General features: G+C 33.8%; 1 protein-coding gene across 1 annotated transcript; it reads right to left on the bottom strand.

The window, feature by feature from the left end:
• Nucleotides 1-21,233: 21,233 nt before the first annotated feature.
• LOC132552243 (intermembrane lipid transfer protein VPS13C-like) lies at nt 21,234-127,695 on the bottom strand. Its single transcript, XM_060216399.1, has 82 exons — nt 127,657-127,695; nt 119,685-119,705; nt 119,219-119,261; nt 99,315-99,506; nt 99,036-99,103; nt 95,157-95,414; nt 93,882-93,939; nt 93,644-93,765; nt 93,182-93,363; nt 92,579-92,723; nt 91,857-92,001; nt 91,470-91,564; nt 91,073-91,209; nt 90,647-90,738; nt 90,045-90,154; nt 89,777-89,920; nt 89,193-89,260; nt 88,507-88,676; nt 88,002-88,116; nt 87,371-87,518; nt 86,651-86,828; nt 86,016-86,082; nt 77,811-78,076; nt 76,557-76,630; nt 75,853-75,995; nt 75,310-75,464; nt 74,835-74,942; nt 74,349-74,452; nt 73,820-73,864; nt 73,362-73,496; nt 72,949-73,023; nt 72,482-72,705; nt 71,969-72,116; nt 71,374-71,458; nt 70,662-70,852; nt 70,175-70,323; nt 68,917-69,020; nt 67,828-68,096; nt 66,985-67,101; nt 66,259-66,420; nt 65,378-65,471; nt 64,529-64,707; nt 63,484-63,612; nt 62,818-63,034; nt 60,293-60,505; nt 57,873-58,033; nt 57,317-57,385; nt 57,017-57,058; nt 56,102-56,217; nt 55,412-55,547; nt 54,951-55,028; nt 51,019-51,099; nt 50,271-50,464; nt 49,539-49,665; nt 48,691-48,813; nt 48,178-48,267; nt 47,026-47,250; nt 46,477-46,563; nt 44,234-44,344; nt 43,662-43,814; nt 42,824-42,949; nt 40,474-40,607; nt 39,849-39,987; nt 39,585-39,735; nt 37,628-37,794; nt 36,709-36,762; nt 33,006-33,245; nt 32,483-32,617; nt 31,736-31,887; nt 30,963-31,068; nt 29,530-29,615; nt 28,701-28,743; nt 28,258-28,394; nt 27,792-27,987; nt 27,204-27,279; nt 26,756-26,841; nt 25,485-25,608; nt 23,837-23,960; nt 23,222-23,288; nt 22,499-22,647; nt 21,685-21,814; nt 21,234-21,356 (listed from the first exon to the last, which is right to left on the bottom strand). Exons 1-82 carry the CDS (start codon nt 127,693-127,695, stop codon nt 21,234-21,236), a joined length of 10,521 nt encoding a protein of 3,506 aa, XP_060072382.1.
• Between the last annotated feature and the right edge of the window lie 4,227 nt (nt 127,696-131,922).

Genomic DNA, 131,922 nt, shown 5'->3' with positions numbered 1-131,922 from the left:
GATTGATTGATTGATTGATTGATTGATTGATTGATTAATTGATTGATTAATTGATTGATTGATTGATTGATTAATTGATTGATTGATTGATTGATTGATTGATTGATTGATCGATTGATTGTGATCGAACGATATTATTGAAGTTACTTTTGAGTAAGTTGTTAACGTTTTTGAAATACGTGCATACCGTTCAGATTACGGAGTTTTACTGAAAAATACTACACTACTGCCAAGTGAACACAGTAATGTCTGTTTATTTATTTATTATAGGAGAAACTCTTATTTAAACAAGGGAACCAAGTATATACTCTCATGTAAAATTCCAATGGAATTTCAAGCCTCCTTCCATTTTGGAATTCATTTCAATATATACTTTAAACAGTAAAATAGGATACCGTTAAATATAAAAAAAAACCACATAATTTCCCTAAGAATATTAATTTCAAATGAACAAATGATAAAACCTTGAACAGATTTGTTCAGATTCATCAGAAATCTATCAAAAACAAGATGTGTTTATGAAACAATATGTCCACGGTTGCAATAAGATTCTGAAGTGGAATATAGAATCTACATTGTATGGCATGTGCCAACTGCATGTACACTTTCATTAAACACTTATGTCTTCATTGTCGTAATGATCTGACAATTCTCGTTCCATAGTTTTGGCCAATGTGAAGATTGTACCAACATACGAACGTTTGAGAAATATATCTCTTATGCTTTTTCAAGTAAGAGCGATAACAAAAAGTTTACGGACAGACGGTGGATGGGCTACTTTAAACAATAATTAAATATAAGCAACGAAAGATTTACATGAATACATTTAAAAAATGCACAAGTAAATTTTGACCAGGTGTTCCGGAAGGCTTATCTTCTCCGAGTTCATTGAGAGCACGCATTTGTGAATCTATCTCAAATCAAGTAAGTAACGTAACGTTCTTCAATAAGTTCCACATCTAATTTCAAACTACTCAAAGAAATCGACGACAAAACTTTCCTTATAGTCTTTATCAAAATCAATTTGCATCTCTCAGTTTATTGATTAGCCAAAGCAAAGGCATGAGATTGCTATGATATTACAGCGTATGTCGAGTTGATAGTATACCATACGTACATTGGGTGATAAAAATGACCTTCGAAGTCATTACGGTCATGTTTGGTTTCAGACATATAGTTATGAATTTCTATATAATTATTTTGCAAAATGACTTACTTGTGATAAGGTCTATGCTATTGTAGAATGCGAAATATCGGTTTAGTTTTCCCTGACAGGGTATGATAGAGGCTTGTGACCACATTCTATTTCCCTATGTATGTATGTCGCCTTAGCGACAGCTCAAAGTCTTGAACATTTTTGCATTCAGCTAAGGACTCGTGAGGTGTAGTTCGAAGTTCGATCCCCACCAGGGACAGATTGTTTCTCTGATTGTCCTGTGCAGATCGACTTTAGGCAATAATTTACCCCGATTGCTGTGAATAGCACGAAATGGGCCTCCCGCAAGTTGTTCGTCGAGGTAGGCTTCAAGGAGATCCCCCCCTCAAAAAATAATAATAAGTTAAAAAAATCCAATACAAATACAATATATTTCCCTGTCAAGTTATGTTTTACACATGTATATGATATTGAAAAGAGTACAATATTCTATTTATCATTGAAATCGTATGTGTTAGAAAATAACCGAAATCTCAGTGAACGCTGAAATAAATGGGGCAGCGAGTCAGATCCGTTTCCGTTTTCATGATACGAAGCATAGAAAACGGAGTGTAATAAGAGATCTGATTTTTATAATATACATTTAATTTAAATCTATTACAACGTGATATTTTTAATACTACAATGACGTCATGATTCTTTGGTGTCGTAATATTTTCCCCACATCGTCCTGTCATGTTAACGATACTGGCGGCACGGATTTTGTGCACTTCAGAGGTAGATGAGCACAGATTGGACAAGTAGAGCGACAACACAACAAACGCGAAAGTGAAAATTGCATGCTCAAACTCGATGTTGAAATGACGGAATTAGGGTAAGTACATAGACTTATATTAATGTTGTCCCTATCATACATGATAGATTTTGAAAATGGAAGTTTCATGTTCAGTTGGCACAACGTTGTTATAGTATGTGTTACCTGTATCGTTAGGCGTGATCTAGGGCAGCTGGTGTGGTGTACAATGTAATTTGTGTGTGGACCATAAGCACGTGCACGCGAGTATGTAGGATTTTTTTTTTTTTTTTGCAGAAATATCAACACTGTATTTGTTGTGTCTTAAATAACAATTCAAAGGCTTTAAAAAACGTGATCGGTGTGTATTGTACAAAGCCTGCTCGGTAGCCGTTTGACACTGGTATTATGTTTAAGACACAAGGCAGTCAAATCATGACCTCCCAGAGTTACTTCCCTTCGTTCAAGTCTTGTAACTTAGTACGAGTTATCTCCATCGTACGTTTTTTCCTATTTCAAACCACTAGCGAAATCTCGGAGACGAATGTAACGATGTCATTATTTAATGACAAATATTATCATTGTTTATATAATTATATTAAGTTACATGTACTAATGTATTCTTTAGTCGAAGGGAGTGAACTCTTACATAACTGGGTATGTGTTTTTATTTTGCACCCATGAAACCTGGTTGTCTAGGTTTATAGGTCAGATCTATTTTTATATGTCAAACTGACCGTGGGTCAGTGTGTTCTCGCCAACCTCACTCTTGTATAAGACACTGAATAGGACAGACGTGCTTGAGTGGTTTTCCTAGAAGATTTCAATTTCTCATATCCAGTTGCTTGATATTTGTTCTTAATTTACGAGAGTCACTCCTATGCCCTCTTCGTTTGTGTTTTGTCTTTTAACTACAAGCGATATATTGACGAGTGTATGTCATTGTGTGCTATTTTTAAACATAGTAATAACGACTGGGTTATCCAGAATAACATATAAGTAGGGATTTGATAGTCAGGCGTAAAGATTGTAACTTGAGCCAAGTGCGTAAATGCTTGTAGATCTAATAATGGATGATTCCATTGTTGTAACGAACTAAAGTATGTGTGTTGCGTCGTATATTTTTCTATGTATTGTTATTTGCTAATTTAGGGTAATTTCTTACTCGTCAATAATAAATGCTGAAATGGGTTAAGCAGTTGGAGTTGTCGTATAACGAAGGAGACCCCTAGTAACACACGGTTACTCAAAAACCCCTCGAAATTTATCATATTTGCAGTATATGGCGGCCCAGATGGAAGGGCCGTTCTAAAAATACTATATTATCAAGTGTTATACTCATATTTCTAGAGACGATTATTGTATTAGGTGTCACCGTTGTGTTATGTTTTCATTATTCGAGACCATAATATTAAATGCTTTATTGCTGTAAAAAGATATTGAAACGTCACTTCCGTTCTTGTATACATGCATATTATCCATAGAGTGAAGATCATTTAATGTGTCTGGCAGAGTCTGGAAAGAATCTGTGTGTGAATATTTCAAACCGCTTTTCTATGATAGGAAGATTACATTATGTTAGAAGCAACAAATGTATGATTGTCACTGACAATGGTATGTCATTGATAGTGGTATGATTGTCATTGACAGTGGTAGGATTGTCATTGACAGTGTTATGTCATTGACAGTGGTATGATTGTCACTGGCAATGGTATGTCATTGACAGTGGTAGGATTGTCACTGACAATGGTATGTCATTGACAGTGGTATGATTGTCATCGATAGTGGTATGATTATCATTGAGAGTGGAATGATTGTCATTGACAGTGGTATGATTGTCATTGACAGTGGTAGGATTGTCATTGACAGTGGTAGGATTGTCATTGACAGTGGTAGGATTGTCATTGACAGTGGTATGATTGTCATTGACAGTGGTAGGATTGTCATTGACAGTGGTATGATTGTCATTGACAGTGGAAGGATTGTCATTGACAGTGGTAGGATTGTCATTGACAGTGGTAGGATTGTCATTGACAGTGGTATAATTGTCATTGACAGTTGTATGATTGTCATTGACAGTGGTATGATTGTCATTGACAGTGGTATGATTGTCATTGAGAGTGGTATGATTGTCATTGACAGTGGTATGATTGTCATTGACAAATGTATGATAATCGTTGACAATGGTATAAATCCACTTAGCTACGGTGGCCCAGACGAGAAACAATAAAATAAAGCTATAGAATTCGGATGTGAATGTTCCGTTGGATAAAAGAGATGTTCTGGAAATATGAAAATTTCCCCTTCAGTTCGTGACAAAAAAACATTAACGTAATCTTCAGTCAAACTTAAATTCTTGGAAGCTATGGTAATATATAAGGAAAGACGATTTACCCAGATACCCTTACAAAAGAACAAAGATAATAACACTGGATGTTCCAGAAGGGTAAGCGTCTTTTGCTTCATCTATGACAACCACCGTGTAAACCTTGGGCAATCCACGTAATGATTGAACATTTTGCGTGTCTTTGATCATTCATGATGGGTATATCCGAATGTCATCTCATTCAAAGTCATCCTCAATCAATACGGTAAAAAGTGTTATCTTTAATGGATATGTCAGAACTCGTGCATTAAATCAACAGAAAAACACACTCAGTGCAAGTATATGTAGGTTCGGTTGAAGGTTGTTACTTACACGTTGTGTTACTAGCGCTATTTTTCAAACACTACTGTTGCCAAGCCGACCAAATTCTAGATCGATTTTGGGAACCTCCAAAGCACAATTGAAAATGAATTGGATTACTAATTAAAAATGTATTCCACTTGGAATACTGACATTGAAACTCGTCAAGAAAGACGTCAAACTGTGTCATACTCTGAACCTAAAATTTCGTTAATTCCTTTATAGACAGAAAAAAGTGAAATATAAGTATGATGGATAATGAATTATTTGAAATTCATGGAAATTCATATTCTGATGTGAATATCTGTTTTATATATATATATATATATATATATATATATATATATATATATATATGTAATAATCTGATACATAATATCTGTGATTTTTTTCTAATAAAGATCTAAGATAAATCTACATTCATGTGAACTCTAAAACACACAACACGACAATCAAATTAATCTTAAAAAAATAAACAAAAATCACGAATAAACAAACCATTTACAAAATAAAGTACATACAATTGATTAGCACAAATAAGATATATTTAGAACTGTTAACAGTCACTTTAAATTACAATAACAAACATCATACATACACACACACATATATATATATAGATTATAGTTACCTATATATGGAGCATGGATAGGAAATTCTTATCAAGTCCCTGAGCCTAAAATCACCTATAACGACCACCTTCTGATAACGACCACCTTCTGATAACGACCACCTTCTGATAACGACCACCTTCTGATAACGACCACCTGGCAATGAATATCCTAAGTATATTACAATTAACCTGCTAACATATATAACCTGCCTGTGGCAACCACGTAATAATAAGTATCATTTGTCTAAAACAACTAACTGCATATATTGATATGAATAGTCTATATTTCTACATGCACCAAAACAAACTATATGAAGCATGCCAGAAATTACTATCGATAAAAGCTTAACGAAGTCACGTGTCATTTATTGCTCTCCACAAATACACATGATTGAAAATTAGTTTATATATATATAGATATTGTCTCTATAAACATTGCCGCGGGTGGGAAATCTATCATAACTGAGAACTATCGAGATGTATTGTCAAAAATGAGATCTACAAATACGAAAGGGTAGAATACCTACATGTTAACAATATATTACGTAAAATTCGCAATCAATGAAACGACAGCACAATATCAATTAACGGTTCATGTACAAAGTACAAGGAGAAAAAGACAATCTCAAAAGCAAGGTTCACAACACGGAAGTCACCATACTGTCACTCTTTCAACTTTATACTTCCAGCGTCGCGATTTCAGACTTCAGCTAATGATGACGAGTATAAAGGACCTGGGAATTCTCCGGTTATAATTTCCGTCCTCTGTGTTCTTTTGTCTGTTATATGTTATATTCCTGTAAATGTTACCTCACTGTGGGTATTTGTAGACCTTGACTTCCCTGCCCTTTGTCCCCAACCATAAACTCCCATCCACAAGCAGAGCTAGAGAGTAAAGTGGGGCCTGAAAATTGGTAATCAAAACCTTTAGTAGGTTGCACATAGGATCTAAGAGTTGAACTGCTCTTGAGAATAATTCACTGATCAGTAAATGGTCATGTGTGGTGAGCACAGCATCAGTAATAAAGAATTTTCCCATCGAGTCAGGTAACTGGTCTTCAGCATGAACCGTAACACCATGGAATATGTATTTTCCTCTCAGATTCAGTTTGTTATGTAACAGTACTAGGTGACTTGCTGGTGATCTTTGGCTAGTAATGTTAACAACGGCTACTGTGCCGGTGTTGCTACAGTTTACATTATACGAAATGACAAACAAATGCTTGCCGTTTCCGTCCTTTTGAACTGTAGTTCGTTTATCCCGTTTGCTGCTGCACCTGACCAATGCAGATGACCGGGATGACCGGAATGTAAATGCGACTAGTATGTCCCCTTCTGGCATTTTGCAAATACACCGAGGGTGCTTTTTGCTTAAATGTGTGATCACTTTCCAATCTTATGACTTGGATACATCTCGTGATGAAACAAGCCGCTACCAATTCATTTTCCTTGCGTAAGTATGACAAATCAAATACGGACGTGCTACAGGATACAATGTGGTTTAGACAACTGTTGGTATCAGCAAGAAAGATTTCTTTTTCTACTGCAGGACAGGATCCAACAGTTGCCTTCTGGTGTTGGGCGCATCACTTTCGTAAGAGTGGGAAGTTGAAATGAACTATATTGGGTAACTTAGTAAAATATTAAGCATTTTATATATTGGGTAACTGTAGACCTGTTGGATATTGAACAAGTCAAAGGAAACATTACGAAGTGTTATGCAAAGTTGTAGCTGTAGAAATTAATTTTGTCACCTAAATATTACAGGGGTCAGATCGAAAGTTGCTGAAGCACTCGTCCATTGGACGAGTACATAGCAAACTTTACTTGTCCAAAATGAAAAAGTTCTCGTCCATTAAAAGTGATTAGTTACTAGTAAATAATGTGCCTACTGATTGGTGTTTACAAGAGCTTTTTAGCATCTTAAGACACGAAGTATTTTTAAAAGCACCAGACCCACAGATAAATAAACTATATATTCCAAATATTTTGAATTACAGTTGCCAGTTATCTTTGAAATAATTACAAGAAAACAAGAGTATTTTCAAAATCATGCATTTATTTACCAGTTGTATAAAGGAAATGATATGCATGCAGGCTGGTCTAGGTGGATTACAAAGTTCAGATATATCTCTTCCTGAAGATTCAAGAACTTCTAATTAAGCATGATATTCACATAATCATTATTTGCAACACTCCTTACTTTGATGTTAATGATGGGGTAAATAATAATATGTCCACAGTACTAGATCATATAGATAGTAACTAATGCTACACATATCAAGATTTATTTAGTAACATTAATTGTGATCAGATGGAGATTGTGTGAGGTCGACAGAACATTCTGATACAGGAGCTGAACCAACACTAGCACTTGATGAATTGGGCACTGCATCTACTACCCTCTTACTTCCACTACCTGAAACAATCAGTCTGTCCCTTTTTTTGGTGGTTGACATCCAACGTATAATGGAAGATTTAGGACTGAAATCCTGTAGAGAAATACCCGCAGCATGGATTCTCATCAAGCAACCTAGCATACTTTGACTAAGAGATGTTCTGTAGCAAGATTTAATTCTATTCATGGCCGAGAAACTTCTCTCGCATTCAGCAGTGGAAGGTGACATTGTGAGCATGATTTGCACAAGAAGAAAAATATTCTGCAGTCCCTCATAATTACCAGACAAAAACTGTGAATAAATATCCAAAGGGTGCTTATTCTGTTGCTTAACTAACCTGAATTTCAGTTCATTCCATTCTTGCATGACATTTTCAGTGTCACTCCCCTCAGAAAAATGACATTTAAACACTTCAAGAAGACCCCGAATTTCACATTTGCCATATTGGAACAACTGCCCTTTGTCCCTGGGAAGATCTCTGTGATCAAATATGGCAAAATGAGAAAAAGGGGGCTCTTGAAGTGTCTTGAACCTGCTACTTACATAATCAATCACTTTGTCTAGATAGCTCATCATCATTTTGTCTATGTTATCATCTGCATTAGAGCCTAGACGTGCCTGAGACAGATCATTTTCTGTGATTCACTCTTGCCACACAAAACATTTCCACTGTCTGTACAGTATGAGGATTTGAACTTGGACAATGAAGCACCAGGAATATGTTTCAACTCCTCTAAACTCAGTAAACACACCTCAAGTTTTGCTACAACATCTGTAATAATCATTCTGTTATCTTGAAGCTGTTTACTAAGATCAGAAAGCTTGGCCAACACATCCTGCATGAAATACATTTTCACAAATCTCACAGACAAAATTTCTTTCAACATGCCTTTCACCTTAGCTGCCTCTTCACCCTTACCATTGCTAGCATTTTCCATATGAGAGACTATGATTGGCAGACTTTTAATCACAGCAGCTATTGTTCGTAATCTGGAAGCTACCCATCTAGTTTTTTGTAAACCTGTCTGCTAAATTGGCATTTCATCAAGAATAGAAGCAATTTCCTTCATTTCCCTCCTCCTCTTGGGTGAATAGTAATAAAACTTGTAAATTTGATGTATGGTATCCTGAAACTTGGACATATATTTGATTGACTTAACTGCATCTGTAACACCCAACTCAAGATTATAAGCAACACAATGAATAGCCACTATTGGATGTGCAACCTTTTCCTCCAGTTTCTTAGCAACACCTCCTCTCTTGCCTAACATAACTGCCGCACCATCAAAATTACACCCAGTCAACTTCTTTTCTAACTCATTAGATTCGATTCCTACATTGTTCAAGCCCTCCACTATACCTTCCAGAACTCCTTCTGAATTAGCATGTTTTAATTGAACGACATCTGCAATTATTTATATAATTATTTCTACAGTGTTACTTTGTATTTATGTATAGCTACAGACAGTGATTTCAGGTCAGGGTATCATTCAAATTTCATTACTTCATTTGGGTATCTCCCCAGGTGTTTTATTTTCAATTTACGTTTTTATTACCTAAAACATTTGTATACATTAGAAACGGTCTGTCTTATCCAGAAGCTCCCGCGGTATGGATGAACAACTGTCATGCCTCCTTCTTACCAGAGACGTATATAACACATCTCTGTCCTTACTAAACACCTGCAAAGCTCCCGCCAGCTCAGGTGTTTCTCTATTGCATCACAGGAAGTTCCCACCGAATGTGTGCAACTTACAGCCACCCACGGCTCATAACATCCTTCGGACAGAGTCGATGATGCTCCTTGGCGCCAAAGGACATTATAACCCCATGACGCTCCCGCAGATTGGGTTACTCTGTCTCTAAGACTGGATTATTTAATTGTTAGGATGATTTGCTGAACCATTCCCCAAACCCAAGTTTTTAATGTAATGATTATTCTATATTTTCAGTTGTTCTTTCTCTTTAGTACTAGTACTAGTACTAGTAGTAGGGTAGTAATTTGTGCTATTATATTTTGCTTGTAGATACTTATTAAATTCTTCAGTTGAATTCAAAACAACAAGTTGTGATGTGTATAAATACTGTACTAACAAAGATTAGTGACGGATGCGCTTAACTCATTGTATGCTGTAGAGTAATGCTATAGATATTTGGATTTGGGAAGTTTGTAAATATTTGGTAAGTTTGTAAATATTTGGTAAGTTAGTAAATATTTGGGAAGTTCGTAAATATTTGGTAAGTTAGTAAATATTTGGGAAGTTTGTAAATATTTGGTAAGTTTGTAAATATTTGGTAAGTTAGTAAGTATTTGGTATGCTGTTTTTACCAAACATATACATAAGCGAACAATAAGTTTTCTGTAAATCGTGATTAGACTATAAGAAAAAGTGTCCCTCTTTTATTAAAAGAAATTTATGCATGATGAGGCAGAAAATATTACAAACTCAACATTTGTCAACTGCACTATGTGGTGATTTATGAATAAACATCTTTGACGCAGGTATGAAGTAAAGCGAACATGCATTAGTTTTAATTTCTATAATTTTCCAATACATTGTATGTCATTCAAGTTTCCAATGAAATATTCTATAATTCGTCATTCCCACGTTTTTCTAATTATTTTCGAACCTCTGCAGAGAATAGAAATGTACCATAAACAAGAGGCCCATGGGCCTTAACGGTCATCTGACAAAAAGCAAGCCAAACCTAGAAAGTGGGTTGAGGTCATTCATTTGAACAAACTTGGTAGCCTCTCCTCCAAGCATCTTACAGGCCCAATATCAGCACTCATGGACTTTTGCTTGTTGAGAAGAAGTCGTTTGTATATTTTAACATATTTGACCCCTGTGACCTTGAAAGTGGGTTGAGGTCATTCATTTGAATAAACTTGGTAGCCTTTCCTCCCAGCATGCTACAGACCCAATATCGGCAATCATAGACTTTTGCTTATTGAGATGAAGTCCTTTGTATATTTTAACATATTTGACCCCTGTGACCTTGAAAGTGGGCCAAGGTCATTCATTTGAACAAACTTTGTAGGGCTCCATGCCAGCATGCTATGGGCCAAGTATTAGCCCCCTAGGCCTTCTAGTATTTGAGAAGAAGTTATTTAAAGATTTTGACATATTTGACCCCTGCGACCTTGAAAGTTGTTCAAGGTCATTCATTTAAATAACTTGGTAACCTTTCCTCCCAGCATGCTACAGACCCAATATCGGCACTCATAGACTTTTGCTTATTGAGATGAAGTCCTTTGTATATTTTAACATATTTGACCCCTGTGACCTTTAAAGTGGGCCAAGGTCATTCATTTGAACAAACTTGGTAGTCCTTCATCCCAGCATGTCACAGGCCCAATATCTACACACTGAGCCTTTTGGTTAATGAGAAGAAGTTGTTTAAAGATTTTGACATATTTGACCCCTGTGACCTTGAAAGTTGTTCAAGGTCATTCATTTAAACAAACTTGATAGCCCTTCATCCCAGCATGCCACAGGCACAATATCAGCAATCTGAGCCTTTTGGTTATTGAGAAGAAGTTGTTTAAAGATTTTAACATATTTGACCCCTGTGACCTTTAAAGTGGGTCAAGGTCATTCATTTGAACAAACTTGGTAGTCCTTCATCCCAGCATGTCACAGGCCCAATATCTACACTCTGAGCCTTTTGGTTAATGAGAAGAAGTTGTTTAAAGATTTTAACATATTTGACCCCTGTGACCTTGAAAGTGGGTTGAGGTTATTCATTTGAATAAACTTGGTAGCCTTTCCTCCCAGCATGCTACAGACCCAATATCGGCACTCATAGACTTTTGCTTATTGAGATGAAGTCCTTTGTATATTTTAACATATTTGACCCCTGTGACCTTGAAAGTGGGCCAAGGTCATTCATTTGAACAAACTTTGTAGGGCTCCATGCCAGCATGCTATGGGCCAAGTATTAGCCCCCTAGGCCTTCTAGTATTTGAGAAGAAGTAATTTAAAGATTTTGACATATTTGACCCCTGCGACCTTGAAAGTTGTTCAAGGTCATTCATTTAAATAAACTTGGTAGCCTTTCCTCCCAGCATGCTACAGACCCAATATCGGCACTCATAGACTTTTGCTTATTGAGATGAAGTCCTTTGTATATTTTAACATATTTGACCCCTGTGACCTTGAAAGTGGGCCAAGGTCATTCATTTGAACAAACTTTGTAGGGCTCCATGCCAGCATGCTATGGGCCAAGTATTAGCCCCCTAGGCCTTCTAGTATTTGAGAAGAAGTTATTTAAAGATTTTGACATATTTGACCCCTGCGACCTTGAAAGTTGTTCAAGGTCATTCATTTAAATAGACTTGGTAGCCTTTCCTCCCAGCATGCTACAGACCCAATATCGGCACTCATAGACTTTTGCTTATTGAGATGAAGTCCTTTGTATATTTTAACATATTTGACCCCTGTGACCTTGAAAGTGGGCCAAGGTCATTCATTTGAACAAACTTTGTAGGGCTCCATGCCAGCATGCTATGGGCCAAGTATTAGCCCCCTAGGCCTTCTAGTATTTGAGAAGAAGTTATTTAAAGATTTTGACATATTTGACCCCTGTGACCTTGAAAGTTGTTCAAGGTCATTCATTTAAACAAACTTGATAGCCCTTCATCCCAGCATGCCACAGGCACAATATCAGCAATCTGAGCCTTTTGGTTATTGAGAAGAAGTTGTTTAAAGATTTTAACATATTTGACCCCTGTGACCTTTAAAGTGGTTCAAGGTCATTCATTTGAACAAACTTGGTAGTCCTTCATCCCAGCATGTCACAGGCCCAATATCTACACTCTGAGCCTTTTGGTTAATGAGAAGAAGTTGTTTAAAGATTTTAACATATTTGACCCCTGTGACCTTTAAAGTGGGTCAAGGTCATTCATTTGAACAAACTTGGTAGAGCTCCATGCCAGTATCCTCTGTGCCAAGTATTAGCCCCCTAGACCTTCTAGTATTTGAGAAGAAGTCGTTTGAATGAAAAGTTTACGGACGGCGCACGGCGCACGGCGGACGGCGCACGGCGCACGGCGGACGACGACGGACGAAGCATGATGACTATAGGTCATCGGACCCTTCGGGTCCAGATGACCTAAAAATTTATAACAACTGAAAGACAACTCTTAACTTTAAATATTGTGTTAGCACTTTATTAAGTTTGAAATAGTCCACTTGACATACAGGTATAACAATAATCACAATGTGACCAACAAAAGATAAAATTACAGAAATTTTAGGACATTTCGTTGAAAAGTCCCAGTTTCTATCTAAAGTAACAGAAACCTGCCAGTCACAGAAATCATATACATAGATCTCATATATATATATATATAGATCACAGGAATCGGGTATACATGTACAATTTGTATATATATATATGTGTGTGTAAGAGAAACTAAGATCATCCCCTTTGTGTGACATTAATATCACGGACTTCGATATATCTAGTCTAGCTCCATTTTATTTCATAGTATATGCACTACTTTGAAGTATATATATTTTCTGGTTCCCCTTGTCGTACACCAAGTCCTGCTTTCTGAAAAAGCATTCTGCTGGTGTGTTCTCAACCATTATGCATTTCATTTGATCATATTAAAGAGAGTATGCAATGAATTGCATGCAAAGCAGATTTGTTTTTTCTAAACCAAAATCTTTTTGAAAATTTGTCATCTAGGTTTAAAAACAATTTGCTAGTCACTGTCTTATAATAACAGGATAAACAATTTCAGGAGTCTAAAAAATCTGTTTAGAACGAAATGAAAATAAAAATAAAGGGTTGCTAGAAAATGAAACTCTTAGCAAGAAAAAACTTCCTCTTCTTCAGCTTGATGTCCTAAACTTCACATAAGGAAAATGTAAGGTTATAAGGTTAGATGTAGTAAGTGTTGTTCAGTTTAAGCTACAAACATCATATCACTGAAGAAGTAGAACCTTTTTTTTGAAAATAACTAACATGAATGTGGTTTTATCTTAACCATTTAAAAAGGTGTTTTTTTTTTTTATATAATTGGTGATTTGGTTCCACATTTACTTTCATTTTCAAATACAATTAATGTACACAGTCCCACTTTCACTTGCAATCTGATGTACCTGATTTCGATATATAAGAAATAAGTAAATGATGAAAATATATTTATCAAATAAAAGAATCTAAATGTGGAATTTGACGAGGGCCAGATACAATCTAAAATTACACAATCGAAACATAATAAATTCATTTGTATAAATCATTTGTGGTGGTTTATGCAGCAAATGATCTAAGTAAATATATATGTGTGTATTTATAGTAATAAGGTTATAAAGTATGGAGGTTAAATGAACACAGCATCAACCTCTTTGTATAACATTAACTGTCATCATTTAAACATTAAATAAATACAGATGTTAAAGAAAATCTCTTATTTCTTTTCTCATTGCAGATAAAACTGTTAACATCTAATTCTATGTAGGCATCAAAAATAAGATTTTTTTTCAGAAGTTTACCATAAAAGCAAACCACAGTAAAACGATTCGTGCCATAAAGGTTTTACTACAATATGGTCCCACCGAGAAGAACCTACTTACAGCTATCACAACATACGTTTTATAATATAAATCACAGTTTCACAATACATAATGGTTTGCATGTCCTATATTGGTTATCTCAATAATTAGTAAAACTCCAGCATTGACAAATCACACACATCGTTTTCACATGATCATGAACAAGGGAAAATATTCACATATGAATTTTTTTGTGATTTTACATTTCGCTAACATTTCATTAATCTTATTTTTTTCATATGTAAGGAAACTGATCGATGCAATGATTTAAATAGCGAGATAATGCATGCACGTGCCATGTTAAATCAATAAAAATGATCACACAGCAAAAATTTTCTCTTTAACTTTCAGAACATATGTATGTAATCAAACATTCATACACCAAACCAAATACCTTATATAATCAAATAAATCCCCTCATGCTAACTAACTGTTTATAAACGTATTATCCTGTATATATTTTTTCAAATCATTCAGAATGCCTCTGTTTGATAATCATGTAAGGTATTTATTTGGTATATTACGGTACAATATGACAATGTTATTAACATCTCTGACATTGACACAGTCATCGGTATTACCGTAACTGATCTACTATACATTTTTTTGACACTTAACATTTCATAGCATTACCAGAACTATTCTAAACTTTCACATGACAGCACAATCCACACTAATTACCATAAGCTATAGCATCCTCTCCAGAAACGATCTGCTTTCAAGATACATATACTTTACTTTTACTATCATCATAATACATAACAAACATTTCAGAATTGTTTTCTCTATTCTACACAGCAATCAAATAAATGAAAATATCATGAAGGTTCACAAGATCACAAAAAACTTTTCCTACTATAAAATTATTTATTGACAACACGAAGAAAATGATTATTCTTGGTTTTTTTCTTTTAATTAAAATTAAAAGGTTTTCTCAAGAAATATGCATAAAGAATAAGCAGACAAGAATAAAAATGACATTTGAAATGAAAGCATATGTGATATTGAACATAAATTGTACTGTAAAAGGTTCCACGGATATTACTCACAAGAATAATATCAAATACAGGGCATGTATTCCCCATCAAATTACATGTAAGAGAAATGAAAATATATGCATAATTTGTAAAGAAACCTTAAAATTTGATGTATTGCACATAATTGAGGTGATTTTAACAAAATTCTATGATATGATAACAAAATGATTGTGATATCAATAACTTTTGGTCCCTATTTAAAATAAAATACAGATCTAGACTAAATTCCAAACACATGTCATATCATCAATTCCTTATGCATTTCTTTAGTTAGTGTCACCATTTTCACAACAAAATAAACAGATTGTAGTGATAAAACAAAGAGCTTTGGTAACAACATTTGACATCAGAGAGAACATCTTATCAGCACTGTTGGGTGGTCAAACTTCAGACAGACCTGTTTGTAGAGAAGCTGGACAATACAGAATCTCTATAGAACAGGCCAATCATTCTACTGTACACATATCTGTGTCAGCTATTGGAACACAACTTTGAAAATCGGGTGTGACGATATACTCGGTACCCATAACAATAACATAATGCAAATTGATTATAGTCCGCAATGTTTGGCAAAAATTAAAAAAAATAAAAATAAACAACTAAATTTAATACTCCATTCTTTGGAAGATTAAAAAAATAAAAACAAAATTAAAATTCAATTTAATATTTCAACATGAAAAAAAAGCAACTATTTCATCCATATTTTGTATTTTTGAGTGATTGATTGATGAACGTTGTACTGACTTATTTCACGATAAAAACTAGTGAGAATTTAGCATTTAGGAGTATTCTCTAGATGGCATGTGTAGTCTGATGGCTATTATCAGCCAATCAGAAATACTTTTTAAAACACTTGTTTAATCTAGTAGGCACAGCTTAAAAATGGCACATTTTCTGAAAATTAGCTAAGTGAGCTTATTGTAACATTTGTAGAATGGATCAACAGTTGGATAAACTAGCTAATTTAGCTCAACCAATAGGCCACATGTGAGATGGTTATACGTAAATCAAAATAAAAACACAACACACTGATGATGCCTGCAGATATAGACTGCCTCAGGTCTGAACGTGACAAAAACACAACACACCGATAAAGCCTGCAGATATAGACTGCCTGAGGTCTGAACGTGACAAAAAAAACAATGATCACATCTACTAATGCAGAAAGTAGATCACATATTGGATTAAGACTTTTGGCATTTATAGCATATATATTACCCTTGTCTCTTGCATGAATAAAAAAAATGTTAACATACACTAGCACAACAGAATACACAAGATTCTAATGAGTATATTCTTAGTTTGAAATGGAACCCTGTTTTCTTGGAAAAGATGATTCCAAAGCTCATCTAAATGACAGTGAAAATATGCAGCTGACAAAAAAAAAAAAACTCTGTCATGATACAGATACTTAAAACAAACGTGTTTGTAACTGACTTATTTTCTCAATGTTTACATATCAGAACAGCTAGTTTGATAATTATTTTTCAATAAGTAAGTGGGCATTATTACTGTCTTTCAATTTTGGATACAGACAAGGTTTGAATTTCATAAATAACTATGCTGACTATGAATATCTATCACTTTATTCAAGCATGTCATAGAATAGATATCTTGCATAAATTGATTTTATACATAAAATTCATAAGTTGAATAAAAATCAAAACAAACAATATATCTTACAAATGTTCAGCTTTTTCTATCCAGAGTCATTATATAACATGATTGCCAGCAAACTATTGCCAAAGAGTTTGGAAAGATGTCACATACTCCACTTGATAGTCCTTCAGCTTGTGCAGTTGTGATTGACACAATTGAAAACTGTCAAATTTACAAAAATATCCTGCAAAGACCCAGACCTCGAGAGTAAAATTATGAAAAGCAAACTTCTGTAAATATTGATTTTTATTATTCTGATTCTAACTTCACCCCTGATCTAAAAATAGCCCACAGAATTACCCTTTCAATAATTGATTGAAATTAAATATTTTTCACTTAGTGTCACATCTTGTATCTTTGGTGATATTATCATGGTCTCATGACCCTTCCAGCTTCTCATATTCGTTAATTTGTGTTTTTATCACTGAGAGGTTTGATGGTCTTGTATTTACCTAAAACCACTTAGCATTTCGTTCCTTAATTTCTGATAAACAGTAAAGAAAAATATACAGGGACACCACTTTAATCCGATCATCCTCTCTCAGCATAATGATGGATCTTGTGATTTCCTTCAAGCTTTTGGCACAAAATGTCTCATTCACCTCCACCAAAAATGAAGCAAAAATAGATAAAAAGGAAAAAATATAGGAAAATTATAAAAATAATAATAACGATAGTTTTAAAAATGAGGTTTAGATATATTGACGGTGTTAACAGAATGAATAATATATATATTACATGAGCAATACAAGATATGAAAATGTAACAATTTATAAAAACAGAACTGTTAAAAAGAAAAATATATATGAAAATAAATATTAAAAAATTAAAATATCAGAAATTATCACAAAAAAAAACAGATGAAATAGCACATAAATGAATATCCGTATACATGTACCCTCTCATTAGAAAATGTGAATATCAAATTAATTAACATATTACGATACTAAGTACTGGAAATATATCTACTAGAATATCAGAATTAGAAAACATAACTGGGTCAAAATATCTAAACTATTTGAGTCTGCCATTTTTTTCATTACATGGTTTTATCCTTACTGGCGCTTTATCACTTCAAAACTCTCAAAACTGGCATAGTCTGAAGAGCACATTACCAGAACAGTGATGTTTGTTGGTGAGACAATGCCTAAAGATAGGAAAGGTCACAGAGACAAAAAACTGAAACCAACAAATGAGCTGTTTGCACAACAAATTAAAATGCAATACTGCTGAGTTACCTCCCCTGATAGTGAAATTTCATGTACAAATTACACAAATTAAAACACAATACTACTGAGTTACCTCCCCTGATAGTGAAATTTCATATACAAATTACACAAATGAATTAACTTCTACTTCACATAAAAAACAATACAACGTTGTGATCACTTTAAAAGTAATCATTTAAATATTTATCCTGATATTTAATTCACAAAGAATGCAGGATTCAGTATCTCCACATTATATATACCTACATAAGGTATATATACTCACAACGTAAAGGAAACCCTTATTCTACACTGGAAATGTCCATTTATAATAAAACAAAGGAACCTTTTCCTCCCAATAAAACCCATCAAGTAAGATTCGCTCAAATTTACAGAATATTTTCAAATGACTGATTTACAAGATACATTCATCCAGTTTGGAGAAACTGCCCTCAAACAAAAGGTTGTGACAATTTTATCATTTCACTGGCCTTGTAATGTTTTCTGCTGAAATAATTTAAAAACTAACAAAATCTGAAATATTAATAACTTTGATAAAACAAGGAGTAACAAAATAAAAAAGGAGCGGTATAAACATTGGTTTCCTTAAATCTAAAACTATCAAACACTTATCTAGTGATTCTTTGGTGACACTATAACAATATGGTTTTCAAATTTCACTCGTTTCAATGAATCTTGAACTATGGTATGTCTGGAAATATTACTGGCAACTGACTTGAATAATATCTATTTTTACTAAACCTGACTAATTACTGTCCCCTGATCATACATACACCAAACTTTATAGACACCTGACTTATCTGACATCTAACTAATCTGACACATCTGACACTTGACTAATCTGACACCTGACTTCATAATGACACCTGACTTCATAATGACACCTGACTTTACAGACACCTGACTTTACAGACACCTGACTTCATATTGACACCTGACTTTACAGCCTGACTTTACAGACACCTGACTTTACAGACACCTGACTTTACAGACACCTGACTTTACAGACACATGACTTTACAGACACATGACTTTACAGACACCTGACTTTACAGACACCTGACTTTACAGACACCTGACTTTACAGACACATGACTTTACAGACACCTGACTTTACAGACATCTGACTTTACAGACACATGGCTTTACAGACACCTGACTTTATAGACAGATGACTTTACAGACACCTGACTTTACAGACACATGGCTTTACAGACACCTGACTTTACAGACACCTGACTTTACAGACACATGACTTTACAGACACCTGACTTCATATTGACACCTGACTTTACAGACACCTGACTTTACACAGACACCTGACTTTACAGACACATGGCTTTACAGACACCTGACTTTACAGACAGATGACTTTACAGACACCTGACTTTACAGACACCTGACTTTACAGACACATGACTTTACAGACACCTGACTTCATATTGACACCTGACTTTACAGACACCTGACTTTACACAGACACCTGACTTTACAGACACATGGCTTTACAGACACCTGACTTTATAGACAGTTGACTTTACAGACACATGGCTTTACAAACACATGACTTTACAGCAGTCACCTGACTTTACAGACACCTGACTTTATAGACACCTAACTTCATAATGACACCTGACTTTACAGACAGATGACTTTACAGACACCTGACTTTACAGACACATGACTTTACAGACACATGACTTTACAGACAGATGACTTTACAGACAGATGACTTTACAGACACCTGACTTTACAGACACCTGACTTTACAGACACCTGACTTTACAGACACCTAACTTCATAATGACACCTGACTTTACAGACACCTGACTTTACAGACACCTGACTTCATAATGACACCTGACTTTACAGATACCTGACTTTACAGACACCTGACTTTACAGATACCTAACTTCATAATGACACCTGACTTTACAGACACCTGACTTTACAGACACCTGACTTTACAGACACCTAACTTCATAATGACACCTGACTTTACAGACACCTGACTTTACAGACACATGACTTTACAGACACCTGACTTTACAGACACCTGACTTCATAATGACACCTGACTTTACAGACACCTGACTTTACAGACACCTGACTTCATAATGACACCTGACTTTACAGACACCTGACTTCATAATGACACCTGACTTTACAGACACCTGACTTAACTGATATTTTACTATTTATTGTTATGTAATTTTACTGAACACATGACTTTAGAGGTATCTGATATTTGTATTGACACCTGACTACACTGATATCTGACTTTACAGACACCTGACTACACTGATATCTGACTTTACAGACACCTGACTACACTGATATCTGACTTTACAGACACCTGACTACACTGATATCTGACTTTATATTGATGTGTGTTTCTATATAATTTGATGGTTAATATAATGAAAACCACCAGAGGATGAATTAAAAGAGGCATAAAATTGTAAGAAATGTAAAAAAAAAAAAAAAGAAAAAAAAAGAAAATCCAAAATCAAATAAATGGCAATATTACTAGATCTAAACTAATACATGAATAATGAATATTCATGAACCTCATTAACATATTGTGATTTTGTCTACTCATTTGAAGATAGTCTACTTGATTCAAACTTCTATGTTTGTTTTCTTACAATATGGAAATCCTACAATTGCTTATTTAAATTCCTACAATAATTCTAGAGGATTTCATGTAGTATGTTAAGTACAAGATAATATCAATTCTGTATCATTGTTAAACAAACAAAAATAACTAATAACATATATTTGCATGATTAATTAGATGACTTAATTAATTGATGAAATATTCATGGCATACATGTATAAGTATCAATTCAATCTGTACAGGTTTAAGTCCTATCAAGAAATGAATATACATGTGTTTCTTGAATTATTCCTGTTTCAAGCTTTGAATTAAAGATGAGTTATATTTTCCCCTTTGCAAGCATTTCACCGATATAGAACTTTGTGACGTCAATATCAAACGAGTCATCATGTTATTTGAAAGAGAAAGTCTTTTGTCCAGTTTCAGATCTGCATGATAGAAAATCATTAGCCTCCAACGACAGACCACTTTCATGTCAGACTTTGTAAATTTGATTACTGAGGACTGTTTCTAATTTTTTCTGGATCCATTTCAGAATGTCAATTTCTAGACTGGTGATCTCAACATTGTTGTCACTGAAAAGGGAGCCTGTGTTATCCTGAAATAGAAAAATGTTAAGCAAAATGTTTTACAATGCCATACGAAATTTCAGAAAACAGCACACTTTTACCACTAACCCCCCCCCTTTTTTCTATTCATTTTCCAGTTAAATTGAAAACAATTGAAACACCATTTGAATTCAATTTACATATTTCAGAATTGTTGAGAATAATTTAATCAATTCTGTAGTATCATATCATTAACTGACCATTGTACCACATTGTACTTTTCTGTCTTTTAATAACTGACCAATCAGAATGACTGTATCATCTTACCTTAAGTGTATCACTAACTTGTGACCAATCAGAATGACTGTACCATCTTACCTTTAAGTGAATCACCAACTTCTTTTCATCTTCTATCAGAGCTGGAACTCCCAGAATGCTCTTCAACTCCACTTCCCATTCCACATCATAACCACCAGAGAAGCGACACTTCTCTAGATATAAGATATGTCTACAAAATAACAGAGGAATACCTATATATAAAAAACAGTGAAGTAACTGGTAAAAATCAATTCTTGTTGAATAAAGCCCTGACAGGATTCGAACCTGGGTCTCTGATATGATCACCAAAGGCTCTTAAAACAACTGAGCTAAAGATTCTACCTGTTGAGTGGCATACATATGTTTTTCTTCTGATTTTCTTAATCGATGATGATGATGATGATGGAGGTTTTTCGTCTCCGCGACTCTGCCCGTTGCCGGGCGGAGTCCAATCGGCATATGCCGATTCTCTGGCAACGTTTTTTCTTAATCTCAGCCCAAGACTCTATATAGCACAGCACAAGGGATTTTGTACCAAAGGTCTCTAGTACGGTATGTCACGTTGACTCAACGACTGAACCAAACAAGCGTGCTGAGTGACAGAAACAATTTCCGACCCTAAAGCGTTAAATCACAATTAACTGCTCTCTTTAAAACCCAAATTAAAATCAGGTGCATTTTTACAAAGAATTTGGTTCAATATATTATAAGCCTTCCATTGTTCAAAATTTCTAACCATTTGAAGGAATATTATGAATTTAAAATTTGATTCGACAAACATTTCAGCCCTGCTATATTCCCTAAGTATTTTCACATGGTGTCCCCCAAGAATTTTCCCTTGGGATCACACCCAGCATTGTTGATGTATACATACCTGTTTGTAATGAAAACTAAATCTGCTTTATCCTCATGACTTAGGGGAGCGAAGTTTCTGAACACGTCTGTCTTGGAGTACTTGCCTCCCTTTATCCCCTTAAGTATGTGGCTCCCTCTAGCCCGGTATTCAGAGTAAGGTTTTAGACCCTGCATCAGAAAAGTATTCCGTTTTATGACAAAAAGAAAATTTGAAAATACATTGGTCACTAAAATCGGACTTTGTAACTCTGGTCAACATTTCTTGTTGTTTCAGTGTGGAGTCTAAACAAAGTTACAATGAGAGGAGAGTATACATTTCTACCCTTCTCCACATTAAATGGCGCTGATAAAAAACTCCAATCCTGTAATACACAAAGCATAATTTTAAACCCAATTTTATAAACTTTTTGAAAGTTTGACTACTTAGAGAAAAAAATATAAAGGTAAACACTTTATCTACAATAGTGAAACAAGCTCTTGGCTTATATTACTCACTCTTGTTGGCAAAGATGGAAGCGCACAAGGGGGTCTTCATGTGGGAGAAAACCAGGGGAAAAAACCATGATTAAGTAGGTGACCTCATACCTTATCATGTCTGCTGCGAGAATCGAATCCTGGATCTCTAGGTGGAAGGCGAGTGCGTTAACGCTGTGCCATCAAATTTTTTAGAAATCCTTTTCAAACTTTTTAAATCTAAAATCTGACTTTGCTCCTGCATCATGTTTTTCATTATAGATCTTACCCTATGGTTGTCTATACATCTGGGGAGTCTCATTCTCATTACAACACCACCCTCCAGCTCTGCTGCCCTAAAACATACAGAAAATATCAAAATCACTCTTAACATGAAAATACCTCTTCTAACAAAAGCCTTCATGAAAGTATTCATGAGGGCCATTCCTAATAACTTTGCAATAATGATAAAATCCTCATTATGATACAGGTTACAGTTAATCTTGTGGGCCAATATTGAAACAAGTTAGGGAGAATGATATACATCTGGAACCAAAAAGTTTGAAATAATTTTTCAATATTTCTTCTGAGGCCCAGTTAGAGGCACTGTAGCGAGAGTGGTGTGTAGTGTGTATTGTTAATGTGGGTAAACACTGTACTTCACCATACCCAGAGAAAACTCAATGGCATACAACCCAAATAATCTGAAAATCAAACAGTGGTTGCGATGGTAAAAAGTGAGTGCTGTATCAGCTACCAAACCTGACCTCAAAGCATAAATTGTCAATACTTGAGAAGAATAGAAAATTTGGGGGATACATCTTGGATGGTATCCTTACATATGACAAACACTATGGATGTTAACATGGAGATATGACAAGAAAAAAAAGCCTGTTATGTTTACCTTCGCACACCATCGAAAGCTAGGCTGACCATGTCCAGTACACCTCCGATAGGCTGTGTAATTAGGCCAAGTATTCCACGCCCTATTCCTTTGAAGAAACCTTCCACACCATCCTCTGATGCACCTGGCGAGAAGGATAAGGAGAAATATACACAATAATTATCACAGGCCACAAGGTTTTTAAGTTGTTTTAAAAATTCATATCTTGTAATACATGCAATGACATTTAATATCATAAGACATAATAAACTGAAAAGTTGGTGGATTGTTAATTACCTTCTTATAATCATAACATTAAAGTATAAAAAAATAACAGAGTTGTCTCCCATAATTTAAAATTGATTAATCTGTCAACACAAAATTTATAATTGTATGTATGTTATGTAAGGTTTGTAAATGTTTCATGTATGTATGTATGTTGTATGTATGTATGTATGTATGTATGTATGTATGTATGTATGTATGTTTGTATGTATGTATGTATGTATGTATGTATGTATGTATGTATGTATGTATATTTGTTTGTTGTGTCTTATTAATGTCTGTATTATGTATGTATGTCTGACAACTTTAGCTGGCTGTCTGTCATCCTGTATGTATGTATTATGTATGTATGTATGTATGTGTGTGTGTGTGTGTATGTATGTAATGTATGTATGTATGTATGTATGTATGTATGTATGTATGTATGTATGTATGTATGTATGTATGTATGTTTGTTTATGGTGTATTATGTTTATGTCTTACAACTTTAGCTGGCTGTCTAATCCTATTGATTGTTTAAATATTCTGAATGTGATTCAGACAAAGTTTTGAGTTGGAGGATGATCAAACCTAGCATTCATTGTTTACTTGTTCATTTCCATCTGTCAAAAGATGAGTTACTCTTTAAACAGTGTTTTATCTCTTGCTCAAATAGATGAAAAAGTTTCTCAAAAGGAAGGAGCCAACATCAGGTATAGATAAGTGGGTAACAAGTGGGGTACTTTGTTGTGAGTATGGAAACCTAATATTGCAATTAATTTCCTCTTCATACATAATCAGTGATGTATTTTTTCGTGGAAGTTATGAAATATTTCTTTAAAAATATCATTGTTATTGTGAAAATAGCACACAATAATCCCTCGAAAATAAGGGCTTTGACAATGGATTATCAAGGTTAGAGGTAAAAGGTTTAGGTCATTTTGAGGCATGCGACTAAACTGTTTGTCTTCAGAATTTTGAGAAAACTGAATAAAGCATTCTGTAAAAGACTGTACAGTAATTAGGCTTGCACAACTTGTTACTAGATTGTGACAAGATAAATCGAAATGACTTTCAGAGCCAGACATCAAATGTGAATTTTGGCCACATAACATGGCACATCCAAGGTCGATGAATTTTTATTGTTAGGGGCTGTTCTGCTTCACAATGCTGTTGTCAGACTTTCAAATCATTTAATATCAAACTCACAACAGGAGATGTATTGTAAAAATTAACCAGATATGTTCATTTTAATAGAAATAGCTACATGCAGGGTCTCGATGAATTTTAGGAAATTTCAGAAATATGAATGGAAGGGTTGAAAAGAGCTTCAAAGTTGTAAGGAATACACTACAAGAGTTAAAGGGAGATAACTTGTAATCACTTTAAAACTGACAAACACTACCTTGATAGGGATCCAGCACGATTCCAGTCAGGCCATATTTGATCCCTGTTAGGAAGCCTTTTCCTGCCATAGCCATGCTATGAGGTAAATCTGCTGGCTGCTGTTGCATTCGCCGTCTGCGTTTCTACACGATACAAATTGAAATAAAAGTCATGGTGAAGAAATCAGCCTTTCTATGTGGGGAAACAATTAAAAAACTAAGAGTATCACTCGGTGGTACAAACTACATGCTCATCCAAGAAATATTCAGGATATGTTGTATAAAAAAGAATACAAAATTGGAAATAATTATAAGCCAAATGTCATGGGGGGGGGGGGGGGGGTGTTTGTTGTAATGAATTCACAAGAATACTGCAATCTCATATAATTTGCCAACCTACCAAGTGTCAAAGAAATTGGCTGAAAACAAAGAATCCTCTGCAAACCAGAGCAATGCTAATTCATGACTGACAAAAACCTCGCTCTTAATATGTTCATGAACACCTAGTCTGTCTATTTTGGTAAGATTTGAGTATAATACATAATTGTCTCATAGCAACAGTATGATGCATGTCAATGGTTTGTGAGATGTTGACATTGTTCATAGCATATAATTGCCACTAGAGGTCACTAGTAAATCATCAGAATATTTCCACAACACAGAAAGCTAGATCCAAGACTGAAACTGTTCCCTCGTGGCCTAAACCTAAAGAAGATTTCCACACAAATTTATAATACTAAAACGTCAAAAGGCAACAACTCCTTGACTAAAAGTTCAATCACGTGGTTGTGCTTAAGCCTAAAAAGTTTTCAAGAAATTCGTTGAAAATGAAAGAGATTTCTGGAAAAGATTAACATAATGAAATCAACAAAGGGCAAAAACTCTTCCAAATACGATCAAATCCAAATGCCGTTCATGAAAACATTACATCATGTCATTATAATTCAGCCTTCTAAGTTTGAAAGAAATTGGTTAAAAGATTAGACAGGAAATCTCACCACAAGATTAACATCATGAAAATAACAAGGGGCAATCACTCTAAGAAATACTAATATTCTGGAAAACACAACTTCAAGGCTTGGTGATTAGGTATACTAAGTTTGAAAAATGTGTGAAAAATCTTCAGACAAATAAAAGTTTATGACTGGGGAAGACTGAATTATTTGCTTTTTTTTTTTTTTTTTTTTTGGTTTTTAAATCTTTCTTTTTTATTTGCCCTGAAAAATAGAAACTGCCAGGGTATAGGTTTTAATTGTTGTACTGCTTGTAGGTAGTTAACTGTATTAATTACCTTTTGGAACTCCTTGTCAAATGAAAGGTAGGCCAGGGCACCTCCAAATGTGCCTGTTATCCTTGCTACAGAATTAGCCCCGCCACCTGTGAAGTAAGGTATAAAATCATTTATAGACATATCTGGTAAAATCTCATGACACAAAAGCATATTTCTATAATTTAAAATAACTTTTGTCAATTAAGGAAATTTATGATTTATGAAAAAATTGAAACTGAAATCTCCAGAGGAATGCTGGATTCAAATTGTTGGCATTGAAAATACGGATCTCAGACGTTGTTATAAAATCAATAATCCAAAATCTGGACACAATCAACTGTCTGGTTAAAACAGAAGCAATAAGAGAGGGAGAGAAACTGTTCAGTCTTTGAGATCTACTGATAAGAAGTTATCAATGCATCAGCTTTAGGGTTGTACTGGACATACAGAGCTTACTACATGTACTGACCAACAATATGTCCCATGGCACTGTGGAAACCCCTGATCATGTTCTCAGAGAATTCATCATCTCCTTGAATTGTGTCCTGTAATGGGAACAATAAATTAAAAAAATTTGCATGTATTATTGTTAAATATTCTTAACTTAACAAAGATTGGATTATCTCGCCTTCATCTAATTATCTGTGCATATTAAGTTGTCTCCCCTTATCAAGTAACCATCATCTCTGTTTGCTGAGTAAAAAGGGTTATTTTGAGGCGGTTTTTATTGTAGTAGCAGCTGTTTGCTACTACACTGAACAACATAAGGGAGGACCATCCGGATCAACTTGGGGAAAAAAGTCTTCCCCAAGTACACAATGACAGCAAAACAGTCCATTCAGTTTCTCAGTGTTATAAGAAACAAAAACCACCATTGGTAGGGAGCATTAAAAAATATACCTCAGATCTTCCTGTGATGTTGCGTAGGGCACCATTTTAGTGAAAGAGCAGAACTGACAGATATAAATATACAAACTGGTGGAGTAATTACTGCTATCCCACATTTATATAACTGGAGTATAATAAGTTTGAATAGCTGTTGTTTAATCTGACTCACCAGCAGAGGTTCGTAGAAAAGGTCACCCAGACCCTGCGATATGTCTTGCATCAGACCATAGGGGTTACCCAGTACATCCAGTCCCAGCACCACCACATATACCTGTAGGATCAGCTGCTGACGGTAATGAGCTACCATCTGATTGGTTAACTGTTTCCATGACAATGAGGCACCTCGTTTCTCAAAATAACCAAACCTAGTTTTAAAAATATTCATATATATTGAAAATTAAATCTTTGACAAAATAATTCTAAATGTAAAAAGAAAAAGGTTCCATAGGCCTGTATTTCTCAGTTTTGTTTTCCTGAAATAGACAAAATGTTGAAACTTTTAAATTAGTAAATTTTAGAAAGCATATTACTTTTCACTAATTACTGGTTTATCTAACCCAATAATACAAGAATAACATTTACAAAGCTTGTTCAAAATACAGATGTTATGACAAATTGGTTTCATTTCAACTTACTTCAGTTCTACATCCTTTACTTCAATGAAAGTAGCTCCAACAGAATTACGGAGGAACTCTTTAACATCTGAAGTTATATTTGGTTGGACGTCCCTTGTGAGGTGAGGTGTCCCACGAAAGGAGAAGCTTACATGTAGCTGAAATTTAGAATAAAAAAAAATCATTATTAAATGGTTTGAGATGAGCAATTTTGTTGAGCAAATTTTTTAATGATTTAGGAAAAGGCTGAGTTTTCATTTCATGTTCTAACTACATGCATATCAGTTACAAATCCATAAAATCAGCCCATGCTCAGTAATAAGCCCACCCTTATGTATTGCTGTTCATCAACTTAACCAACAATCATTGCTTTATTTAACGTGCAATAAGCCCTCCAAATGACATTCTCCCCACCTTTTTGAGTCAGATGAGTAATGTGTTGTAGTTATATCAATAAATTTTACCTTGAGTGGAGAAATTTTACACATCTCAAAGAATATCCGTTTTGTACTTCTATCCTGTTAAAAAAAGGACAAGAAATTTACAGTAAAGTAACATAAGCCTGGTTTCAATAACATTTTTATATGTCAACAACTGACTACTGCTTTGTCACTTTAAAAGATTCAAACTATGATGAATGTCACCATGATTTGTTAGTTATTGTAATGTATCTGATATATATCATGTCACTCTTATTCAAATGTACCTGTTATGTTGAGAAGTGTCTGATTTTTTTTTTTATTATATTTTTGATATTTCTGTAACTGTGATGTGCCTGCTTGAATGATGTTCCTGTTAATGTCATACCTTTTATTGTAATGCTTCTGTTATTGTAATGTTTCTACTAATGTAATGTCTCTGTTATTGTGATGTATCTGTAATAATGGTTTTCCTGTTAATGTCATACCTTTTATTGTAATGATTCTGTTATTATAATGTTTCTACTACTGTATGTTTTAATGTTCATTTTTCTGTTATAATGATGTTCCTGATAATATGTCATACCTTTTACTGTAATGCTTCTGTTTCATAAATGTGATATATCTGTTGTTGTAAAAAAGTGTAAATATGATAAAGTACCTCTCAATGTAGCATACTTTTTAGTTATACTAAACATGATATTTAGATACATAAATTAGCATAATCAAGTTGTAACTAGGTATGAGTTGACAGCTTTAAAAATCAGTTTCTTGGGTCCATATCTTTAACAACGGGATGATGATTCCCTAACGAATGTGAATGAATTGTTATAAGTTAATATGCATTGATGTTAATATGATCATGTGTAAACATGGTGTGGAGGATAAACTGACCTTGACCTCAGCAAGGTCATTTAGGTGCTTCTGTGCTAAAATTAGATCGGACTGCAATCTTGCACACTGCAATGAATGAAGAAATCACATGACCACAGAGCAAAAGTTAGGGAGAAATATCAAACAAAAGAAATACAAGAACAGGATTTTCCTAAATGTCACAAGTAACATGTGTCTTACAATGAGAATCAGGAAATTAACACTAAATCTTTTATAAGTGCTAAGACATCAATATACAAAACAACTCTTTCTGTTTAGGACATCTAGATCAGCTCTTTTCATAAACATATTCAAGAAATAATTACATCATTAAGATAATCAATCATTCTGATAAGTCAACGTGTATAAAGAGACTTCTTCCTCATGAATAGGTCACATCTTCGCAACCTCGGGAGAATATCAGAGGTTTTTTGTTAGATTTGTATCCAGGACAGGTTTTTGTTGGATTTCATTCCAGGAGAGGGTTTTGTTGGATTTCTATCCAGGACAGGTTTTTGTTGGATTTCTATCCAGGAGAGGTTTTTGTTGGATTTCTATCCAGGAGAGGTTTTTGTTGGATTTCATTCAAGGAGAGGGTTTTGTTGGATTTCTATCCAGGAGAGGGTTTTGTTGGATTTCTATCCAGGAGAGGGTTTTGTTGGATTTCTATCCAGGAGAGGTTTTTGTTGGATTTCTATCCAGGAGAGGTTTTGTTGGATTTCTATCCAGGAGAGGGTTTTGTTGGATTTCTATCCAGGAGAGGTTTTTGTTAGATTTCTATCCAGGAGAGGTTTTGTTGGATTTCTATCCAGGAGAGGGTTTTGTTGGATTTCTATCCAGGAGAGGTTTTTGTTAGAATTCTATCCAGGAGAGGTTTTTGTTGGATTTCTATCCAGGAGAGGTTTTTGTTTCTCACAAAGCTAATTACACACCTAGCTGAAAGTGCTTTTCATAATTGTGACCAATTAATGACTTAGGATAATATATGGCAGACCTCCAGCATCAGGTTCATTGAAAAAGCCAACAGCTACAACTGTTACTTTTCCTATGAACATCAACAACTTTAATTCCCTTATCACATATGTACTATTACATACAGTGAACATCTAAATCTAAATCCCAATTCAATTTTTTTTGCATTTTGACCTTTTATCAATTAGGTGAAAAATAAAAATGGCAGTGTTTTTAGCTTTTCAATGAAAACTGAAATATACATCATTGTATTCTTTGTGTGAATACAACACTTTATTTTTAAGGAAGAGCGAAAATAACCCTGGGAGAATGTTGCTCCATAAATGGTTTAAAATGTTGATTTGCAGGATAGTAATTATCACACCAAAGCTGTCACTGAAAAACAAAAGTAAAATTTTCCCTTTAATCAAGGTACTTATACAGATAAATTTCATCAAGATTAAATCACATTGAAAAACTGACCTCTGATTCTGGTTTAGGCACAAGGTCAGCAAATGTGTCCTGAATGGATTCAATAAATCCCCAGTCAAGTTGGACACTGAATTCCTGGATGATTACCTGTAGTTGTCTGTGTAATGGAAATACAAACCATTAGACAAACTAAGCTCATTAAAATAGAGAAATGATAAAATATTGTACCTGTATCGGTAACAGCAAAGAGAAGTTTATAAAGGCAAAATTCAGACTTGAAATGCTAACTTATAGAAAATTGACCTGAATTTAAAGATTTTTCAAAAATTCACCATTTTTGTTTCAAAAGGACTGCATACTGGAAAACTTGCATGTTTCACCATTACAAAGAGGGCATAATTAAAAAGTGGGTGAAATGAATACTTCTATATATTTGAGGGTGAATTTAACATTGGGGCAAAAATAAAAAGTTTGAGTTTGAGGTAAAATAATCTAGGGCAAAAATTTTCCTTGGCCTTATGCACTTATTTCCAGGCAAAGATGAGCTGGAAGTTTTGTATACGAGATCTACAGCAAAGGATGCTTTTTGATACAAACTGTACAAAATGGAAGGCACAATCACAGATTTTCTTTAATTCTGAATTATAAAATTATGAGTCTTTTAAGCATTACAAACAGTTTACACTTACTGTTGCATCATCAAAAAAAAAAAAATTTCAGATTTTAAAATCTAAAAAAAATTTTTTTTTTTTTTTTTTTTAAATTTGAATTCTTTAAAAAGTAAACAGAAAATCAATGCATTGATCCAGAAACAAACATCTAACCTGAATGTGTCAACATTGTTCTCTGGGACACAGCGCCGGATCATACCGAATTCAATAAAAGGTTTTGGGCCCTTTTTCTTGATCATATTTAGGGGTATAGGGGCTGGATGTAGCACCGTCTGATAGTAGGCATCATGGAGTTGATTGTCGACCTATAATAGAATCATACACCAAACCATAGTTAATTAATGTCACAGCATACAAGGTCATAGTTTTTATGTAATTTATTGTCACTGAAACAAAAAGGGGAAACATATGGCATTATTTTCACAAAGTCTAGCACATTTGTCAAAGAATTTCTCTAAGTTCCTTAGTCACCTCCTTGGCTTCAAATTTTAGTCCCTTAGCATCACTGACGAGTCCTAGAAGGACGAAACAGCTGTATGATGCAGTTTAATTCATTGTTTGGCTCTACTGTATCTCACTCTGAATTACGAAAAGGTGCTATTCACTTATGTGTCTTTTGTACAATGTTGAAGCTCTTGTCTATTTTTGTCCTAGTCAATATGTTTCTCATCTGTGTTATATTCCATGCATATTTGTTATTTAATGCACGTAATAGGTATATCTGGATGTGAGCGGAAATTACAAATACAAAAATGAAATATACAAAATGACAGATCAGGGTAACACTATATCCCCCTGATCAAGATATGGTCGGAGCAAACAGATGCACCTCGCAACAGTGTCTTATGTATTTTCAATTTACCTGTATTTTACACATGTCTATATAATGTTAAATTTTACCTGTATATGGTGAACTTTGGCATGTATAAATGTCTGGTGTTCAGATCTTCGATACTGAAATAACATTCCGGGTGGACAAACACGACACAGATCTCCAATGTATGGTTTGGTCATCCGCATATTGGCAAAATCCACCTGTCAGTATAAAAATAAAGTACAAATTTGAACTGGTGTCATGAACCCTGGCCACCTTTCATACTGACCTCTAGATTTTAACCCAGAACAATGACCTTACTCTATCTTCACCTTCTATGCTGACATCTTTATCACCATCTTTATCCTGACCTATGAACTTTCACCTTCTTGACTCCCGAATTACTTACTTTTCACTGCTCTATCACTAGATGTTCAATCAAAATATACCTATACACTGAGTACTTGAAACTTGACCTCTGACCTACTTTTACTCTCAATTTGACCTTTGATTTACCTATAACTTGACCTCTGACCTACCTCTTTATTGACCTCTGATCTACCATAAACTTGACTTCTGACATAGCTCCTACTCTGAACTCTGACCTACCTCTATACGGTCCTCCAGACTGGCCTGGGACAGACCATGGATCCATTTGTCCTCTAACCAGGTCACTAAGGTAACATCCTCTAGGACCTTCAACTTGTTCTTGACCTCAATCTGCCACATGGCTGGCATGCTTGACACACTGACCAGAGCAACCTCCTCATAAGCCTCACTCACCACGGACAAAGATAAGCCGTCCAGTGACAGCATTGTTAACAGCGACGCCTGTTCTCCCTCATTCATCTGTGTGTAAAAACAAAAATATAACATCAGTAATTATCACAAGGAATATCATTATACATGCACTACAATCTGTGTATTTAACAAGATTTCTTCATCTCATGAACCTTTCTTCACATTTTCATTGGTAGCCCAATTCACTTGTACTTTGCCTTCAAAGCATTTGTAAAAATATTAGAAAATGAAATTAAATTCATGGTGTAGTTGAGTAGGTAGGAAAAAATAAACATTCCCAAAAAACAAACACTGTTAGTGTTCACTCTGAAAAGGATTTTTTCAAGTTCATTATCATAAGATATTTCAGTTTGATCAGACTGATTCATGTACCTGGTAATCGGACAGTATTTCCCTACAGATAAATCAAATGGTTTCCCCCCCCCCAGTATTTCCCTACAGATAAATCAAATGGTTCCCCCTCCCAACATCAAACAAGGAGAATTAACTCCATTACACTGACATCCAAAAAGGGAATTAACTCTGTTAGAGTGAGTAACAAACAAATTTCCCAAAATTTCATTCGGTGACATTTACCCGTCACCAGAAGTGCAAAGTGCCAATGAAGAAAAAAGAAAAAAAAAAGGAAAATTCTAACTGAAAGTAGCGTTACTTTACCCATTCATCCTCTTGACAAGTTAACAAATGGTAGATAAAGGGAAATAACTCTAAACAAAATAGAGAGTACACAATATGATTCTACTTTGAAACAGACTTCTCCACAAATTGCATTGATACTGTTGAAAGATTTTGAAATATGTCCCCAAACCATGGTATTATTATATAACATGTATGTGAACATGAACGAAAGCCCACGAAATCACTGAATGATGATAAAGCTAAATTCTACAGATAATATCTCCATCCTCTGATAGTGCCAGCACTGGGCACTGGTGAATTGATTAGCTGTAAGCCAAGTGACAATATTAAAAAAATGATCTGGCTAATCTAGCTGTAATTTTAGAATTTAAAAGATGTCAATAAAACAATAATATGAATACCAGTGATGAAGATTTATTTTTCATAAGAAATTATGGCACATTACATTTAATATCAAAATTGTGAAATTTCAATAGAAAACTAAAGTGGAAAATAAAACATGATTCCACAAGATTTTCAAAATCAAATAGTTTTAAAGGATAAATAAACAAAAAGAGAAATTGTAAACAAAGTTAAATTCTATTTTGATTGATTTAGTTTAAATATGTTACAATTACTTTACTTTCTGAAGCACTAAACTAACAATTACTGAATTAAATTTATCAAAATCAAAACCATACATTTTGTTATTTTGCAAACCCAATGATTAATGATCTACCTACATATATATGTATAGAACGCCGATTAATCAGATCTACTTGTTGAATATATCTATGAGGAATACAATCTGCATGACATATATACTGTATAGCTGACCTCAGATCTACCCGTAAAACAGCGCAAACATTTCATGCCAGGTGTTTAATATTAAAATATCTTCAGGCCAAATGAATCTCTTGTATGCTCTGTCCATGCTTGAACTATATTACAAATACTATCATTCAAATTAATGTGTTTGAATGCATGAATATGCCTCCACATTGCAAAGCTAACTTTCTATTTGACAGACATGTTTTACTAGAAGACTATCTGACCTTGAACTGACTTTGACCTTGACCTTCATGCAGCAGCTACAGTGTTTTGACTTGACCGTGAACATGCCCATACACGTAGCTTGTATATGTATGTACATAGGTAATGTAAATAGTATTTTTTTAACAAAATGTTTTTGCAAATGTCTATCTATGGACAGAAGGATGGACACCCTGATTCCAGTATATAACAGATTATCTGAATTTTACCCTGAGTTTGGTTTATTATTCAATTCAGTGCATGCAAAATTTATGTTCAATGCAAATTTGATATCAGAATGTTATTGTTACATTCATCAGTCAAGAAAATCCACATGGTACATGATCTATAGTGTATAGTAAGCTGGTGACTGATCTATAAAAAAAATACATGGAAAGTCTGACATGAAAATGTTTTGTACTTTTAACAGGATTTCAGTTTTAAAATGAGATTTTTTGGGGTTTAATATTCTTGAATACTTCATTTAATTTTCATGACATGTTGAATGGCAGAGAAAAGATGTAATGGTTTAGAATCAGAATTATAATGAAATATTTATTTTTTTATGTTTCTGAAAAGTAATTTCAAAATAAACATTACGAGTAGATTTAAGTCAAAGAAATATATTTATATTTACAAATAAGCCATTTAAAACCAAAAAGATTTTGATTTCTGATTCTTTTCTGAGTCACTATACCTCTGTTGCATTCTGATTAAAATGAAATATGACTGAAAAAACATGAGCAAATCTTTACTAAAGTTTTAACAAAATTTTCCTGTCAAATTATAAAATGAATCCTTCACTGAGTTGACAGCCCTCAGGTACTTACAGTAAGTTTAGCTGTCTCTACATTACTGATTCAGAAGTTTCAGGAGAAATTCCACTGGTTAGTTTAACATTGTTCTGTTAAATAAGTCCATCCCAATACTTTACAAGCTTTGGTTTGTTGTTAGATATTGGTGGTACTTTGAAATACAAATTACAATTTGGATACAAATTACACAAATAATTTAGATTATTGTTATAATTAAATAAAAGTCATTTGATAAACAGACTTCAGTGTATGATCTAATTAAGAGTTAGAGGAGAAAATATATGACAAATATAATTGATATGTAAATTTGTCATAATTATGAAATACATTTCTGCATACACAGAAGAAGAAACTAGAATGGTTTAAGCAGTGAGTGAGAGTTGTTAGCTGTACATTCCAACTTCCTGCAGGCTTTCTCCTGAAGCCAAATCACATAACAGGAAAATTGTAAAACAAGGGAGATAACCTCTCAATCAACTACAGACTCAGTACACATCTCATGGTTAAAAAAATGATATTGAAAATATTCCATCTACTTAACAAAAGATATTAAATAATAATTGTTTTTAACCTTCAAAAGCTCCATGTTGTTTTCCTATTTGTTCCTGGACTTTCTGTATGAAGCATGTGTTCATGAAAGCACTATGATTATCCCACAATACTTTTTACGAAAAAGATTTTGAAAAATGATTATTTTCCCCTAAAATTATCAAACCTGGATACCATGTAAGTTAGATAAGACAGATGCTAGATCAAACTTACATCCAAATATAATTTTAAGATGATGGAAATTAAGCTGTGTCTGTAGTTGGAAAGAGAGTCAATGACATTGAAATGTGTTTCCTGTGTAGACCTGACTACAAAAGCAAGACACTACAGAAAAAAATCATGTGTTTTGTTTCATTTAATTTCTTCACAATTTTATTGTACTGCCAATTTTTATCAGTTTTTGTAAACAAGTACGGTAACAGGAAACCCATTTTATTTCTGGCCTACTTTATTGCCCCAGGGATAGTGACCATGAGGGTGGGGAGGAGTGGTTTTACCTTTGGCGCTGGACCACCAACATGCTTTGGTGAACACAGATCATTTACATGTGCCTGTTTGAACAGTAATTGAGTCCAAAAAATAAAATAGAAACACAAGGTCTGTAAATGTTGAATAAATTAAATGTATCAACCGTATTTATTCTAAATGACACTCCTTCATGAATTATTATTCAATAATTTCAAGCTGACCCAGACAGACTTTGCTTTAATGAAAAATTCAAAATGCACAGGGAAAAATTGAGATCTTGAAAAGTTTTGCTATCGTCAAAATTTGTTGGTCTTACTTTTTTTTTTTGTGGTAAAATATATTTTGAATAAGATATTTTATTTCCAACAGTTATGGATTTGCTACAGTCACAGAAATTTTTCAAAATAAATACGGTATATACTAGGAAAAAGCATCAAACAAAAGATAAATCAAGGGAAAAAATTTAAATGAAATCCTTCATAATGAGTTCCACATCAGGTTATAATCATAGAATATTCAGCAAGGTAAATTTGGAGGCAGAAAGGGAATATTAGGAACGACTTGCAAAATTATTTCAATTAATCCAGGCGCTTGGTCAAAAAAAAGGTGGGAATCAAATACAGTTGGGGTAAAAATTGCAAAACCAAAAGGTCAAGACACACCCATTGGAGTCAACAGTCCCCCAAACTAAAGGGAGACAATATACCTGAAAGGGAGATAATTTCTAAAATATAGGAAGTTACAATGATTAAAGGGAGATAACTTTAAATGCAGAAAAAAAGGGGGGGAAGGGCTGAGAAATGAGATTAAAAAACGGACAATTATCATCTTAAGGAGTAAAATATCTGAAGTAAAACACAACAATTATATGACAAAAAAATACCTCAAAAACAGAAGGAGATAGCCATAAATTGCAAAATACAAACAGAAGCTAGTAATGAACATTACCATTCGGGCCGCATCAGCCACTCTGGAGTCCCGTGTAAAAAGAATGACTCGTTGCTGCCCATCCAAGAATGAAATCCAAAAAATTTTCATCTTGTAAGAGTTTGTTTTCAGTAGGGTTGTTGTGTCTATATCACTATCGTACATACAATCCACAGCATCACTGTCATCTGTAAGGAATCACACCTGGGTATAAGATCACTTTAAATTCTGATTTTGACTAAAACTGTGTGCTGTAGACTAAATTCACCATTCTAACCAACCCTCTCCTAAAAGTAAAAGTGATGATTAGAAATATATTGATTTCAAGAGATGAAATCATGTAGGATGTTAAAATGATGTTCCACTCTAAGGTATATTATCGTCACTAAAGACATACAGTGTTGTTCATCATTTAAAAGACATTTTTGTGGGGGTTCCTTTTTTTTCAAAATTTGACAAATTTCCATTAAAATCATTGGACCAAAAATGAGAGAAAGAAGTTATGCAGGTACAGTACACAACTGCAAGAATGCGGTAAACAAATGTTTAAACTTATTTCTTCAAAATTCTGATGTCAGTTATAAGGAGTTCTGAAGTCAATTGTAAGGAGTTCTGATGTAAGGAGTTCTGATGTCAATTGTAAGGGGTTCTGATGTCAATTGTAAGGAGTTCTGATGTCAATTGTAAGGAGTTTTGATGTCAATTGTAAGGAGTTCTGATGTGAATTGTAAGGGGTTTTGATGTCAATTGCAAGGAGTTTTGATGTCAATTGTAAGGAGTTCTGATGTCAATTGTAAGGAGTTCTGATGTCAATTGTAAGGAGTTCTGATGAAAGGGGTTCTGATGTCAATTGCAAGGAGTTCTGATGTCAATTGTAAGGAGTTCTGATGTAAGGAGTTCTGATGTCAATTGTAAGGAGTTCTGATGTCAATTGTAAGGAGTTCTGATGTCAATTGTAAGTATTTCTGATGTCTATTGTAAGGAGTTCTGATGTCAATTGTAAGGAGTTTTGATGTCAATTATAAGGAGTTCTGATGTCAATTGTAAGGAGTTCTGATGTCAATTGTAAGATGTTTTGATGTCAATTGTAAGGAGTTCTGATGTCAATTGTAAGGAGTTCTGATGTCAATTGTAAGGAGTTCTGATGTCAATTGTAAGGAGTTCTGATGTCAATTGCAAGGAGTTCTGATGTCAATTGTAAGGAGTTCTGATGTCAATTGTAAGGAGTTCTGATGTCAATTGTAAGGGGTTTTGATGTCAATTGCAAGGAGTTTTGATGTCAATTGTAAGGAGTTCTGATGTCAATTGTAAGGAGTTCTGATGTCATTTGTAAGGAGTTCTGATGTCATTTGTAAGGAGTTCTGATGTCAGTTGCAAGGAGGTTTGATGTCAATTGTAAGGAGTTCTGATGTCAATTGTAAGGAGTTCTGATGTCAATTGTAAGGAGTTTTGATGTCAATTGTAAGGAGTTCTGATGTCAATTGTAAGGGGTTTTGATGTCAATTGCAAGGAGCTTTGATGTCAATTGTAAGGAGTTATGATGTCAATTGTAAGAAGTTCTGATGTCAATTGTAAGGAGTTATGATGTCAATTGTAAGTATTTCTGATGTCAATTGTAAGGAGTTTTGATGTCAATTGTAAGGAGTTCTGATGTCAATTGTAAGGAGTTCTGATGTCAATTGTAAGTATTTCTGATGTCAATTGTAAGGAGTTTTGATGTCAATTGTAAGGAGAACTTGCTGGGATATGTCTTACAAAAGGGACAGAATTCCTAAAAAAAAAAAGAAAAAAGAGCATTACACAGAAAATATTATGAACATTTTTTCGTGCAATATATATGTAGGAGTACTGAAACAAGAAAACAATTCCCTGGGTTAACCCAGAGACACTGATAGTTATACAGTGTAACCTCTGTAGAAGGTCTCACTGGAAACCCTCCCCTCAGGTATAACCCAGAGACAAAGTGCTCGGGGCTAACCTTGAAAGAGACCCAGTCTCTGGGCTAACCCAGAAAGAGACCCACCCTCTGGGCTGCTGTCGTGGTGATGCCGTCCCTGTTGAGGGCTGTACTTGTAAGTCCCTGACTCCTGAACCAGTTGAATCTTGAGCTGCTTGAAGTAGAAGCCATCCTAAAAAAAACCAAACATATAAACAGATACTGCAAATTTTCGCTTTTTTCTTGATGGATACTTGTAAAGCAAACAATGAAATCTTTGACTAAGGCAAGTTTTTCTCAAGTCACCTTGGTGATGTCCACTTCAGAGTCCTGCTTATTGGAGCAGCCGTACACATTCCACATCAGTTTCCTGGGACCTGTGGGGTCATCCCATGTGTACAGGATGGACCGATCAGCTGGAAGAACGGTCATCTGATGCTGGTTTCTAAAATACATGCATTAAATGGTTTAATGAATGATAAAATTTCAATTGGTACGAAATTTGATAAAGAAAATTATAAAATATTGTAGATTAAGAAAACATCAGCTAATATCCCTGTCTTAGAGAGCTTATATTCAAACGCATGTACGCAATTTTGAATCCTAAGTACAAATCTTTTTCCAAAGCCACTGGCAGAGGTCAAGAATTTGTTATTCTTCAGAATCCTTTATGGAAAGTTGCATCGATACTGTCCATAATTGTATTAAACTTGTACAGGTAAAGTATTTATTGTGGACAAACTGATTAAACAGAGACCTCACCGAGGTCAAATGTAGACTGGGTCCCAGATGAACTTCGTCTTGTGTTATAAACAAATGTTATTTTCAAGGGATTCAAATTTTTTCATTTTCTTTTTTAATTTTTAAAAATATTTTTGAGAATGGAATAGAATTACAATTATTGCCAATATCAGTTAGGGAGGGGACTTACATTTGATGGATTGTGATAAAAACATCATCACACAGATTTTCCACTCTAACAGGTGCGTCTCCTGGGTCATAGTCAGAGAATGTGATTGTCCTAGGGGTCTCAATTCCACCGGACACTTCGACACACAAGGCGGACTGTTACAATATAACACACGAAGATTATCAGTCAAAGCATGCAACATTAAATTGTTTATTTTACTCATTAAAAATACAAAGTTTCTACGAATTCATTATCAATATTGAAATAAATTTATTCAGAAAATTTCCTAAAAATCTAGTATTTCAGACCTAACAGCACAAAAGCAATGGTCTCTAATTATGTCAATTAGTATTTCAGATAAGTAAGAATTTTATTACAGGTACACTTAGGATGGTTAGTAATTCATTTATCTATTTATCTTCATCTTTCTAATGAAATACAATCATTGAAATGAAAATAAATCAAAGCATATCCTAGCACTGATCCCTGGAGACTAAGTTTCACATAAACTTAGAAAAAATAAAGTGTAGCAAACTTCCATTTGTATAAAACATTGAACAGATATCTAATTTATATTCTTCCAACCTTCTTAATTAGAACAAAAGAAAAAAAATATTCTGAAATACCACATTGTATACATCTTATTATTAAGGACATATATAAACGCTGTCAGTGTTATATTATTGACTGCTGGTGGAGAGAAAACTTACCCGGTGTTCCATACATAGGACAGTGTTGTGGAGAGAAAACTTACCTCGTGTTCCATACATAGGACAGTGTTGTGGAGAGAAAACTTACCTCGTGTTCCATACATAGGACAGTGTTGTGGAGAGAAAACTTACCCCATGTTCCATACATAGGACTGTGTTGTGAAGAGAAAACTTACCTGGTGTTCCATACATAGGACAGTGTTGTGGAGAGAAAACTTAACTCGTGTTCCATACATAGGACAGTGTTGTGGAGAGAAAACTTAACTCGTGTTCCATACATAGGACAGTGTTGTGGAGAGAAAACTTACCCCATGTTCCATACATAGGCCTGTGTTGTGGAGAGAAAACTTACCCCATGTTCCATACATAGGACAGTGTTGTGGAGAGAAAACTTACCTCGTGTTCCATACATAGGACAGTGTTGTGGAGAGAAAACTTACCTCGTGTTCCATACATAGGACAGTGTTGTGGAGAGAAAACTTACCCTGTGTTCCATACATAGGACTGTGTTGTGGAGAGAAAACTTACCCTGTGTTCCATACGTAGGACTGTGTTGTGGAGAGAAAACTTACCCCATGTTCCATACATAGGACAGTGTTGTGGAGAGAAAACTTACCCCATGTTCCATACATAGGACAGTGTTGTGGAGAGAAAACTTAGGATACTAGGACTGTTTGTGGAGAGAAAACTTACCCCATGTTCCATACGTAGGACAGTGTTGTGGAGAGAAAACTTACCCCATGTTCCATACGTAGGACAGTGTTGTGGAGAGAAAACTTACCCCATGTTCCATACGTAGGACAGTGTTGTGGAGAGAAAACTTACCCCATGTTCCATACATAGGACAGTGTTGTGGAAAGAAAACTTACCCCATGTTCCATACATAGGACAGTGTTGTGGAGAGAAAACTTACCCCATGTTCCATACATAGGACAGTGTTGTGGAGAGAAAACTTACCCCATGTTCCATACATAGGACAGTGTTGTGGAGAGAAAACTTAACTCGTGTTCCATACATAGGACAGTGTTGTGGAAAGAAAACTTACCCCATGTTCCATACGTAGGACAGTGTTGTGGAGAGAAAACTTACCCCATGTTCCATACATAGGACAGTGTTGTGGAGAGAAAACTTACCCCATGTTCCATACATAGGACAGTGTTGTGGAGAGAAAACTTACCCCATGTTCCATACATAGGACAGTGTTGTGGAGAGAAAACTTACCCCATGTTCCATACATAGGACAGTGTTGTGGAGAGAAAACTTACCCCATGTTCCATACATAGGACAGTGTTGTGGAAAGAAAACTTACCCCATGTTCCATACATAGGACAGTGTTGTGGAGAGAAAACTTACCCCATGTTCCATACATAGGACAGTGTTGTGGAAAGAAAACTTACCCCATGTTCCATACATAGGACAGTGTTGTGGAGAGAAAACTTACCCCATGTTCCATACATAGGACAGTGTTGTGGAGAGAAAACTTACCCCATGTTCCATACATAGGACAGTGTTGTGGAGAGAAAACTTACCCCATGTTCCATACATAGGACAGTGTTGTGGAAAGAAAACTTACCCCATGTTCCATACGTAGGACAGTGTTGTGGAAAGAAAACTTACCCCATGTTCCATACGTAGGACAGTGTTGTGGAGAGAAAACTTACCCCATGTTCCATACGTAGGACAGTGTTGTGAAGAGTGTTGAATGGGATATGTTCAGAGACTACACCGCTATCTTCATATTTTATGAACATCTTCTCACTAGTAGTCCTTGGCCACAGTGGGCAGCACTGATGACACAATTGATATTGGTAATTAAAATCACTTAAATAACAATCAAGATAATTAGTACATACTTTCCTGATAATAAGCCCATGCCCGGTAATAAGCCCATCTTCTCTTAAAGCAATTTTAGTGGAAATGTAAACAAAAGCTAAATTATCGTCCCTTGATAAGCCTATCTCCTTAAAAGTTGGAAATTATGTTTTAGCACCATAGAGTTATGCAGGAAAAATCAGGCAATTTCTTCTGGTATGTTTTAGGGCTCTGTTTAAATTTTTGACATATTTTGCCTTCTTTCATTGGTTTTGAATTTGAATCACTTTAACATCAACGACACCAAACATAATTATCAAAATCAATACTGTGACCTGAAGCCTTCTACATAAAAGAGACTTCATGCTGTTGTTATATCTGTCATAGACAACCCAACCGCTATAATTATCTACACTTATGGCAGTGAGCGAAGTTATAAAAACCTTTGTGTTCACCGACGTGCTTACTGTAGACTTACTAACAAGGGATCTCCTGCTGGCAACAAGCAGTGGCAATCCTGCCTTAGCAGATCTTATTTTCAGAAAAAAAAGATGCCAAAAGAGAACTTCAGCAAAATGCAGGGGTATATCGCAAGGAAGGCCCCTTTCGCCACAACATTATCCTGGTTTACAAAAATCTGCCCCCCCTCCCCCCCATCCCTCTCCTGATCCATTTTCCCCGTTTTACCTTTCCCTTTTTAAGGTCCTCCCACAAATCAGTCTCCTCATTCTCCTCCATATAGCGAAGGTTGTGACTAGAATTGTTGACCACCAGGAAGAACGGTAGGATGGTCACTATCCGGGTCAGTTTCAAGCTTGACCACTGACACTGTAGCATCATCTGTAAACACATGACCAAACATTAAGGCAACAAATCGGTCTCAACACTGACCCATTAAGATGTACAAGATTCAACAATGAATATCTGGACTTTTCCATTTCAAAATCAGACAGTCACAATACACTGTATGGGATTTTTGCATCTAATTTGTTAAAGTCATGAATGAGACAATCGACAGCTTCTAGAGTCATTTACTCATTGTCCAAATCCCAAATACATACAGGTAACAGGTTATATTAATCTAACTTCAAAGAAATATGTTACAGAATTCCCTAAGGGGAAAAACAATGAATTCAGCACTTTCAGTCTCTGTGTGAAAAAAACTTTTGCATTTTGTGTTAAAAATCACTTGAATGAGAAGCCATGGAATTCAAAAGCATAAATATTTTCCTAATTGAGTTATTCCCCTTGGTACCTACCCTGTATCTTTTCTGACGCTCCTTGTCGTAGCAGATGACTACGCCAGAGTTACCAATCGTATCCATAGAAAAAGATTGCGACCACTTTGAGTTGTACACTCGTACTTTGGCCTACCGAAACAAGATTAAATGAATAGAAATTGGGTTAAATCAAACGAATAAAGGTCAAGAAAGGTCATATAGATATGTAATGAGAAGTCAAAGGCAGACAAAAGGTCAAATGTAAAGATACAAGGTCAAGAAAGATCAAAGGTATAGAAATAAGGTCAACTGTAAAGATACAAAGTCAAGAAGAGTCAAAGGTATAGAAATAAGGTCAAATGTAAAGATACAAGGTCAAGAAAGATCAAAGGTATAGAAATAAGGTCAAATGTAAAGAAACAAGGTCAAGAAAAGTCAAAGGTATAGAAATAAGGTCAAATGTAAAGATACAAGGTCAAGAAAGATCAAAGGTATAGAAATAAGGTCAAATGTAAAAACAAGGTCAAGAAAAGTCAAAGGTATAGAAATAAGGTCAAATGTAAAGATACAAGGTCAAGAAAAGTCATAGGTATAGAAATAAGGTCAAATGTAAAGAAACAAGGTCAAGAAAAGTCAAAGGTATAGAAATAAGGTCAAATGTAAAGATACAAGGTCAAGAAAGATCAAAGGTGTAGAAATAAAGTCAAATGTAAAGATACAAGGTCAAGAAAAGTCAAAGGTATAGAAATAAGGTCAAATGTAAAGATACAAGGTCAAATAGAAATAAGGTCAAATGTAAAGATACAAGGTCAAGAAAAGTCAAAGGTATAGAAATAAGGTCAAATGTAAAGAAACAAGGTCAAGAAAAGTCAAAGGTATAGAAATAAGGTCTAATGTAAAGATACAAGGTCAAGAAAAGTCATGGGTATAGAAATAAGGTCAAATGTAAAGATACAAGGTCAAGAAAAGTCAAAGGTATAGAAATAAGGTCAAATGTAAAGAAACAAGGTCAAGAAAAGTCAAAGGTATAGAAATAAGGTCAAATGTAAAGATACAAAGTCAAGAAAAGTCAAAGGTATAGAAATAAGGTCAAATGTAAAGATACAAGGTCAAGAAAAGTCATGGGTATAGAAATAAGGTCAAATGTAAAGATACAAGGTCAAGAAAAGTCAAAGGTATAGAAATAAGGTCAAATGTAAAGATACAAAGTCAAGAAAAGTCAAAGGTATAGAAATAAGGTCAAATGTAAAGATACAAGGTCAAGAAAAGTCAAAGGTATAGAAATAAGGTCAAATGTAAAGATACAAGGTCAAGAAAAGTCAAAGGTATAGAAATAAGGTCAAATGTAAAAACAAGGTCAAGAAAAGTCAAAGGTATAGAAATAAGGTCAAATGTAAAGATACAAGGTCAAGAAAAGTCATAGGTATAGAAATAAGGTCAAATGTAAAGAAACAAGGTCAAGAAAAGTCAAAGGTATAGAAATAAGGTCAAATGTAAAGATACAAGGTCAAGAAAAGTCATGGGTATAGAAATAAGGTCAAATGTAAAGATACAAGGTCAAGAAAAGTCAAAGGTATAGAAATAAGGTCAAATGTAAAGATACAAGGTCAAGAAAAGTCATAGGTATAGAAATAAGGTCAAATGTAAAGAAACAAGGTCAAGAAAAGTCAAAGGTATAGAAATAAGGTCAAATGTAAAGATACAAGGTCAAGAAAGATCAAAGGTGTAGAAATAAAGTCAAATGTAAAGATACAAGGTCAAGAAAAGTCAAAGGTATAGAAATAAGGTCAAATGTAAAGATACAAGGTCAAGAAAAGTCATGGGTATAGAAATAAGGTCAAATGTAAAGATACAAGGTCAAGAAAAGTCAAAGGTATAGAAATAAGGTCAAATGTAAAGAAACAAGGTCAAGAAAAGTCAAAGGTATAGAAATAAGGTCAAATGTAAAGATACAAGGTCAAGAATGGAATTCAACCGTCCTCAAATGCATGAAAACAAGGTAATGAATGCCAAACAAGTTTATGGTATAGAAACAAGGTTAAGAAAAGGTCAAAGGTATGGAACCAGGGTCGAGCAATACCTTTCGGTGTCTAATCCTCCACTGAAACTACATCTTAAAATACTTCTCTATAAATGTGGAAATGTTTCTGCAAACCAAAGTTGATAAATATTCAAATATAGATTTTTAACATGTGCAACATATTAAGTATATGACAAATACATAGTTTGCTCTGCCATGAAGTGAAACGTGACAAAAGAAAAACCTTACAAAATAAACAAACCTTTTTCCGTTTTGTTTTCTTGAATCTAAAGAGCAAAGGAACTGCATTGGAAGGACAACAGTCATATACAGCATCTGACCCAGAGCCCTGAAACAAATCAAGTCAGGAAATATTGGATAGTTATAGTATCTGAGGGGATAAGGTCTGACTTTACCAATTTATAAATTTGTTTTTTATTTTTTTAATCAATTGTGTATCAACTATTAATTTTTTTGTAAATCAGTTGAATATCAAAATCAACATTATACTTTTCATCTCATTTTTGAAAAGAATTTTTTTTATACAAAATTGTTTATCTCTTGCTAAAGCTTATTGCAGATGCAAAATCACCTCAAATTATTGACTTATTACCTCATCTTTGTAAGACTTTACACACAGATTTTTCTCTTAATGAAAATCACCATGATGAAAATACAAATTATTGGTGAAATGGCACAATGTTAACACCATTGCCTTTCACCTAATTATCTGTGGTGTGTTTCCTAAATAGACATGAAAAATACAGAATGTACTTGGTATAAAAGCCTATCACTATGACCTTTGACCTACCCGGATTTGTATGGGGAGGTCAGTCTTGTTAAGGACCCAGTAAGGGCTGTAAAAGTACAGGTCAAGCGATAATTTTTCCTTGGCATTTACAATGATGGTCAGTTGTTTGTTATTGTTTTCATCTGCAGCACAGTCATACGGTGCCATTGACACTGCTTTGAACTCCTCCAGTCCTTGAGTGATTTCAAAGATTCCAGTCCAATCACAGCCTATATAGTCTTGTAACTGAAATTAAAAAAAACTTATACTGTAAAAATTATACATTTTCGTAGAGCTAAATTTTCACGCTTTTCAAAAAAAACAAAAATAAAAATTATTGGGACACTTGATTTTGTGGACAAGTACAGTTTCATATAACCTCTTATACTGATTTTTAATAGTTCATCGGCATATGAATTACGTATTAGATGAATCATGACCACAAATAAATTATTAAAATAAACGTCCACCAAAAATGAATAATCTATGCACACAAAGGTATGTTTGCTAAGGCTATGTTACATTCCTTTAACATTCTATAAATAACCATTACCACTGGAATTATCCCAAAATTACCAGAAAGTTATTGATAATGTGTACTGTATTGAAATTTTCAATAACTGACAAAAATAAATTCCCCTTCATTTTAGATATTTTGCATTCATATCATAAATTTGCCTGCAACACTAGCATGGTAGCATACCTCAATAACGGTTATGAAATTAACATTTGCTAACATTTTCAATAGACACATTCATGGAAAACAAAAACAAATATAATGCCATACGAGACTTGAATACCTTATACTGCATACAGTCAATATATTTTTTTGTACAATGAAATATTTCTGGTTTTTAATACATTTTAATTTTGAAACAGAACATTTTCCTGAAATATCATGAAATTAAATGTAGTTTTTGATATAGCACAATAATCCTAGATTTTTAAACATGACAATACACTTGCAGAAATATAACATTAAATGCTTAATGTGATATCAACATCAGCTTGACCACATGGTCAGAGTGGACACCAATTGACCGTTACCTGTATATGAAGACTTTGATAAAGTATAATAATTCTTGATTTTATAAACATGAGGCTTAAGTCAACACTTCTGATATCAACCTGAGCTTGACCAGAAGGTCAGAATGGACATGAGTTGACCGTTACCTGGATGTGTAGTTTTTGAGGACTAGCTTGCTCCACTGTATAAAGAGGTGTGCTCTCTCCATGGGTGAGACTGCTGAAGTTTCCTGTACCCTGGGGAACAATCAGATAAATAACAATCATCACAGAGCAATATTACAGTTATTTCTTTCATTCTTCTCTTTCTGCCCTCCCTCCTTCTCTTTCTTCAAATTTGTTAGTTTCCTTGTTTCCTTCTTTTTTCTTTTCTTTTTTCAAATTTCTTTCTTTCTTGCCTTTTTTCAAATTTCTTTAAATTTCTTTTTTTCTTGACTTCCTATAATTTTTTGTCTTTCTTTCTTTAATCAAATGATAAAATAATTCATTAGCCTAATAAAGGAATCAGTCTGAATAATGAAATGTTTCATCTAGTAAAGGGAGATAATTTGGTATTACCTTATCGTCAATATGTACCATCTTCATCTTTAAGAAAGATAAAAAGAATACCTCTGCGTTAATTATTTAAGAAAATAATTATCTGATGCAACTGGTACCAACCTCTAAAGAAAACTGGATGTCGTAAGGCAGATAGTTGTGGATCATGACAGGTGCTTTCACGTGTAGGACATAGTAAGGTACACCCTTGGGGATCTCCTGACTGGGCTGTAACTTTGTTCGTTCCTTACACAAAACCTGTTGTAAAAAATTAATAATCTTGTATTAATTACTTTAGAATTCTCAACAATTGTGAGTGAAGAACTTTCTTAATGAAACAGTTTTAGCCATTTTCTTCCATAAGTACTTCCACAGAATTTCTGGTAGCACGTATTACTCTAGTCCTCGTTGAAAAGTTCATTTCGCTTCCTTGTCCCCATGTGGATACTACAGAAAAGTCTTCCAACCCCTATCTCGTGCCTCAATAAAGAGCCAAGCTGGAAATCCTGCTGACAAACTCAGCTCTTACTGAGCTATAAATAGCTATGTTCTGAGGACAGCATACCTAGTGTGCTGAAACCTGTTAACTATTAAACAGGTTTAATTCTTCCTGTGGATGTTGTCTGGTCCTCTATATAATGATTTAACCCAGTTACCAATATTAGCATCATTGAGTATATCTTCTGTTACAGAATGTAGCAGAACAAAACCCGAATCTGATTGAAACCTGAAACCAACATTTCAATCTGGCAAAACCAATTAATCTTTACTGTATTTAAATTTCAAAGTCAATGTACTTGACCTAATTGAGCATGGTAATGACCTTGACCTTCATTTTAATTTCTATACAATTACTCAATAGATATATATTTCTCACTCACTATATGTTACAATTAAATGACTTTGAGCAGTAACATTTTTTACAGTGGTTTATTTTTTTCCCCTGTAATGACCTAGACATTGTAAATGACCTTGATACTGACCTTGAGGTTGAATGACCTGTCTTCCCCAGAGCCTTGACAGGTAAAACATTTTGCCTTCTCCTTTGTCATCAGGAGGTCTTTCCAGTAGATCCCTTTGTTGTGAATCTGGTACCGACTGCCAAATATACCAAGTACAGTGTGATAACAACTCTACACATAAATACCTTCTGATGACTTCAAATTAAAAAAAAATTGTTTAAAATTTTTTTTATCTGTTTCCTTTGTTGCCATATTTTTCATTTTCTCTCTCTCTGTCTCTATCTCTTTCATTTTCTCTCTCTGTGTCTCTCTCTCTGTCTCTCTCCCTTTCTCTCTCTCTCTTTTTAATGTTTACCTTTTCCAAAATATTGCCATTCTGTTATCATACCCTTGAAATATCTACATGCTGTTTTAATAACAGGTTGTGATATATTCTAATCAAACAATTTCTCTAAGTTACTGTATTTTTTAATGCTTCAAATTCTCAAGGATTTACAAAATTATTGAAGCAAACGAGATGCATTTATCACTGTTGTCATTAAAGAACCAATTTTTCTCATATCAATTCCATTGTTAAAGAAGTTATTCTCTCCCCCTCCCCCCCTGTCCCCGAATGTATTCCATTCCGAGAATACCAAAAATTATATCACCTCAGGAATAACTGTACTAAAATTATCATTTTAGCAAAATCTTTTTTTTTTCGCAATTTCAAGCAAGGTTTAAAATGAGCAGTGAGTATACCTTAGTTGCGTGGGGCACACAAACAGGTCACAGTGGTAGGCCAGAAATAAGGGTACATTGTAGTCTTGGTCCGGAGCTAGTGTGGTCAATTTTGTGTACTCCTTACTGCCAAGGAAATCCCTTTCTGGTAGATACTTCTCAAGGTCAGCGGTCTTACACAGGATGTTGAGGTCAAGGGTCAAACTATTCTTGATCTAAGGATGATAAAGATTCAGTAAGATATTTATCAGTTTGTATACAATAGTGTTGCCAACCTAAAGCGAACCTAATATCAGGTCATTACCCTTCAAAATCACGGCTGACAGGGCGTTTTAAAGGAACATCAAGGACAAACAACCTTATAATCAATTCTACAGTACAGGTATCACATCTTTACAAAGTTAAATGATGCCCTATGTTATGTTTGAACATTATTTTGACTATATCAGATCCAAAAATTAATTGAAACTTTTAAATATTGATAAAAAGAAAAGAAAAATCAAGGGATTCTAGAATTTTTCACAATTTGAGGTCATGGTATGGCCAATATAATGCTGACTTAACAAAATCAGGTGTGATGTATGTTCACAATGAAACAAGGAAAATTAATCATATTTGTACATGTTACAGTTAATGATAAAAGAAATAACATTATTTCATAAATTATGGCAAAACTGTCATCTCTTTGAAAACAAGCGTTTAATTTGTTATTTATATCATTAATTACTGGCAATTAATTAAGATACAAGTAGTTAAACCTCTAACTGACCTTGAGAGGCGAGAGAATGTTGATGACCTTGCGACCATGGGATACATCAATATCCAGCAGAAACCAGTACTTGATGGAATGCTGAAACACAAAGAAGACATCTTACCACGAAATACATTATAATATTTCACCCTATAAAAGAGATATTACTGCAGCTTCTGTCTGTAGTAGATATTGACTTCATCAAGAAAAGATAAAAATCTCTTCCTGGCACTTTTCTAGTGTCTACTAATCACATTTCATTTACATGGAGCTGACTAATGTAATGCCTCATTGTAAACTTTGTAGTAAAATATTCATTTTAATAATCATATTTTCTTTAAAAATAATTCACTTTTTTATTAATAAAACTGTTAACATGTTGCTCACTGACCAATTCAAGTTTTTCATATATCTAGAAATTTTCAAATTTTGCTGCATTGAAGAATTTTTGTACACATTACATCCTCATGTATATCACTTAGCATTCTAATTTTTTATATTATCATTTAAACATGCCAGTAACACTCAATGTATAATACACCAGACTTAAATAGACTTTTTACAGATACTGACACTAATTTCACAGATTATCTGAAACAGTTGTCTAAGATTCTGTATGAGTAGAGCTAGAAAAGAAAATTATCAAAATATTTTTTTTTCATGATCAGTAATCAAACCTCTCTACAAAGGCCACTTTTAATATGCAGACTGTGAGTTATATTAGGTGGTCCTTAAATGGGGGTACAATCATGATTAGCATTACATTGTAACCTGAAACTAGTGACCTTTATAGACAGACATTTGTGATTATACAGGCGACCTTTCAGACAGGTTTAACTGTAATAAAAGAGGGAGATAACTCTTACTAAGCACTATTTTTCTTAAAAAAAACAATGGGTTTCATGCTCTTTGCCACTTAAATTTTTGATAAATCTACATTAATTTCTGCAGAGGAAATCTGACACAAACACACAGAAAATGAAATATAAAAATTACTACACACAACATCCATGCTCACCAATAATTTACTGAAAACGAAAGCTTACATTTGAATCATTACAATAACTTAATTTGTAAGTCAAAAATTATATTTGTATGATATCCTACAAAATTGAATGTTCATGAATAACAATTAAATCATTTCAAAAGAACTAATGCCAAGCTTAACATCATTTTCACCACAGATTTAGGAAAATCAGAACAAAAGGTCAAAAGATCCTGTATCGCTGACCCGCTCCGCATCTTATAGAGAGATAAATAAATTTATTCTGTTTGATTTTGTTGTCATTTTAAACATCATACCCCTCCTTTGAAGCAGGTGCTGCATATAACCCATTTGTCCTTAAAAGTGTGTCAAGGTCATTCATATAAACAATCTTTATAGCCCTTCATCCCTGTATGTTACTGGTCCAATAGCATGACCCATGGCCTCTTGATTATTGAGAAGATTCTGTTTAAATATTTTACCACAGTTGGCCGCTGTGATCTTGAAACTGGGCCATGTTCATTCCTTTCTACAAATTCTGGTATTCCTTTATCCCAGCATCCTACTGGCATTATATCATAACACAAAGGTTTTGGCTATTGTGAGAAACTTGTTTTAAAATTCTGAAACATTTGAAGTTTGGGACTTTAAAAGCAGGTCTAATTCCTTTATATCGCCTTACTACTGTCCTAATATCATGACCCTTGGCATCTTAGTTATTGAGAAGAAGTCATCTGAAGGGAAAAGTTGAGTTGGTAGGGACGATGGATGGACATTGGACAGTTGATGAACTGATACTCCATTGGGGAAAGCATGTTTGTCATTCAGCCCAGAGAAATATAAGTATGAACATTTTTTAGGTGAAAAGCTTGCTAGGATTTTGTGTTATACATCTGACTACACTGCAAACTAACACATTTAACTTCACAAACAACTACTATTATTCAAATTACAACTACTGAATTCTGTTATCATATTCAACCAAATCAATCTCCTTACCTAGACTAGGACTGATGCAGAAAATACCTGTATTTACCAAATTAGAAAAAAACACTCAGAAATATATGAAAGGGCTCCCATAGAGAAAGATCAAAGTGACAGCAGTGATACCTTGATGAAAGTGGTCTATTGACAGTAGTGAAACCTTAATAAAAGCGGTCTCTTAATAAAGGAGTTATGGTCTCTTGACAGAGGTGGTCTCTTGACAGAGGTGGTCTCTTGACAGGATTGGTCTCTTGAAAGGAATGGTCTCTTAATAGGAGTTTTCTTTTGTATAAGGTAGATCCTTATCAAAAGTAGTCACTGGACAGGTGGTCTGTTAACAGGATTGGTCTCTTGACAGAGGTAAACTTTTGAAAAACATGGTCTCTACATCAGTAGTTCTCTTGACTGGAGCTTTCTCTTGTCAGGAGTAATCATTTGGCAGAGTGCCCTCTGAGTTGAAGTGGTCTCTCAACAGAACTTAGAAGTGGCCTCTTCACAGGAGTGATGTCTTATGAGGAGTGGTTTCCTGAAAGAAGTGGTCTCCCAATGGAAGTCAGAAGTGGTCTCATAACAGGAGTGGTGTTTTGACACAGGCTACTTCCTGACAGAATTGGTCTCACAACAGAAACAGAAGAGAGATGTGGTCTTTTACCAGAGGTGATCTCTTGACAGAAATGATCTCACAATAAAACTTTTAAGTAGTCTCTTGACTGGAGTGGTGTCTTTAACAGAGGTGGTCTTTTAAGAGAGGTAGTTCTTGAGTATTATCTCATTGACCTGAAAAGTCTGTACAAATTATTTTCACCTTCCATACAAATTTTTTTATTCGGACAAAATAACACATGTATTGATAAATGGTGTGTTAACTCAGCAGGTGCTTTCCCCTTTTTTGTGTGTATATATTGCTGATTTGATACAGTGGTGTTGAAAATGATGCAGAACTCGTCTCTGAGTAAACTGAGTCATTTTCATATAAATTTGGAAAATGGAAATGAATAGTATGAAATATTGTACAACTTGAAGGCCTTAGAACCAATGGTCAAATGACATAGTGGATAGAATGCATGCATCTGTCAAAACTTTCAAACTTTGATTCTTTAATCAAAGACAAAGACCACTTGCCTGACCAGATGTGAGTTTTCTCAATGTTATGCTATGTATTGATAAAATAACACCCACTGTGTTTCACTCAGGGACATCAAGCCTGATCAATACATAAATATGAAACTCGTTCCAAAAATTTGTTTCTAAATTAACAGACAACTGATATATACATGCAGACAACACTGATAACTGATGCCACATTCTTCTATATTGTAACTAACAACATTAACAACATCCATCAAAAACTGTCTACCTTAATGATGTCAGAGGAATCCTTTCGCTGGTAGATAAAACACAAGACATAAGTATATCAAACTGACTAAGTTTATATTTTAAATTTAAGTTAAAACTTAAACACACCAGAAATTAATACATGATATATTCAAGGTACATCAGATCAGTTTTGTGATTAAGGAATATCAAAATTTTTACAAAACTTTTTTTTATTAAAATGTAATTCAAACCAAATGTTAGCTTAGTACAGGGTGAATGAGAACAACAAATTATCTCTTGATAAAATCGACTGCTATTGTATTCTGGAAGTTCTCTGAAATACAGGTATTTCAAACATCAGCATATACAAAGCTAATAACCATTTTTGATATATTCTGAAAAAAAAAACTAACATTGGGTTATAATTTCAGTAATTATTTTCTTGTGTCTAGAAGTGAAATAAAATTATTCTTTCCACAAAATAAATCTGAAACAATGACCTAATTGTAAAGTATTTGGAAAAATCTTTTAATGTGATTTTTAATCATTATCATTACTTTTTCTCTATTTTTTCTTCCAAATGAAAAAAAAAAAAACACAAAAATAATTTCTCGTTGATATACCTGGATGAAGATTTAAAGACATAGAAAATAAATTATTATACCTTATCAGGTGTGAGAGGGATCAGCTGTAGACAGGCTCTCCTGTGTAGGATAGTTGATGTAAGGTCAAAACCATCTACCTGCAGAAATATAGGAAAAATGTTTTCTCATCTCCTGTTGTTTTAAATTAGATCTTTCAAACTAGCAGGTTGAATAATTATCCACTTGTTACAATGATATAAGTATAGTAAATACCATAGTATGTGAAAGTTCAACAAATACTTTCTTACCTAGTTGAAGAATAGTAGGCTGTATTTGACAGTAACTACCTTTCCAAGAAATATGGGCATTTGAATTGTTTAAGATTTTCACAAATTTTAAATACTAACATGTTCAGAGTTTATAATTCAATGGTTTCTTGTGTTGGAATTTTAAAACATCATAAAATTAAGGGGGGAAAAATGTTAAAAAGGCATAATGTAAAATTCCCCACATCTCTTTGTGTCCCTGCCTGCTTTCTTACCTGTAGTCGGAGTCTGTCCTGGTTCATGTCTGCTCCGGAGAGGTAGTCGTCATCATCGTCAAACACAAAAGCTCCAGCAGAGGTCAGCACATGAGCTGCAGTGCCCAGAGCATGTGTCAGCAGTCCATTTGTAGGACTACAACAAACACTATCATGTTTGAGCTTTTATTCCACTATTTGCTACGAATGCATACATTTGTTCCATATGTGGTTTGTTTGAGGTCTGTTTGTACCTAAATGGTAGCGAATTGTCATATGAGGACTGATGCATCAGATATGGATCAAAGCAACGATATACAGGTCACATCACCAGATGAATAGGTCACATTTCCAGATATAGGTCATATTACCAGATATAGGTCACAGCAGAAAATATAGGTTACATTTTCAGATATAGGTCATATTACCATATATAGGGCACAGCACCAGATATAGGTCACATAACCAGATATGTCATAGCACAAGATACAGGTCACAGCACCAGATATAGGTCACAACACAAGATATCACCATATATAGGTCACAGCACAATATATAGGTCATATCACCAGATGTAGGTCACACCACCAGATATTAGTCACATTACAAGATATGGGTCACTTTTTTCTTTCTAGATTATTGACAATCATGGAAACATCAATCTATGTTGACTTGATTTAATCAAATAACCTTCACCATATGACCTCTCACCTTTCCACTATGGCCTCATCTACCCCATTGTAGGTACTACGTGGAATGATCTGTAGGTCTGACGTCTCATCTCCTGCTCGTTTAACTGTGCAGCCAGTCACATTGTCTTCATATACCTGGGGAGCATAGAAATTAGAATGTCTATACTTATACTGCTATTCACCCTGTGGGCCAGAAAATTTGGCTCAATATAAGAAGAGATTAAGTTCAGATGAGGAGGATGATATCGGTTATTATTGACATATTTTGATGGTAGTTATCCATTTGTTTGTTTGGTTGGAGGGTTTATCACTATATATCTTTATTGGGGGTCTTCTTGTAGTAGCTGGTGTCTTCCTGAATGAAAACCATGTGGAAGGCCCACTATATGCTATGCAGAGAAATGAAATAGAGTGTTATGCCAAAGTAGTAAAGTCAAAACAGCATAGGAAAGTCCTGAATTCAACTATCAGAGAAACACAGTCCATCCTTGGTATAAAAAGGATCACTGTACTAAAAACCTCAGATCTCCACCAACATCATACCAATGGAGTTATTAACCCATTAACTCTACTGAACAGCAATATATATGGGTGGGTTTATCATTGAGCCTGGGCTTATTGCTGGATAAATGCAATAAATTTCACACCTGGATGTGTTATGTAAACATCGTCACTGCCCTACTGGCCAACATTTCACACTTTTCGACTCCCAAACTATAAGATTGACCTACGTACCTGTAAGGTCCAGCTAGGTCGAAGGAAGTCTAGTGTGTTTGTTTGTCTGTGTATTACTATAGGTATATCTAGAACATCATTCCTTGTAAACTGGTGCCTGAATTATTTACAGGAAATATTGAGTTAAAACAGAATCATATTGCTAGACTTCAATTATAAACCAATGTCTTCCAATGACATTATTGGCTGTTTTGCCTACCTTGATATCCTGATGGAGGGTCACGGTGCTATGAATGCCAATCTGAGAAAAAAAAATATGACATATAAATTAAAAACATATAACCCAGAATCTAAGACTCTACTTGGTCAAAAAATATGCAATTAAAAAATGAATTGTTACAAAATTGTTTCTCATAAAATCATTACCTATTTATTGTATTAGATACACTTTTACATACAGTGTACAAGAATATCTCATTTCTTAAATTTTCTATTTATTAAACTCAGAGTAACTTTGCTCTTTTTAAATTTCTGATTGTTGTGTCACCATTAGGATTACCATGTTGTGAAGTTCAAATGCTGGAAGGTCTTTACAATCGAAGTGTAGTGATGCCGGGGAGGTGAGCGCCTATAACACACAGAGAGATACATTTTTAATACACTATATATATGTACAGAAATAGAACATTGTACACTTATCAAAAACAGAGAAAATGGTTTTGATATCACAGACATCTTATACAAATATAATATATAAAGAGAAATAGAATATCATAGTCTTACAGGGTACATACAAAAATATAGGAGAAATGAGTAATCATATACACATGCAGAACATATATACAATGTGCTTCCTCGTCATATTTTGAAGATATTATATATGGTATTACATGCTTATCAAATATTCCTAGTGCAGGAAAAAAAAGAGCTGATCTAACACTTTCAGTTTAAGAAAAAATAGTTTATCCAACACTTCTAACATAAATAGAAATTGTAGTTAATCAATAATTATCAGTGAGAAATAGTTTATCAAACTTCAGGTATGAGAAAAAGTGGTTTATTATATTGTCCAACTAAAGAGAGAAATAGTTTATCAAACATTTCATTACTGTTACCTGTGATATATCTGTCAGTACATGTATAGCCTGTGGTGTGACATTAAGCTGTAGTTTGTCCTGAGATGCTACCACAACGTAATTACATTGCGGTCCGATAACCTCTTCTTCTTCCTCCTCAATCCTGCCATCCACCTGGTCAAACCCCACACCACTCTCCACTGTGTGTAGGTCAAGCAAACTAGAGATTAAATGCTATCAAACACCTCCATTATTGTTAAATCAATTTGGAGTACGGTAACCAAATTTTAGCAGTTTATCATTTATTGGCGAATTCACACCTTGATAAATTTATGCGTCTACCATAACTGTTATAAAGGCAACATATTCTGGTGTAATTTTTTCAGCTGATTGAACTAAAATCAGATCACCTCCAGATTATGTACATTTACAATAAAATATAATGAAAATTAAACTTAGAATTTCTGCTCCTGTACGTTCCTCTACAATTTTGTGCAATACAACCATGGTATGATAAAGGATTGTAAAAGACAAGAAAATACAAGTTGAACTTAAACTAGATATCATTGTCATTTTTATACAGATACAATATCATGATTCAATATTACAGAAATAAATCACATTGTATTTTTCAAAATGTCTTTTTTAGCATAGAAACATGTCCCCATTTCTACTTTGTGTAACAGATTACCACTCAGTAGATATTATAGTGATTGAGTTTTGATTTCTTAAATTAATCATAAACATCAATTTGGATAAAGAAGAAAATTTAGATAAATTAACAGTAGACAATCACACTAATTATCAATATTTACCTGAAAAACCTGAAGCCAAAGTTTAGAGAAACAAAAATAAATAGACAAAGCAATTTGATGTAAGAGCATTTGAAGGAAGGCTTAAAAAACAACAGTAAGAAAATGTGGGGCGGATGAATCTTAGTATGAATCAATTGATAAAAATGGGGTCATACCGTTTATGTTTTTAACAAAACTGCCAGCCTGTAAAACCACACAATGAATGAAGATTCCAAAATAAAACTAAAAAGTGTCTCAAACAAATGAACCAAAAACTAGCTTTTAAGTTATAAAGTCAATCTGAGTAAAACTGATGATCAGAAATTTCAAAAAATTCTCAGAATCTACCAAATTTAATCAAAATATTCTCACTTTGAAATTTTTATAGATCGTTTGTCAAAGTGATTTGTATTAGTTTGTTTAACAGGTGTTTGATTGTTGGTTGGGTTGGTTTATCAACCTGTTAACAGTCAGAATCAATACAGTAAAGTGGTATCTGGTGGCTACCTCAATGAACAACATACAGGAGGCCCATCACATGATTTCCAGAGCAATTATAGTAGGGACACAACAACTAGTCTGTTCTCAGTTTCCCAAGAAACACAAACCACCCACCTTAATATATAACCAACTAACAGTCCTGACAAGCTCTCTATCTGATAATGAAGTGCTGGGCATTTTCTAAAAGCATTTCTGAGTTCTTTGATTGATTATAATTGATAATTGTAACTACAAAGCCATCTAGCTAAACTAGATAAACGATTCTAAAATTTTACTGACTTGTACAATATATACAACTAAAAGTGTCTACACCACACTAATATGTGTATGAACTTCACTTAAATACATAATGATTATGATGACTCGGAAAAGCAGTAACCTTTTCTGGCGTGTTTGTGATATTGAGACCTCACTTGGTGCCTAGCAAGGCACGGCCAATGACATTTGATGGCGTTACGAAATCTGCGTGCTGAAAAAAATTGATGAAAAGAAAGACAACTGAATACTTATACACAAGAAAAAGACATAATGAAATCAGAACCATAACACAGATAAAAACAAATTAATTTTGTGAAGGGTTAGTAGGTTAGTGATTAAGCAGTGTCAACTTCAATATTGTAAATCACTAAATATGTTTTGAGAAGTCATATATATAAGATGGACTTACAAAAATTTTTAAATGGCCCATCTTTTTGAAATCAGCATGTACGCAAAAGAGAAAACATGTTTAAAAAAACTGAGTTAAAAAATTTAATCAAAAAATTTCTAATCCTGGTGCTTTTTAGTGATTTACATTATCTTTGGTGAAAATTCGCAAGATCACAAGCTGAGGAAAAAAAGATTCAAAACTACACTAAAATCAAAACCAAGTTATCTAAAAATCATGCCTTTCTACATGACATGACAGAAACTAAACTTAACATCAAGCACGGCATTCAACAACATGCAAAAAAAAAAAAAATTTTTTAATTTTGTCATAACATGCTTAAAATGTAACAAACTGAAATTTGGAATTCATACAAATTGCATCCCGTAAAAAAACATTCACCGGAACTGAAATGAAAATCGCTGCAGGATAAATGGCCACAACTATGAAACATCTGGCAAACGTTCACAACAACAAAGAAGTCTACAGGAATGAATGGGTCATAAAATCAGATTTACCCATGGAGACCTGGACAGGCCCTTTGGGGGTCAGGAATACAGGTTTATCTAACGAAGGATCATGGAGTTCATCCGTGTCTTCAGTTTCACTGACATCAGCGTCATCGCTACTGTCGTCAGAAAAGATTCCGCCGAGTTTGTTGGTAATGCTGTGGATGAGGCCGTCCGGCTCTGTGTCAGACTCACCCTGAATACTACCCTGTTTTATAGATTCTGGAACAAACACCGTCTTATTGTGGTACTCATTATACATCACCTTCCCTAATTGTAGAGGTATATGTAGAAATATTTCTCCTTCATTTTTCACACAGAATAAAACCTGGAGTTCTGACTTCTAGTACAATGAATTGCAGGCACATTGTGTTTTTATCTTCTAATATTAACTATGCCTTAAAAAAGTAATTCCGAACACTATAGAGTAAATGTTTTCTCATTGTCCTGTAATAAGCCCATCCCCAACTTTGGATTGTAGATTATGTGCCAGCCCCTGGGATTATTGTAAAATAAACACAGCATATTCTATCAAATCTGAAGTATATTCTTATTTATAACCAAGATACCATCATAAATGTCACTTCTCAATGTCTATTTTGCTTATTTCCAAAAACTGGATGATAATGCTTTGACATATGGAGTATATCACAGCACAGAAACAACCAGTCAGAGTTTCGATTATATACTCAGATGCAGGCTGATCTGAGATGAGAAAAAGACATCTGTAAGCATTCCCTTATGACTCCAAAATTTGCAGGAAGTAAACCAAAATGCAGTCAAAATTCTCAATTATGTATTTTCTTTATCAACACATAACTGTACCTATTGTAACTCCTGGACATACAATTATTACCTACAGTCGAGGTCATTACAGAAACTTACTAACCTGGAAATCCATGGAATGTACGACAAAACAATACAGATCTATTACAGTCTGAATAAGGGAGAATCCCAAAGTTAAAGAACCTCTTAAATAGTGCAAACATGGTCTTCAGAGGAGGAACAATTTTTCGTGAACCTTGAAACTATTTTGTCAACCAAATGCAATTCAAGAACCATTTGTTTCCACGATAATCTATACTTTGAAACATCACACACATGCAGATTATACTTGAATATGCCTAGCAAGCCTCTTCCCATATATATGTGTCATGAACAACACATTATTATGTCATTTCTATAATTATATATATTAAATGCTTGCATGTAAATATTAGAATAAGCCTGGTTTAAAGCTATAAGCATTTAAATCGCACAACCTCCAAACCACAATGATAAGTAACAAGTTTATACCAAAGTCTCTACGACATACATGCCTGGTTCATCAACTTTTTTGGGGTTATTAATCAATAAATATTCAGCATTAATTAAAACTTTATCCTTAATTTTCACATCGTTGATTTGTTCCAGGAAAAAAAACAGTCTTACACTAATACATGTCAATTTCATAATTCTTTGATAGATTTGGAGCAAACTACATGTCAATTACTGTCAAAATATCATCCATCATTTGTAAATTTCATTGCAAGATTAACAACAACGTTTTCAAGGTCACTTTAGTGCAGAAAGGTAATGAATTTTTCCTTCACTAGAACCACAGATTAAAAACAAATTCTACATGGGTTGACAAGTACAAGTGAAGTTCATAAGGCTTCATTTTCAACCTGAATATTTATTGTTTAATTACCAATATCTGAATCCATGAAACAAGTTTAAAAAAGACTGTATGCACTAGGTGCAAAATATATTTTTTCATGTCAGCAATAATTACCATAACTTAAGTATATTCCATAAAGCATGAAAAACCTCAAATCAATGAAATTGTGCTGAGTTAGAATTATAACGATATTGTTATCTGTGATTTAGATACAGTTTTCAATAACTCGATCAGTGTCACCGACCTGTAGTCATTTCATATCCTTCAAAATCAAGGGTGATTGGGTTTTTTCAGGGGTCACCATGTTAAAAGACCTCATAATGAATTCTGTTGTATAGTTACTACATCTGTTTATTTTGAGATGATGTATTTGAACATTATTTTATGCAAAAGCAATTCAAATTTTTTTTTAAATTTTCTAAATAATGATCAAAAATCAGAAAATCAAGTGACTAGCATTTTACACAATTTCAGCAGGTAGATCCTAGGGCCATTCTCAGGTTAACATGATGAAATCCAGTTGGTTGGTGACAATGACAATGAGCAGATCATCACTACTTGTTAGAGTGTTATATATCAGAATGTGACAAGGAAACAGTATTTATGTAATCACTTCCTCAAAGTTAGTAACATAGACCATATTAGTATCAATTACACAATAAAATCAAATATTATTCTAAAAGATAAAATTCATCATCATTTATTATAAAACTTATCTTTCATCTTATATCTTACATCTTGATGAATTAAATCATGCCTTAGAGTTTTATCATTACATTAATTAGATAGTAAATGGTAATGTCTTCAGATTTGATATCTTTTGTATTGTAAGATTATATTCATAAAATGTTTAAAAAAAGACATTTTGAAATACCATAGCTCTTGTCACTTGCAATTCTGGACCGTTTTCGTGGTAATTTGGGTCGGAGAACGGTCATTTCAGTGGACTCGTCTGTCTCCGACTCTGAGCTGCTTGACCGATGTCGACTGTTGTGTAGCAACTGTTGGACATCATTACGAAGACAATCCTCCATATTGAATCCTTCTTGTACATAATTAAAGGTCATAGGGTAACTCCGCCCTCTTATCACCTAAAAAGCACAAGGTCATGATAAAGGTCAAATGTCATCTTATCAATATAAAAGGTCATGATTTAAAAGGTCATAGGGTAACCTGACCATCTGATCATCTATTATTCATGAGGTCATGGCAATAGAGGTCAAGGGTCACTTATGTGTCAATATGTTAATTTGTAAAGTGGAAGGTAAAATTATGCACATACTTTTTTAAAATTTAAAGTCATTTTCAATAAAGGTTTCAACTGCAAATCTGTCTCCAGAAATTCATTAAACTATGATATTTACCAACAAATTATGATATCGTTTATGTCTTCTTTTTATCTAGTAAAAAATGTACCTGTCCATTAAAATGGAGAAACCAGTTAAAAACTTTCTCCATTAAAACAATTGTAAGCGTTAATTGCTTCAATTTACTGATAATATTTTACTGCTAAGCAATTATTTCGTGCTTATAAACTGACCTTGATGACCACTTCCCAAGGTCTGTAGACACCTTCCTTCTCTGAAACAGGTTCCACAAGCGGTTCCCACACACTGAGTCTCTCATTGAAAAAGTCCACCTGAAGGTTCATTTCTGCATTCATGTGAAACTACAATTTACCAAATATAGAAATCAGTCGAAGATGACAATGAAAAGAATCTTGGTATCACAGATTTGAATAGTGCCACAATAGAAGAGTTTCCCAAATTGCCGAACTTTGGAGGTAAAAAAAATCTATGAGAATGAGAAAAAATTGCAAAGATTCCTAGATGGTCCTGTTGGAGATCACTCATAATTCTTAAGCAACAATGAATATACCATTTACAGCCCAAATCCTCCACTTTAAATTCAAAACATTTTGAAATTCAAACAAATACAGCGTCTTGTAATTAAATTTTGAGTTAAGGTAGAATCTGTGTGAATTCAGAGCAGTTTTCAGTCTACCACCAATAAAGAATTCATTTTGTGGCAAGGATTTTTCTAGTTGGAAGTTATTTTCATGCTTGATAATAAAAAACAATCAATAAACACAAGAAAAAATATGATTATGATAAAAAATAAAAATAGGGCTCGTAAACACAGATCTGACTGACCAATCACACTCAGTCATTTGGACCGAAGCCAGGAAATTTTTACCTTAGATAAGTGATGCCTGAATGTTTCATACAAAAGAGTAAATTTTGGTAGAATTTAGAAGGGATTAATCACAAAACACATTCAACGAAAATGCAGTTTTCGACTAGTGTTTGAATCATCCATGTTTAATTAACTTAGATAAAGAAGAGAAAAAATGGCAGAAAAAAAAAATTTGACTTATTCGATGTTTTCGATTCAAGCATGTTTGACACAAGTGAGTTTTATTGTAGCTATGTAGATTCCTATTTTCTCTTCGTTCAAAGGAAACAGACCAGACTACCTGTAGTAATCTGTCGCCATGATGATATTTGGGCAATATATATTTTTTAAAGAAATTAAAAAGCAGAGAAAGTTTAAATGTAGTACACAAATATGGAAGTGTCTTTTACCTGTTTGTTCCAGTCATGAAGATGGGAGTTCAAGGATGATCGTATGTGCAGCAGGTTCACCTGGTGGTCGAGATTACGTACTTGGAAGTAAGCATGTATCTGTTCAATATCCACGTGCAGGGTTTCTGACGGAGACCTCTGAGGTATCAGCGGGTTAAAGGAGTTGTTACTACTGTTATCTACAAACATAAATAAACACGTACATTGTAGATATTGATGGAAGTGTTAAATAGAACTCTCCTCTTATAGTTAATTAAAATGATATTAATTGCCTGATTTTCAAGTTTCTTCCATACTAGATGTTCGTTTGAAGTTTAGTTATGGTGATCATAAGTCACACAGTTTGAAGCCTGTGGTAGCCCTTGTTTATTCTACCCCATGGAAAAGATAGAAAAGAAGAAAATTCAAGTGTTGAGGAGTAATATAATTTGTTGTTGAAATGAAGAAATAGAGAAAGACAAATAATTTATCAGATGTAGGTTCTTTCTATTAAAACCCATATATGTATATACCATACTTAACAAACATTAAGCCCATGTCTGGTAATAAGCCCACCCATATATGTTACAGTACTGTTGTTGAAATATGACACAAAGTTAATTTTAATGTCCTGTTTTAAATTCAATCTCTGACCAAGAGCAAAATGTGACATGTTGGCCTCCTGGGCTTAAATCAGAACTGATTTACAGTAAACCAGTGGCTTGAAAACAAGAAGATATGATATTTGTAATCCGATACAGATCACTAAACTACAACACAGGTCACCATCCCACACTAACATGTTTCATTTTCTGAGAATAAGTCAGTCTGGAAGTAAATAAGAGAGATGTAAGGCAGTTGAACCCATACCTATCTTGTTCAGCCATTTCTCTGCAGATGTTGGTTTCACACTCCAAAGGTTTCTATAATCCTCTGTGTGTGGTGTGGCTTGATCTTCTGATGTCTGTTTTTCATATCACAATTATACATCAATATGTTACATGTAAAAGATTTACTTTAAACTTCTGTAGTGTATTAACTTTAAATCTACCATATGTTCATATACATCTATTGATCAATTATCAATAAAAGACAATAGCTGATTGGATATATTGATCACATGATTTCAACTTAATCAATTATTAAGGCATTGAAAATAACATTTTTCCCCCCCAAAACTAATTTTTTGACTGTAACAGCTGTAACAGGTTTTTTTCTTTGAGGATCACCATTCAATGTGCACTTATTTACAAATCTGAAGAAAATGTAAGTGACGAAAAATGCAATAAAAGGGCTGTCAGAGAGAGGTTATGCTCCCCAAATGGGACAAAATCAAAGTATGAAAAATAACAAAGGACAATATCTCCTAAATCATGCAAACGAGAGTGATGGTTCTTGAGCACTGCATTTCTTCTTGTTGAGATCTATCTATGTATGAAGTTTTATGTTGATATCTCTCGTAATTTTTGTTTTATGTTCCAGACAAAATCATGATGGACGGACGAACTGACAAATGGACGGACAAATGGACAGATAAAGTAGTAACTATATGCTATCCCTTCTGGGAGCATAGAAATATTAAATGTACAAATTTCACTAGAATGGATAAGAAGCAAATTGTGATAAATGAAATTTAACTTTTTAATCAAATTGGCTGTGAATATGTAAAATCTGAAACTTCTGATTAATCATATGTGCACAACATTTGAAAAAGTGTCGAACATATTTCAATGGGTGTTTTAGAATTATACCTCTGAATCTTTGTTCCCAAACAGAGCCCAAACATCAAAGGCAAAATGCAGGACACTAGGAGAGGTACAGAAGACCAGCTCTGTGATGCGGGCAGACATGTCGACATGGTTTTCTAGGATGTTGTACGTTCTCTCGAAGGTCAGATCACATGGTTGTATCACCTGTAATTAAAATGCACGTCACTTGTAATCAAGGCAGTAGGAATGCATGTCACATGTAATCAAGGCAGTAGAAATGCATGTCTTTGCATCAAGTATGCAACCTGATTTGTCCTGTAATAAGCCCAGGGGGCAAACACATTTCTTTTTCGTTCCTCTGAACTGCAATAGAAATCAGTGGTATGACTTGTACCAGGTTTTACTGATGGATAAGTATATTTATACTTATCCATTCAATTACCATTAATTTCAACAAATATCACTGAAATTATTCAAAAGTTAGAAAAACCTTTTTGTTCAAAGAGAAAAACTTATGGATACAATTCATCAACTTTAATGAAAATTTTGTCATTTTGTCTGCCATTTTCTAGCATGAATTATCCACTACAGTTGTTTCGATTGACTTTAACATACAAACAACAAGCATTACAGAGGCTTCCCACAACACTCATGATACACTTGAGCCAATTTCAGATAATATTTTATTTTTCAAAGATATAACATACAAATTATCTCTATGGAAGGGAGATAACTCCGTCAGTCTTCCATTAGGCCATATGTACTTACCCAGCTGCTGACAGTCTGTTGGGTTGAATACTGAGCAGAATACATTTTCAGATCTTTCACTTTTGATCCGAGCTTTTGTGTGTTGTCATTATTTACCATATCTACCTCAATATCAGCCTACAAATAAAGAATACAGTCAGAATATTTCAATTCATATTTTGAATGATACATTGTCAACAGCTCTATTCATAGTTTAGTTATTTGCCAGAACACTGATATTCATTGGTGAGATGATGCCCAGACATGGGAGGAGTCACAGAGACATAAAAATGTCAAAAACAAACTAGTTAAGCTATTGCTGGCTGGGGTTTATTAAATGGACAAGGAAAAAACAATCAAACCATCTTCCAGATACTTTACAAAATTTTCAACATCTATCCTGAAGTTCTTCTGTAAAATCTTCATTAAGCAATAACACAAATGGCAACTGTAACTTAACATACCTTACAAACTAAATGCACCTACAGACATGGGTTACACAGGATGTGGCTTAAATTTCCAGCCATCGTTTAGGATCATTTTTCCTTAAAGCTTTTAGACTACAGAAAATATTAAAACAAGGGCTCACATAGATATATCACCATCTCTGTTTTAGAGTTTTCTGAAGTGTAACATTTGTCTTGACCAATGACCATCAACATTCAATCAGGTAGCTAGAAGAACGTTATATTAAAGAGACGTTGGTGTAATGTGAATTGTATCTTGGGAATGGTTTACAACAAATTGACAGATGGATGGATAAGACAGATGGATGGATAAGTTAGATGGATGGACAGGAGGCATAAGCCATTACTTTTTAATCCCAATCCCCATTGTTTGGGCTATATATAGTTACACACTGACCTTGAGTACAACTATACGGCTGTCTTCGAGACTTGGGTCAGCAAACAATACAATCTCAGGCTCCTTGATGGTACAGAACACTTTGAGTGGTACAACAGGTGCTGGTAAGTCAGGAGAATCCACGTAGCTCTCTTCCAGGTCAAGGTCAATGGGTAAAGGAGGGGGAGGTAACTCTGAACCAGTTCCCATTGAAGCTGTGTAGAATTCTCGTAACCGTAGAAGGAATGGAATGTTAAGATTTAGGGTGATTTTTTCCATACGTATGTCCGCTGTAACAGAAACAACTAGAATTATATTACATGTAACAGATTCCAAACAGTACAAATTATATTTACATGTAACAGATTCCAAACAGTACAAATTATATTACATGTAACAGATTCCAAACAGTACAAATTATATTACATGTAACAGATTCCAAACAGTACAAATTATATTTACATGTAACAGATTCCAAACAGCCCCAATCATATTACATGTAACAGATTCCAAACAGTACAAATTATATTACATGTAACAGATTCCAAACAGTACAAATTATATTACATGTAACAGATTCCAAACAGTACAAATTATATTACATGTAACAGATTCCAAACAGTACAAATTATATTTACATGTAACAGATTCCAAACAGCCCCAATTATATTACATGTAACAGATTCCAAACAGTACAAATTATATTACATGTAACAGATTCCAAACAGTACAAATTATATTACATGTAACAGATTCCAAACAGTACAAATTATATTTACATGTAATAGATTCCAAACAGTACAAATTATATTTACATGTAACAGATTCCAAACAGTACAAATTATATTACATGTAACAGATTCCAAACAGTACAAATTATATTTACATGTAACAGATTCCAAACAGTACAAATTATATTACATGTAACAGATTCCAAACAGTACAAATTATATTACAAATATTTCTTCACATTTATTTTCACATCGTCAAGAAAATGAATAGGACCAGGGGACTGATAAATGTTCCATTCAAATTCCTGACCAACATGCAGTCTTTCTTTCTGGTTGACCAATAGCCGTCCACCTTACTTATTGACCGATGGTCACTCACCTTCTTGACTACCATCATGTGCTGTCTTGTATATCACAGATATCATGGGTAATGGTTTATGGTCATCATCTGTCACAACTTCCTCTCTTGTACAGTAAAATACCCTGAAGATCAGATCAGAATGACAAATGAAGGGCAGTAATGTTTTTTGTGTGATACGTCTCTCAGAAAAGTCACTGTAGGACAGAGAGTTTAACACAGACACTGAAGGACAGACAGTGTAGGAGAGATATTGTATGATAAGACACAAAGACAGACCCTATAAGACAGACAGTGTAGGAGAGATATTGTATGATAAGACACAAAAGACAGACCCTATAAGACAGACAGTGTAGGAGAGATATTGTATGATAAGACACAAAGACAGACCCTATAAGACAGACAGTGTAGGAGAGATATTGTATGATAAGACACAAAAGACAGACCCTATAAGACAGACAGTGTAGGAGAGATATTGTATGATAAGACACAAAGACAGACCCTATAAGACAGACAGAATAGGACAGACACTAAGACAGACATTGTAGTAGAGATATTGTATAAGACATAAAGACAGACCCTATAAGACAGACAGTGTAGGAGAGATATTGTATGATAAGACACAAAGACAGACCCTATAAGACAAACAGTTTAGGAGAGATATTGTATGATAAAACAAAAAGACAGACCCTATAAGACAGACAGTGTAGGAGAGATATTGTATGATAAGACACAAAAGACAGACCCTATAAGACAGACAATTTAGGAGAGATATTGTATGATAAGACACAAAAGACAGACCCTATAAGACAGACAATTTAGGAGAGATATTGTATGATAAGACACAAAGACAGACCCTATAAGACAGACAGAATAGGACAGACACTAAGACAGACATTGTAGTAGAGATATTGTATAAGACACAAAGACAGACCCTATAAAACAGACAGTGTAGGAGAGATATTGTATGATAAGACACAAAGACAGACCCTATCAGACAAACAGTGTAGGAGAGATATTGTATGATAAGACACAAAGACAGACCCTATAAGACAAACAGTGTAGGAGAGATATTGTATGATAAGACACAAAGACAGACCCTATAAGACAGACAGTGTAGGAGACATATTGTATGATAAGACACAAAGACAGATCCTATAAGACAGACACTGTAGGAGAGATATTGTATGATAAGACACAAAGACAGACCCTATAAGACAGACAGCGTAGGAGAGATATTGTACGATAGGTTTGGATGAGTATCATATATATGACATACTTTCTGACTGCTCGTGTGTTGTTTGGTCTCATGTCATCAATAGACATGGTGTGGAATGAAAGATTGAAGTCCAGCTTGTTCTCTCCTTCTCTATGGCTGTTAGCTCTAGCCTTGATCTTTCCTACTTCAAATCGACTAAGGAAGTTTTTCTGAAAGAAATTTGTTAAAAAAACTTTAAACATGATATTATAAAATAGATAAAAAAACAAAGACCTCCAAGACTAACCCTTAAATCTTTTAATAAAATTTAAACTTGAGAATTTTTGAATTTATCTACATGTTGTTTCTTTTAATGTGCCTCAAATGAAAATGTCTAGTGTATATTTGTAACTCTGCCAAAGCCAAAATCAAATCATATCAGTCTGTGAAATCTTTGCATCATTTTACAGATAACCTTTGAATCATTTTGATGACAAATTCTACACTATAATGTACAAATACTTATTGTTATATAAAAATAAGCTTTGACTTCTTCAGGTAACCATACCTCTATACTACTTGTGGTGCCATTTGTTTCCTCATAAAGACAAAGCACAAGGCCCTGTAGGGTCACTACAGCATTATAGGGTGTCCCTGGCACAACTTCTGGAGGAGTGGGCGTGTCAAGGTCATGTTGGATCACAGTCACCCCAGAATCCATTGTACTTGTTGGCTTCATGTTGGAAGGTTTAGCAAGATCTAGGATTAAAAAAAAATATATAAATAATTAAAAAACAATACTTTTGATTTCTCTAATTCCTGTGATCTTTAGCTCTGATTTTCCAGGTTGAAAATTTTCTAAACAGGAGGCCCATAACGCCGGTATGGCTAAACCTGGTTTAGTTTGCTGAAATTGCTTTGAACAAGGCAACCGAAAAATACCTTTTAATATTTAAATAGTTGCATAAAGAGTTTTAAATTTGTATTAAATGTAGATCAACAAATCAAGAGCCAATTGAAAGAAAAAACCTACCACCATCAATTTTTATTTTATCATCAAGTCATATCTTCAACATTACAGTACCATACTTATTAAGCAATAAGCCCAGGCTTGATAATATGCATTTCTGAATCAAAAGAATAACAAACATATACTATTTCATTGTCCTACAATAAGTCTACTCCCTGACTTTGAATCAGAGTTTGTATGTTGGCCCCTGGGCTTAACACAGGATAAATATAATAAAATTTTTAAAACTTTTGATGATTTAAAGTTATACCTGGTTTAGCTGACGGGGCTCCTTCACCAAAGTTCTCCTTCATTATATCCATAACCAGTTTCATGTCTGTCTTCAACATATTTACCTGTAACCATGGTAGATTAGCAATTATAGATGACATGAAAATGACCTTGACATTGTAAGGGTCATGTAAATTAATGACAGCGGTGAAAGGGATATGGTAAAATTATTCATAAACATCCGAATTAAGTCAGCACATGTCGGAAGATTCCAACAAATATCAAAAGGCCACCGGCTAAAATGACCTCAACAATCATAGGTCATGCAAATAATCAATGTGACCTTGACCTTTCATTCAGATAACAGAAGTCAATAGAACTTCAAAAAGAATATTTTCAAAGTAAAGCTAGAAGACGAAATTTTTGCACCATAAAATAATTAGCATACAATACAACTAGGCACCAGATACAACCTGTAAAGTGATGTTTTATCTACCTGGATCAACCGGTAAATCTCCACTGAACAGTTATGGTCAGTCAGTTATTTAGAACTGTGTCACATCTTCCAAAATAAAAATATTTTTGGTGGAAATTTCATTTTTTTTTACCAAATTTTCATAAAGACACCAAAGTACCTTAACTAGGTTGAGTTCTCCGGAAACATCATACATAATATTGGCCACAAAGGGAGCCAAAGCGAGGCTAAATGAGGCAGTGAAATTGACAGGCTCCACAAGGTGGTGTAACACCACAAAAGTAGTGTTGTCCTCCAGAAGTTTACCCCTGAAATGATTTATATCATGACAGCTCTGTGGTTTTAAGGTAAATTATATATATTGAAAGTGCAGCGATTTTTGAGAACTTCAATCTGATTTTATTATCCTATCTAACAAAGAGAAACACATAATTATATACCATTAAAGCTCTGAATTCTAAACACATCTTTTTGGACAATGGAATTCGGATATCACAAAATTCCATCTTAATTCGTGAACATACATAATTTAACCGAACTTGTGAAATAAACATAATTGTAAGATTCATGAATTAATCTATTACTATCAACTCAGATATTATTTCATAATAATTAAAATGCCTTTGGTTTTATTCTATCTTGATCATCCCAAACATTATAATGTGGAACCTACTTGCTGATCTGCATGGATGTGAGTTTGGCGCTGAAGTGATTCCACTCTTGCGACATATCAGCTCCTGGAACTTCCTTTCTTTCAAACTGATTCCACACCTCAAGGTTTCCGAATTTCACAAAGAAGAGATCACGTGACTTTGAATGCTGGGGTACAACCACTGTTGGGATATGTGCCTTGACAACCAGGGCAATCCGTATAGTTGCCGGAGTTATTTCCATCATCTAAAGGTCAAGGTCACAATAATAATTAAAATACAGAATGCCATGTTTACAAAGAATTGTGGGATATGTAAAAGTACTTCCTCAGATTAATGGTAGCTATCAGAAAGTCAAGATACATCTAGTGTTGTGATAGTATTTTATTTTATAACAATATTTTTTGTTTTTAATCTGATAATTTCTTAATTTATATTTTTTTGCTATTTTCATTGAATCACAACAAAATTTGACATCCTGACTCCTTACCTGTTTAGACACTGTTTCCTTTGTTTTGTAAGCAGCATCTGACAACTCTGGGCTCTTCAGTGGCTCAAAAAATCTCTGAAGAAAGAAACAAATTCTTTTGCCACTTATTTATATCAGATGTACAACCAGCAAACACAACAGTTTTCAATTAAACATTGTATCATTTGTTTTAGCAGATGAAATGGAATCTGACACATTTTCACCAGGTGTGCATTAGCACAGCCTTGAAAAATTAATTTGTCATTAAAACATCATCTCATATATAGTGCTATCTTAAGTGCGTATATTTAATACATATTTGTTTACTTTTAATACTTGTGTCTGAAAGTCAAGCATCAATTTATTTTTGATCAGGCTAAATGGGTTTTAGTGCAGTTAATATCAGTTATCTCCCCTTGAGTAAATCTTCATACCGTAACTTCCCAGAAGAACTTGTTGATGAATGCCACCTGGAGCTGGCCTATGTGTAACCTGGCATAGTAGTCAAGTGGTTCTGTGCTTCGTCGTGACAAACGTCGCATCATACCATCAGACTTAAACTGTTCCACCTGGTAATAAAAGAACGAGACAATTTTATTATCTTTTCAAATTAAAATTGGGTTTTTATAATTTATAAGTTCAATAGACATTGGGAGCTTCTGTAATTTAATTTTTTTTTCATAAACATTTGATTTTGAGTTCAGATGATCGAATTCTGCCAGTAACTACATGTACTATTAGGTATCATAACCATATCCTGATTTTCCTGTCAGGTAATAAGCCCAACCTTACCTACAAAAGCTGAGACCATATTGCCAAAAATCATATAAATTTCCATCCCTTCCCCTCATCCCCAGCCACTTTTAATTAATTTTGAGTATCAATTATTCACCTTTAAATCAAAGAATGGGCTTTCATCTGTACCAATCTCCAGAATCTGAAATATACACCATAATATACATAACTTATATGTGTAATGTCTCTCATACAATCTCTGATATATAATTATTATAATTTTTCTTCTGAGTTGATAGATCAATACATTTCTGATTTAAAGAGTAGAATATAATAATTAATTGTTGAACTGTATTGCGATGGAATAGTAAGTAAGGCACATGTTGCATATTGATTTATGAACCAAATATCTTAATATCATTACTTAAATCTTAATTCTTGTTTTCATCAAATTTTCAATAAATTTCATTCTGGCATCACTATAATGCCAAAATTTGCATAACAAAATGGCAGTAAGAAGAGAGGAAAAATAAAAATGTCATTATAAAGAGGCTTTATTACACACATTGTATTTCCATTAGGATGACAGATTTAATAAAAAACATTGGGATCATGGTACTTGTACTGATAACAAGTATTTAGAATAATTTCAATAAGGAAAAAAGAGTGTGAGGATCTGTACTTACATTTGGATAGAGTGTGTCTGGAGTGAGATCTGTCACAAAGAATTTCTGGAGACGACAATTGAATGTCATCTTTTTCGCTCGTGCTATGAACTGACTCTCTAAACCTTTAAAAAAAGTTCAAGAAATGTTCACCAACAAAATACTTCAACTGGTTCAAAACACAGATGTTTGTTATTAGGGAGCTGATAATTGTAAAACATGATGTAGCACTTTTTTTCAGTGAAAGACAATAAAGATCAAAAGTTAACACATAATTTTTATCAAAAATATTTTCCAAATCTTTTTTTGTCAGCCAATGGCCAAAGATTGAAATAAAGTTTCATAAAAAAAAGTCAATTATTGAAGAAACTTATTTAGACAAGCTTGCATTGAGGATAATTTGGTTCCACCTAAACCAAAAATATGACAAATCACCTTAATGAGTTACCTCCCTTTGCTCTTAAATGTACTTTTGATGATATAGATATTTTAATCTATATAACCTACCCTTGATATGAAGTTCGGAGAATTTTGTCTCAACATTACGTAGATGAAGACTGACGTCATTTACACAGGTGATTACATGAATTTTGATGAGACTAGATGGTCCACCTGCTGAAACAGACACACAAAGAGCGAAGCACTTCATTTCATATTGTCTTAAGTTACATTTAAATGGACATAATGGTTTCTCAGCTACTATCCAATTGATCTATAGTTTGTGCAGAGTTAATTTCCCCCTTTTTTGACCTTAGATATCTCCCAATTCAGAGTGTTAAAAGACACTGTCTCATTGAACTGTAATATGCCCATATGCCTTTACAAGTAACAGTATGCCAATTTCTGCAATTTTCAAATTACAAGAATTTCTATCCCTATACACAGTGCCGTTTCGCATAACAGTTTCATATTTGACCGAATTATTTTATTAAATTTGAAAATGAAATAATCCATGTCCAAAGTTTGATATGAATGGACATACCCTCATGGACAATAGACTTGATCTTATCAGTAACACTGGCTCGGCTGCTCCGACTTCCACTTTTATTTCGAAGCCTCACTGTAGATGAGTCCACCGTTGAGGACCGCATATTAACGAAGGGATTGTCGTCAAGGGTATCCTTCTTGGGATACATTCTGTCAAAGAAAGATTAGATAAACAGCAACTCATTCATATTGAATATGTCATTGTCAGTGAGAACACAATAAACCATAGTTGGAGCCTCATGGACATCACAAATTGAATATTGAAACGATAATTTTTTTTTTTTTAAATATTGTGTAAATTTGACTTTGACATGGAAATCCTTTGTGAAGCTCTTCCAGGAATGTTGGAGATAGCGACCTCTGTTTGGTCAAACATGAATGACACACTCACCTTGTGTGAAGATCTTCCAGGAATGTTTGGAGATAGCGACCTCTGTTTGGTCAAACATGAATGACACACTAACCTTGTGTGAAGATCTTCCAGGAATGTTTGGAGATAGCAGACCCCTGTCTGGTCAAACGTGAATGACACACTTACCTTGTGTAAAGATCTTCCAGGAATTTCTTGAGATAGCAGACCCCTGTCTGGTCAAACATGATGGACAAATTATTGAAGGTCAAAGTTGCACCATGCTCAATATTTTTGAACACTGGCCCGAAATCTGGACATTCTGGTTTGACCTACAAACACAAAGTAAGAAGTTGTAGCTATAACGTAACATCCTATAGTCAATCTCAAATTTTTCTCTAAAGAATCAAAAGTTATAAAAAATCAGATCCACTACATTTTTGATAAATCTTGATCTACAGGAACCAAGGAATTACTTCCCTTATCTCGGGAACGATGGTTCCAGGTGTTTTTATGCCTAAAACCAAACTGTTCATACATTTATTATTTCATATTCATCACAAGATGCATCAGAACCAATCTTTCAGATATACCATCCAACAAGCCCACTTTTCGCTCTGTTGACATAATCTTGAAGCAGGCAAATGTTAAACTGCTATAAAAGTTCTCTAGATGTTAACTCAAAAACAACATGTAACGAACTAGCTAGCTACTGATAATTCCCTAACAAAACATCAAGAAATCAATTGCTTCTGAATTCATTTTCAGATCTTGATCATAAAACCATGGAGTGGCCTGAATTCAGAGATTTGAAAGTCTTTACTTCTATATGTTTATAATTTGTAAGAATGATTGATTTATCAAGACCGCCTTAGAGACAATGTCAGTATTACCTGTCTGTAACAGATTGAGATCAATTCATTTTCTGACTCTGTCTGTAGCAAGTCCAGGTATGCACCCGTTGCACCTGTATAACATAAAGTGTGAGGATATATGTCCAAAATGTCGAGTAATGTACATACATTTCCTGTTCATATACACATACAGAAATATAAAAACTGAAATTATCCGATAAAGACTACTCTTTTGACAAGTTCATTTCAATTAATGATCATATGCAAGACAAACATCAAATACTGTGAACAAAGGGCAATAACTCTCTCAAAAAAAATCACTGAGGCAGAAATGTCTTTTTAGAATGTAAATTTCATAAAATCCAAAATGGCCACCTTATTGGCCATTTGTTATTCTGATCAGTCTGAAAACTGAGCCCACTCTAAAAAGCAAATGGATCAGTCAAAGCAATCAGAGATAATTTTTAAGAGCGATAAACAGAAAAATGATATAACATACCATATTACTTTTTGTTACAGCTGTTATTGAATAAAAAAATTGATGCAACTTTCGCTGAATTTCAAATCAGAGAAGAGCGACACATAGCTATGAATTCAGTATAAAAAGTATACATTTACATTGTAGATAACACAGTATACAGTCAAACCTGTCTATACAGGCCACTCAAGGGAACAGAGAAAAGTGGCCTTTATACACAAGTGTCCTGTATACAGAGGTTCAATTACTATCAATTGCATTACATAGAGAATAAAAAAATGTTACCTTTATACAGAGGTGGCCTTTATACAGAGGTTCAATTACTATGAATTGCATTACATAGAAATTAAAAAAATGTTACCTTTATACAGAGGTGGCCTTTATACAGAGGTTCAATTACTATGAATTGCATTACATAGAGAACAAAAAAATGTTACCTTTATACAAAGCAGCCTTTATACAAGGTGGTTTGTAATTACGTATGCTTGTATTAACGTAGCCTTTAAAAAAATGTCACCTTTGTATTAACGTGGCCTTTATACAGAGGTTCAATTACTATGAATTGCAATACAGATAGAACCAAAAAAGCAGCCTTGTATTAACGTCGCCTTTGTATTAACGTAGCCTTTGTATTAACGTAGCCTTTGTATTAACGTAGCCTTTGTATTAACGTCGCCTTTGTATTAACGTAGCCTTTGTATTAACGTAGCCTTTGTAAGACAAGTTTGACTGGGTCAGATTTGATTATGCACTGGTTCCCTTGGCTTTTTGCCAAAAAATGTGTCAAATGTTAAGGAGAATCTTGATTCTCATACCTCTGTGTAGCTTATCAGCCATTCCAATTCCTCGTAGTCTGGCATGGAATGCGACTCCACTTGGAATAACTCTGTTTTTATTTATCCACACTGTGTATGCCATGTCAGCCGTGAAACCGTCCAAACGGAACATAAGATATTCCCGTCGCTGACGGTTCTGCTCTAGCGATACCTGTATGACGATCTCACCGATGGAAGCCCGCATGAACATCTGCATACGGTTGTTTTCCGTAATATAGTCATCAACTGACTTGACTTTCCGGTAACTGAAATGTCAAAACCATGCCTGAGTAAGTATGTTAATCACAAACAGATCTACAAGCAAAACTCAAATTTAGTGATGTAATGTTTAAAATAATGCACCATAATTTGTTTCCTTTTGGACAGACTTTGACCACCAGTTATCATGATGAGGTGAGGTCTCCTTATGGTATCCTACTATAACAGGAGTTTTTAACCATTGCCTAAGTTTTCTAACTTTTGCTATAAAACTGATTGGCAACGGTCTGTGCTCTTTAGTGGAGAAAATAAATTAAGTTTATTCTTGTTTTCACATCATATGGCGAATTTGCATGTGAGAAAACAAACCTACAATACATTACTTGGTGGCTACCTCAGTGAACATCATGCAGGAGGCCCACTGCAAATGGTGAGGGATTGGGGTGAAGTGTCTTAGCTTCCTAAGAAACACAAACCGTCCCTGGTAGGGATCAAACCACACATGGCGGGTCACCCAAGAAACACAAACCGTCCCTGGTAGGGATCAAACCACACATGGCGGGTCTTCACCTGAGTAACATAAACCGTCCCTGGTAGGAATCAAACCACACACGGCGGATCTTTACCTCAGTAACATAAACCGTCCCTGGTAGGGATCAAACCACACACGGCGGATCTTTACCTCAGTAACATGACGGTCCTGGTAGCGATACCACACACGATCTCACCGATGGAAGCCCGCATGAACATCCACACACGGTTGTTTTACCTCAGTAATATAGTCATCAACTGACTTGACTTTCCCTGGTAGGGATATATGTCAAAACCAAGCACTTGAGTAACTATGTTAGAACACAAACAGATCTTTCAAACAAAACCCAAATTTAGTGAAATGCCATAATGTTTAAAATAATGCAGCCATAATTTGTTTGCTTTACTATTTACAATCAAGGTTTAACCACCAGGTATCATGATTGAAGTTGGTAAATTATCTCACACATTTTCATCTACAGAAATTATATTTTGTATGTTAGGAGTTTTTAACCATTGCCTAAATTTTTCACTAACTTTTTTTCTATAAAACTGATTGGCATTACGTGTTTCAGGTAAAGCTTTAAAAAAGGGAGAAAAAAAATATCAACAGCAAATTGTCAGTACCAAGTTAAATGTGTCAGAAAGTTTGCATTTCTGATGTCATTGGCAACAAACTTTTTTCAATTTTACATTACTTTTTTTTTTGTTACAATAACTTTGAACATCATGCAGGAGGCCCACTGCAAATGGTCAGGGTTAAGTCACCAATTGTGTTTATTCAGACATAAGTCACACATGGCGGGTCACCCAAGAAACACAAACCGTGTGTACAAGAAATACACATTGGCATTCATGTTTTGAGTGAGATTCATGTCTTTGGTAGGAATCAAACCACACACGGCTGGCAGTGGTGTTGGACTCTCACTATTCACATACAGTGTTAAGTTTAGAGTTCATTGCAGCAATGATGGAGGTTTTTGGTTTTGTTGGCAGCCATTCAACACAAAAGGAAGTTGTTCTTAATTGGTAATAGAATGCTAAGTTGTATAAACTCAATTCAGGAAACACAAACCATCCCTGGTTTATTACATAGGTTGGCTTATTGTAGGATTTTACACTTGAAGTCATATATATGCATATAGAAACACAGCAACAGCTCGCCATCAGGCTTTCATGACAAAAACGAAAAGTCTTCAAATCAAATGCCATCTTATTAAACGTTATCTTATAATAACTCTATGAAGCTGGCTGAAGAATAGAAGTTTATAGAAATATTCAAAAGCTGGTCTAACTAATTACAATCAAGATGTAAAAACTATATCTCAAGATACTCTATAGACAGTTGAAAATGGTAAATTATCTTGACACACATTTTCATCTACAGAAATTATATTTTGTATGTTAGTGACAGTATGAACCATGTTTATAAATATTTTCACTATTGATTTTTTTCCCTTGACAAGACTGCTTCCTATTAACGTGTTTCAGGTAAAGCATTAAAAAAGGGACAGTAGAATTTTTTTGCCAAAACAACATATCAACAGCAAATTGTCAGTACCAAGTTAAATGTGTCAGAAAGTTTGGAGTCATTTCTGATGTCATTGGCAGACTAACTTTTTTCTGATTTTACAATTACAGATTTTTTTTTTGTTACAATAACTTTGAATACTAATTAGGTTCTGTTTGAAATATCACTAGTTAAGTCACCAATTGTGTTTATTCAGACATAAGTCTCTGTACTGTTTTGTGTACAAGAAATATTGATTGGCATTCATGTTTTGAGTGAGATTCATGTCTTTTTGATAGAGTCTTAATGAGTTTTTAATGGGTTAGGCTGGCAGTGGTGTTGGATTCTCTCACTATTCACATACAGTGTTAAGTTTAGAGTTCATTGCAGCAATGATGGAGGTTTTTGGTTTTGTTGGCAGCCATTCAACACAAAAGGAAGTTGTTCTTAATTGGTAATAGAATATATAGTTGTAGGAGCTGGATTAATGTAGGAATATATAGCCTTATTGTGAGATTAGGTTTATTACATAGGTTGGCTTATTGTAGGATTTTACTTATTGCAGACATATATATGCTTATTGTAGGAGCTGGATTAATGTAGAAATATATAGCCTTATTGTAGGAGCTGGATTAATGTAGGAATATATAGCCTTATTGTAGGAGCTGGATTAATGTAGGAATATATAGCTTTATTGTAGGAGCTGGATTAATGTAGGAATATATAGCCTTATTGTAGGAACTGGTTTAATGTAGGAATAAATAGCCTTATTGTAGGAGCTGGATTAATGTAGGAATATATAGCCTTATTGTAGGAGCTGGATTAATGTAGGAATATATAGGCTTATTGTAGGAGCTGGATTAATGTAGGAATATATAGCCTTATTGTAGGAGCTGGATTAATGTAGGAATATATAGCCTTATTGTAGGAGCTGGATTAATGTAGGAATATATAGCCTTATTGTAGGAGCTGGATTAATGTAGGAATATATAGCCTTATTGTAGGAGCTGGATTAATGTAGGAATATATAGCCTTATTGTAGGAGCTGGATTAATGTAGGAATATATAGGCTTATTGTAGGAGCTGGATTAATGTAGGAATATATAGCCTTATTGTAGGAGCTGGATTAATGTAGGAATATATAGGCTTATTGTAGGAGCTGGATTAATGTAGGAATATATAGGCTTATTGTAGGAGCTGGATTAATGTAGGAATATATAGCCTTATTGTAGGAGCTGGATTAATGTAGGAATATATAGGCTTATTGTAGGAGCTGGATTAATGTAGGAATATATAGCCTTATTGTAGGAGCTGGATTAATGTAGGAATATATAGCCTTATTGTAGGAGCTGGATTAATGTAGGAATATATAGGCTTATTGCAGGAGCTGGATTAATGTAGGAATATATAGGCTTATTGTAGGAGCTGGATTAATGTAGGAATATATAGGCTTATTGTAGGAAGAGGTTTATTGTAGGAAGAGGTTTATTGTTGAGGTGGGAGTGTCATAGGAATATGTTATTGTTTGAGTAGCCTTATTAAAGGGCAGGCTTATTGTAAAACTGGGCCTATTAATTAAGAAGAGCATTAGGTTGTAGCCAGTAAAATAAGACACTATAATGTATTCAAACATGTAATGTACTTATAACAACTTCAATCACTGGACAAGCACACTTTACACAGTTATATGTGCACGAAAACTAAGCCAGGTGTATTAGAAAGTTGTTTCAACAATAATTGTCTCAAGTTGTTGAAAAGAAAGTTTGTTCATGATGAAGAGCTGCAGAGAACAAAGGATGAAGTCAGCAAGTGCAACAGTGTTCATGCATGTATGAATGCAAACCAAAGTTTTTTATTTATTTTTCAAAGGATTTGCTGAAATTAAAAATTTTGGTTTCAGCAGATTTTAAAGTGATCTTACAACATCTTAAAGCTAACACGTGTACGCGTTGATAATGTTTTTAACATATATGTCATTTGAAAGCTAAAACTGAAGCAAAATTATAACACATTGTAAAAATGAATGATAAATGTATAATTGTTTGTGTAAACAGTTTTAGAACACTTACAATTCAATTCATAATATCTTCAAATAAATCCAGGGTTAATAACTCAAATATAGTACAGGCATCTTCATATTGCAGAACAATGATATTTGTAGGGATTTTACTGAACAACTATGAACATTGGTGGGCTTATTGCCAGACATGGGCTCATTGTCATAAACAAATATGTATGATGGACCCTTGATAATCAGGACAACTTTGTTTCTGACCTAAATCACCCTAATGATGAGGTTTACGATGATTTGCTGTCATCTGGAGTTATTCTATTTTTAGAATCATTTGAGTCAGTTAAATTGAGTGTGTGACAAGCATACACCTACATCTACCTGCGAGTGGGAGATTCCTTGATTTGAAAGCAATAAAATACTGTAATCTAAACATGAAAAAAACATAATTTTTCTCTCAATCAACTCTCTTATGCATTGATTGACTGATAACACAGAAATCAGTGCCATGTTTTTCTATGTTAGATATGTGGAAGTATTGGGGGATGATAGTCCTATTGTAAATAGTCTAACCAAATTTGTCTTCCTATGATCTTAATTAGCATTTCATTCCTTATTATAAACGATATATGTTAAGATATTTTTATGTCCTGGTTACTAAGATTAATGTTCAAAATCGTACGAAATACTTATGGAACAAAATATTCATTTTCATCAAATGAAAAGAAAGTTAGGTGATATGGGAGTTTGTATTTGAGTATTGCGGAGACTAGGCTGGATTATTTGAAATCCTTGTTCAGGTGATACAAAGCTGGGTGAAGGCACTGAATGTGCATACTAGAGTTATGGTAAGTATATTACATCATGGAAATTGGTTTCAAAAGAACATGTTTCTCTTACTTTAATATATTGAATAATTCAGGATGTCTCAAAATGTGACGAGACCAAGATTTGGATATTTTTTTTACAATTAAGAATGTACTCCTCCAAGAATTAAAAAATAAATTCAATATCAATTTTTCTCCTGATAATGGTTTTTTGAAAGGATTGATTTTGAAAAGTAAATTGAAAATAAAAGATAAATATGTTGCTGTACCACGTTTTCTGGTACAGGCATAAGAATATGTTACTGAAAATAATCTTAAATGTTTCAAAATGACATAAATCTTTAATTTGATCAAAAGTCCATAATTTTATGACGGTATTCATTTTATAGTGAATTATGTTTTGCTTCTGGTCAAAACATCAGACTAATACATCCTAAATTAACTTTGTCCTGTATACAGTATTTGTCGACAGTCAGCAGTATGCTGTACATCTTTGGCACAGATGATTGAAACCAACAAATTTTCTTCACATGGTAACAAAAAATGACCAGACTATTATGGAAATTTTACTATGAAAAGTCCTTTCTGTTCCAAAAATGTGTATCAGGAATTGGAATTTGAGTTTCCAGACTGTCAAGTACAATTAACATTACAGAACCCCGTTTCCCACCATTTGTGAGTTTACCGCACTCAGATGGTGTCTGGATTAATGCAGGTCAACTGTATGATATTTATAAATGTGTGTAAATTTCAAGTTCAGAATTCCTTTCAGTATCGTAAAACCCCTAAATTCTCTTCTCTTCTAAATTGTGAAACCAAGTTAATATTCCAATTTACCATGTTCTACAAATATCAACACATTTGTCATAAATCTATTTTTGTAGTTAAAATCTCACATATTTTACTTAACCATTAATTCAATCGGCTAATGAACAGCAGTGTTAACTAAATATCAATGAAACTTGAGAAAATAGCTGATTCAGCAAACGCTAATTGGAAAAATAAATTAGAATATTGTAAGCATATATATATCATTATTGAATGCTTCATTGCAATATTACAAAATGAACAATCATATAAATTATGAAATATATTCAAATAAGCGCTGCAAGAAACACAATACATAATGAATAGAATTTTAACAAAAATATTGAAATTATTAAGAAGATGTATAGAGTATCACACTAGAAAATAATAATATTGTGTACCATTTAAAGCATAACTAAACTCTCATAAAAATCAAGAAAATTGTAAAGATGGCAGCCTTTGGTTATAGAAGCAGACGGCCATTTACATACCTCGCCAACAAAAACCTGTCATAGTGTTAAAATAACAAACTCAAAATCCAAAATATCTTTTAAAGATAAGATCCATGCATTCTAAAATTATCTCATTTTTTTTAAAATTTGAAATCTCTGAAATGATGATGAAATTTAAGACACATTATATACAGTTTTCAATCAATATCAGTCTTCTTTCATTTTCTAATTAACTGCCATACTTAATATTTTATTCTTTTTTGTAACTTCTGTATCTGGTATAAAACAACAATGATGAACCACCACTTTACAGTGTACTGTCTGTCAGTATATACAAATACACTTTCTGAAGCAGAAATACAAATAACAATTTTCATCACTAAATTTTCAATGAACAAACACATGCATTTACATCAATGATAAAATCTGATACTTTCTTAACTAAGGTGGATATTTAAAGTTGTTGGATGCAAATTTTAAACGATCAATAAAATAACTAGCAAAAAAAAAAAAAAAAGAGAAAAAAACAGCAATTAAACACATGATATTTACAATATTTCCTTGTTTGGCTGAGGTAAATATTTCACAGACAGTGACTAAACATTATTCAAAATACAGAAAGTCCAGGAGGTCTACAATTTTCCTGTGGTTTATAGTAAGGAATTGGGCTTCTTATTAGACAACAAGCTAAGTAGGGAGGTGGGCTTTTCATAAGTCCAGGATACCAACATATTTATATCTGGCTTCAGGTAGGGGGTGGGCATATTCAACTACAATAAGCCCAGATGATATTATTACCTCTATCTTAAAGTAAGGAAGTGGACTTATTACTGGACAATAAGTCCAAGGAGCTTATCCATTACATCAGGCTTGCAGAAAGCAAGGGCATATTTAGGGATGATAAGCCCCAGAGGCCAACATATTCCCTTGGATAAAAAGTACAGAAGTGGGCATATTAAGAGAAGATACACCCAGGTGCCACTACTTTCTCCTGAATTAAAAGTACAAATGTGGGCATATTTAGAGATGATAAGTCCCAGGGGCAAACACATTACATCTGATTTAAAGTAAGGAGGTGGGCAACTTTAAGGACAATAAATCCATGGGGCCAACACATAACCTTTTGCTTGAAGTACAGAGGTAGGTATATTTAAGGGCAATAAGCTCATGGGGCCAACACATAACCTTTTGCTTGAAGTACAGAGGTAGGTATATTTAAGGGCAATAAGCCCATGAGGCCAACATATAACCTTTTGCTTGAAGTACAGAGGTAGGTATATTTAAGGGCAATAAGCTCATGGGGCCAACACATAACCTTATGCTTGAAGTACAGAGGTAGATATATTTAAGGACAATAAGCCCATGGGGCCAACACATAACCTTATGCTGGAAGTACAGAGGTAGATATATTTAAGGACAATAAGCCCATGGGGCCAACACATAACATTTTGCTTGAAGTACAGAGGTAGGTATATTTAAGGGCAATAAGCCCATAGGGCCAAGACATAACCTTATGCTGGAAGTACAGAGGTAGATATATTTAAGGACAATAAGCCCATGGGGCCAACACATAACCTTATGCTGGAAGTACAGAGGTAGATATAATTAAGGACAATAAGCCCATGGGGCCAACACATAACCTTTTGCTTGAAGTACAGAGGTGGACTTATTACAGACAATAAGCTAAGGGTCCAACAAATAAATTCTGACTTTAAGCAGAAATGAGGGCTTATTACTGGAAAATCAAATAGCATTTCTTGGTAACTCTACTGAATAATAAGAAACATGAATGGACTTATCAACAGGCATGGGCTTATTGGTGAATATTTACATAAGAAGAATACATACCTTGTCCATTTGTCCATCTCGTCTTCAGAGTCATCAGAAGCAGAGTAATAAGTGTCTGTGTCAGGTTCTGGAAAAGAAGTTCGAATCAGATCATCACATCAAAATTTCTGTAAAATATAGAGACTTGACCAAAAAATATAAAGGCTTGATGGGGATGGGGAGTGAGGGAGTGGGCAGTTACATACATAGCTGGGTGTGCAATGAAGGACTGAGTAAACAAAGAAAGAACAATGTCAATCAGGTATATTTTAGTGAAGACAGCAGTCCTGAATGAGGAGATATACAAGTGGTCCTTACAAGGGAACTACAAGTGGAGATAAATAAAAACAAACAAAAAATAACAAAGAATAGCAGAAAAACAACACAATTGTAGAAAAGACAGAACAGTGAGGGCTTCAGGTTTGGGAACACAGTGTCAGAAAGATCAGAGAGTGGGAGAGGATTGAAAGGGCATCCCTTTATTGTCCAAGTCAATCCTATTCACTTTATAAACTCCCTAGGTTGGAATAATTCTGAAGGAGAACTTTTTTAAGTAAACTCACCAACATCTAAAACTCTCGAGTAGTATAAGCCTATATATGTACTGGAGAACCGAGGACCTGAGTTTTATATCTTGTTCTGTCTATACTCTGTACCTGAATAAGTGCTCGTCCTGTTTCTTGGCTGAGCACTGTCCAGTGTACTGTGCAAGCTTTTGGCAACCGGTTCCTCTTGTATAGGCTCCGCCAGGTCAAGGGTAAGCCGACTAAGTATTGTCCTTCTCATTTTCTTCAACTGTTTGGAATTCATCTCTATCTGTATATGCCTCCAGTCCTAAAATGCAATGAACAGAATCTGCTTTTCATTTCGTACCATCAAAGGAAACACGAGAATCTTTTATTCTTTTGTGAAAAATGAAAGTGAGATTTGTTTGATTGGGTACTGCTTGCTTGTTGGATTCCTCTATTTGCCAAAAAACAGGGTGATTTTGAGACAATATTTGCTTTGGATAGCTAGTGGCTATTTCAATTAACAACATATAGGTGGCCTTCGACCAGTTATTTAACGCAATTAGGCTAAGATGTCAGACAGAAAGATACATTCAAGCACATAAGCACAGTGGGTTTTACTAGAGAAATTCAAATTGTTAAGGCTGAGAGAAAAGGAAACGAGAAACAGAATCTTGTACTTTTCTTGTTATCACATATCAGATTTCCTCAAACAGATGGAAATGAGGAAATCAAAATTTTACACTTCTTATAGCAGTATATGCTGGATTTTCATATGCTTAAAACCAAAGATTGAGAAAAATGAAATAAGACCAATTGTTTAATACCCTGACTATAAGTAGGCTAAATAGGAAAATAAATATAAACCGGTTGAGGTGGAGGAACATCCATAGCATCTATTGTACTGGTGGAAGTTGTCGGCACAGGGAAATTCCGCATAAAATTGTTCAAGGTCACAATCTGCACATCAGTCACGTTCAAGGTTAACGACTGCAGCATGGCATCAAATTTTTGTCTACAAGAAGTCATTGATAAATGATATTATCTGATATAATGGGGCAACTTCAATAATTACATTAGTTAATGATATAGAGATTCTGATGCCAACATTGACATTAATATCACTGGTGACATCATGATGACATTGACCATATCATTAGTGACATTATCAGTGACATCATCAGTGACATCATTCAGAACAGCAGACAGTGACATCATTAGTGACATCAACAGGGACATCATAAAAGACACTAATTAACTAAAATCATCAATTACATCATCTTGTGTGACATCATTAGCGCTATCATTAATTACCCTGTGAATGACATTGTGTGTGACATCATTAGCGATATCATTAGTGACACTGTGAATGACATTGTGTGTGACATCATTAGCGATATCATTAGTGACACTGTGAATGACATTGTGTGTGACATCATTAGCGATATCATTAGTGACACTGTGAATGACATTGTGTGTGACATTGTATAAGACTTACTGAGGCTGCTGGTTATTATTGAGGACACTTCTGTAGAATGCTATATCCAGTCCTGTACTGGGCAGGATGTGGAACTCGGAATTTGGATTTTTCTGAGCCATGTCCCATTCTTCCTCTAAACATAGTCATATAATCATGAACAAACAAGTGTTTTTTCTCTACTTAGTTGTCTTGGAATTGTTCCTCATGATACAAGAACTTAATTAGTAGATTAACCTATGATACCACAAAAGTACCAAAGCTACTTTGATGTGTTTGAACCCACGTCTACTGTTTATTGTTCAAACATAAGCCTAAGTTTGAAATTCAATTTCACACCCTTTTCCAAAATAATTGAAATTCTTGAAAATAAATGCACTCTTCATTTAAGAAACTGAATAAAACTACAAAATTGAAAGTTCATACACTTAGAAAAAAGAATTAACTTAATCTGCATATTTAGAAATAAAAAAGAATATCTATAGTTAAATATATCACTGAGTACCCTATTGTTTGTAACACCCACCAGAATCTGCAAGAAGCACCTTGACATCAGAGATTTTGAAGAGGAATTTGTCGTACAGGTGAGCCTGTAGCTCCGAGATTGTGGCATTGTGGAGTGGCATGTTCTCTTTCTGTAACAGGTCACTCTCAACAGTGAAGTTTCCGAGGTCACAAATCAGTAGGTTACCTCCCCTGTTGGAAAATCAACTTTAGTCCAATTCCATCTTTGGTTGATATCAATTTTGACCATATCATGGCATTTTTCCTGAGTTTACTTTTCAAGAATATAACAATTTACTAGATGTGGAAATACAATTATTTTGCCAACAGTTTCTTTGTTCAAGACAAAAGATACCTGCACAATTATTTAAAGACCTAGGTTGCTGATGTGAAAAAGTTACCCTTCACATAATGTCTACAATTTAGCAAGGAACAATTAATAAAAAAAGGAAAAGAAAACTAAACAAAATTACAGTAAAGGCTACAAGTTTTACTGTTTATCTGAGTTGATCTTTAAACCAACTTTTATATTATACTCCTGTAAAATTTAATTCTTATGAGATTTAAATTTTATGGTTTTACACTTTTTATTTTCTCTTGATTTCATGGATGAATCTTAACCATAAAATCTATTAACTTGTACTATCATCCTTTTTAATTATTATTTCTTATCTGTTACACGGTAACTCATACTGTGATTCAACTTACTGATGGAGAGTTCCTTTCTGGGGGATAACAATATATGGAGACTTCATGTGTACAGAAATATGGAATGTCTGAAAGTATATAAAAGTAAGTAATGAAATACCTTAAAATATACATATCAACATTAACGTCGGCAAAAACTCCTTAACATTTCATTAAAATCTATCAAAATCTCATTAAAATCTATTAAAATCTCATTAAAATTTTAATTGCAGATTTGTTAGTTAAACTCATTAACTGTTGCAAACAGTTTCAATACAGGTGCGAGGAAATTTCTTTTTTCAAAGAAGCAAAATTTTTCTCTTGAAGGATGGTAAAAAATATTGATAATTGGAATCTTGAATCAGAATATTGACGTATATGTCAGTTTGGAAATTTACCTGCTACCCTGAAAATCTTCTCTTGTCATGTCTATGATTTTTTCATATTGTTCATGTAGTACAATATCTGTCATGAACTTCCTTAATATGTGCTATTACAAAAACTGTAAAAACAAACTCTTTTTAGGCATTTTGTTCATGAAAATCAAATTTTCATTTTCATATCCCTAACGTGTTTCCAAAGTTTCGTGTCTAAATGTCACTTACAGATTGTTGTTCAATGGCGTAGAGCAGTGTGCTTCGACTGTACTCGACCATATCCATGAGTTTCTCCTTTGCGATAGCATTAATATCCACTTGTGGCGAGTCCATCGGTACTTGGAAGAACATGAGGACCTGGGAGACTGCATGCTTTTAAAATAAAACAAGATTACTGTACACAAAAACACAAAATGTCTCTAGCGTAATCAGTATATCAATGAAAGATGAACATGACGAGTTATTCTGGTTCAACAAGGCTGATGTTTTTTTATACCTGATCGTAAAAGATTTCAACTGGTCTGACATTGAGCTTCAGTGATTGGTCAGCATGAATGGACAATGGCCGAAGCTCGTAGTCCAGTGTAAACATCTGGTTGTCTGTGGCTGTAAAAAAAACAATAGAAAGCAATAAAATTGTTGTCAACAACATTGTTTACAGAATAAACATCCAATTAAAAAAAAAAGAATCTATAATATTAAATTTGGAAATATACCATGGAAAAAGGGAAGGTTTCTTTTGTCATTTTAATCATTATTTAAAATTTCAAAACAAGTAAGATTTTAGATATCTCTGAATTCACAGATATACTTACAATATATATTACTATTAGATGTCTCTATATATTACTAGATATACTTACAATATATAATACTATTTGATGACTCTATATATTAGATATACTTACAATATATATTACTATTTGATGACTATATTACTAGATATATACTAGATATACTTACAATATATATTACTACTTAGATATAGATATACTTACAATATATATTACTATATACTTACATATATATACTAGATATACTTATATATTACAATATATATATATATTACTATTAGATGTCTCTACTAGATATACTTACAATATATATTACTATTAGATGTCAGTAGAGACACCAGTTTGTAGTCCACTGAGGCACCCTCTATTGTGAAGCTCTCTGTGTGGCTCAACACTCTACAACAGCATAATATCATTAAAAATCCTCAACAAAACAATATGCAGTATAATTAAGGTATTCAAACCTTTTGGTCTAATGGTACTTTTCACTGATTAATTAATTGATGATGTCTGAAATCAATTTTTTATCAATGATAGCTGACAATTAATGTTATTTTTCATGGATCATCATGTTCATTGTTTAAAATATATTCTGTTTATTCTGTTGTGGCCCCATTCCCCTATCTGGTCCCTTTCCCCTTACCTGGCCCCATTCCCTCAAGGCTCCATCCCCTCTTACCTGGCCCCATTCCTCTTTGCCCCATTCCTTTTTTCCCTGATTTCCCCTTACCTGGCCCCATTCCCTCCTGGCCGGTTTTCGTACGATGTTAACATATCACTCAACGTCATCTTAAGAATAGGTTTACCATAGTTCTCCAAAGTGAGGCTTACATTCTTTAATCGCAGCTGCACCTTGTAGGCAATGTACTGGTAGAAAAATGAACAATAAACAACCAAATATCAATAATATGTTTGAAAATAATGACTTCTATTCTGTTGTTTCAAACATCAAATATTATCCACATTTCTTTTAATCTAGAAATACAAGGAAATTATCAAAATCTTATCAACAAGGAAAATAATTACCTGGTACATTTTTAAGAGGAAGTTGTTTTGCAAAACCTAAACATTACAACAGCTGTTTTAGAAGGATTTTTTTTCAACATACAACTCAAAAAATATTTTACCTCTTTTGGCATAGTATCTTTCTTGGAATTTTCATCATAACCAACACCCTGGTAAAGTTCTCGTCTCTCTTCATCAGAAAGACTTTGCAGCCAATCTGGAAAAAAGACAACCGGTTGAAAATTCATGTTTTAGAAAATAATTTCAGACACAAATATGCTTCCCAATATAATATATATATTTGAATCAAAATGAAGCCTAAAATCTCTTAACTTTTTCTACCTTAGCTGATCCACTAATTGAACGCTTAATTCAAGAAAAAAAAAATTTCCAAATATTACATTGACAAATCCCCATAATGAAACAATAACCTCTTCATCCTGATTATGATTTCCACTGGAGATATGACCTTTGACCTTACCCATTCCTATGTTGACCTCTGACCTTACCCTCTTCTGTGTTGACCTCTAGCTCAACTTCTGGTTCCACACTGCTGCCCCCTAGAATCCAACTGAACCAGCTCTCATTGGCCTTTTCTCGCTCCCGCGTCTCTTTAATCTTTTTTCGAGCACGATCAGGAGCTTCAGCAACGAACTGTGTGAGGGGGAAAATACATCATTCGTAAATCTTTATTTCAATAATAATATATATATGTATATAGATATCAATGTTTGTAATTCTCAAATTTCATATAAAAAGAAAATAAATGATTAATCAACTTAAAAGGGTTGCTATTTCTAGTTGATTATGTCTATAAAGGTATCACTGACAAGAAATATTACCTTCTCTGTTGCATTTGCACAATAATCATGAAAAGAAGTTCTACAGTTTCTTCACCAACTTAAAATCCACTATTTTTATGCAAATTAGTAAAATAATAACAAAGGGCAATAACTCTCCATATGGAATTGGATATTTTGGCAGTGTTTCCCCAGACAAATTTCTATTACAAATTTTGAAATGTGATGTAACAAGCACATGTATATGAAAATTCTATGAAAATAGCTATTTTGAATAAACTGAAACTATGAGACTTAAAATAATCCATGATGTGTCTTCCAAAATAATAATACAAAATTTCTGGAATTTTCAGACAATGGTAAGTAAAGTAATCCTCTCCATTGATGCTAGCAGGGAACATAATAATCGTAAAGAATCTAAGGCATTTGACCTGGAGTTTGGACTCTTCCCGTGCTTTTATGATGTTACAGAGGTCCATGTCTGCCTCCAGTTTCTTTAGATCCTCCTGTAGAGTCTTGTTGTCTGGGAATTCTAGGTGTGTCTTGTACATCTGACCATAACGTACTACTTTTTTCCTACGGAGAAAAAAAAATATCAAAATAAAATAAAATATTCATTATCTAATATTTGAAAATTATGCAAAACACACTTCTTTTAAAAGGTCTGATCAAATAAATAGACCCTTACGGTGAACACACAAGCTTTGAATTTGAAGTAAAAAAAAATGAAGAATTTTTTTAACACAACAACATGTATGATCCCTCTAACGAATGTAAATTTAAGCAATGGCATTAGTTTTGCAAAATAGGAAATATTTGATGTGACCTTGACTTTTATACCCCTAGATAGGCAATTTCCATGGTATTTGATAACCTGAATCATTGTTCATAAATGATTGATCTTAATTCATTTGCAAATGATGTTACTAGATTGATAACCCTGAAATCCATTAGTGTATACCACATAACATTAATTGCTATTGGCAGACAGCTCATGAAATGATCCAGAACCCATAAGAAGGGAGACAACTCACCTATGCTCCACAACCCTTGTCCAATTGTGCGGACGAATCCTTTCCTCTACAACTGAAGTATATGCATAGTGCCACCAAGCCTTTGGGTTAAAGCGCACTGGTGTGTTGGGATGGTATTTACGGTAACGCTTGTTGATTTGCACTCGACGACTTGCATCAATCCACTTCAGTAAATTCAGGTACTAAACAGTTAAAGAGAAAGCAATGACCATTAATTCAAAACAAGCTTCAACTTTAACCTCTTCAATTTCCAACAACTTACAATTTCATACATTTATTACAAGATATGTTACGAAATTTTTTTTTTTTTAGCCAAATGCACAGTTCCAAAACAGAAAATGTTAATTTGAAATAATATTACTGTACAAAAACAAATTCAAAATCTTAGTTATTAACCATGACCTTTACACTGAAAAATTGATCTTTCTTTTGACCTCTGACCTAATTACTACGTTAACTTACCTGATGTCTGGAGAAGAAACACATTATATCGGGGAGTGAGAATTCTACATAGATTCTTGGCATCACAAAGTTATCCTCATTGTTCATGATGACCTTGGCTTTGACTGTCACAGGACGAAGAACTGCAGGTAAAGGTCAAAGGTTACAGACATTTAACTAAGTAATGCCTACAAGAATAGTTTGGTATCAACAAAATTCTTTATCTAGATTTTCATTAAGAATGTTCAGAAAATCTTACTATGATTAAAGGACTCCTCTCGTATCCTGTTGGTTGTTATAGACTGTTTCAGCAGGTTCTGTAAGGGGAGATAATCAGACATAAGTTTACTAAAAATGAGGTTATAATCAAACATGTTATTTAAGAACAAGGAGATGATCAAACAGGCTTATAAAGGAAGGGAAGATAATCTTGCAAGTCAATAATAAAAGGGGAGATCATTCAACAAGTTATTCAAGAAATCAGAGTAATCATAAAGAAAGGGGAGATAATCAAACAATTTATTAAAGAAAGGGGAGAAAATAAGAAAAAATTGTTTACAGGATATAAACCAAATTTAGTACGAAAAGGGAGATAATAAAAAATTATTAAGAAAATGGAGATGAATAAGTTTTTTAAGAGAAGGGAGATAATCAAACATATCAATTGAAAATTTCATCACATTCTGCCATTATTTCATCATTCATGTTTTTCAATAAGATTTATTTCGCCTATTCATATATTTTCCCTCCCCTCTTACAATGTTCAATCACCTACTTCAGTTACATTGATTGAAGTATAAGTAAACTCACTCTAAGAGATTTTAATGTACATGTGTAGTGAATCTACAAGTTATGATGTGCCAGTCTATTTGACTATAGTTCAAGTAACAATTTCATTTTGAACAGACCTGAGTAACTACACATTGTTAATGTTTGCGCCATAATTTGGAAGCTCAGCAGTGATTGGTTTGTCTTTATCTGCCTAAGTAACCACATCAGATGGAAAAACCCAACTATCATAAATGGTTTAAGATTGAATTCCATAGTGTTACATGTAAAGTTTCTCTGATTTATATGTTTTTATCAGTTTAAAAAGCAAGGACTATCTTCAATGATATTGTCCTATAAAAGTATACCTATAAAATGCAGTACTGATAAAACACCGGTTTTGTTTTCAAATCATCTTCTCTCTGAAAATTTCTTTCTAAAATATCGTCTCGAAACAAAACCCACGCCAGTATTTATATTGTAATATTTTCAAAACATTTTCTCGCTAAAAATTAATTTCTGAAACATTTTCAGGTAATGACCATTTTCACAACATTTTCTAATTGAAAATCAATCAAAAGTATAATATCGAATAATTTTTAAGGGATTGAAAATCTGAATTTTCATAAAACCTTAAAATAGTATATAAATATATTCATAATCTATTAAATCTAATAATTCTTGATTTTAGGAGATAGATGTATGAAAATACGAAGTGATAAAGCATGTTTTATTTAAAAAAAAAAGAGTATGATTTCTTATCTACCTTCCACACATGTGACTGGAGTCGTTTTTTCTTGCCGACGAGGTCAGCTTCCTGTACATAATGGTTCCAGTAAACTGACAGGTCAGTAAGACTTCCCAGTTTGTGGAGTATGGTGGCCGAACTGTCGGCGTCCGAGTCCTCCCAGCGGTCATTGGTAGTGTGAACTGTGAAACTCTGCAGCATTGTGCCCACCGCGAAGGAATAATCCCCGTTAGTGATGGAATCTTCGTAACGAATGTGAACATTTCTAATGGTGATCTGTTGTAAAAATAACATTTTTGAGAATTTGCAAAAAACCATTACAGTATCTGTCCAGCCCTGTTTCAATTTACCAATTCTCTTGCAATACATCTGTTAAATACAAGTTGACTGGAAAAAATATTTTTTTTTTTTTTTTTTTTAACAAAAGGGATACAAACATGGAAATGGTGATTATAAGTCAAAATGCCAAGACAGATAATTGAGCTTTATGTTTTAATGATAAAATGAAGCATACAAAGTTTTAAAAAAATTGGTGGACAACCTAAACAAATCTCTTGACACAATTAATATGATGAAAAACAAAGGTCAATGACTTTTGAAAATATCATTGAATCACTATATTATTCACAAGAACACAATCTCAAGTTTTGCTTTTAAATCTGCCAAGTTTCAAGGAAGTGGGTTGAAAGCCGAGAGTGAAATATCTGGACAAGAAAAAATGGCTGGAAAATAATCAAAGGGCAATAACTCTTTCCAAAATTGTAAAATCACAATGGGAGTAATAAAAACATCTTTTCATGAAGAGGTTGTAAAGAATATCATGTTTCAGAAAAACTGGTGAAAACTGAGAAAGGATATTTCAAGAAAAAATGAAATGCTAGAAAAAGGGGCAATAACTCCTTCAAAAATGGCTAAATCAAACTGCTATGTACAAAAACACAATATCAAATTGTTTGAAAGAAATCAGTTAAAGATGAAAGAGCTCTCCAGACAAGAATGATATATGAAAACAACAATGGGCAGTAGCTCTCCCAAATATGGATGAATCAAACTGCCATATAGGAAAACACAACTTTATGTCACAGTAATTAAAAAGCCGACTAAGTTTGTAAAAGATCACTTGAAAAATATGGCATGAGATCTGTGGACAAATATAAGACTATAGGATGGACTATGCCATAGCATAACTTTGTATAACCTATTGCATGCAAAAGCATACTGTTTAATGAAATCATGATTAAATTTTCTCGACGATTCTAATTAACACAGTCTACAAAGCATTTTTATGTTTTTACCAATCAAAGCTACATCAACGGACGATATTGTATTAAAAATGTTTAAATTTTCATTATACATCTATAACCTAACCAACAGAATTTGATTGCTAGTCTGTAACAGTACTTAAATGTACTTGTGCCGATACTTAAACACAAATTAATAAGTCTTACACAACAATATCACCAACATAATGATTAAATATCTGGCTTCAGTTTATTTCATTTAGTGACATATATGCATTCAAATTATCTGGATAAATATAACATATGGCAGGTAATTTTTTTCTGTCCTTAATATTTGAGAGCTAATATTTCGTGACTTAAATTCTGGCCATTGACCATGATTTAGATACACTCAAAGTTGGCAACTTGTTGATGTTTAGAAATGTGTAATGAGATATGACTATATGAATAGACTGGTAGAAAGGTGAGTCATCATTAGATACACATGATTGAACAGATAATTGATCAGACAGTTTATCATCATATTTAAAATGTATCCACAAACAGGCAACCAGTTACACCAGTCAATATTTTTGGATACTTTCCATAGCAAAAGTAAGAATATTAACATTGAGTTGTAACAATGACTTACCTGTATGTCTGATATACTGTAACATTGAGCTGTAACAATGACTTACCTGTATGTCTGATATACTGTAACAATGACTTACCTGTATGTCCTGATATACTGTAACAATGACTTACCTGTAGGTCCTGATATATTGTAACAATGACTTACCTGTATGTCCTGATATACTGTAACAATGACTTACCTGTATATCCTGATAAACTGTAACATTGAGCTGTAACAATGACATACCTGTATGTCCTGATATACTGTAACAATGACCTACCTGTATGTCCTGATATATTGTAACAATGACTTACCTGTATATCATGATATACTGTAACAATGACTTACCTGTATATCCTGATATACTGTAACAATGACTTACCTGTTTATCCTGATATACTGTAACAATGACTTACCTGTATGTCCTGATATACTGTAACAATGACTTACCTGTATATCCTGATAAACTGTAACATTGAGCTGTAACAATGACATACCTGTATGTCCTGATATACTGTAACAATGACCTACCTGTATGTCCTGATATATTGTAACAATGACTTACCTGTATATCATGATATACTGTAACAATGACTTACCTGTATATCCTGATATACTGTAACAATGACTTACCTGTTTATCCTGATATACTGTAACAATGACTTACCTGTATGTCCTGATATACTGTAACAATGACTTACCTGTATATCCTGATATACTGTAACAATGACTTACCTGTATATCCTGATATACTGTAACAATGACTTACCTGTATATCCTGATATACTGTAACAATGACTTACCTGTATGTCTGATATATTGTAACAATGACTTACCTGTATGTCTGATATACTGTATCAATGACTTACCTGTATAGCCTGATATACTGTAACAATGACTTACCTGTATGTCTGATATACTGTAACAATGACTTACCTGTATGTCTGATATACTGTAACAATGACTTACCTGTATATCCTGATATACTGTAACAAAGACCTACCTGTATGTCCTGATATATTGTAACAATGACTTACCTGTATATCATGATATACTGTAACAATGACCTACCTGTATGTCCTGATATATTGTAACAATGACTTACCTGTATATCATGATATACTGTAACAATGACTTACCTGTATATCCTGATATACTGTAACAATGACTTACCTGTTTATCCTGATATACTGTAACAATGACTTACCTGTATGTCCTGATATACTGTAACAATGACTTACCTGTATATCCTGATATACTGTAACAATGACTTACCTGTATATCCTGATATACTGTAACAATGACTTACCTGTATATCCTGATATACTGTAACAATGACTTAACTGTATGTCTGATATATTGTAACAATGACTTACCTGTATGTCTGATATACTGTATCAATGACTTACCTGTATAGCCTGATATACTGTAACAATGACTTACCTCTATGTCTGATATACTGTAACAATGACTTACCTGTATGTCTGATATACTGTAACAATGACTTACCTGTATATCCTGATATACTGTAACAAAGACTTACCTGTATATCCTGATATACTGTAACAATGACTTACCTGTATGTCTGATATACTGTAACAATGACTTACCTGTATATCCTGATATACTGTAACAATGACATACCTGTATATACTGATATATTGTAACACTGAGCTGTAACGATGACTTACCTGTATATCATGATATACTGTAACAATGACTTACCTGTATATCCTGATATACTGTAACAATGACTTACCTGTATATCATGATATACTGTAACAATGACTTACCTGTATGTCCTGATATACTGTAACAATGACTTACCTGTATGTCTGATATATGGTAACAATGACTTACCTGTATATCATGATATACTGTAACAATGACTTACCTGTATATCCTGATATATTGTAACAATGACATACCTGTATATCCTGATATACTGTAACAATGACATACCTGTATATCCTGATATATTGTAACAATGACATACCTGTATATCCTGATATATTGTAACATTGAGCTGTAACATTGACTTACCTGTATATTGTTCAGGATGTATTTTCCTAGTTTCTCAAAGAATCCAGGATTTTTAGCAGCTTGATCAGCTAAACATCAGTAAAAGACAAAAATAAATAGTTAGAATTTCTGAGAAATACTCTTTAAAACACACACTATATAAGGTATATTTACAGCAGACTGTTTTAGCCTTGATTTGCAATAATAAAAAACTTTGAATTATATCCTGAAATTTTTGACAGTGAGTTAAAAATGAAAATTGATTTATAGTGTATTAAATGATCTATTATTTAAACATACCAACAGCTTTAAAAGTTGATTGCTCAAAAGACCGTAATTTAGCTTGTTTAATGGCATTTTCCAGATTCCTGTCCTTTTTCTCCTCATAGGGACGATCGTTGATGGGTCCTAGTAAAACATACAGACCATCCAGTTCCAGCTGGACATTGGCCGAGAACAGGTTTGACCACGGAAATGAGAACTTGATATAGTCTGCAATTAATAAAAAATATGTAAATAAAAAAAAATATAATGAATATAATTTGTGAAAATATTTAAAGCAAAATATTTAATGTTTTTACCATCACAAAATGTCAATTATCTCCCTTTTTTCTTTTTGCGTTTTATCATTGAAAACTAATTATTATCAGTCATGGCAAAAAACTTTAATCAAGAGAGCACAATTTAACCCTTGGGATTTCCAACAAAAGCAGATTAAATTCTTTTATCTATTAAACAGGTTTTTTTTATTCTTTAAACATTTTTTTTTTTAAATATGTTCATTAACTGAAAGACAATATACAGTAAAGCAGTAACAGACTTTAAAATGCCACTGTAATACTACAGTCAGTAAATATGAAATCAACCACTGTAATATAACAAGTTTACAAGTTTTTCTTTATTTTAACGGGTAATACTAATCAATTATCTCCCTTGGATCTATTTAAAGGGGGTTATCTCCCAACAGAAATCACACTGCCTTTTCAACGATGACTGCTATTTTTGGATATTTTTAAGCAGATCGAAGCCAGATGAGTTAAAATAGAAACAGCTAATTCTATTTCACTTGACCTTTATGTACTTTTTAGCAAAACCAGAGAGTTTACACCGACAATTATTATAGGAAACGTAGGCAGATCTTTGCTGAAAATCAATACTAGTTGCTCTTTAAAGTACACAACCTTAACAAATTTCATCTTCTCATCCATGTAATTCCTTTAAAAGACATTATAAATCTGCTTCCACACCAAGGTATTCTTTAAGATCAGTGCTATAAATAGGTAAGCTGGCTTATAGATATTTACAGAGGCGTATATCATGGTTATGATTTACTTTTCATAAAAAAGATTTGGCATTTATGAGAGTAATAAACGACAGCTTTGCAGACTTACACAATGTAAAACACGGGTGGTAACTTTACATAGTAAAGTCACATTAGATGTAAAACTGGAAGTGAAATTCCACACTTTTTCACTTTTTCCATTACGTAACATAATGCATTGTAACAGATAAACATGTGAAATCAGATTACTGACACTCAGGCAGAAAATGCTGACCTATACATATTTCATGAATAAGTTAGCATCACCAGTTCTAAGATAATCATGTCCTTTTGCTTTTATTTTTCTAAAATAAATTTCAAACTTTTGTGAATTACTGTATTCCACATACATAGTACACTTCCTCCTCCTATATGTTCACCACCACTTTTTTAAGAGAAAAAAAGATGGGCACGCTAGCAAAAACCTACAGTATAGACATCAAAAGACAATTGTGTTCATTTAATGCATTTAAATAAAAAAACATAATAGGGAGAATAAGGATGATATAAGGCTACATGCTCCATCATTTGTTACAATAGTCTTATGTTCAGAAATTGTCTGGTTTTTTATAAGGTTTGTTAACACTGACAAAAAAATGGCGGACTTGTATTTAATATCAATTTCTGGTCATTGAGGACAGAAAAAACTTGAAAACAAAGGTAAAAACATCTAAATTTATAGCCCTAATAAAGATGAAAACAGACATGTGGTCATTGCTTCTGCTTCCTCATGATATCTGACACGGAGAAAAATAAAATGAAACCTGCCAATTTCTTAACGGTTCAACATGTGTTTCACAAGACAATCAAATTATAATCCACATATGTTTCAAACAGGCCACTGTCTTTGCCAATCTTCTGTCTTGTTAGTTCCTATCATGCTTTTAAACACTTCATCCAGATTTTGCATCATAGTGACTCGGACAGTTTGCATGAATAAATACAGTAATTATCGTAGTTATTGTTGTTGTTTACAAATAAATTGTCAGATAATTTTTGTGTCAGTTTGAGTGTCAGATAATCCTGGCAATCAATGATAGCGGCCTCACAGAACCTTCGATTTTTTCCATGAAAATTTTTTTTTACAAAATCCTACAGCTACGTAATGTGTGAATACCCAACATTGGCCATTTATTTTCTTAGAAAACCTGCACACACTACGTGGGATAAAATGGTACATCTAATCGACAAAACCAAACAAGACTACAGTAAAATGGGTTGCAATCGAGGGGTAACCAACTTGATTCAAGTGATTACTTTCATTAAGTGGTACAGTAAACACGTTTACTGTCAATTTCTGTCATTCTATTGAACAGTGTTGCCATATTCTGCTTGATATTCCGTAAGCATGCTTCTCCTTAATTCATACAACAAACAGTAAAATAAAAGGCGACAAACCAAATGCGAAACACAACCGTAATTCATCCATTAATCTAAGCAGATTAATTTTGCCATTTGCTCTGTAAAGCATCATACACTGAAGACTTCCAAACAATCACTTGTGGATAGAAGAGGTAAATTTCAAATTAGAATGGAAAGGGTAAAATGCACCCATTTTGTATTTTAGCGAGCACACAATGTGATAATTAAACAAGAGGCCCATGGGCCTTAACGGTCATCTGACAAAAAGCAAGCCAAACCTAGAAAGTGGGTTGAGGTCATTCATTTGAACAAACTTGGTAGCCTCTCCTCCAAGCATCTTACAGGCCCAATATCAGCACTCATGGACTTTTGCTTGTTGAGAAGAAGTCGTTTGTATATTTTAACATATTTGACCCCTGTGACCTTGAAAGTGGGTTGAGGTCATTCATTTGAATAAACTTGGTAGCCTTTCCTCCCAGCATGCTACAGACCCAATATCAGCACTCATAGACTTTTGCTTATTGAGATGAAGTCCTTTGTATATTTTAACATATTTGACCCCTGTGACCTTGAAAGTGGGCCAAGGTCATTCATTTGAACAAACTTTGTAGGGCTCCATGCCAGCATGCTATGGGCCAAGTATTAGCCCCCTAGGCCTTCTAGTATTTGAGAAGAAGTTATTTAAAGATTTTGACATATTTGACCCCTGCGACCTTGAAAGTTGTTCAAGGTCATTCATTTAAATAAACTTGGTAGCCTTTCCTCCCAGCATGCTACAGACCCAATATCGGCACTCATAGACTTTTGCTTATTGAGATGAAGTACTTTGTATATTTTAACATATTTGACCCCTGTGACCTTGAAAGTGGGCCAAGGTCATTCATTTGAACAAACTTTGTAGGGCTCCATGCCAGCATGCTATGGGCCAAGTATTAGCCCCCTAGGCCTTCTAGTATTTGAGAAGAAGTTATTTAAAGATTTTGACATATTTGACCCCTGTGACCTTGAAAGTTGTTCAAGGTCATTCATTTAAACAAACTTGATAGCCCTTCATCCCAGCATGCCACAGGCACAATATCAGCAATCTGAGCCTTTTGGTTATTGAGAAGAAGTTGTTTAAAGATTTTAACATATTTGACCCCTGTGACCTTTAAAGTGGGTCAAGGTCATTCATTTGAACAAACTTGGTAGTCCTTCATCCCAGCATGTCACAGGCCCAATATCTACACTCTGAGCCTTTTGGTTAATGAGAAGAAGTTGTTTAAAGATTTTAACATATTTGACCCCTGTGACCTTTAAAGTGGGTCAAGGTCATTCATTTGAACAAACTTGGTAGAGCTCCATGCCAGTATCCTCTGTGCCAAGTATTAGCCCCCTAGACCTTCTAGTATTTGAGAAGAAGTCGTTTGAATGAAAAGTTTACGGACGGCGCACGGCGCACGGCGCACGACGACGGACAAAGCATGATGACTATAGGTCATCGGACCCTTCGGGTCAGATGACCTAAAAAGATACATAGATATCATTATTTGCTTAATCATGATAATTATTTTTCACTTCAAGCAGGGTACAATTTCTTTAAATCTTAATAAAATTCTCAATATTTTTGTAGGATTGCATTAACAAACCTGACAAAATTCAATGATAAACTCTAAAAATATGAATTGTTCTACTTAAACAACGATAATGTAGTTGACCCAAAAATAAATGTTGATCTTAAAACAAATAAAAATGTACCTTGTAGCCTTAACAAACAGCATCATCATTTACGAAAAAATATTGGTGATTTAATTACAACACCTTGCCATAAATTAAAAAAAAATATTTTGCAGTTAATACATGAAGGCTACAGGACCAGCATTTTATTAGTGTGCTGACTGTGCAGATACTGAGATGCAGGTGCTTGTTGTATTCTTTTTTCACATCATACCGGTATTTATCATTCAAAGTCGTAAACTTTCATTAACAGTTTACAAGCAAGGTCAACATTAGACAGTTTTTGAACAAAACAAGTTTTTTTTTTAATTTTTTTTTTTTTTTTTGCCATGAACCCAATAAATCTGAAATTACACTTAAACACAGATTACAGAATTTCTGTTTTCAGGAAAACTTTAATAAGATCCTGTACTTAGCACACCCTTTTTCCAATTGGATTCTGTGAAACAAGGAAACCACGCAACAGATTTTCATTTTAAATATTTTCTGTTGATCTATGTATATAAAACATACATATAATTGATAATACGTCTATTCCATAAAAGTATGAAATCTATGCTTATATTTGTATTGAAAAGAATAGTATTCTGTGTACTACTTGAATGTTTTTTATGAATCATCAAACATGACCTCGGACTCTCCGTAGTTCTTGATCTGCCCTGAGTGATTGTCATCACTTCTTATCAGATTTATTTCACAGAAATGATTAGATAATTGACACAAAATTCACACGATCTAAATTTGAAGCTCTCCTGAAAACTGAATGTCAGATCATTGAAAATAAACTTTTTCAAGAATTCATGGTAAAAATTGAAAATTATGCTTTCCTAATGCAAAGCTGAATGTTAGGTCATATTTATCCAGATGTGAGGTCATTGGAAACATAATTTTCCTAGCTGTGTGGTCATTGGAAATCAAACTGACGATTGAGGAATGTTTCAATACCTACCACATGATGTAATGTGTTAAATATATCTTGTCAATGCAATATCGTAACACAAGAATTTCTGGAAGATAAAACCTTTTGTTCTATACATACTTAGTACACAACTTATAATATAGGTATCAGATTTCCTACTTTTGTAAAACTGTCCTGAATAAACAAAGCTTTTTATCTGTAAACAAAGACAATACAAATCAATGTTACACTAAACAAATACATCTTTTCTTTCAAATCCTTTGAAATAATTTATCTAAAGAAATCCTTCCTATTTGATGTGGTATGTGTGTTTAAGGATTTGATAAAAATTTTCAACTTTAGTATAGATAAGGCATAAGTTATTTTAGGAAGCTGATGTAAAAAAAACTTGAAACTCAAAAATCTATTTTTTTGAAATTGTTATGAACAAAGAAATATTACAGGTAAGGATAACTTTAACATAACTGATTTCAACAGATTACAAACTGTCTTTAACAGTGAATACAGACTTTGAATAACAATACATCATGGTACATGTGTAATTCATTTGCCAAACATTTCACTATTTGGTTACCCAATTGTTTTACACATCTACTGGTCAAATAAATTTGTAGTCAGGTAATCCAGACGGATTAATCTGGTTATAAATATTTGAATGAAATTCGTTCATTCGTCAAAGTTTGGTTGTGTAGGTTATTATCCTTTCTCAGCCTTTTGTCATTAAAATACTCATCTTTTCATCCCACTTGTTATTCATCCATCCAATCATTTCATTCATCTGTCCATCATTTTACTTAGAGTGTGTTATTTTACTTATCCATTCTGGAGTCAGCTCACTATCTGTCCATCATTTTACTAAATGGCTGTCCATTTATCCATCGTTTTACTTGTCTGTCCAGTCATCTCACTTGTCTATCCATCAATTTACTACTGTCCCATCAGTTTACTAATGTCTGTCCCTTTATCCATCATTTTACTTGTCTGTCCAGTCATCTCACTTGTCTATCCATCAATTTACTACTGTCCCATCATTTTACTAAATGGCTGTCCATTTATCCATCATTTTACTTGTCTGTCCAGTCATCTCACTTGTCTGTCCATCAGTTTACTAATGTCTGTCATTTGTCTGCCATTTTTGTCTATCCAGTCATCTCCCTTATCTCACCATGTATTTTGTTTGATAAAGTTTGTCCATTTGTCCATCATTTTACTTGTTTGTTCTTTGTTTTATTAATGTCTGTCCAGTTGTCCATTATTTAACTTGTCTGTCCATCATTTCACTAATGACTGTCCAGTTGTCCATTATTTTACTTGTCTGTCCATCATTTCACTAATGTCTGTCCAGTTGTCCATTATTTTACTTGTCTGTCCATTGTTTTACTAATGTCTGTCCATTCGCCTATCATTTTACTTGTCTGTCCATTGTTTTACTTATGTCTGTCCAGTTGTTCATCATTTTACTTGTATATTTTGGAAAATTTCCTATGGTTGGTAATGTATACAGAATAGAAGTTCTTATCACACAACCAGTAGAAGATTAGAGTGTGACGTTTCAATGACCACAAGACCACATACAGTACACCGTAATTGAACCTGATTATATGAAGACCACCTGTCTATGAAGACCACTTGTTTTTGGTCCTAATGTTAACATACTGTATTTTCCGGTTTATAAGCCACTTTTTTTTCTTGGCAGTCGGGTGTTCAGCTTATATACCGGTGCAGACATTGGTTCCAGAACATTATGTATTTCTGAATGACCATTTCGTTAAGGTATATCACATGCACTATTAACCTGTGTGACCTTGCATCCCGACAATTTTGGTTGATGTATCATGTCACGCTTCCAAAAAGAATTAAAGAAATAGTGATTTAAACCAAGGATACCAGTTTACCAGTACAAGACATCAGTTCCAATTTTTTTTTGAATACCTGCCCATCACGTATTTGTAACTGAAACAGATTGTCTAGAACCATCATTTGCAACTGTATATAGGAAGATTTTAAGATTGAAATAAAAATAACATTCTCGTGGATTTGATTAATATTTTAATAAGAATCACAATAATATCTTCTGAACTTTCATGGTCGCTTCAGAAGCCATAGCAGAAGGTTTACAATAGCCTGATGCATCCTGGGATTGATAGGTCATCGGGTCAAATTCTAGAACGACAGCCATGCTTATTTACCATAAGAATGACTTTGTGTAACTTACAAGAAATAATATGGGACAATAAGAATTTTGTCAGCATGCAAGAGCCTTCACTTATATTTAACCATACAGACACTGATGGAGATATTGTTAATTAAACCATATGAACATGAGGCCCTAAATCTGAGCGTAGACAATTGTTGAAGGCTCCCAGGCCAAATGAGTTTGATAATTACTATTTTATGTTTTTGAAACACTTCAACAAAATAAAAGACTATCTGCGTATAATTCATTTGAAAATTTATATTAAATGGTTCACTGATGATCTTGATAAATTGCTTTCCGTTGTCTGTTATATAGATAAGCATTGGTCAACTTAACGGTTTCCACAAAGAAAGGTGCAGGTTATAATCCGCTGCAGCTAATATGTCACTCAAACTGAAATAATCGCTAAAATCCACCCCCATAGCTTATACTCAAGTGCGGTTTATAGTCCAGAAAATAAGGTAGTAATTACACCTCTAAGACCACCTTTATCATATCCCCAAACTTGCAGTCTGATGACAATAATTCTAATCAAAATTGAATCATTTCTCACTGAATATCAACACAATATACCCTATATAAATGTTATTTTCCTATACAAACAATACCTTGTAAAATTTACCCCCTCCCTAGGGGAAGACAGAGGTCATTTCGATAAGAGCACGTTGGAACCTTTATATTCTTGAAAAGATTGAACTCTACATGTCTCTGTATAGAGGGGAAACTATATCTAATGATATTTGCAATTTAACTTTGCCATTGCCCGTGGAACCTTTAAAATCTTACTGAAATTACCTCAGCAGGTTTCAAGAAGTCTGAAATGTGAAAAGGTCAATAAAAATGTGAAAATGTCAATAAAAAATGTGAAAATATCGATAAAAAATGTGAAACAATTTGATAAAAACTTATCAGAAATATCATCAAACTTCCTTTAGGTGATCTAAAATTTATAGATAAACCAGACTATCAATGTTCAGAATATCAAAAGTATTAAAGCTTGAAAAAGATTCTTATCATGTTGCCTATGGAACGAAATACAAAGAGAATAATTAGACTTTACATAATTAACCTGAGCTGGTAGGAAATAATTACCTGCCAGCAGGATAGTGATGGTATTTCCAAACCATTCATTATCTCAGGTTGTTATAAATTGACCAAACTGGGTGTAAATGTTGACTAGTCGAGGAATGCTCACAGCCATAAACAAATAACAAGGTTTGTCAAGTCCCAATCAACCCTTCAGGAAAGGACAGAGTTATTTTGAAGAGTATAATTATACGACATGGAACTTCGTCTTGACCCAAGGTTTTCAAAGCCCTTGTCCAAGTAATTACAAAAAATTGTAATGGCATTACCTTCAACTTCAGCAATGGTAGATTGCCTCCAGAGCTTGTCACAGCGGATTAAGTGTAAGTGAGCGGGGCTCTGAGGTCAAGGTCAGTCTTTAGTGCTAGGCCTGGCTATTGTGTCAAAGTTGAGAATCCTAACATTTGACATGGCATTTGGGGTGTCCGTCTAAACCGTATTTAAAGTATTAGTGTGGTAATTTCAGTGACAAGGACAGCCATGAGTATACCAATAGCTCTGACTGACAGATATTTTAAATTTTCCAAAGTAAACTGAGAATTGTTTTATATGTTTTATAAAACCATCAGATAACAAAACATGTTTTTACTAGCTCTTCATATCTTCTCATACCCAGTTTTGATTCAGATGTGATACAGATGTATTTCTGTCTGTGGATTCTACCTAATGTCTCAATATGACAGCATGCAAACGTTTCTACACAAAGCAACAAGGGAAAACATCATCAAAAGTGTAACGTGATATTTTGAAAATCACTGCTTTTCAGTCATTACTGTATTTTTTCTGCAAGAATCCCTAGAGTGAAACACAGTGACAAAGTGCTTCAAACACATTGACAAACTACTTCAAACACACAGACACTGCTTCAAACACACTGTCACACTGCTTCAAACACACTGACACACTGCTTCAAACACACTGACATACTGCTTCAAACACATTGACACACTGCTTCAAACACACAGACATACTGCTTCAAACACACAGACACTGCTTCAAACAAACAAACACACTGCTTCAAACACACAGACACACTGCTTCAAACACACAGACATACTGCTTCAAACACACTGTCACACTGCTTCAAACACACAGACATACTGCTTCAAACACACTGTCACACTGCTTCAAACACACAAACACACTGCTTCAAACACATTGACACACTGCTTCAAACACATTGACACACTGCTTCAAACACACTGACACACTGCTTCAAACACACAGACATACTGCTTCAAACACATTGACACACTGCTTCAAACACACTGACACACTGCTTCAAACACACTGACACACTGCTTCAAACACACAGACACACTGCTTCAAACACACAGACACTGCTTCAAACAAACAAACACACTGCTTCAAACACACTGCTTCAAACACACAGACACACTGCTTCAAACACACAAACACACTGCTTCAAACACACTGCTTCAAACACACAGACACACTGCTTCAAACACATTGACACACTGCTTCAAACACACAAACACACTGCTTCAAACACATTGACAAACTGCTTTAAACACATTGACAAACTGCTTCAAACACACAGACACACTGCTTCAGGCACAAAGTTAGGGGTCCTACCAGACCTGGGCTTATTGCCAGAGTCTGATTTGAAAGACATTTTTTTTTTTAATTTTTAGCTGGTGTTTGTGACACTGTACAACAGTGTTTAAACACCATTTTATTATCAACTTCATCCCAAAGACCAACATACACTGTAAAGGTCAATTTAATATTGGCTTGTAGCAGCGCGGCTGTAGACATTTAGCTACAGAATTAGCTTATGTGAGGCATGTTATTTAAATCACCTGCCAATCAATCCTGAGATCAGCTTTTCTGATCAATATTTAGGAACAGCACACGAGCGATCGTCAAAGTCATGAACAGTTGTATTTCTCTGATACCTTTCAAACACATGTTAAATTTCAATCCAACTGAAGTCTGTAGGAATATGTAAATAATTTATAAATCTTGCTTTTGAATTTATACCAGCTAACATGAACACTTTTATTTCTGAAACAACCATATTTAATGCTGGACTTTGCTTCTGAAACAAACATTATAACCGTGTAATATGATAACAGGAACAGTTTCATTTCCAAAACAAACATGAATATTGGAATTTATTTTTAATCAAACATAAACACTAAATTTCATTTCTGAAACAAGAATATAAACAGTTTCATTTTCCAAACAAGCATAAATGCTGGAATTTGTTTCTGAAACAAGCATACAGAACATAAAATGATTTCATTTCCGAAACAAGAATGCAGGGTTTCACTTCTGAAACCTAAGTAACTACTGGAATTTGTTTCTGAAACAAGTGTAGATGCTTGACTTCATTTTCAAAACAGGAATTTAAATGCTGACTTAATTTTCTTTCTGAAATAAGCATATTAAAAACTTCTCTATATTCAAGAAAAACAGGAAAATATATTAATTTTACACACAAAAACAAAATAAAATTTATATACAATAAGACCATTAACCACAAACCATTGAATTTATATTTCTTACTAATCAATCTTTTCTTTACATTATCTGAACTGCTAGTTTAAAGGAATGTTCTGCACAATTAAAGATTTCATGGGATGCTTATGAAACTAAGCCTGTACAAAATCATCTATCAGAATGCTCTCATGGAAATAGTACGTCTCACTTTACCAATTAAACAAACGTATGATATATAATCTGCAGAAATTCATCATAGATTTTAAGCTAGATCAGTTTAAAAACATTCACACAGTCCTGATTGCGGAATTACTGTTTTGCACTTTAATAAGCCAAAAATAATGAAATATTTTTGTAAATTATAAAATCAACAGAAAATAAGTGTAATGACGGAATAAAAATTACAACTCCAGCCGAAATATTAGTAAACAGCATACACATTTATGTATTTACCCAATACCATGCATAAAATCTATCATCCATTGACCTTTCTGTTTTGGATTTCCCAATGCGCTATATTCAGATTGTTTGGCTGGAAGTATTCCCACCAATTTCGCCTGTCTAAACCGACCACAGGAGAGATATTTTGATGCTATCAATAGATTTAAAAGTCATTAGAATGAGTTCTTAAAAGGAAAAGAACTGCCAGAAATTTTGCTTCTTGGGCGACTAAAATCCCTTTAAATGTCTTGATCTTTCTGTTTGGAATTGAAAACAAGATAAAATGCAACTCTCCAAAGATGTACAGTTACTTTACATGCTGTCCAAGGTCTATATATAGAACACAAAACTAGTTTAGATTCAAAAGTGTATGTTCAATAATTGTTAACAGAAGCTTGAGCTGAGCAACAAGAAAGTTATTCTATTTATAGTAACAATGCTTGACCTTGGACCTGACTGAATGACCTTGCATGAAATATATTCCAAGACATTAATTTTTCTTTCATGAAGTTATAGAAATTTCATTCATTCAAGCAAAGTGACCCCTTGTAGAAACATGCTGATTACTTTTTTTTTAAAAGAATCTATTTACAATCAGTGACCTTGACCTTGAACCAACATGTTTAGAAAGTAAAACTGCAATTTTAATTGTGTAAATTGACTATTCAAATATTTATGTTTTGTCTGCAAAGGAAGGTTATGAGACAATGGAAATGGTACAACATGGAATTTCAATTAAACTCTTTGTTTCCGTGATTCAATCCCTGAGCTGACCAACATGATCACATTTCTTAAAATAATTTTGCCGTCATGCTGAATTATCCAATTCAAAATATCTCAAGAACCTGTTGGCAGATAAAATGTCACAAGAAATTCTTCAATCTGTCAATCAAGTTTATGATTCAGCTAAAACAATGACAATTATTGCCAGATCTATCGCCAACATCCGTCACCAAATTGCCCATATAAATATCCAGCAAATTTAACAATATTTTTCCACAATAACTGAGATCTTTATAGGATTTATTTTCAGTATAGAATTTTTCAAAAATATTCATATTTGACATTGAAGATTCAAAATTAAATATTAAAAATCCCCACAGGAATTAAAATACAAACAATTTGAAAGTATGAGATTATGGCTTAAATGTATAATGTGTAGTCTTGGCAAAATGAAAATAAAAAAAAGAACAGTGCCTGAAATCTTTTTCATGATATTAAGCAAGATTAGAATTATGTACTATATAAGGTCAATTTCTTATCAACAGCTGTCAAAAAAATATATGGTGATTGCATGTTCTGATATGGCGATTTCCTGTCTCTCGATTTATATACCAGTACACAATGACAAAACGAAAAGCAAAATCTATTTGTTAATAAGCCCTCAGGTCTGATAATATGCCCACATATGTTGGAACTTCAGTAAAAATTCTAACAAATGTTAAATTGATCAGAGGTTATGAATAACTGCCCCCTGGGGATTTTTACTGGATAATTACATCTCCCAGCACAGTAATTCCTTAATCAGGGGAGAAAAAAATATTTGTTCGATAAAAATTCTAATTTTATCATGTTGTATTTTCAAATCTGATGTCAGAAGCATGATCTTACTATCTATTATTGATAAAAAAGGTCAAAGTTCAAAATACTGAACTCGTTATATTGATAAATAACACTCTTGAATAAACCTTTCCGGGGAGAAGAAAAATCAATGTTCAAAGAAAATCCTATCACATTTTTTCAATTTTTTTTTCTTGACAAATATCAATCAAAGCAACACCATGTGATGTATGGAGTGCCCTTGTTATTTTCCCTATGGAGCTTGAAGAACAGTAACATTATAACATTTCATGGCAATATATTTCAATTGCGTCAAGCAATGACAATATATGAAGTAACCAGAAAGATATGTGATTTACGACACAGTACAATTATGAAGTAACCAGAAAGATATGTGATTTACAATACAATAAATGCCATCAAGCCCATGATTATGATGACATCAGTATAATATTATGGGCACAGCAATGGTCTGCCATCAAATTGTCTGTCCTAGTGGACGAATTACACTGTGAGTAATGAATCATACATTTAATAATCAGCATTTTCTTAGAAAGCAAACTGGGAATGTAAATATCAACACTGATCTGTCTTCTTTTGGCATTTATTGTCATTATAAACGCAGTCAAATAAACCTTAAATCACACTAGCACACATTATAATGTTTGCCTCCAAAGCTCTGGCATTTATACAACCATAAAAACCAAAACAAGACAATATTTAAATATTAAGTATATGAAGTTACACATATATGCACCAATATCTCAGAAGAGCAGCACATGAGGATTAAAAAAAATTGATATCAAAATCTTATTCCATATTTATAGACTGATAAGCCCAAACGAATACTTCTTGCAGTTTTGTTCCATTCAAACAAATGCTATTAAAAGTTACACAATATTATCCTATAGAAAGTGCCACTGTCTCCTAAATTGGATTGAGAAAGACCTATGCCAAGGCTAATTTAAAGTTGTGTGTGACATACACCAGACATTAAATACTGACATTGAACAAAGGGACATAACTCTGTATTATACAAGGATAATTCAAGACACAGCTATAAGATTTTGTAGACTTTGTCAATTTCCCAAGAGGTCATCTCATATGAAATTGGCAATTATAGGCGACAGAAGAATTTATATGACCTGGACAGAAAGTATGAGATGCAAGGCAAATTGACGTCTAACTGACAGAAGTATATATACATGTAAGTATACATCTTTCAAGGTGTCTTTCACGGCAGCGCCAATTTGGGACGAATAAAAATTACCAGGTCGCCGTCTGTTGTTGCTGACTGAAAAACATGTCTGGCATATACCTCCAAGGGGCTTTAGGTAAAATAGGGACAAGAGCAGTATTTAAGTCTCTTTCATGAAGAAACAAACAGAGCCAAACACCAAATACTGTTTTAATTAAAGACTTTTCTGGAAGAAGAATGACACCTTTGGGAAATTTACGAAATTGCTAACGCTATAAAATGGTCAATAGGAATGTTTACAATGGTATAATGTATTTTTATAAAAGGTATATGTACGAAGAATTTACATATAAGCTTGATTCGGGATTAGAATTAAGTTTTGAGTTTTTTATGAAGAAATTGAGGCTATTAGACACCTAACAGTAGGTGTGTTCTATAATAAGCATCAAGCTCCACCCACTTCCTGTGTTATGTTCAAGTTGTTGGTACATTTGTTAATAAGATTCTTCTGACCTCTCACGGACTGGCTGAACTAATTCTGCATTTTTACTTGGATTAAAACACAGGTAACAAGCAAAAGGGAATAAAATCTATCAATTTATAATAAAGTACAGGAACAATATAAAATTCTAATTAGACCCATACTGTTTCTATTTCCTGTGTTTATACACATGACATAAATTTCTCACAATTTGCGACAGAAAATATTTCTTAAGAAATATATGACCCACTTAACGAATATGAAGGCCGCAGCATAATTCATTTCTTGATTATATAATAGAAAATTATGGCTCAATATTAAGTTATATAAATATGAAATTAGAGTTTATTTATATATAAATGTTCAATGAGCCAATGATCTGATACGGTTACAATGTATCTCAGGGCACGGAGCTTGTAAATCTTCATAAACACAATTAAAAATAAACTGACTTCAATGAAAAAGTAACTATCACTTGAAGGTAAATGAGTTTAAAGAATTGTCCAGAACACTTTCAGAAAGAAAATATGATTTCAAAACTCCAATATATATGTACACAGTACATCAAACCTTTGGTCAAACAAATACAGAACTTATACACCAAAATATTTCTGCTCACTGTGCAAGGTAATTCGATCTATTTCCCTTTTCTCTTACAAAATTCCTGCTGTGTTGCTAGTCTAATGTCAAAAGTAAATTACATCAAGTCTTATATTAATCTACACAATATCAAACCATTGTGGAAAAGTTTTTAAATTTCTTTCAAAAATTCTACTGAACTATTAACTGTAATTGGGTCAATGCTTTTCAAGACTTAAATAACATTTTGTGACTCAAATTATGCAGGTCATCTAAGTGCCGGTGTCTGTATGCCACAGTGTCAAATTACATGTACACTTACAATTCTATAAAATGAAGACAAGTGCTGCGTAAACATGCATTACTCCTCCTGATTCTGTAAAAGTAGAATTTTCCTTGTAAACATGTTAAGTGTTTCCAAGAGGAATCACATATTATCACTGTAAATAACCTTAGCCATGAATTGATCTGATAGTTGAAAGAAGAATGAGATTGAAAAAAAAGCTGTAAGCATTTGTACTTTATTTCTCAAGAAATTTACAACCCGGAAGAAACTGTACTAAAATATTGGGAAAAATGGGATGGTCCTTGTTAACAACAACTGTTGATGTCATTTCTCTATCATAGCAACAACTAGTGATGTCATCACTCCATCATGACAACAACTGGTGATGTCATTTCTCCATTATAACAACAACTGGTGATGTCACCACTCCATCATAACAACAACTGGTGATGTCACCACTCCATCATAACAACAACTGGTGATGTCACCACTCCATCATAACAACAACTGGTGATGTCACCACTCCATCATAACAACAACTGGTGATGTCATTTCTCCATCATAACAACAACTGGTGATGTCATCACTCCATCATAACAACAACTGGTGATGTCATCACTCCATCATAACAACAACTGGTGATGTTACCACTCCATCATAACAGCAACCAGTACCTTTTGCAATTTGGCAAGAAAGGATTGGCAATGAAAAACACTTTCATTACAATTGCTTTTTATTGTCAACCACTGGGAATATTTATTCTGCATTGGTCAGTTACTGATGACAAAATCAAACAGAAATTTCCTCATAAAATCATCTAAAATTAGCCAGAACAGGTATTTAAACTCTCAAGGCAAGATGATACATCATCTGAGAAGCTCTTTATCTCCAAAAATCACAATTATTGGTGAAAATTAATTAAAGAGAAAAGCCTCAGAAAAGATATTTATCAAAGAATAATTCCCAGTATTCACAGCAAGGAAAAAAAATAGTACTTCAGGACTCAGAGATGATGTGTTTGTCTGCAATGTCAGGAAAATGTTTGATGGGCTCAACAGATGTAAACACAGGAACAAAACGTTTTGATGACTCTGCATTAATCTCGACATAACGCTGTGATGCATTTTTCAGGCACAAAGTTTATTGATTTTTCTTTGTAGTTGATGGTGCAATCCATCCCTTCTACAGACAATACAGTGTGGCTCCTACTTTCAATGATTTGTCAGTCGATTACAGTACTGAATGAAACTTTCATATTTATGAAAATATATTTCAGCAATTATTTTCAAACAGTTATGAAATTGTATATTTAAGCCATACTGTTTAAAACTTATTAAAACTGTGTTTGAATGAACACACAGCACATCATATGATTTAAAATAAACATTTTGTATGATTGCAGCAAAACTTCCAATAGACAAGCCAAAATGAGACCATAATCATGAAAATGTCTTATCGTTCTATAGATACATGTTTCTAAACATGGAAACAGTGTACCAAAGAGATGCATTACTTCAAAAGCAAATGTCAGCATCGTATATTTGGCTACTTATCTAGCTGAGCAAGAGAACCGAGAAATATTGGCGTGTAAAGTTATGAAATGCGACATGGCAATGTAACTACGATTCCCCTGAGAAATCAGTATAGAATATTTGATGCATGTTGGCAATACATTGTACCACTAACTGCAGGATCTCATCTGATACTTAAATGGTTATCAATGTTACTCCTGGCTAAGATGTCTTGTTAATCTTTTCTTGTTTACTTTAATTTTCTCCATATTAGAAAATTTAACAATGAAGGAAAATACATCTAACTTTTGTGATTCAATCTAATTTTGTATTTATCAGTATCAAATGATATTTACCAGAGTTCAACATTTACGAAAAGCTTGAAAAAGTCTACTTAAATGAATGGTTTTAATCTTTTATTCTACAAAAAATACTTTGACAGAGATATTTTTCAAAAGGAACTTTTAAATATTTCACTTAAATCTTATAACTGTTGAAAAATTATCCTTATATATTTCTCATCAAATATTCCGTCAATTATTTTTTCAATTGTCATTAATTTTGCAATGACTTAAATTTTATTTCACAACCCAAACTTGAGACACCAGAGGGAGGATAATACTCTCTCGTACTTTTGTGAAAATATTTTTCATACGTAAATTTCCCTGTTTAACTATAAAATAGTTTAATCTTTGCTCACCATGAATATGTCTCCCTAAAGAATCATGTCAAAATTAAAGAAGGTTTAAAGTAGGAGACATAGTATTTGAATTATTTGATATATTACTATAAGGTAAAAGACTTGAAAATGGGACAATGATGTATCGTTTTGTACGAATTTTTTCTAACATTATTTCATAAAATAATAATATTTTATTGTTTTTTCTTTTGCTTTTGTTTATTTGTTTGTTTGTTTATTTTTGTTGCCTGCTTGACTCTTTGAATATCATAACTACACTGAAGTAGCATATCTAGACATAAAGCCTCCCGAGTTATTAGAATCAACAGTACATGACTAATGACTATGTGACCAGTGATTCCAATTAAGGAATTGCTTATGTCCTACATAGATAGCCCTGCCCAACACAACCATAAAAAAAAATAAGAACAGGGGAGGTAATCCTAGTAGCCAGTCCCAAGAGATTTGTTCCTAACACTGCACCATTTTGTAGATTCTCATCATTACAAAACACATTTAGTGTCAGCAGTTTCAATGGATATAAAGATATGTTGTAGGCCTCGGTCAGAGGTCAAAGGTCATTAATGGACTATACACTTTTGAGATATTCACTGCCTGAAATATCGAGATCAGGAATATACTGACATCTCACCCACTCATGCATACCAGTACAGAAGTGATCGAAACTAGCAAAGTCAATACAATTTTCAAATTTTTTATCAAGGCTTTCCGTCTTTTTGTTGCATAATCCATGTAGTGGAATGGCTTCAAGCCAAAGAATGTTAATGTAAAATTTGTACTTTTGCATGGTACACAGAACAAAATATCTAAAACAAATTACGTACACAACAAGTCCTTATTGTAGTGTGTCAAAACCAGCATACACTGCATTCAAAAATATCTCAATCTATATCAAAACCATAAACAAGATATTTGCATACAGAAATTCATTAATGGAAGTCTTCTATGGTGTTATAAGCCTGTAATAATCTTGGTGTAGGTGTGTAACCATGACAACACAGCGCTTATGGAAGCTTAATGGTCCTGGTAAATAAGCCTGTAACCTGGTCTGTTTTTGATACCACATACTTTTTTTTTATACTGTGGATCTGAAGACTGAATTCTGATTATATCATACTTTGGCTATACTGGTGGTCAGCTTGGAGACCGACAGATTCCTGGCCATATTGATACTTTGACCATACTTGTGGGTCAGCTAGGAGACAGACAGATTCCTGGCCATATTGATACTTTGATCATACTTGCGGGTCAGCTAGGAGACCAACCGATTCCTGACCATATTGATACTTTGACCATACTTGTGGGTCAGCTAGGAGACAGACAGATTCCTGGCCATATTGATACTTTGACCATACTGTGGGTCAGCTAGGAGACTGACAGATTCCTGGCCATATTGATACTTTGGCCATACTGTGGGTCAGCTAGGAGACAGACAGATTCCTGGCCATATTGATACTTTGGCCATACTGTGGGTCAGCTAGGAGACAGACAGATTCCTGGCCATATTGATACTTTGACCATACTGTGGGTCAGCTAGGAGACAGACCGATTCCTGACCATATTGATACTTTGACTATACTGTGGGTCAGCTAGGGGACAGACAGATTCCTGGCCATATTGATACTTAAACCATACTTGTGGGTCAGCTAGGAGACCGACAGGTTCCTGACCATATTGATACTTAAACCATACTGGTGGTCAGCTAGGAGACCAACAGATTCCTGGCCATATTGATACTTTGACCATACTTGTGGGTCAGCAGAATGACAGATTCTTGGACATATCATACTTTAACCGATAGCATTTGTTCAAATATATGATTCAAACCAATATTCAATGCCAAACAATCGTGTTTTCCATGACAGGAGAGTTTCAAATTAGTAGCCAAATTGATTTACATCCAGGCATTATTGATCTCCTTGAGACAAAATATACATTCATGTGAAACTGTATCTGGAGCCTGACAAATTGCTACATAGCTCGGGTCAAAAGCAGACAATCAATCAATCCTGGCAGTAATCTGTATGTTCTCTTTTGACAGGAAACAGTATCAGAAGAGGTCAAATGTTGGCAACGGCTTTGAAAGCCGTATGTCACAAAGATTTTAAATGGGCACTCAGATTTTAAATGTTTTATGCTGAAAGTCAAAATAAATCAATTCATTCATGCATAGATTTTGAGGTCGAACTCGCATATCCTGAGGTCAAAGGTCATTTCTATAGTAGGATCTCTAAGGTCAGGTAAAACTATGATGCTTGCCTGCTTAAAGGTCTGTCCTTTACTACAACCATACACTACCATCACCAGGGTATTGAAATGTATCCCTCCCAGAGTATTCTTTTTATATCATCAAAATATCTAGATAAATAGCATTAACTCACCAACATGGCCAGCCTTCACCTCCACCGGCACTTCCTGTCCCAGCTGTGGACAAAAAATTTCATTTCCATTAAAACATGGACAACAAAAGAAAATTAAAATATATCACTGACAATATTAATGATAGAAAATGTGCACATTCTAACGTCCTATATGTCTAATTTGTATATTCAGCCATTTATCTTGAAGGTTAAATTAGTTTCAACATAAAGGAAACCTGGTTGCCCCTGCTAAAATATTAAATAGTTATCCCTGGATTATCCATAGTAATCCTTTGTGTAAGTCTAGAGATGTACAGAATTAATCTCTCAGGTTACATGGTCACATGTTTTTGTCTTTATGAGTCTAGTTAGCTCTAAGAGTATACAAGCATATTATGATCACAATGTATATCTGAGGGACATATTCAGCAGGTAGATATAACTGTTTCATAGTAAACTCATATTATAGAACAATATATGTACTTACTTGGGTGGTGAGAAGTTCAACCTGTCAAACACAATAAAGAATAAGATTTTAGTATCATTAATATTTCATTGTCTCATAGTGAGAGTATGTATGCATTACATTGTTTTGAAAGATGGTGGCATCGTTTAAAGCATATGACTGCCACCAGATGTCACTGTCATCTCTTGGGATATTTCCACTAATGATAAAGCTAGTATTTGTAGTAACAGCTAGTTCGAAAGGCTGTGACAATTAAGGCTGAAACTGTAACTGAGTTATGTTTAGCCTAAAACTTTAATTGTCAATCAAATTAACAAACATCTAGATAATCAGTGAGATCACAAGGTGAAGGTTAGGAAAATGAATTTGTTCGTTTAGAGAGTTACATGATCTGAAGATTGTATTCCTGTACTCATTTATTTCTAGAATGCATTCTTATGAAAGAGAAAAATTGATCATATTGTGACACAGGATTTGATCATGTGACAATGAGAAATAATGAAACTGGAATTCTAATCATTTGATATAATAGAGAATCATTATGAATCTGGAGATTTAATTGTTAAAATTAATGTTGAGACTTGGCAAATAAAATAATGTGGCATTCCAAAAATGACTATTTACAATAGTTTCTATCCTGCCCTGACAACAGGACAACAACAATAAAAGACATACAAAAATTTTAAAAACAATTCATTCCCAGCACATGGATGATCAGACATATAAACATTAATATTTTGTAATGGATTCGATGAAAAGTCAGGATACTTTTTAAATAGTTTGAAATTTATTTTTCAAATGAGGTATTAAAATCAGAATCTTCATTTAAGATTGTACAGTCTTTTTTATTATCATGCCAGCTATCTGGAGACAGTGATCTGGAGATGCAGACTCAAAAGATCAAAATGATTTGAAAATTGAGTGAGTATTCAACCTTTTTATTCCTTTTAAATTATTCCCAGGAAATTTAATACACTTTGTCATCAGATTTCTATTTTGACTCTGTATGTTACACAATCAATGAGTTCAGAATCCATCAGTATCACAGACACAATTAGTCTTAAAATTCTCTGAAGGTATATTTTATGCACTGACTGAATCAGATTTACTGTCCAGAAATCTTATTGATCTTGGTCATACAGAAGCTTGCAATCAATATAGTGTTCTGTTATCAATGATGAGAACAGATTGTGATCCGAGTGTGACCTCCAAGCGCTGACGGAAAAATCGGCATCAAAACCATTTACAATCCACAGACATTCCTTCAAATTAGACTAAAGCATGATATACACTGTACATGACATCTTTCATCATTCTCAAATATTTCAGTCTAAAGCATGTGGAAAGGTAAAAAAAATATGAAAAGGCAGGAAGAAACAGATTTCTTCCACTAATGCACCTTTTGAATAGCTTCTTTGTTATCAATAGGATAATCCACAGTTCTGTTTAAAACTTAAAGAGTCAGGAGGTGGGCTTATTACTGGATACTGCAAAAGTATTTACTTCTGATCAGTGGTAAATGTGAGTGGGCTTATTACCTGGCATGAGGTTGCTGTCAGATAAAAACAGTACACAGTTGTTCATTTATGTGGGACTAATATTTCACATTGTCTATCATGTGGCTCTTAAAAGTTCACAGATTAAATTTTGCGTTACTATGACGTAAACGACAATAAGTGAAGTACGTATTTACATAAAGTGTATATATGCATGGATATATTTTCTTAGATTTTTAATATTTTAATATTTGTTGCTTACAAAATTATTAAATTTTAGGTAATCGCTGATTAAAACAAGATCAGGAATACATAGCGAAATTAATCTCCAGTCAATGTTAGTACTAGACATTATATTAAGTATACTCATATCAATAATTTGGACTACAACACCTCAGTCATTGAACCTTGTCTTTAGCCTGGCGATGTTATTTACTGTTCCATTGTATATACATCATCACCACACCATTAATCAAATTCTGAAAATCCCCAGATCGACATCCACTTTTCTTAAATAAATCACCAGGAACACAGCACAAGCATAAAATGAATGTTTATGGCGGAGTTTCAACCCTGGTATTATCAGAACGCAATGAAGACTTTTTAATTAGCCTCAAGATTACCTCATTACCTTTACATCAATAAATATACGGACAAGATTTAGGGCACCTAATACGTATGCATTTACGATAAGAATGATGAGCAGTTTATCATCAATCTACCACAAAATTTTCACTCATATCCACCATCAAAATAGAATCAGACAGCATCCTTATAATAAATGTTACCTTATATCTAAAGTAGTAAATTAAAAAAAAAAAAAAGGCAAAACAAAAATTGAAGATGACAGATGGGAAGTCCACAAAAACTGTTTCATATATTGTAGTTTTTCCTGATTAAAAAAAAGAAGGAAGTATGATGTTAGATTTATTTTCATCAAATAATCAGATGATTATCATATTTACAAAGTTTCATTTTTGTATCAGTTTTGATCGATATTGTTAAAATCCGCAGAATTGTACATCATCATAACACTTCAATTTTAACACTAATACTGCTGATGAGCAATATAAAAATGGGATTTGGTCTCGCTTTTTGTCAGTTGTGATTTCAAGTGACGGGATTTTTGATAAATATAGCTTTTAGATAAATATATACAACGATCTCAAAGTGTTAAGGATTCAACCTCTTTAGTAAAACATCATCATATTAATTATTTCATAAACGTATCTCACTTCTATTAACTTAATATGATAAATTTTTATCAATTCGATTACAGAATATGAAAAAGTAGATTACGCAACATATATGTATGCAACGCCATTTCACTGTATCTCCTTTTTGAAATCTGAGCAAATTCAATATATATGGTAATACTTTCTTATCATTAATTTCATATTTACGGAAATACTCAGTCAGATTTGCTAGCTACATATATAGAGGAAACACATCTGTGTATTGTACGCTATTGATTTCTAAGAAGTCGATCAGCTTCAGTATACAATCTACGTATCTCGCACTCCTTCAGGCACTTTTTCATTGATGGATTGTACATACAGTAGACTATGTACGACAGCTTGGATTTATTTTTTGCACGTCGTTGGCAATATTCTTCATACTTCAATGTATTATTAGGCTCAAAGCAAAACCCATGATACAACCTGATGAAAGCATAATTAGAGATCTAGATACAAAAGTTACATACAACGTCTCATTCAGTCAGGGGCTGGATGGGCTTATTGAAGGAAAATGATATAACAATTGTAATTCTACTAGATACAGCAACTACTGGTATGAATGGGTGGGCTTATTTCCAGGCAAAGATTTATACAGAAATGCAGCATTCGAAGGATTTTTTTCTGAATACAATTTGGTAATCTGGTGTAAACTTAAACCGTATTTTATTCATTTTTTGTTTTTGTTAATTTTTTATTTTTCAAGATTTTTTTGATATATAATCAGTACAGAAATCAATAATATCCTTGATCAATACATAATATATATATATATATATCCACACACATTAATATGTATATATAACAGAGTGAAGGATATTAATGAAGTACTCAATTATCTCAAGCTGCAGTTGATAATCTGACCTCCCTGTCTACTTCATTTCCATGATGACAACACCTTTGGTCAACTGTCCAATTGACCGTAAAGTGAAAGGAAATTACACCGGTCAAACCACACTTCATATCACGGTAAAGTGGATTGCCGATCGACCCATCGGCTGATACTGTTAAGAAAGCATCAGTCCATCAGACACACAGGATTTCATGACAAATGGAGTTTCGTGTAATGGTAGAGTCCTGAATCTCAATCATCTAGAGCCTTTCCATGTCAGTTTGAACATTTAAAATAACTTAAATGCACACTTTTAGAGAACTAATTGGCACCTGGTCTGTTATTACAGGTGCACAGGTCTGTTTAAACTGGTTTAGTTTTAGTGTACCTACAGAATGCATGTATTTTTGTTACATAGACAAATCCTTTTATTCAGATTTTATATGTACTATGTTTCCATGACAAATCAAGACTACAATGATTTAATTATACATCACCTAAAGGTCACCTAGTCTACGAGCTAAATAGTATAAATAAAATTGAAAAAACCAATTACAAATATATTGTGTTCTTACTTAGTAATCTTAAATTGTCAGTAACAGCAGACAGTAGGACAACTGGAATACCAGATTTGTTCTGACAAGTGCTCCGAGCCTAAAATAAATGCATACCATTTCATATTCTGCTAAAATCAATGTAAAACCAATGGGAGAAAGAAACATTCTCAACACATTTAAAAAAAATCTTAAGATCTCCCTACTTGGCCTATGAGTGAAAAAAATTTAATCCCTTCCTTTTTGGTCTGAGGGTGAACAAAAATTCTCGACCCTTTCCTACCTGGCCTGTGAGTAATGTCATCCATTGACAAAACCCTAAAAAAAAGTCTTGTCAAGTAAGGATATTGTTTTTGTTCATATCTTTTGTAAAAATTGGACTGTTGAATGATACATTTTTTCGCTGAAAAAACTACACAGAAAAATTTTTAAGCTCGTTTCCAATGTGTAATTGTATTATCTAGTTTATTTTATAAATCCACACCAAATCTTACTCATTGTCAGAGGGTCATGTGACCTCACTATAGGAAAATGAAATAAGGCATTCGTTTATAAAAAATCTATATATAGATGGCCTTATTTCCATCAGACCTGGGCTTATTCTTGTAGAAATCTGGTATGTTTTACCTCAAATTATCCCAAGTAACACACTGTGCTGTAAATAAATGTTCTCTGTCTTGGAAAACACCCGCATAAAAGAATGTAATGATTCAGATATTAGTTTTCGTCTGCCTTCATAATATGATTACCAACACTGTGTAATATTGTAGCCTTATGAAGAAATAAATTCGAAACAAGACGATGATATCGATATTGAAGAATTAAGACGTCTTTGTGTTTGTCTCCATTCAAATTTGGGTGATTCTATTTGATATAAGGAACCAAAACAAACCAGATCAAATGTGCTTTGCTATCAGGGCATGGATATTGATTGAGAATCAGAATAGCATATTAGATATAAACTTCCTAGTTGTGATCCAAAAACAAGTCAAAATTCAATATTTTTCGATTTTAAGAAAATTTAACAACCTTTGCCCAACCTTGTTTAAATGTTTTATGAATTCTCTTTCACTTTAATATAAAACCTCTAAGTTGGAATCCCAGTGACCCAAACCTTCCGGATTTAGACCCTTAGGGTTCACTTCCTTTTCCACTTTTACATAAGTAAGGTCTTCAGAATCGTTTACTATATTTAGTACAGCAATTGGTTGAAAACAATAAAAATAATAGTTTATATCTTTCTACATGAAGCCTCATATTGATGTTGATTTTCTTGTCATTATGTGAGTAAAACTGTTTAAACTAAAACTATAAAAAATTTTACGATAATCATTTTATCAAAATGGCCAAATATAGCTTAATTAACACAGAGGTCTTCCTGTGATGAAAATCAAGAGTATTTAATGGAAATATACACACACAGTTGGACAAAAAATCAAAACTATTAAAAACTATTAAATCCAGTTTGGGAATCAAGCTTCAATCACCCAATGGCAAGTTGTCATTATCAGAGAACTTTAAATCATAGCTCTTCATCACATAATTACCTTGTTATCAGTGTAATTACAACCATTACATAATCATAATTTGTTATGGCACATCATCTTCTGTAAGCACATGATCTTAAGTACAGCTGTGACAGGCTGAAGGTTCCCAATGGTTCACATAATATGATGATCTACATCCTAATTCACATTGTAATTAATTGTATATAAGTAACACAACAACAGGAAAAAAATATTAAATTAAAAGTTAATATTAATTTAGATCTTGTTTATATCAAATGAAATATTTTCACAAATATCTGCAAAAGTATAACTGTTGATAAACAGAATCTTACATTTGTTCCATTTTTTTTTCTTTTTGTTCTCACCTGTAAAATTAACACTTAAGCAAAGACTCATTTCACATTTAATCTCCTATATAAATAGACTTGCTGTCAGGTTCTCCATTTATCTAATTAATTTGAATTTTTAAGAAGTTCAGTAATACAATGGCAACAGTCTAATAGCACTTTTTTGGGGGTTCTACGGTAACTGAGTTTCAGCCAGCAGTGACAACTTAGTATGAGTCCAGTGTAAAATCTATAGGATTTTGTCTGCCTTCTATCGCCATGTCTGCCTGTACGTGTAGCACAAGTGTAATTGATTTAAGGCAGAAGACATAATCACAAGGGAGATATTACAAGTCAGAATTACCTCCTATATTATCAATCACAATTTTCTTCGGTTATTTTTATTCATTAATTTTCATATTTGTTTGTGAGATTATAAATTACTTATATTTCCTAATTTCTTCCACTTACATAATTTGTGATTTTTTTTTGTATTTTGAACGCTAGCAGACATAGAGAAACTGAGAACACAGATTATCTGTGTTGTGGTATATCCTGAGGATGGACTGAGACACTATATCTCAATTGCTTTGGATAGCATGAGGTGGTGGGCTTTCTGTATATCTGAGTGAGGTTGCCACCAACCACTACAAGACGACCCTGGCTCATGATGGAACAATACCCAGCATGCAAACAAACAAACAAACAAAAATTATACTTATATGTTAAACTATCAATGATATCTCAAAGAATATATATAAACTGTATATATTCTAAAATAAGTCCAAGAACAAACACCTCCTTAAGTCCTGACTTAAAGTAGAGTGTGGGCTTATCACAGGACAATGATATAAAGAATTGGTTGACTTTTCTATGCAAAACTCCAACAGACATTGGAAGGCTTAAAACAAGACAAGCATATATAACTATTTATTTGGTAGGCTGATAGACTTTAAACATACATGTACAAATGTACCACAATCTTTGTCAAATTAATAAAGTTTGGTTATTTGTTCACAGTGGTGTATGAATTCCATCCCCTTCTATCTCTAGTGCAAACCCTGGGCTCAAAAATCAAAATGATTTTGGGGTCAGAATATGTGTCAATCAAATACAATTGTCCATTGTACAGCTACAGAAGAGAAGTTTAAATAAGACATCAGGTAGGTCCAACAGTGACATAAGACCAACTGAGACAAAGACCAATTTAGACACAAGACCTATTTAGACACAAGGCCTATTTAAACACAAGACCAACAGAGACACTATACAAACTGACACACATGACCAACTGAGACACAAGACCAACTGAGACAAAAGATCAATGTAGACACAAGACCAACTGAGACACTACACGAACTGTCGCACACAAGCAACTGAGACACAAGACCATCTGAGACAAAAGACCAATATAGCTACAAGACCAATTTAGACATTAGACCAACTGAGACACTATACAAAGTTAGACATAAGACCAACTGAGACACAATTCCAATTTAGCCACAAGACCAACAATAAGACACAAGACCCAACTGAGACACAAGACCACATAGACACAAGACCAAAATATACACAAGACCAAGTGGGACACAAGACCAATATAGACACAAGACCAAATTAGATACAAGACTAAGTAAGACACAAGACCAAATTAGATACAAGACCAACACAGACACAAGACCAAATTAGATACAAGACCAAATGGGACACAAGACCAACATAGACACAAGACCAAATTAGATACAAGACCAAGTTAGACACAAGACCAAATTAGATACAAGACCAAATTAGACAGAAGACCCAAATGTGACACAAGACCAAACTGAGACAAAGACCTTTTTGAATAACCCCATTCATGATTAGACATAGAATGACAAACCCAGATTTAAGTTTCCAAACTTAATGTTCTATAGCCTTGCATGTACAAACTGAAACACTGCATATTGGCCTATACACTTAACCATGCTGAACTGACATTTGAGACATGTGATTTAATTTATATCTGTGACTGACAATTATACAAGAACAGGTGTAAGGCTAACCAAATTTGACTCAGACTCATCACCAGTAGCTTTCTCCATCTTATCAGTGACCTTTTGTAACCATTTTCAATGTATTTTTACAGCCCACAACTGTTTTGAAGGAAACAACTCAAATTGTTCAGGTTTATTATATTACTCTGATCATGTTTGAGGTGAAATCCCAAGATCTCAAGATGAACTTTCAAGATCTCAAACAGATCTTCCAAGGACTGCAAAACAAGGTGAACTCCCAATATCTTAAGAAAAATTTCAAAGAATTCTAAAAATCAACTATAAAACTCTCTCTGAAATTGTCCCCAAGATCTTGTGGACTGCTATGATCTCAAGATGACCTCCCTGGATTTCAAGATGAAATTCTTTCCTCAAAGTGAACTCCTCTTATCTTAAAATGAACTCCCATAATTTCAATGCAAATTGTAATGATCTCATGGTGAACTATCATGATCTGAAGGTGAGTTCCATTAAATCTCAAAGTGCACTTCCATAATTTCAAGGTGAACTTTTATGATCTCAAGGTGAAATCCTATCACCCCAAAAGTAAACTTCCTTGATCTCAATATGAACTTCAATGATCTTGACGTGAATTCCCATGATCTCAAGGTGAATTCCTATGATCTAAAGGTAAATTCCCATGATCTCAAGGTGAATTCCCATGATCTCAAGGTGAATTCCCATGATCTCAAGGTGAATTCCTATGATCTAAAGGTAAATTCCCATGATCTCAAGGTGAATTCCTATGATCTAAAGGTAAATTCCCATGATCTCAAGGGGAATTCCCATGATCTCAAGGTGAATTCCTATGATCTAAAGGTAAATTCCCATGATCTCAAGGTGAATTTCCATGATCTAAAGGTAAATTCCCATGAACTCAAGGTGAATTTCCATGATCTCAAGGTGAATTCCCATGATCTCAAGGTGAATTCCCATGATCTCAAGGTGAATTTCCATGATCTAAAGGTAAATTCCCATGAACTCAAGGTGAATTCCCATGATCTCAAGGTGAATTCCCATGATCTCAAGGTGAATTTCCATGATCTCAAGGTGAATTCCCATGAACTCAAGGTAAATTCCTATGATCTAAAGGTAAATTCCCATGAACTCAAGGTGAATTTCCATGATCTCAAGGTGAATTCCCATGATCTAAAGGTAAATTCCCATGAACTCAAGGTGAATTTCCATGATCTCAAGGTGAATTCCCATGAACTCAAGGTGAATTTCCATGAACTCAAGGTGAATTTCCATGAACTCAAGGTGAATTTCCATGAACTCAAGGTGAATTTCCATGATCTCAAGGTGAACACCCCAAAAAAGCTCAAATTGAACTCTCAAGTATTTTCAAGGTCAATCTCAAAGGTCTGTATTAATTAAATCTTATACTATAATATTGGTATATCAAATGGTTTTACATTTTATAAGTTACTGCTGCTGATGCCAACAAAGGTTTTCTCTAACCAATATGTACACCTCAAGTCAAACACTCTATGTTTCAGGCCACACATATAAGCATCCTGATCCCAGTACAGCATATTGCATTGTGATTGAGGACAAACTGATAAGGCAGTTAAATAGATCAATACTACACTACCGTTCGCAGACCACTGTGTATCCACTAAATGAAAGATCTAGTAGTGCTATATTGCTCAAACATGGGAAAAAATCAAATACAATTTCCACCCAATCATTGGCTGAAAAAGCCATGTTCCAAAATTTTTACTGTTTTTCCACAACTTAAGTAATACAAACTTTTCATTTTCTGGGTTGCTAAATATATTTCTCCCGCAGAACTGATTCACTACAGCGATTAGCTCAGTGATTACTAAGACTACAGATCAGTAATCTGTGTCAGTCTGGATGCAGGGCTTTTTATACTTTACAACTAGGAGATACTGCAATAAACCTAAGGGGCCAAAACATCAACAGTGACTCAAGTAAAGACATGACAAAATTGTACTGACTTGTGGGTGTAGAATATCTGATTTTAATAGTAAGATTCCCTGACTCATACAGGACTTCAACTGATTCTTAAGTAAGTAATTAATATGTAAAATTTGTATATACCATGTGTAGATGAACAACATAATAATGATGTTTGAATAACATTTTTCAGTTATTTAAATTTGTATCTATCAATACAAATCACATAATTCATAAACATTTTTCAGGACGGAAAATTAAAAGCTTCTTTTCAGTAATATCTGATCAATTTTATGCAAAAATCAAATTCAATTTCTATCATAAAAATAGGTCAGAATCTTCCAAATTTTTTTTTATGTTTTCTACTAACAGCGGTACACTATGGATCAATGTTGACATGAAAGTCTTCAAAGTTTCTTAATAAAAAGTATGTTAACTATAGTTTTTTTACATAGACCAATTTCCACTAATATACCACCGAAAATTATTTTCCAATATTTAATTTCAAGCACTGACCTCCATCAGAATACTTTTCTGGAAACAAATATTTTCTGTACTTTTCTATGCCTAAATAAAACCTAGTACAATATTGGCACTTCTTGAAACGTGTGCCAATAGCAGTCAAATGGTGATGAAATATTTATGAGAAACATGGAACAGAATGACATAATATTGTAAATATTTTTATTTCAATAGTTGTAAAATAAAAAAAACTTACGACTGCTTCAGGGCGCAACGTCAAATCTGTCAACTCAGCATCGATTCCTGCGATAAAAGAATAAGAGTTATCGAGTATGTGAACCAGATCCAGAGAAAAGATTCTGATTTTCTGGTAGCTCTTCGTGGTTAGCTGGAATGTGACAGTGATACATATCATATAGCTATACATTTGAATGCTTACTTACCAAGTAGTATATCTATATCTATATAAACAGAGGTACTGAGATACCTTTCATCAAAACTGTATCTGTATATATAGTATTATGTATGTATAGATCTACACTGTATTCATACTGCCAATAAGCCCAGGGTACAGTGAATTTTGGGACTCCTATATTTGATTCCTGGGCTCATGCTATTCCTGTGGTACTCACTCAAATTTTTGAGAACCCATTATATCAAAATTTTGTTAATGGTGCTCATGGAATCAACAGAAAAAAAATTCTACATGAACAAAAATTACTGGGGTACAAACACAATAAATCCAAGTCAAGGTCAGGGGTGGGCTTATTAGAGGACAATAAAAATTATAAATAAGTAGTAATGTTTATGAACAATAATATGCGTAGGTGGGCTTATTACTAGTCTTGGACTTATTTTAAGATAAATAGAGTAAATGTAATGGCGTCTTTATGGCTGTACACTTTTGATCTATGAAAATAGGCAGCATACAGCCTTAACTCAAGAACAAAATTCCCTTACCCTTTAAAATGCTATAGTTGAGTTTCTCCGGGTCAATATTCTCCACATACTGCCCAATGTACTGCTGTAGTTTCTGGATGATAATATCCTTCAACATGATGACTACAGTGTCTGCATGTGTTGACTCACAGAGTCAAGGTCACTTCTCATTGACCAATGGTCAATTCTCACTGACCAGGATGTAACTGTGCTGAGGTGAACATCCTCCTACTGAAAAAATGAGAAAATTGTTTAATACAAAGAGTTAATTCTCCTATATGATGTCATCTGTATGAGGTGTGAGGTCACCTGTATGTTAAATGAGCTCACTTGTATGAAATAACCTGTATGAGACATGAGGTCACCTGTAGGAGATATGAGGTATACAAAATGGTGTAACTGGTATAAGACATGCAGTCATCTGTATGAGACCTGATGTCACCTGTATGAGACATGAGTTTACCTGTATGAGACCTGAGGTCACCTGTATGAGACATGAGTTTACCTGTATGAGACATGATGTCACCTGTATGAGACATGAGTTTACCTGTATGAGACATGAGGTCACCTGTATGAGACATGAGGTCAGCTGTAAAAGATAGGATAAAGTAGCAATGAAAATGAGGTCAGACATGGGATGTCAGGTAACCTCTGTGCATTGGTGTCATTTGTGACATTGTGATAATGATGTCAGTCTTAACCTGTATGATACATAAAATCACCTGTATGAGATGTGAAATCACCTGTATGATACATAAAATCACCCGTATGATACATAACATCACCTGTATGATACATAAAATCACCTGTATAAGATGTGAAATCACCTGTATGATACATAAAATCACCTGTATAAGATGTGAAATCACCTGGATGATACATAAAATCACCTGTATAAGATGTGAAATCACCTGGATGATACATAAAATCACCCGTAAAATCACCCGTATG

The sequence above is a fragment of the Ylistrum balloti genome, unplaced genomic scaffold (genome assembly GCF_031769215.1).
Source record: "Ylistrum balloti isolate Yb309-2 unplaced genomic scaffold, AGI_CSIRO_Ybal_v1 Utg369630, whole genome shotgun sequence".
In the NCBI taxonomy this organism is placed as follows: Eukaryota; Metazoa; Mollusca; class Bivalvia; order Pectinida; family Pectinidae; genus Ylistrum; species Ylistrum balloti.
This window is presented reverse-complemented; position numbering and strand designations above follow the sequence as displayed.

Coding starts and splice junctions, on each gene's coding strand:
- LOC132552243 (XM_060216399.1), bottom strand. CDS start 127,695: ATGGAGAAAGCTACTGGTGATGAGTCTGAGTCAAATTTG. Junction 37,795..39,584: donor GAGACTGGGTCTCTTTCAAG/GTTAGCCCCGAG, acceptor GATTCCTTACAG/ATGACAGTGATGCTGTGGAT. Junction 27,280..27,791: donor TTTTCTACGAACCTCTGCTG/GTGAGTCAGATT, acceptor TTCCCATTACAG/GACACAATTCAAGGAGATGA.